General features: G+C 38.9%; 2 protein-coding genes across 2 annotated transcripts; both read left to right on the top strand.

Annotated features, from left to right (window-relative positions):
- The first annotated feature begins 22,430 nt into the window (after positions 1-22,430).
- Positions 22,431-62,506, top strand: CLCA2 (chloride channel accessory 2). Its single transcript, XM_006080481.4, has 14 exons — positions 22,431-22,660; positions 23,551-23,688; positions 27,170-27,320; positions 30,257-30,365; positions 31,588-31,747; positions 34,634-34,861; positions 37,750-37,980; positions 39,056-39,233; positions 40,049-40,155; positions 47,670-47,894; positions 50,297-50,567; positions 53,299-53,469; positions 56,827-57,060; positions 61,968-62,506. Exons 1-14 carry the CDS (start codon positions 22,475-22,477, stop codon positions 62,408-62,410), a joined length of 2,832 nt encoding a protein of 943 aa, XP_006080543.4. The 5' UTR covers positions 22,431-22,474; the 3' UTR covers positions 62,411-62,506.
- A 15,835-nt stretch (positions 62,507-78,341) lies between these two features.
- Positions 78,342-112,250, top strand: CLCA1 (chloride channel accessory 1). Its single transcript, XM_006080482.4, has 14 exons — positions 78,342-78,518; positions 83,955-84,095; positions 84,264-84,411; positions 87,188-87,293; positions 91,686-91,857; positions 97,279-97,497; positions 98,046-98,273; positions 102,009-102,183; positions 103,972-104,078; positions 106,728-106,943; positions 108,008-108,269; positions 109,166-109,336; positions 110,698-110,931; positions 111,739-112,250. The coding sequence occupies exons 1-14, from the start codon at positions 78,357-78,359 to the stop codon at positions 112,119-112,121; spliced, it is 2,724 nt and encodes a 907-aa protein (XP_006080544.3). The 5' UTR covers positions 78,342-78,356; the 3' UTR covers positions 112,122-112,250.
- Positions 112,251-137,641: the final 25,391 nt, after the last annotated feature.

Here is a 137,641-nt window from a genome sequence, read left to right as displayed (position 1 = left end):
TTGGGGCCTTTCTAGTACTAAACTAGGATTCTAGCTAACTTTGCTAACTTGCATAATTAGAAAAATAACTATACACAGAAGTTAGGCTTTTGTTAAGAAAAATACTGATTTAAATTGTATTGGTATTATAAGTTGTTTTGTTGTTTACCACCTGTATAAACATCCAAGAGAAAACATTCACAAAAATCTCAAAATGATTACATAAGATTCTTAAGTTGACCTATTTAACTGAATTGTCCAGGTAAAGTAAATATGGCATCCCTCATTGTCTGACTCTAATTGGTTTCTGAAATCTGGTTGGATAGTGAAATTTTGGATAGAAATATCTTTTATTCCATTTTTACATAATGGGAAAACATTCCAGTCCATCAAAAACCCCACTTTCCCCAAATATTATTAAATACTTGACCACCTGTGAAAAAATCTGCCAAGGATTTCTGCATAATTTAAAGCAAAGGCCAGTATACTCTTTCTGTAAAGGGTCACACAGTAAATATTTTCAATTTTGTGGGTTATACAGCCTCTGTCATACTTAACTCTGTCACTGTTGCATAAAAGATGCCATAGAAGCACTTGGCTTGTCAGTGCTCCAATAAAACTTTATTTACAAAAATGAGTACCAGGATAGATTTGGCCTATGGGTCATAGTGTGCAAACCTCTGATATAAAGCATTTTAAAACATCAAATGCCTAATAAACATTAAACTCATTAGTGGGACATTTGTGTGTAAGATGCAACAATGTGGAGTTGGATAAAAATTATGTTTGTTTTTTATTCCCCCTCAGCAGTGTTGGATAAAATTTATGGTCTTTTTTCCCCTCATGGCACCAAATGTACGCTATAATGTAAAACAGCAAACAATGAAATAATAGGTTAAAGATACTTGATGAATAGAAATACTTAGCAAAATAAAAAAGCAATTTAAAAAATAGTTTGGTGGTACAATAAAGATGGCCTCCCAACAATTCTTCTCAGGCCTGTACACACATCACAGATGGAGTTTATTTTCCCTCCTCTTGAATTTGAACAATACAGTGTAATGAAACAGTGATCCTAGACTGGTTCCAGACCTAGGTCTTGGGAGACCTAGAAGGTTCTGCTTTCCTCTCTTGGACACCAGGTACCATATAATAAACCAAATTACCCTGCTAAGGAAGGAGACTTAGCCAGATCCTAGCTGTTTGAGCCTCTCACCTGAGGTGCTAGACCCGTGGGCCAGTTGACTTTTAAGTCACAGCCTTGTTCCCAGGTGAATACAGCTGAATGAGCGACCCTAGCCAGTGCAACATCGTGATCCAAAGGGACACAAATGGAAACTACTTTCATTTTGAGGGAATAAGCAAATATATCCCAGACCATTTGGACCCCAGAAATTTCAATGAGGTATCAGAACTCTCAATTGTCAGAGTCTAAACCACCCTCCCCATCATCTCCAAATTGTATGTGTTCTTTCCAATTCGTTTTAGTTTTCTTCTGTTGTTTTATCAAACTTAGTGGTTTGAAACAAACTCTTTTATTTGTTCTGAACTTCAGGCAGGGTTCAGCTGGGTGATTTTTTTTGGTCCATGTGGTAATACCTGGGGTCTCTCACTAAGTTTCAACCAGATTGTTGCTGAAGCTGGACTATGCATGATAACTTTATATGTCTAGTGACTTGGTGGGTTCACTTGAGGGGCTAAGACCTCTTCCCCCACTATCTATGTGGCTCCCTATGTGATACCTGTTTTTCCTCATGGCAACTGTATTCCAAGAGTAAGTGTTCCAAGCAACAAAGGCAGAAACAGCAGATCTATGGCCACACAACTTACACAGAGTCTCTTCCACTGCATTTTGTTATCTAAAATATATCAGAGAGTCAGCCCAAATGTGAGGGATTCCACCTCTGAATGAGATAGTGTCAAGGTCCATAGCATCTATGAGAGACAATTTACTACACAAGGCATCTAAGGTATGTGCTATTTCTTGATCATCAGGTCCTGTCAGCACAATATCATAAATAGAGTAGACAAAAGTGATGTCCCATAAGGTGATAAAATCATCATGGTTCCTGCACACTAAATTATGAGAGGGAGTAAAAGAATTATCAAAGCCTTACATAGATAAATTCTCCCTCATTCTCTCACTTCCAAATGAAACTGAATAGTTTCAGTTGTTCCATGCATATTAGGATGAGTAAAAGACATTTGTTAGAGTGATATCTGCATATGAGGTGCTAGGAATTGCATCTAATTCCTAGGAATTGCTAGGAATCAACATTTTAGACAACCCATTCATCTTCTACACAGGCCAAATGGCAGATTAAATGGGAGTGTGGTCAGAATCACCACCCTGCATTTTTTGAGTCTTTGCTGTTGGCACTAATCATTAGAATTTCCCCAGGAATATAGTATTGCTTTTGCTTTACTCTTTCTGTAGAAAAAGGCAGTTCCAAAGCTTCCAACTGGGCTTCCTATTTTAATAGCCATGAGTTAAGGAGCCGATGATAAGATATTGTAAATCTCCATTAAGGTGATGAAGTTTAGGTCTCTCTTCATCATATCTATCAATTTTTCATTATCATATAGATTGCCCATCCATTTCACTGTAGGGACACCATGATCAATTATCTATAGCTAAAGATGCCTCTTAGTCAAATGACTATGATTACTGCCCAGGCCCTCCTACCTATCACCATAACCACAACTACCTCATCCCTGATGGTTAAGTGTGGTCATTTGATCTCTACATTTTTGGATTCTACTATGTCTGTTAGGGAATTGGGGATCCCATTAAACGGCATAATCTCCTAATTTCATCAAAGCACATGCAATGGAATAAGAATGATTAGCTCTCTCTTTTTTTAAAGACTTAATTTTACCTGTGGCGGATTCATTTTGATATTTGGCAAAACTAATACAGTTATGTAAAGTTTAAAAATAAAATAAAATTAAAAAAAAAATTTTCTTAGAGCATTTTTGGGTCCACAGTTAAAATTAAGAGGAAGGAACAGAGATATACTATATATTTTTCTGCCCCACACATGCATAGGCTTCTCTGTCAGCAACACCTCTCACCAGAGGGAACATTTGTGATGACTGATGAACCTCAACTAATACATCATGATCACCCAAAGTCCATAGCTTAAATTAGGTTTTACTCTTGGTGTTGTGCATCCTATGGGTTTTGACAAATATATGGCATGTACTCACCTTTATAGTACCATACAGAGTATTTTCACTGCCCTAAAAATCCCTTGTGCTCTGCCTATCATTTCCTACCCCCAAAACCCTTAACAACCACTGATCTTTTCACTGTTCCCACAGTTTGGACTTTTTAATATATTTGGAATCATACAATATGTGGCCTTTTCAGATTGGTTTCTTTCACTTGGTAATATCCATCTAAGTTTCCTCTGCATTTTTTTCATGGTTTGATAGCTCATTTCTTTTTAATGATGAATAATATCCCATTGTCTGGATGTACCATAGATTATTTATACATTCACCTACTGAAGAACATCTCAGTTGCTTCCAAATTTGGGCAGTTAGGAATAAAGCTACTCTAAACATCCATGTGCAAGTTTTTATGTGGACATATATTTTGAAATCCTTTGGGTAAATACTAAGGAGTGAGACTGCTGGATCTGATTATCAGTTTTCACCCAGATACCGTCCACAGAAGTTGGCATCTTCAGACATGAACTTTCTTAATAAACAGAAGCAATTTAAATCTACTGGTATAAAGATGCTGTGTGGTAACAGAGAGTACAGACATTGTTTTATTGTTCTATCATTTCAAAATCTATCTACTAATATAATTAGAAATTAGGAGAGTTAGTTAACTATCTCAAGAACTCAAAAAATAATGGACCTCCAGGTGTCAAATATGAAGAAAAATACTCATAAGAAGATAGTATGTGGTCTTTGGAGGCAGAAGATTAGTAACTCAGGGATACAAATATGAAATTGGCATAGTTAGTATCTTATGGTTAGTATATGCTTTAAGAATCGCTTAAGAAAACTAAAAGATTAACTTTGTTTTTTTAAAATTAGTTTATTTTTGGCTTGTCTGGGTGGGCATTTTTATGGATGGGCATTTTTTAAAACAGATCTTTTCCCTGCTAGCTTATTGAAATCAACATGATCCTTTTATACAGAAAAGAAAATTACTTGGACAAAATTTTTTCAAGGAAATGAAAATGATATTAATTTGTTTGTCAGAATATCATACATTTACTTATTAAACCAGTTACTGTACACGTTTTCAAACATTGACTTGCACTTTTTAGAAATGCCTTGGAAAAAGGAGCATCAGACACCACTTTCGACCTGTGGTGTTGGAGAGTCCCTTGGACAATAAGGAGATCAAATCTATCAATCCTAAAGGAAATCAACCCTGAATATTTATTGGAAGGACTGATACTGAAGCTGAACCTCCAATACTTTGGCCACCTGATTTGAAGAGCCAACTCATTGGAAAAGACCCTGATGCTGGGAAAGATTGAAGGCAGGAGGAAAAGGGGATAACAGAGGACAAGATGGTTGGATGACATCACCAACTCAATGGACATGAGTTTGAACAAACTCTGGGAGATGGTGAAGGATAGGGAAGCCTGGTGTGCTGCAGACCATGTGGTCGTAAAGAGTCAAACATGACTGAGTGACTGAACAACAACAATGCTATTTTCTGGAGAACATTTATCAGTTGCAAGATTTTTGGTGGGAAGTAGTTGGATACCTAGCTAATGATGGCTTGAAGAATCAGAGCTTACTTTACACAGTAAGAAGTCTGGAGTTTGGCACTCCGTGGTTGGCTCAGCTGTCACCAGTGTCCTCAGTGACATAGGCTCTTTCTACCTTTCAGCTCTGCTACATTTCACTTTTTGGCTGCCCTCTTCACCTAATGACCACAGAGACTTTCCCAGCCTCTGTCCCTTACAGGAAAGAAGGGTAGGCTTTTTGAAGACATTTCCCTTTTTCAGGGAGGAAAATCTTTCCTGTGAATAATCCCAACACCACCTCTTCCTTCTCCCTCATCTCTCTCCTGCTAGGAGACTACTACTTAGATTATTAGCTGGGACCAGGTTACACAGTGCCCCAGTACGAGGGAGCCTTGGGCAAAGAAGCATCAGATATTTCTGACTTCTGTTCTGCCAGCAAGAAAGAGAAGGAGGCTGACTATTGGAAAGGCAACTAATAGTGTCCAAGCAGTAACCACACACCAGAGGAAGGCCATAATTAATATGGATTAATATTTACTAAACTCTTACTCTGACCTAGACACAGTTTTAATCATTACATGTACAATTTAAATTTTACTGATGTAGAAACTGAGGCATGGAGATGTTTAATAGCTTACCGAAGGAAATGCAATCCACTCCAGTATCCTTGTTTAGAGAATACTACAATCCATGGGGTCACAAAAAATCAGACACAGCTGAGCGACTAACACACAAGGCCATTCAGCCAGTAGAAAGCAAAGCTGGGATTTCAATTAGGAAGCCTAACTTCAAAGCCCAATCACTTAACCATGTAACCACTGCTTCTACATAATTAATACAGTACAGGATTAAAGATAAATGCCAATAAAAATTTATAATTGAAAACAGAAGTGGTAGAAAATTTCAACATATCCTTAGACTCTGGGATTTTAATATTTTGGCTTGATCCACTGCTTAATAAGCAATCTACAGTGTGTCACTTACCACTGTAGTTGATATTATGATAACTCATCCTCAGGGAGATAAAACATGTATGTGATATAATAACATTTAAGATAAATTATGACACTGGAAAAATTCTTTTTTCTTTGTTAAGAAGATAAAGTGCTTCCTGAAAAGTTTCTTGTAAAACATTTGTCAGGTTTTCATAACCATTGTTTTAAAAATGCTCTTAATATTTTTATAATATGAGAATTTGATCTTAGCTAAAAATGTATCATTCATTGCACATTTTCTCCTTAAAATTATTGTGCTTTAATAACCAATTATAGGATCATATTAAAGAACTTATTGATTTTTTCCTTTTTCCTAGTTATATGACTCTAAAGAATCCCTACTCAAAAGACCCCCATTACTTTTTAATAGAAAAAAATTAAAACAGCTATGTAATAAAATATATATACTAATAATTCTTTTTAAAAAAATTACTCCCTAGCATTTTAGGAGAACATAAAAAAGGAGAGAAGAAAATAGTCATAATGGAGACCTAAAAAGGATTGATAAGTAATAAGGAATAAAGGGAGCTTCCCTGGTGGGTCAGACAGTAAAGAATCTGCCCGCAATGTGGGAGACCCAGGTTCGATCCGTGGGTTAGGAAGGTCTCTTGGAGAAGGAAATGGCAATCCACTCCAGTATTCTTGCCTGGAAAATTCCAAGGACAGAGGAGCCTGGTAGGCTATAGTCCCTGGGGTTGCAAAGAGTCAGACATGACTGAGCAACTAACACTTCACTTCAAGGAATAAAGAAAGGAGATCTCAGTTTAAGCAGGGCCTTCACTGGAATTTTCAAGCAAGCTGCAGCCCAAACTCTTGAACTCTTATGATGGGAGGTTGTTCAAGAAAACTTGGCTCAAGGTAGGTTGCTAGGAATTGTGGGATGGGGGATGAACTCTGAGACCTTAGCTTTGCCCAGCTAGTTAAAGAGAAAAGAGCAACTTTAGGAAATAGAAATGACATGTCACAGGAAAAGTAATGGTAAAAGAATAAGTGCTTTGACTGAATTTAGAGAAGATGGAGAGATGATTTGGAGTGGCTTTTGAAACTATCCAGAAAGACAAGTGCCTGAGCCAGAATGGTGTTTAAAAGCTCTCATTGGCCTGAATCCCTCATGGGGAGAAGACTATGTATGTCTGTGGTTAAAGAGGAGCCCTTCTAATCCTCTGCCGTGCCTGGTCTCTGAATGGTGCCAAGGATTCAGAGGAGCAGGGCAATGGCTCTGTATGAGGCCAGGCAGGGATTTTTGTTGTAGCTGATAGGTTGGTTTTCCTTTAGAAAGTAAGGAAAAGAGAGAAAGGACAAGAGATGAAGATCCCTCAGAATAGAAAGAAGCTAAGGCAACTTGGGCACCAGGCTGCTTCATGGTTGTAAAAAATTATTTTTAAAATGCTGATGCCTTCCTTCAGTGATGTAAAAGCTTTATTTTTTTTCTGTGACATAAATACCTCCTTAGCTTCCCCTATGAACTCTTCAATAAAATTTAAATTGCTCACAAACACAGTATGTACATAGTTCTTTGGAAACTCAAGAACACTACATTTGAACAATGTGAAGAACAGAAGCAACATGTATGGATCTAGGAAAAAGGAGTTTCAAGATCAAGTGTCCAAGCAGTTGCAGAAGTCTTAGTCTTCCACAAGCCATTGAATTGACAGAGATAAAAGCAAGTTACATGTAGGTCTCTTAAGAGCAAGAGAATTCCAGCCGACAATAACTGATAATTATATTGATAATAATAACTATAGCTACCATTTATAGCACACTTATGGATAAGACGTAAAGAATCACAGCCTTATGTTACAAACATGGAGTATATTTTTATGTCATTTAAATACAGGTAACTACAGATCTCGGGTTGTTTACACGTCATTGTTTCCCAGTTCATCTCTTCTGTTGTCAGTCAGCATCATGCTAGGCACTTTTGGGCAAAGAAGTATTCCTTGATACCTCTCTTGATAAGCATACCAACTGAAAGGCTTTTATTTCAACTTCATAGTAAAATACTCAACGGAGAGGGGAAAGGCTAAAAGAACACAGCCAAAACTGTTGTCTGAGCTCTGTCCTTTTCAACTGCATTCAGCAAGAACTTTGCTGGCCCCTGCTTATACCTTTGCCTACTCACAAAAAGTCTTAACAGTCAGATCATGTCACTCCTCCACATTCACCGTTTCCTATTTCATGGGTAAAGTCTAGTCTTTCCCACAAGCTCAGCTGAATGAAAACAAATAGATTGCCAGGTATTTCTCCAGCAAAAATGGGTTGATTTGGGATTGACAGAGAACTGCAATTTGGGATCTGTAATGATGATGAATAACGTGCCAGTCCCTCACAGTTGGGTAAGGAGAGACTTTGTAGAGAAGAAAAGGAATTTGGGAAGGCTAGAATAAACCCAGAATCCGTGGCTTTTTGTTGGCTGAGTCCTTGGCAAGAAAGGAGCAGTCTTCTTTTTCCTGCTGGGCTCAGCTGTTGTCTCAGGGCGTGAGAGCCACCCCCCAGCCCCAACCCACCACCTCCCCGGCCCAACCCCAACCATTTCTGGTCTCCCAACTTTATTTAACTGAGCTTTCTATTTATTAAATTTTACAGCTGCAAGCTTTATGTGATCTGTGTTCTAGACACAGTTCCCTCCAGTTCATAGTGTCTCCCACTGCTCTCTTCAGGGTGCATTTCACTCCAAGCACTCCCCTGCCTCAGGGTCTTCCCTCTTACCCTTCTATCAGCCTGCACAACTTGTCTCTCATGTGGTCAAATGGTTCCTTCCCCCACTCCTGACAGTCTTACCTGTGAGGCCTTGCCCAACCACATGATACGAAATAGCAAACCTCTCTCATTGGCCTCCTCCCCATTACTTGACTTCTTACTCTTCATATCATTTTCACTAGATATCCCATCATATGTGTTTCCTTAGTCTCTCTCTCTCTCTCCACTACTGTTAACTCTCTGAGGACAGACTTGGTCCGTTTCATTTCACATCCAACATTTAGAATAGTGCCTGACATCTAGCAGAAACATAGTTTCAAATTTCCAAAAGATTTACTGAGGTACATTTGATACAATTTTATTTTTGAGTGAGTAAATGAATGAATGAATAAATAAGTGAAAAAAGAAAAAATTAAGGAAGCAGTTCCTTGTTTAAATAAGGTATATCCTTAGAAATTACTTGCTTGAGGCTACATGCAGAGATCAATAAAACAATCTTATTATGGCTCACATAATGATTAAAAAGAAAACAGATGGAATTTGAGGCAAGAGCTTTAATAATAGATGATTGTGGCTTTTGAAAGCCTAAAACCTGAAAGAGTTAAAGCTTAGGCAGGCAGTCCAAGGCACTTAAGGAGGAGGTGAACATTCTCACTCATGCTTTCCTTAAGCCTTGTACAACAATGTATCTCACCCAAGAACTGGCCTTTCCTTAGGTCTGGAACTAATGATCACACAGTACAATGTCTTACAGAAATGCTTTTCTTAGACTCTACGTTAATGATTATAATTGTAACAAATCTTGCCTGGGAACCTATTTCTCAAGACTTGTACCCCTGGTTACACAGCAGCAATATTATCTTGCCCAGAGACCTTGCCTGGAACCCATTCTCCCTGGTTAATCTTGTGCCAGTTATCTCAGGACGATGCCTTGGGAAAAGGTCTGGTGGAATTCTTACAACCTTGAGGTATTCTTTTTATCTATTTCATCAGCTAGTTGGAAAGTATATAAGGTCCTACTTAACTAGTGAGGTGGCTACTCTCCTGCCCCCTTCTGATGTCTGTGTCAGAAGCTTTTTCTGTCACTTTCACTTTAAATAAAATCTACACAAAGCTCTGAGTTACTGAGTTAAATTTTCTCCTTTGAAGACCATGAATCTGGTGGCACCGTTCACTGCTTACCACATAAGCTATCATCTTGGGGGCTTTCCCAGTATCTTCAAGACAAGGTAAGAATACTCAGAGCTGAGACTCTTTTGCTCTTTTGCTGTAAAGTCTCTACTAACTCAGAAGCATATGGACCAAACTTCTTTTGCTGGTCAGCTTTTTCTGGTCTCTGACCATTTCACAACTGCTTGGGGGAATTAAAGCTACTAACCTAGTGTGCAGACTGTAGGCTTTCAGGGGACTTGCAATCCATGCTGTTATTGTGTTTTTCTAGCCAAACCCCCATTCCAAATTTTACGGGACACTGCAGGCAGGAATGCATTAGGGGGCTATCTGGAGCTCTAGCTCCAGGCACATCTCTCAGACTGGAAATCACCATCCTGACCCCAGAGACCCAGAGGCAAGTTCTTATCATGGCCATGCCTCCAGACTATATGGATGGAGGCATTGCTGGTAAGCATGAGATTCCTGAGGACACAGTTTGAGGAACCCCAGATTTGGGCAGATTGGAAATGGAGCAGGCTTCTTCCCTTAGTAGTGCTAGCTCTTAGAGGACCAGAGAAAGCCCTCCGGTGGCTCTCGTCTCAATTCCTTAGATATTCTTTTTGTACAGTCTGCTGGTCAGGAATAGAAATGTTGACCTTGACACACCATGAACATGAAAGATTAATTTTTTCCCTCTAGGGCCAGCTCTCCATCACCTCCTTTGTTATCACATAGACTGGTGTGATGACACTCAGAAGGGACATCTTGGGTTTTGGATCATCCCTTTATGACTTACCACTTCTACTGCGGAATATGCTCAGGAATGTGCTCAGGAATATGCTCAGGAATATGCTCAGGAATGTGCACAGGCATACAGAAGAAGGATGTTTCCCCCTAGCAGTCTTAGCTTGGGAGACATTCTGGAAGGTTACTCTGCTCCACCCCAGGTGGCACCAGAGAAAAAGGGGAAATGAAGCCAAAGTCTTAATGGTGAGGGACTGGACATCAGTCTGGGATGCCAGCAGGTCTACACCTGGTGCACCGCTACCCCTCTTTGGCGGTAGAACGAGGAGGGACGGCAGTAGGCCACCTGCGTCGGTAAGAGAAGGGTTAAATCTGGCCAGGGAAGGAAGCTTAGGTGGAATGCCTGTCCCTGCCCCCATCTAGAGCAGGGAGGGATGCCTCCAGTAGAAAAAAGCCACAGCACTCTGTGCTGCTTTTTTCTCTCTTACGGATGGGAGCTAGCAGTCCCAGAGCCACCCCCTTTGAATTGTATATTGAAACACTAGGATATGTTTGATCCCCAGAGCCTAAAAAGGCCCTTACATACAGGCTGTCTTTGCTTTAAGAGAGAACCTTACCTTCCCAGAGAGACCATCCCTGCTGGGACAACACCTTATCAGTCAGTCCACCCCTGTCATCAGAGCAAATTTGAACACACTCTGGTTTAACTTTTAGCTATGAAACTATGACTACAAAAAGGAGAGATGACATTTCTGACACTAAATAGCCATAATATTCTTTAGACTCTGGAGAAAACTGGTTAAAATGAAATCTTTTTGAAATTGCAAGATTATTTCTTTTTGCATGTGCAGTTAGGAAAAAGCTGACTTGTTAAAATACTTTTTTTGGAGTTCCATTCCTGCCTGAGAAACAAAAACATGCCTGGGAAAAACCCTGAAGCTAACTCTTAACATGTCCTTGAGATTCACAGCCCACTCTGTCTGAGATTCCAGCCATGAGCAAATCAGTAGAATTTCAAGCCAAGGGGGCAGGGGGAGGAGGCGGGGAATAGGGCAAAGAAACATTTTAAATTTCAAGCATCTATTGAGATAATCATATGGCTTTTATTTTTCAATTTGTTAATGTGGTGTATTACATTGATTGATTTGCAGATATTGATGAATCCTTGCACCCCTTAATAAGTCGTGCTGGGAAAACTGGTCAACCACTTGTAAAAGAACGAAACTAGAAGACTTTCTAAAGTCTTCTTACCATACATAAAAATAAACATAAACCATACATACATAAACCATACAAAAATACATAAACCATACATAAAAATAAACTCAAAATGGATTAAAGATCTAAACGTTAAGACCAGAAACTATAAAACTCCTAGAGGAGAACATAGGCAAAACACTGTCCGACATATATCACAGCAGGATCCTCTATGACCCATCTCCCAGAATACTGGAAATAAAAGCAAAAATAAACAAATGGGACCTAATTAAAATTAAAGGCTTCTGCACAACAAAGGAAACTATAAGCAAGGTGAAAAGACAGCCTTCAGAATGGGAGAAAATAATAGCAAATGAAGCAACTGACAAACAACTAATCTCAAAAATATACAAGCAACTCCTACAGCTCAATTCCAGAAAAACAAACGACCCAATCAAAAAAAATGGGCCAAAGAACTAAATAGACATCTCTCCAAAGAAGACATACAGATGGCTAACAAACACATGAAAAAATGCTCAACATCACTCATTATCAGAGAAATGCAAATCAAAGCTACAATGAGACCATTTCACACCAGTCAGAATGGCTGCGATCCAAAAGTCTACAAGCAATAAATGCTGGAGAGGGTGTGGAGAAAAGGGAACCCTCCTACACTGTTGTTGGGAATGCAAACTAGTACAGCCACTATTGAGAACAATGTGGAGATTCCTTAAAAAACTGGAAATAGAACTGCCTTACAACCCTGCAATCCCACTTCTCGGGCATTACACAAAGGAAACCAGAATTGAAAGAGACACGTGTACCCCAATGTTCATCGCAGCACTGTTTATAATAGCCAGGACATGGAAGCAACCTAGATGCCCATCAGCAGACGAATGGATAAGAAAGCTGTGGTTCATATACACAATGGAGTATTACTCAGCCATTAAAAAGAATACATTTGAATCAGTTCTAATGAGGTGGATGAAACTGGAGCCAATTATAGAGTGAAGTAAGCCAGAAAGAAAAACACCATACAGTATACTAACGCATATATATGGAATTTAGAAAGATGGTAATGATAACCATGTATATGAGACAGCAAAAGAGACACAGATGTACAGAACAGTCTTTTGGACTCTGTGGGAGAGGGAGAGGGTGGGATGATTTGGGAGAATGGCATTGAAACATGTATAATATCATATAAGAAACGAATCACCAGTGCAGGTTCTATGTAGGATACAGGATGCTTGGGGCTAGTGCACTGGGATGATCCAGAGGGATGGTACGGGAAGGGAGGTGGGAGGGGGGTTCAGGATGGGGAACACGTGTATACCCGTGGCGGATTCATGTTAATGTATGGCAAAACCAATACAATATTGTAAAGTAATTAGCCTCCAATTAAAAAAAATAAATTTAAATTAAAAAAATAAATAAATTTCAAGCAGAAAACTGTGAGGTCTCTGTCCAGATGTATATGTATCTCAGTGTGTGTCTTCATCTTTGGGCAATGTTGCTGAAGGTTAATTGGCCTAAAGAGAAGTAAGCATTTACAAATCAAATAATTCTAGATTCAAGAAAATTAGACTAAATGAATTTCAGGCTTGTGTGAACTGGGACATATTTACTAATTGAATTGGTACCTGATATTAATGTTTATTTATTGACTTTGTGAAAATACTTTTGTAAATGACATAGCTTTGGGTGATTTATGTTTACCAATCTACAGAATGATGATATAAAGTACAGTTCATGGTTGCTGAAGGAAAGTAGGACGTATGTTTTCGATAAAAAGTTCTAACAAATAGAATTACATTCTGTTAAGGGAAAAGGAAGTAAATCTGAACTTATAGGTAGCTGTTCTCTGAGTGGGCAAATACAAAATATAAAAAGGTTTGTGACAAATAAAAAAGGTTTGTGGCAGGTAGAGGTGAGTTTTGTGCATGATCCAAATTTCTTAAGTCATTAAACTGCCTTTTATTGATACTTTGAATAACTATTGTTTCACCGTGAATGTAAAGTGGTACCAAACTAGAATTTGTTTTTCTCTCCCCTTTAAAAAAACAAAGTCTTCTTGGAATATGGCTTTTGATAACAGACTATACAAATTTCTTTGTCTTAAGTGATTCATACTTGCTTTTAAAATCTTTTGTTACTTTGATGAAATGAATGTTATTTCATAATGATCTATGGAGACTATGGCACACATAGACAAAGCTCATACTGCTTCTACAAAGTTAACCCTTCATCAGGGAACTTAAAATGGATAAACAATGGCTATAAACCAAACAGTCAGGACTATGGGAAGTTTAAGCTCCCTGACAAACCCCCACTTTTAAGCCTTTCCTGGCTTCAGGGTTAATATCTCACAAGAGAGAAAAAAAATGGTTAAAATGTATTTTCTGCAATTTCCAGTGATTGGGACACCCACTTTTCTGGACAGGTCACACAGACATTGGCATAAAAAACTTCACGAGCTTCTTAGAGACTATCATTTTCACAGACATCCTTAGTCGTCAGGCAAAGACGGCAGAACAAAGGGATCGGTTACATGGGATTGAATAAACTGCTAAATATGATTACAATTTTCGTAACTTTTTGTCTGACATATTACTGGCTTCTAATATTTGTTTACAGATACAAAGAAACTCTTCTCCTCAAGTTACTAATGGTTTAAAACAATTTAGTGATTTACACCAGTGAGTAAAATTATAACTTTTTTCTCTCTGCCTCATCTCTCCAGAAATTGGAGGTTTATCAGGTATAAACCTCAAAATACACTGAGGAGCTCTAAAAGAAAAATCCACCCAACTGATGTCAGGCCTGTGGCATCTATTATGTTTCACTGAATATTAAGTTCTAGTTTTGTTAATTAAGGTCTGTATATACTAAGATTCACTTCTGAGACAGTTCCTTGTGGTTATGTTATATTGGTAAGAGGTTTAATTAAGTTATTACAAAAGGCACTCTGAGTTTTTTTCTAAAGCTTATCTCAGTAACCCCTCTTTGAATAAAGATCAGATGCTCAGAGAAGGCACTGGCGACCCACTCCAGTACTCTTGCCTGGAAACTCCCGTGGACGGAGGAGCCTGGTGGGCTGCAGTCCATGGGGTCGCTAAGAGTCGGACATGACTGAGCGACTTCACTTTCACTTTTCCCTTTCATGCATTGGAGAAGGAAATGGCAACCCACTCCAGTGTTCTTGCCTGGAGAATCCTAGGCCGTCTATGGGGTCGCACAGAGTCTGACACGACTGATGTGACTTAGCAGAAGCAGCAGCAGCAGCAGCAGCAGATGCTCCAGAATCTACAACCAGGGGATTAACAACAGGCCAGAGTCATTTAACAAACTAAGTCAGATGACCTGGAGATGTCACTGGGCTATACCTAATGGAAGTTCTTGACTTAAGCTCTTACTTATGATTTTACTATTCAGTTCAGTTCAGTTCAGTTCAGTCGCTCAGTCATATCTGACTCTTTGCAACCCCATGAACCACAGCATGCCAGGCCTCCCTGTCCATCACCAACTCCTGGAGTCCACCCAAACCCATGTCCACTGAGTCGATGATGCCATCCAACCATCTCATCTTCTGTCATCCCCTTCTCTTCATGCCCTCAATCTTTCCCAGCATCAGGGTCTTTTCCAATGAGTCAGCTCTTTGCATCAGGTGGCCAAAGTATCAGAGTTGCAGCTTCAACATCAGTCCTTCCAATGAACACCTAGGATTGATCTCCTTTAGGATGGACTGGTTGGATCTCCTTGCAGTCCAAGGGACTCTCAAGAGTCCTCTCCAACACCACAGTTCAAAAACATCAATTCTTCTGCACTCAGCTTTCTTTATAATCCAACTCTCATCCATATATGACCACTGGAAAAACCATAGCCTTGAATATTACTACTAACTATATTGTTTGCTATACTGCTTGTTGCAAAAGTGTTGTCCCTTACATTATCAAGTGTGTGACTGAGCCATTGATATAATGATGGTGTACTGTTCCGTATGAAATTCATAATTGTAATGGTGTGACTCTGTGTATGAGAAGAAACAACAAGAGGGAATATTTTCCTGGACCAACAGACTAGTGAGATAGGTGTGGTCCAGAGAGTTTTGCTACTCACAGGGCCTAGTCGAGTAACAGCATACTGAGTGACCTATCAGTGAAATCTTCAACAGACCTGGGAATGAGCCTTCCCAGCACTGTGGGACAAGATGGTCAGGAAATGCCCTCCGAACCACGGGCAAACTCATGGCCATAAAGGGGCCCTGTGACTGGAAACTGGCACTTGCCATCTGCCTCTACAAAGATTAAATCATGGACACTACAGCCGCTGACCTTCAACATCCCCTGAATGGAATTCAGGGTGAAAATCAGAAATTAGACACTCACTCTGTGCTCTGAAAAAATGGACAAAACAGGCCTTCAGATAGTTAGATATTTTCAGGTAAAGATTTCTTGAGCCCAAATTCTTGCAGCTTCTCATACCTAGAAAAGCACTGAAATTGTCATGGTGACAACTACTTTGGCTAATATGTTAATAATAAGAGGCTAAAGCCTACTTGCACAAACTTAGACAACTGGCTACTTGGCTATAAGTCTCCCTAAAACAGCTGTCTACATTGGGGTTCAGACTCTTTCTTCTAAAACAAAATGGTAAGATTTACTTTGTTTGTACTTAGTAGTTGTTTCTTTACAAAGAGAAAACAATGGTGTTACCACAAAAATCCATAGTTAATGCAATATGTTTTTCCTGAGTTCTGAAGAAAACACAGGCCTTTCCCATAAGAATATATATATATATATATATATATATATATATATATATATATAAAGACTACACAGACTACCTCTTTCTAGTGTAAGGAGTGTAATCACAAAGTGTGGCCCAAGGACCAGCAGCCTCAGCATCACCTGGGAGCTGAATAAAAGTGCAGACTATAGACCTTACCTTGACCTCCAGAGTTGGAATCTGCATTTGAACAGGTAATTCTTTAAATTTGAAAAGCTCTATGCCAAGTATCTTTTGGTCTACTCTAGAAGGTCTGTGCAGGCTAATTTTGTTTGCTGAGAGTTTTGCCTGGGGATTCAGAGCCGCAGGTACCTATACTCCAAAAACAGAAGGCAGAGCCCTAATCCCCATTTGCAGATCTGGTTAAAGTTGATTCCTGTTCTTTGTCTGTCTGGGGGGGTTAAATGGAGTAGCCGGAGCAGCATAAGGAGAGAAGGAAAACAGAAAATTTTACTGCCCCCTGTTGGTGGGAATGGGGGAAGTCAAGGAATCTGGCAGAGCCCGGGGCTTCTCAGAGGTATTGAGGACAGAATTAGACCAGGAAGAAAACAAAAAGGGAAACTAGGGAAGAACGGGAGAAGGCAATGGCACCCCACTCCGGTGCTCTTGCCTGGTGAATCCCATGGACGGAGGAGTCTGGTGGCCTGCAGTCCATGGGGTCGCGAAGAGTCGGACACGACTGAGCGACTTCACTTTCACTTTTCACTTGCATGCATTGGAGAAGGCAATGGCACCCCACTCTGGTGCTCTTGCCTGGAGAATCCCATGGACGGAGGAGCCTGGTGGCCTGCAGTCCATGGGGTCGCACAGAGTCGGACACGACTGAGAGACTTCACTTTCACTTTTCACTTGCATGCATTGGAGAAGGAAATGGCAACCCACTCCGGCGTTCTTGCCTGGAGAATCCCAGGGACGGGGGAGCCTGGTGGGCTGCCGTCTATGGGGTCGCACAGAGTCGGACACGACTGAAGCGACTTAGCAGCAGCAGCAGCAGCAGGGAAGAACAGAGTCAAGATTTTATACTTCTACTTCTGCTTTTTGTTCTGAGTCTCTCTGGTTATTTTTCATCTTTTAAAATAATTTCCCCTACATCTTTGCTTTCTCTTTTTTCTTCTCTGAAAAAATGGTAGTAATATCTTATGCATAGCATGATACTATACACTATCTGAAACTCCAGTACTTTGGCCACCTCATGTGAAGAGTTGACTCATTGGAAAAGACTCTGATGCTGGGAGGGATTGGGGGCAGGAGGAGAAGGGGACGACAGAGGATGAGATGGCTGGATGGCATCACTGACTCGATGGACGTGAGTCTGAGTGAACTCCGGGAGTTGGTGATGGACAGGGAGGCCTGGCAAGCTGCGATTCATGGAGTTGCAACGAGTCGGACACGACTGAGCCACTGAACTGAATTGAACTGATACACTATCTGGTACATAATAGATAGAACAATATTTTATGGAAAGCAACTTTATAGAATTTTTTGCAAATGAAAAATATTCCATACCTTTCTCACATTTTCTTTATTATGCTGTGTGCGCAGTCACTCAGTCGTGACCAACTCTTCGTGAACCTATGGATTATAGCCTGCCACACTCCTCTGTCCATGAGATTCTCTAGGCAAGAATACTGGAGTGGGTTGCCATGTACTCCTCCAGGGGATCTCCCCAACCCAGGGATCGAACCCACGTCTATTAGTCTTTTGCATTGGCAGGCAGATTCTTTATCACTAGCTTGGATTATCATTAAAAGTAATTCTTGTTTCCATTCATTTGGGCAAATTTTGGAGGGTTTTCTTGTGCACAAAATCATCTTCATTATTGCCACCATGAGGGTGGAGTTATTGTTGTTCAGTTTCTCAGCTGTGTCCGACTCTTTGTGACCCCATAGACTGCAGCACACCAGGCTTTCCAGTCCTTCACCATCTCCAGAGTTTATTCAAACTCATGTCCATTGAGTTGGTGATGCCATCCAATCATCTCATCCTCTGTCGCCCCCTTTTCCTCCTGCCTTCAATCTTTCCCAGCATCAGGATCTTTTCCAATATCCTTTTCCAAGATCCAAGATGCAAAAGCCAGCTTTTTGCATCAGATAGCCAAAGTATTGTAGCTTCAGCTTAAGCATCAGTCCTTCCAATGAGTATTCACAATTGACTTCCTTTAGGATTGACTGGTTTGATCTCCTTGCTGTCCATAGTTCAAAAGCATCAATTCTTTAGTGCTCAGCCTTCTCTATAGCCCAACTCTCACATCTGTGCATTACTACTGAGAAAACCATACCTTTGACTATACAGACCTTGTCAGCAAAGGATTTCTCTGCTTTTTAATAATCTGTCTAGGTTTGTCATAACTTTTCTTCCAAAGAGCAAGCATCTTATAATTCCATGGCTGCAGTCACTATCCACCATGATTTTGGAGCCCAAGGAAATAAAGTCTGCCACTGTTTCTATTGTTTCCCCATTTATTTGCCATGAAATGATGGGACCAGATGCCATGATCTTAGTTTTTTGTTGCAAAATCCCAGAGGTGAAAGACTGCATGGGGAGAATTCAAGAAATGAGAAATGAAGTGTAAGCTCTCTGTGCTTTGGCAAAGTGGTGACTCAATAAACACAAATGACTTCCCAGACCCTATTTGCACCATCCACTGCACTCCTTTGCCTTGAAAATGAGTGTAACTGTAAAGAAAATAGGGTAAGGCATGCGTCCAATGTGCCATCTTAGTCCTTAGCAAGGTCTATGTTTTATTCAAACTCTGCTCAATACTATGGAGCAACTTAATTGGGAAAATAACTTGAAAAAGAATAGATACATGCACATATGCACGATCGAATCACTTTGTTGTACACTTGGAACTAACAAAATATTGTTCATCAACTATACTCCAATATGAAGTAAAAAGTTAAAACAAATTTAGTCTACAACTGTTTTTACCTTGTGTTTTGATTTAGTTCAAAAACACTGCAAAACTGAAGTGGCCCATAAGCTTTGTAGCCAAGACACACAGAGGATGATATTTTCCTCTTCTCAGTGGGATTGCTGACAAGCTGAAACAAAAGCCTGAGAGAAAATTATTCAAAGTTTTTGGGGACTCCTCAAGATGTCAGATCTCCTGATTCTCTGACCCCAACTGCACGTTTAACTCACTTTGATTATGGGTATCTACCTGCAGATTCCATGAAAAAACAGAGAGGCCTTCTGGGATCAGCCTGAACTGTAGATTTAGATAATGAACAAAAATGTGCTTTAGATTCTTCAGTTACTGAAACTGACTAACTCTTATTTTCTTGAAAACAGATAAAAACAGTAGAATCTTAAAATTTATATAACATTGAAATAAATGCTTGAACACTGCATTCCCATTTTTCTTCACTTCAGGTTTGTTTCAGTTCTCAGATATCATAAAATCTATAGGAGCAGATTTTTTTTGAATGAAAGGATAATGTGGGGTTTTGTTGTTGTTGACAAGGTCTCACACTTTATAGGACGTGGACACTGCTCAGGAATGACTTTAAGTCACTTAGTCAAGTCAGGATTTGACAGCTTTTTCGTTTTGTCTCCTGTAGGGTCAGCGTGGTCAGAAGAGAAGGTAGGAAGAAGAGATACTCAGCCAGCCCAGCCCCTGGTCTGGTTTCTGAGAGCAGAAAGTGTTCTTAGGTAGGTCAGAAGAGAGGCGATGGGAAAGGGCTTTCAGGAGTGAATATGACTCCCAAGACACAGTTAAAAAAAAAAAAGGCGGGGGCGTGGTGGGCCAGGGACTAGGAATCTGAAGAGGCAGGTGATGAGAGTGGAATCCTGCCAAGCAGCCAGACCTAGGGATTAGGTTCTAGAACCAAGGAATCAAAAAGCAGATAGACAAGAATGGATGTCATACTTGGACTCTCAGCCCAAGGTGAGCAAAATCTGCCTGTGTTTTTCAGGTTTTAAACCAGATGAAGTTGGATACAACTGTTCACTTAATGATTGTTCTTTATAAAGCATTGCATGTACTCTGTAGCCAACATTCTCCACCCCTACATTCTAAAGGAGCCTTTGTAACTATTGACAAGAACAAGTAAGTAGAGAAAGAGCTGGATGTCGGCCCTCAGCTCCCCCCTTAGCCACTGAAAAACTTACATAAGTGTGCACAGTGGTAAGAAGAAACTTCCCTGATTGTGGCAAAAAAGCTATTGTCATGATGTGGCTTACGCATTTAATTTTTTAGTATATTGCTTTGCTGATGGGAATAATGTTTTTCTTGAAAGCATAAGAGATTAGTAAAAGAAAATTAAATGCCAAGGAAAGCTGAAAATAAAGTGCATTGTTGCAATCAATGAGTCACAGTTCCAGGGAAAGCCTTTGAAGTTGCCACACCTGGTAGCTTCCACTCAGACACAGCATGAGTGAGAGGAAAAAAACATGGCTGTGAATCAGCCCCAGAAGACAAGACAGCTCAACTGACCTCTGAGCTATAGCATGAGCAACTCTGGTAGCCACGTGGTGACTAGTGACATTCGTTCTCCAGCACCCCCGAGAGAGCACCAAAACCCAAGCAACTTCTTTTAAGAGGAATCAAGAGGGAAGCAGTTCCAGAGCAGAAGAGCAGTATCTCTTCTAGAAGAGATACTTTTCAAATTGGGGAGATTATTTTCACACTATAATCCAGAGCTGCTTCTTATTCTGCTTTACTTTACTTCTCTGACTCTGTTCATTTATTCAACAAATATTTATTGGGTATTTACTGAATTAGGTACTAAGGAGGTAGTGAGAAAAACAGGCAGGGTCCCTCTGTCATAAGCCCCTCCGCGGGAAGCAGGCAGCCGGTAACACAATATGAATGTGACACTGTAGCCATGATCATGCTTCAAAGGGGACGTACCTGATGCACTGACAGAGTGAAAGAGAGGATTCTAGGTGGTAGAGAGCTCAGCTCAGGCTCCCAGGACAGTAAAGGAATCTGTAGGAAAAGCAGGCGAGAAGCAGTGGGAGGGAAGTTTACAAACAGAAGGACAGTAAAAGACAAATTCCCTTCAATATCCCTCAACATTTCAGCTCTTAACACTTCATTTCTAGTTTCTTGAGAACATAGAGACATGGTTCAGTAGAAAATGGAACCTGGAACCTAGAGTCAGTTGGTCTCATTCTAACCCTGTAATAATACTCACACAGCTTTGAACAAGTTACTTAGATTTTCTGAATCTCAGTTTTGTTACCAATGAGATAGAAATGATAAAACCCAGCACACGATAAAAGTTAGCTCCCTTCCCCATTGGCTAATTTTCATAATCTGTCTGAGACCCAATGTCTTCGTTGAAAAATAGTAGTAAAAATTATACCTGTTCTAGGGAATTGAAATTTAAGTGGGTTCGCTTGTAAACTCTAAAGGATTATATAATTATCAGGTAACATTAATCACTTATAAAATATTTGTGAGGCCAACTATCCTCCAGATCCTGTGAGAGCTATCGGAGAAATGGAAGGTTGACTGAGGCACAGCCTTGCTCTCAGGAGAGAGTTGCTAAAAGAGAAATCCATTCTTTTCCTTGATCCAGAGAGAAAAGGCAGCAAGGACAGAAGGAACGGCCTCTGTGACCTGCACAGGCATGCGATTCCTGGCACTTGGCCCTCCCTGGGGGATACCCGATACCTTCCCTCCAGTCATCAGCTGACCTAAGGGCCCCAGGGAGAGGGTTGCAGGATGGATTTTTGAATCTTTAAAATAAGCAGACAAAGGAATCTTCCATCAAACAAAAAATTACCTGAGAGCCATAGGGAAGTAGTAGCTCTGACTGATGGAGGAGGTTTTCAAAGATGAAGAGAGAAAAATAGATCTCTGTGTGTCTAGTAAAAGTGGATGGAAAAGCCAGATTCTCTAATTCCCAGCCCAGCCAGCCAGCCCTCCTTTGAAGCTCCTTTTGCCTTATTTTCCTATTCCTTTTGAGAAGACATAAAATAAGTAAGGGGTGGAAGATTTCTTGCCCAACCATGATTCAGGAGGAAGCCCAGCCACAGAACAGGCAAGTGTGGCATCGCCTAGAGAAAAAGGACTTGCAGAGACAGGTCTCATTTAGATCCACCCTAGATTTTGCAAAGAAGGCACCTCCTTCATCACAGACTCTAAGCCCTTCCAAGTTCAGGAAGAAATTATCTGCTCCGCCATTAACAACTTGGCACAATGTACCTGGCAGGACCAGTGTGACTGAATCGGAGGTTTTTCTCAACATGACCCACAGGAACAGTGAAGGTCCTGTTTGCAGCCTGAAATTTGTGACCCTCCTGGTGGCCTTCAGTCCAGAATTCCTCTTTCTGGGAGCTGGACTGCAGCTTCGAGACAATGGGTACGATGGATTACTTGTTGCAGTCAATCCTCAGGTATCCGAGGATCAGAACCTCATCCCAAACATTAAGGTGAGTGGTGTATATGAAATTGAAACCATCATCTTATTCATATAGACCTTTAGCCTTCTGTATGAAATTAACAACACTGCCTAGTTTGTATTTGAGCAGCAGAGAAAGGGGTGTTTCTCAAAGATAGCAACAAAAATTATAATTAAAGCCACGCCAATTCATTCACCTAATTCTGTGTAGTCTCAACTTACATACTGTTTACCTAGCCCCATTTTATCTGTTGTTGGTTACTACTAACTTTAGCTTTTGTGTTTAATGACTTGACTGTTTTGGGGGCAGAAACTCCAAAAATAACCCATTGTGGCAACAAAGACCAGATGTGTGGCTGATGAAGAAGCATGATTGTGCTTATTAAAATCATGTTGCTGAATTCCATCCTGAGGGTGGGAATTCTCAGATAGAAAGAGAGTCTGGATGGAGCACCAAAGAGCAACATTCTTTTCACCTGAATGTCCTGTGAAGTAACTTGACTATTTTCCCCTTAGTATGATAAGGTAGGCTCACAGCTCCATTACTTGAGTCTCCCTTCGGAATTGCATTAATGAAATTAGTATTGTCATAAGGTGTGGTCTTGGGCACGCCCACAGGTATGACATAAAAAGATTTGTTCAGTGAAAGCTTAGAAAGCTTTGTGAAAGCTTTTCTTTTACAAAATTGGGAAAATTATATGGGCAAGCCGAGACACACCGTTAGTGTCCTAAATTCTCAGATAAGCATTTGAAGTTTATTTATTTTGCTTCTACGTTTTCCCCAAATCTAATGCTGTCTCTAAAAGAAATGGGCTCCTTCAAAATATTTTCATTATTTTTGTTACTACTTATTCAAGTATAACTAGAAAACCAAAACATTAAGAATTCACAGTGATAATATAAACTTTTCTTTGGTTATAGGAAATGATAACTGAAGCTTCTTTTTACCTATTCAATGCTACCAAGAGAAGAGTGTTTTTCAGAAATGTAAAGATTTTAATACCTGCCACATGGAAAGCTAGTAATTACAGCGAAGTAAAGCAAGAATCATACGAAAAGGTAAGAATTCAGGATTTCATTAAATGAATTCAACTGAAGAAGAAAATACAATATAATGTGTTCAAACTTTAGGCAATAACAAATCATTGATATTAATACACAAATAATATTATTGAAAAGATTGTTATGCACAAAATGTATGAAAAAACATACATGTAATAAGTGAAAATTGTGAAGTAAAAAATAAGCAAAATGCCATTGCCCAAGCAGCCTCGCAGACGATCTCTTTCACTTTCTAACTTACGGAGTCCTTCCTTTCTGAAATTCTTGGTTAAGGACCAAGAACTAGTTTTACTGAGTATGAGATGTAAAGGGAACGATTCCAATTATGAGTATCCTCATTTCCCACCCTTTCAGGGGCAATAAACATGCGTGTCCACATGGAAGCCTAAGCCACTCACACATAAAAATTTGACTTTCCTATCCCACCAGAGTGCAAATTCGTAGAATTTCACATTAGCCCAAGTCCAGGTCACTGTTTTCGAGAAGTATGTTGAGAGAAGCAAGGAAGAAAGCAGCATAAGAGGCATGGCTAACTTTTCTTTCCCAACCAAAAAATAAAGAAAAAAAAACTTAAGCTTCAAGGACTCTCGTAAGCTGAAAATTATTAACATCCATGGTCATGTCTGGCACATACTGGGAACAAGCTACAAATAAATGTTAAATAAATTTGGCAAATGACTATTTGAGATTACTGTGAAAAGAGTCCTAGCAGCTACCAGAAAGGGCAGGAGCAGAGGCATTGAGGACACAGCTCAGGGCGTCAGCAATGGGGTGGGTTCAAGATCTGTAATGACAGCTCAAATAGAAGGGCTGGATTATGGTAATTTCCCCTTTTCCTTATTTGTGTCACTTGGCATGAATTCTCCTAAGGCTGTTTTAATTCTTGGCTCTTTTTTGAAGTTTTTTCCTCAGTATTATATTTAGTGTTCCTCAGTATTATATATTAATAGCAATCTTTATAGGCATTCCAGTGTCCTAAAAAAGTTAAAGGGGCTCTTAAAACTATTTGATGTATAACCAAATGAAAGCATTTGATGCTCGGACATGGAGATAAGAGAGACAGAGGCACTGGGATAAACTAAGAAGAGAGATACTGTTTATTAAACTTCAATTAAATGCCAGAAATTCTACATATATATGTAATTATTACAATATTAATATTATATTATTATATTGTTGTGTATTATTATATTACTGTGTCTCAGCTGGTAAAGAATCCATCTGCAATGCGGGAGACCTGGGTTCGATCACTGGGTTGGAAAGATGCCCTGGAGAAGAGAACAGCTACCCACTCCAGTATTCTGGCCTGGAGAATTCCATGGACTGTATATTCCATGGAATCGCAAACAGTCGGACATGACTGAACAATTTTCACTTCACTTCACTTCAAATGCCAGATATTATATATATATATATATAGTTATTACAATATTAACATTATATTATTATATTGTTGGTGTATTATTATATTATATAGTATATATTCCTACATATTCCATATAACTGCTTAATTGCTTAATATATATATTGCTTAGTTCTCAGTCACACCTAAAATTGTTGCTGTTAGTTGCTGTTATTGAAAATTAGGAAAATGAGGCTCAAATATAGTAAGGATTTTATCCCAGGTCAAAAAGCTGGCAAATTAAGGAGCAGTTTGAATTCATGCCTATTTGATTCCAAAACCTGTGCTTTTTGCTCTAAGCTATGCTGTCACCAGTTATCTTACACAGATGTTGTATATCTGTGTAAGATATCACTTTGGCCTTTAGTGGAACAAAAAAGTATTGGCATTAACCAACAACAAAATCAGGTGGTACTTCTTATCCTAATGGAGAAGACAAATAAATAACTAAAGCAAAGATGACTGAACAGAAAGAGTAAAGGAAAGAATCACTGAATCATATACCTGCTAGATACCAATTCTTTTAATCTCATAATGTTAACCAAGCAAGCACTTAGTGAATAATCGTTATATACAGGAGCCATGTGAGGCATGACAGAGGACACAAGGAAAAGCAGTATAGTTCCTGTCCTTGTGAATCTACAGTCTAGTGTAGGTAGGAAGCAGAGGGCGGGGAGAGGGTTAGGAAAAGTAAGTAAAAACTTACTATGGCCTATAAGTAGAATATAACCCCAAAGAGCCTGAGTATTCCATTCAATGCAGAGCACTCTTTCCTTGTTGCTTCAGGACAACTTTCCAGACATAGAAATGAGGTTTTATCCTCGTGAAGACTCTTCTAGGGCAAGACTGTAGCTCTTTCACAGGTGTTGCCTTGAAAAGTCCTTGGCCTGAATTCTTACCTTTCTAAAAATAAATGTTAATTATTATAAAAATAATTCATGCTTATTGCAAAAAACAATGTAGAAATATGGAAAATGAAAACATTACCTTCCATTATTCCTCAGTGGTGTGTACATAGGCACACACACACACTAGTACACATGTAGTACTTTTATAGTGATCATTACATATATATATAGACATATATATATATCCACACATTTATGAAAGTGAAAGCCACTCAATTGTGTCTGACTGTCTGCCACCCCATGGACTATACAGTCCATGGAATTCTCCTGTCCAGAATACTAGTGGGTAGCCGTTCCCTTCTCCAGGGGATCTTCCCAACCCAGGTCTCCCACATTGCAAGCGGATTCTTTACCAGCTGAGCCACAAAGGAAGCCCATATACTTATAGGATTATATTAAATCTATTGTTCCAAAATCAGCTTTAAAGAAATTAACCAGATACTCAACTTCTAAGAAAAAGTCTCCAGACAACTTCTAAGAGCAAGTCTTGAGACAATGTATTATCTTTCTTCCTAAAAACAATGTTGTATATAAATCTGTGTTCTCTAGATGGTTATTGGAATAGATATTTATTTTTGTTTCCAACTTAAAATAATGTGTTTTATAAATAGTAATTGAAATGGTCAGGGTACAATATGAAATATAACTTCAACATAAAAATTGTTTTGTTGATCTGATTGGTTATGGGAATAAAAGGACAAGGGATCAACCTACAGAAAGTTGTTCACAAAAGGCTATACCACTTCACAGTACAGCTCTAAATGATGTGTAAATGCTCTTAAAATTTCTTTGAATATTTAAATTACATTTTACAGTGTATATAATGTCAGAATTTTACCATGTTGACTTTTGAGAAAATTTTAATCTGGAAAATGGGTACATCAAATGACAGTAATGAAGTTCCATGGAACTCTGTTAAGTTTTTAAAATGTACACATTTTTGAAAGTGACAGATATTGGTGTTGACATTTAGTTGTGAATTCATTCTAAACTCCATCTAAAGGCATATGTTTTTAAAAATCTGTTTTTAAATTGGGATATAAACCACACAGGAAAAATGCACATATCTTAAACGTACAGTTCAATGTGTTTTAACAAATGTAGATATTAGTATCACCAATATCACTGTCAAGACACATGGTATTACCAGGCATTTCTTTTAATTTAGGCAAATGTCATAGTAACTGACTGGTATGGGGCACATGGTAATGATCCATACACCTTGCAATACAGAGGATGTGGAAAAGAGGGAAAATATATTCATTTTACATCTGAATTTCTACTAAATGATGGCTTAACAGCTGGCTATGGATCACGAGGTAAGTATGATCAATCAAGAAATAGACAATGGACAGCACTATTTATAATATTGCGCTCAGTACTGAAAGGGATTCAGAGAACCTGAAACCTGTTGGGGACTTACCATTTGGATGAGAAGATAGGCCACATGCCCATAAAAAAGATAAGAATCAAAGTGAGCCAGAAAGGGTTAAGCACCAGATTAGTGGCCCAGACAGGGAGCTCTTTAATAATGCAGCAAAGAGAGAAAGCATTTTGAGCATTTGAGCTAGAGATCCTCTCACAAGAGGATCTTCAAGGTTGAATATCATTTTGATGAGTGGAAAGGAGGGGGAGAAGAGTGGGAAGAGTATGAATAAAACTGTGGCAGCAGAAGAACCCAGGGCATATTTAAGAGAAGGAAGCAACAGACCCCACTGATGGTGCAGAGAGATTACGGGCAGTGAATAGTGGGAGAAAATGCTGAAATCCACATGGGATAGGTAATGGAGAGCCTCAAATGCCCAGATTAAGGAATCACCACTGCAGGCTTGCAAGCATAGGAATGAAACCATCCAAGCAGGGTTTTCAGAAGCTGAATGTGGCTGTGTGGATAATCTGGCTTCCTCAGATCAGTGAGGAAGAAACTGGATTAGCGAGAAAATAACTAGAAGGCCAAGCATGAGGCCATGAGACTTGAGTAAGATTGGAAGCAGGGAAATGGGAAGGACAAGAAAGTTAGTAATGAAAACAAGAAAATTTTCTCTGTGCCAAGTGCTGGGCTATTTGCTTTTTAAGTGTTGTTTTATTTAATCCTAAAAACTCTAAGCAAGGATAGTCCAGAGAGTGGAAAAATATGAAATAGAGATCAGAACTGCTTCAGAGTGAAAGGCAACGGGTGTGTGTGTGGGCAGCAGCATTAAGGAATACATTAGGTTTTTGTCAGAAGTAAAAGACAGCAGTTTAAAGGGGAAATCCACAAGTCTGAATTTAGGTGATTGAGTGTGAGGAACAGTGGACTGTGCTTGGAAAGGCCTGGACTGTGGCTGGAGAAGGATGACTGGAGTGTGACAGAGAAGTCAGTGTCATAGGTTTGGAGACCAGCATTTAGTGGATGAGATCTGAGAAAGAAACTTTGGTGAGAAAAAATCAGCAAGTCGAGGGCTAACTTTTCAATTCTTAATTTTTTGCGTTTGATTAATGTACAGTCGGAGAAGGCAATGGCAACCGATTCCAGTACTCCTGCCTGGAAAATCCCATGGATGGAGGGGCCTAGTAGGCTACAGTCCATGGGGTCGCAAAGAGTTGGACATGACTAAGCAACTTCACTTTCACTTTTCACTCTCATGCATTGGAGAAGGAAATGGCAACCCACTCCAGTGTTCTTGCCTGGAGAATCCCAGGGATGGCAGAGCCTGGTGGGCTGTCGTCTATGGGGTCGCACAGAGTCAGACACGACTGACGCTACTTAGCAGCAGTAGCAATGTACAGTAGTGCCATTCAAATGTTGCTTTTACTTTTACCCCCATTTAAATCCAAACAGATTTTATTATCCTCTGTATAACTAGCAGGAAGTAGAGCCACGCACCCCATAAAACACACTTTATAAAACACCTTATAAAAAAGGTCTTTTTTTTCCTGGTAACTATGAGGTACTGATAATCTCTGTACAAATATATGACTTCACCAGCACTTCTAAATTCCATGAGTAGGCAGACACTTTTCCTTAACACTTTCAGCTTTAGACTGTTCCCCTCCCTTCATTTGTCCCAAGGTCCCAAAATTGCACAATAGGTCACAGCCTGAGTCAACTCAGCAAACATTTCCTGCCTTCACAGATCTTAAAAGTATTCAGTAAAGAAAGTGTACTTTGGGAGGGGAGTTAATCTAGAAAATTCTAAAGAAGTCAGTTTTTTGCTGAACATTGAAAGAAATGCAAGATTTAGAGAGGTAGAGAGGAACTTATAAAGGACTTGATGCTGACAATGAGGATTTTCATGAGTAAGAGTTGGAGATAAACATGGAGAATCAGGGATATAATGAAAGAGAAAGGACCATCCAACCTGGTGAGGAGGTTCTATGATTCTTTTGGCTCCTTCCTCCCTCCCTGGCCCCAGGGTTTTAATTTTTGCTCCAGACAGAATTATCTATAGGAAAAAAAAAAAAAAGCAGCAGGCATGCCTGCATAAAACAGACTGAAAAACAGGAAAGCTTTATTTGCTTGTTTGGTGTCTTAGTCCATTTTGGTTGCTATAACAAAATATCATAGACTGAGAGGCTTACTCACAGCAGAAATTTCTCATGGTTCTGGAGACTGGAAGTCCAAGATCAAGGCACCAGCAGAACTGGTGTCTATGATGGCCCACTTCCTGGTTCACAGACAGCCATCTTCTCTCTGTGTCCTCTCGTGGCAGAAAGAAGAAGGGAACTCTCTAGGGTCTTTTGATAAGAGCACTCATCCCATTTATTAGGGCTCCAACCTCATGATCTAATAATTACTCCCAAAGGCCTTACCTTTTAACACTTTCACATTTGGGGTCAGGATTTTGACATATGAATTTGGGAGGGACATAAAAATTCAGTCCATTGAATTAAAACATTCAGTCCATTGTTTTTTTTTTTCCCCCAGAATCCTGAACTTATAGGCATGTATAAAGCTAAATAGAAATCTGTTAGGCAGCTTCATTAGGGAAATGAGAGGATATGAGATTCCTCACTACTTTCTAACAGGTGTGCAACAGGTAAATCACTGGTTTACACTTACAGCACTAAACATATTTTTATGCTCCCTGTTTTGTGGTGGTGGGAATAAAGCAGGAGATGGGAGTGGGGTGGGGAAGAGGAAAGTGGAAGGAAGAATTGCACTTCAACCATTCAGAACGAGTACATATAGTCAGCTGATGCTATATCGTCAATGATTAGCAAGGTCCATTGCTGAAATTTTAGGAACTCAAAACAAAAATTCTCCCTTCCACAGGCAGAGTGTTTGTTCATGAATGGGCCCATTTCCGTTGGGGTGTGTTTGATGAATATAACAATGAGAAACCCTTCTACATAAATGGGCAAAGTCAAATTGAAGTAACAAGGTTAGTGATTTTTCACATGTTTAAAATTCCTTGTTTATTTTTTGATTCTAAAACAGTTTATAATGGCAGCTAAAACTTAACTGACAATTTTGAAATGTTATTGTATTTTTAAAAATTTGTAAATATTTATGTGGTCAAATATCAAAACAATAGAAAAAGTTATACTCTTATATATCATGCTCCCACCACTCTCTTCACCCTATTCTCTTTCATCCCCTCTAGGTCACCCACCTTATTTGTGTTTTTTTAGGAAAATTGAAATAAATAGTAACACATAGTTTTCTTCACTTTTTTCTGTTAATTGCATAGTGTTCCACTGTATGATATACCATAATTTTTCAACCAGTCCCTTATTGTTAAACAAATGAGTTGTTCATAATGTCTGTTATTATTACAGATTGTAATTTTATATATATATGCATGACCTTCCCTGGTGACTCAGATGGTAAAGAGTCTGCCTGCAATGCAGGAGACCTGGGTTCAATCCCTGGGTCAGGAAGATCCTCTGGAGAAGGAAATGGCAACCCATTCCAGTATTCTTGCCTGGAAAATGCCATAAACAGAGGAGCCAGACAGGTTACTGTCTGTGGGATCGCAAAGAGTTGAACACAACTGAGCGACTTAACTTCACAATATTTGTTATTACTACAGGTCATAATGATATATATATTATATATATTATTTTCATTTTATACAGGCAGATCTGTGTATGTATTGAGCAGCTTCTAACAATTACCAGGTCATAGGGTAATTTCAGTTGTAACTTTGGTAGATACTGATTCTTCTCCTGAAAGTTATAGGTTTTTCATCCCATGGAAAGTATTGAGACTGTTAAATTAAGAAGGAATCCTTTATCATCATTACATGTTCACCCTCTTCTTCCTCTGATGTCCAATGGCAATGAGCTCAAAGAAGCCCTGCTTCAGGATATCACCACTCATGCTTTCCTAGGGCCTCCAAAAGTTCATGGGGATTTCCTAGTAGCTTTTGCTTCGACCTTGTTTAGCTGGGAAAGCCCTTGGCAAAACAGAGCTTCTCATCAGAATCAAATGCTTGAAAATAAAGTGGAGTGCATTTATAAATTAATGACCTTTCTTAATAGTTTTAAAAATGTTTTATGTGTATCTAGCAATCTACAATCCTTAAAACAAATTATTTTATGAGCCAATGAAAAGGAAACATAAGTTTTTATAAAACAAACCAATTTCTCTTACTACTTTAGGTGTTCATCTGACATCGCAGGCATTTTTGTGTGTGAGAAAGGTCCCTGCCCCCAAGAAAACTGTATCATTAGCAAGATTTTCCAAGAAGGATGCATGTTTATATACAATAGCACCCAAAATGCAACTTCATCGATAATGTTCATGCAAAGTTTATCTTCTGTAAGTATGATCTTAGAATGACAAACTCCTACAAGACCCCACCTTTTCCCAAGATAGACTGATATGTTTTAAGTATTTAAACAACAAGGTAATTAAGATTCACTACATTTTAAATCTTGGGGAACCTTAGGATTAATCTAGTTTTTATTTTACAGATTAAAAAAAACACCTCAGCATCCCCCTCACCCCACACACACAATCCAAGGTGATCAGTAAAAACAGATTCCTTTATAAAAGTGATTATTCACTCTCCAGGGAAGACGGTTTAACAAGGAGAATCCTGGAGTCTTCAAAAAGTTTCTTGTATAGTGGTTCTCCTGTATCCTTTTATGGGAAAGTATACCAGGGGTTAATGGCAGAGATGTAATTTATGATTATATTTCTCACATTTGAGATAGAAAACCATTTTTATTTATATGGAATTCCCTAATTCTCTTTCCCTCATTTTGCATATTCTAGAACTTGAAAAGTCTATTGTTACCAAGGGAAGTCAACTAACCCTTAGCTTTACAGGTTCAAAAACTCAATCTTGTCAGCATTCCCCACTAATTGACAAGAAACTTGTGTGGGAATCCAGAACACATTTTTAATATTATTATTTAAAAAGAATACTCTGTCATGGAGATCTGACATTTGCATCTTCTAGTCAGTTCATTTTCTATTTGAAGGAACCATCATGGAATAGCCAAATTCCACCCAGAGGCCTGCTTTGACTTTGAGAGTGTGAAATCAGAAAGGAGGGAGTTAGGAGATTCAGAGATTTAGTTCCATCAGCCTTCATAACCTGATACATTTTCCCAACTTCATCATCTCTGTGAGTCACTTCCTCTCCAACAGGCTGGGAACACTATGGGCAGTGTTCTGGTGAAGTTTTCTGTCTCTGTGGCTGACCCAATGTTCCTTGGATTGACACTTTCATTTTTTCAGATAGATTTTTTTTTTCTTTTTTCCCCTTCAGTCCAATTTTAGTCAAGGCTAAGAGTCATTCTGTAACTTTAAGGTGACTTTTCATATTTCTTATCCAATTCATTATAGTTTTAATTTACAGTTTCAATATCTGAAGCCAAGCTAATTCCATGTTATTTAATGCACATTGTTTGTGGTTAGTATTCTCTTTGTGATCATTTGAAAGCCCTACTCATTAATATCATCAGAAAAGTTTCACCATCTCCTAACCATAGTCATGAAATTTAAAGAGTTAAAAATTAACAACAACAAAGGTTCTATCTTTCTTCCCATCCTACTAAGAAACTCGTGTCTTTACGCAATTGTTAACTTTTTGAAACTTAAGCTCATTTTCCAAACTCTTAGACTCAAGATTAGAGAGTCTATAAGATTTCTAATTTTAAATTCCATATATATGCATTAGTATCCTGTATTGGTGTTTTTCTTTCTGGCTTACTTCACTCTGTACAATAGGCTCCAGTTTCATCCACTCATTCAAACTGACTCAAATGTATTCTTTTTAATGGCTGAGTAATACTTGTGTATATGTACCACAGCTTTCTTATCCATTCATCTGCTGATGGACATCTAGGTTGCTTCCATGTCCTGGCTATTATAAACAGGGCTGCGATGAACATTGGGGTACACGTTGTCTCTTTCAATTCTGGTTTCCTCAGTGTGTATGCCCAGCAGTGGGATTGCTGGACCATAAGGCAGATCTATCTCCAGTTTTTTAAGGAATCTCCACACTGTTCTCCATAGTGGCTGTACTAGTTTGCATTCCCACCAACAGTGGAAGAGGGTTCCCTTTTCTCCACACCCTCTCCAGCATTTATTGCTTGTAGACTTTTGGATCGCAGCCATTCTGACTGGCGTGAAATGGTACCTCATAGTAGTTTTGATTTGCATTTCTCTGATAATGAGTGATGTTGATGTATAGAACAGTCTTTTGGACTCTGTGGGAGAGGGAGAGAGTGGGATGATTTGGGAGAATGGCATTGAAACATGTATAATATCATATATGAAATGAGTCGCCAGTCCAGGTTCGATGCATGATACCGGATGCTTGGGGCTGGTGCACTGGGACGACCCAGAGGGATGGTATGGGGAGGGAGGAGGGAGGAGGGTTCAGGATGGGGAACACATGTATACCTGTGGCGGATTCATGTTGATATATGGCAAAACCAATACAATATTGTAAAGTTAAAAAATAAAATAAAACATAAAAATGAACAAACAAAAAAAAAGATTTCTAATTTTAGCTCTAAGCTTCCATGGCTCTATTTGCAGGACGCATCTACTCTTCATAGGAATATAGCCACTGGGAAGTCGATAACACATTACTTTGGAATGCAAATCATGCCTTTAAAAGGAGTACTGCCATAGGTTTAGTATTTTTACATGAATTATGGCCATATCTCCAAATGAGGGGAAGATCAGGAAATAGATTTCAGTTGCTTTTCTCATTATCTTATTCTTACATAGATCAGTATTTGAACTAGCTTAATATATGTTGACTGATCAATAGATAGGGATACAGTGGTTTAAATATGATTTCAAGGAATAGCTGACCAAGATAACATCTCCTGGGGTGTTTTCTTTAACACATTATCATGCTAAGGAATGAGAATTGGGTTTTTTTTTTTTTTAAGACTAAGTTATTTATACATGGTCTACTCTCTCTGTTATCTAAGGGCAAGTAAAATTTAATAGAGATTGACCACAATACCTCAAGGGTGCTAGTGTTTGAAGCAAAGGGTGTCAAGGTTTATTTTTGAAATGACAACTTGAAGTAAAGATGGACATTGCTGTAGCACTTCTAATTTCTCGTGTTTCAGCTCACCTTTCCTTTTACTTTAAGTTGTCTGAGAATGAGAAGTATGTCTAGTATGAGATGAGTATTTTTATTTTCTAAGTACTTTTATTTTGTTCTTTTTCTAGGTGGTTGAATTCTGTAATGCAAGTACCCACAACCAAGAAGCTCCAAACATGCAGAACCAAATGTGCAGCCTCAGAAGTGTCTGGGATGTAATCACAGACTCTGACGACTTTGTAAACAGTCTTCCCATGAACGGGATGGAGCTTCCACCTCCTCCCACTTTCTCTCTTGTACAGGCTGGTGACAGAGTGGTTTGTTTAGTGCTGGATGTGTCCAGCAAGATGGCAGAGGTAACAGCTGAACCAAAATGGTTATAAACCATTCATCCCTTTTTTCTATCAGTTTCTAATTTCTTTTCTTTTCAGAGGGTAAGGGAAAGGAAAGGTGAGGGCAAACGTTTGGAATATTTATGGGCATCATCTCTTCTTGCGCATGAGAAAAGCAGATTCAGAATGTGGCCCAGAAATTGAGATAATGCAGATAAATAAAATGCACAAGTAATTTCCAGCCCTTATATTTGCTATTAATTGCAATCTTTTCCAACAAAAACCCTCTATAAAACTCTGACATGTAACTGAAGGCTTCTTTGTGACCACATTCCACTCACTGGTAAACACCCTTCCTGAGGCAATAGACTGAGTTTTCAGTTAAATGTGCATATCCACTACATGTATATTTTCTATGTCATTGTGTACAGAGAACTATATCTCAGTCATCTCTAACCTAGCAGCCTTCCAGAAACCCACTCTCCAAAGCTCCATAATTCCTAGGCAGTATTAGACATTTCAAAGTGAAAGTCGCTCAGTCGTGTCCGACTCTTTGCAGCCCCATGGACTATACAGTCCATGGAATTCTCCAGGCCAGAATACTGCAGTGGGTAGCCTTTCCCTTCTCCAGGGCACTTCCCAACCCAGGGATCGAACCCAGGGTTCCCACATTGCAGGTGGATTCTTTACCAGCTAAGCCACAAGGGAAGCCCAAGAATACTGGAATGGGTAGCCTATCCCTTCTCCAGTGGATCTTTCTGACCCAGGAATCAAACTGGGGTCTCCTGCATTGCAGGCAGATTCTTTACCAACTGAGCTATCAGGGAAGCCCATTAGAGGTTTTGTCTTTGGAATCAGGCAGATGTGCTTTGAGTCCTGGCTCCTTCACTTACTGTCTGTGTAATCAAGAGCAAATAACCTCTCTGGAAGCTCAGTTTTCTCAACTGGTAAAACAGAGACAACAATACCTATTTCATTGTTGGGACAGAGCCAGTTCATACTGACTCACAGGAGTCAACTGTTAAATTTTTAGGAAATTTGCAAGTTGTAAATGCAGCCATTATTAAAAATTAAACTATGTAGACTTATAATGAAATAAAATATTGAAATAAGCATAATAAATGCTCAAAATTCAATAGTTCCTAATTATTTTTCTACTATTTTTACTGCTTTGCATTGCCTGCAAATTGAAAATTATATGAAATTCAAATTTTAGCATCCATAGTAAAATTTTATTGGATGAGAGCAACACTCATTTGTTTACATATTATCCATGGCTGCTTTAGTACTAAAATAGCAGAGTTGAGTAGTTGCTGAAGGTAATATATGTCCCACCCAGCCTAAAATGTTTATTATCAGATCCTTTATAGAAAATGTCTGCTGATCCCAGATACAGGCTCTTGAGGTTCTTTCTGGTCTATACTATCTCTATGTCTGCTCTTGCATATCTCTTCCCAACTGTGCACTCAGTGACATCAGGTTGACAACTTAAACCAGTCACAGTGGGGATATTTTACCCCACAGAAACTGCAACAAACCCAGGATTTCCCCCTTCTCTCTTTTGACCAGAAAGCCATTTTTTAGCATTTACCAGAACACTACTACTTCATAGGATTGTTGAGAGGATAATGAGATAGTTGATATGAAGTTTTTGGTTTATAAGTGGCAACTGTTATTTTATTATAGTATTGAATACTTTAAGGAAGAGTTTATCCTCTTGCATTTTCTGAATCAGTTGTTTTGGAAATCTGGGTTCGATCCCTGGGCTGGGAAGATCCCCTGGAGAAAGGAATGGCTACCCACTCAGATATGGAGGCTGGTAACACAAGAGTAATTAAAGAGAGCTTCAAGTTTCTGGCTTCACTAGTTATAAGTAGAGGTCATGACTATGATATTAGCAATAGCTACTATTTACTGAATGCTTACTATGTATCCATTTTGCAGATAAGAAAACTGCAGCTAAAAAGGATAAGTAATTTCTCTATGGTCACACTATTAGTAAAAGTCGAAGGCATATTCAGAGTCCTTGTTTTATCCACTCCACCAGTTTACCTCTCAATATTGAAAGAAACAATATTTGGGAAGGAGGGTAATGAATTCAACGTGTATAGATTCTGAAACGCCTATGGCATGTTAAATTAGTGCTATTTCCTAAGCAGTGTGAAAAGCAGGTCCAGATGTTAAGGGAGATGTGTAGTTTGGAGACAGAGACCAGAATCATAACTGAACAGTTGGTCTCTGAGCTCGGCTTGTTGCTCCTGCAGCCTCCAAGACAAGTGACCCTAGTGAATTTATCACTAGTATCACCTGCCCAAACGCAGTCAGTAATATTAGTATTACTTTATACTTAGTATTTCAAGGTGTAACTATTGTCATATACATACCTCAGTTGATCCTCATGGTAATTCTACTTTAATAAGTAAGAAAGAATATTATTCCTCCAATTTACAGATGGGATGCCCAGTCTAAGATAAACATGGTAACAGAGGGTAGTGCTGGAACAGATGCCTGACTGCTGTTCCTTTCTGCCGTAAGGTCTTTGCAATGTTTCCTCTTACTCAGGATGAATTTTCAAAGAAGAAATTACAAACCAAGTCTCTATTGGTTCTACAGATCTTTGAATTCGGATAGGAGAAAAACAGTGGATATAAGTGTTCTTAGGGAATGGTAAAGTATGAACAGCATCTTGGAGGCAAAGTTCCAAATCACACCACCCTCCCTGAAAAGCATTCATTTTTGAGCCTGCAATATCAAACAATATTCTAGCATCATATCAATCTTTACAGCTCAAAAATCATAATCTGACATCTCTAAAAAAATTAGCAGAGATATTTGCTAATTGAATTACTAAGTTATACTTTTGTCTACCAACCAAATGTAATTATCTGTCTTTTTTCCTTTTTGAAACATAGGCTGACAGACTCCTTCAACTTCAACAAGCAGCAGAATTTTACTTGATGCAGATTGTTGAGATTCATACCTTTGTGGGCATTGCCAGTTTTCATAGCAAAGGGGAGATCAGAGCCCAGCTACACCAAATTAACAATGATGATGACCGAAAGTTGCTGGTTTCATATCTGCCTGTCGCCGTGTCAGCTGAAGCAGAAACCAGTGTTTGCTCAGGGCTGAAGAAAGGATTTGAGGTACAGTAGAGCACCCTAAGCCTCGGATCACCATCACTTTCCTTTCTCTCACTTCATATCTGAGATTGCTTCTGATTTGGGGAAATCTGTTGCAATGTCATCACAGTGTCAAATATAGGAAAATAATAATGGATTACCTTCAAGATCAGGAACCACAACTTTCTCATCACTTAATCCCCTGCACCTAGTAAAAGGCATATAACATTAAATAGTTGCTTCAGAAATGTTTGCTGAAACAATGAGTAAATAAATGAATACAATGGTCAAGGTTGGGACATCAGCATCATCTGAATAATTTCTAACACTGTCCCTATCTATTCTGGGACTGTGGCCATTGTTATCCTTGGATTTTCCAAACAAAATCAGCATGTCTGGCTCATGCCTACAGTCATACTAGAACTTAAGCATATGAATATCAATTAAAGTCAGAGGTATGTTTCAAGAATAACAGAGTTCATCTAAATCACCATAAGTTTGGATTTGACACTGAGGATACAACCATTTGTTAAACATCTAGTAGCAAGCAGAACAAAATTGCAATTGTTGCTGCTCACAGGTAAGTGTTTCTCCACCTTGGCCTCCCATCAAAATCACCTGGGGATACAAAACTTCTGATATCTTGGTCTCACTCCGAGAGATTCTGTTTTAATTTGTTTTGGGTATGATCAGGCCATTAAAAATTTTAAAGTTCTCATCTTATTTTAATGTATAGCCACTGCTCTAGGTCCTTTTATTGGCCACTTATTGGATCTCAGAAGCAAAGATCTCACATTATAATGTTCTCCCATATCCTCTACGATGGACACCGTTCTAAACTAGGGCATCTCATAGTGATTTGAACAGGAAGAAGCCCTATCCATGAGTAAGCTGACAATGGTGTGTAGGGTGGCAGGGGCTCTGATGGGGTGAGGTAAGGACTGAGCACAGATGGGCATGGAGAGTGCAGGGAGCTGTGGAGGACCTGGAAGAGGAAGAAGCCCCACTTATGGGGAATTTGCAATGAAAGTGAATTCTTCTGCCTAGTAAGGCAATCTGAATTACATCTCCTCCTAAATGACTGATACCCTGTGTTCAGGTGGTTGAAAAACTGAATGGAAAAGCCTTTGGCTCTGTGATGATATTAGTGACTAGTGGAGATGATGAGCGTATCAGCAACTGCTTCCTCACTGCTCTCAGCAGTGGCTCAACTATCCACACCATTGCCCTGGGTTCATCTACGGTCAAAAACCTGGAGGAACTGTCACATCTTACAGGTAAGTAAATCCCTGGGAACATATGCTAGAGAACTTCCTTTCAACTTGAATATTCCAAGAACAGCCATGAAATGCATATAATGTGAACAAAATACAGGGCTTAATTGAAAGAAAAAAATATAAAGAGTTTTCTTACAAAAAAACACAATTCAGTGCTAAATTCTGTCAAAAATTTGCTGACTTTTTTGTACTTTCCTTAGAAACTGCCAATTATATACATCTAATGAAAATATTATTACTACTTCTTTGTTAAACCAACCTGAGTATGTATAATCATGGGGCTAAAAGTATGTTTGAATGTACTAACTTCTATGATAAGATCACATGCAGTATTAAACATACATCTTTTTGTTTTAAATGAGGCATAAGATAATTTTATCATATATTCAATAAAAAAGGAGTATGCTAACTTGAAAATTAGGTTTTATTGAATTATGTTTGAAAATAATGTTTTCAGAATGTAAATGTAAACATATAGTGATATAAATAGATAGCAATTAACCTAGATTGTTTATGAATTATATTCATTAAATATTTATTGAATTCAATAAATATTTATTGAGTTTTTATTGCATATTGGATAGAGCTCTAGACCCTACAATTGCAGCCATTAATAGAAGAGACAAAGCCACCTGCCTCAGCCATCCACTCACCACATGATTGTACAGGATACCTTGTATAGAAAGCCAAACACAGCTCCTGTTTTCCCCAAACTCACCCTCTTAAGCAAAGGAAGTTTGTTAGGAAAGGCCTATCAGTTTATCTTTTGTATTACTTTACATTTTAACAGCTAACATCCCACTTGTGTGTTTCAGGAGGTTTAAGGTTCTTTGTTCCAGATAAATCCAATTCCAATAGCATGATTGATGCTTTCAGTAGAATTTCCTCAGGAACCGGAGACATTTTTCAACAACACATTCAGGTCAGAATTTCCTCAGTATTTTATTTACAGATGGGTGGAAGAGGAGCAAGAAAAATAGATGAATTGTGCTGACTGCCTCACTAACCTTATTTGAATATGTAACAGTCCTTGTTAAATTAAAAGAAGGCTTTTAATGAGCTTCTTGACATCACTAGAGCCAGCCTCCATCTTTATCTGATGTCTATACTCCTCAGACCTACAAGTCATCTCACAGATGGTGAATGAACCTCTCAAGTCAATGGCTTGATGGGAGCAATGAAGTCAGTAAAATATTCTAAGAAAACATTTAACATGAAGATTATGTGTACACAGTAAAAGCAATGATCACAATTCTATCATTAGATGTGGAAAAAGATGAATTTTAAATGACAATATATATTTTAGATTAGGGTACAATTTGCTCTCCTGAATAATCTTTCTACCTTTGATTTTCTCTTTAACAATATGAAATAAAAACAAATATTCAAGAAAGTAAAAGAAAAAAATTAACAAAACATTGTTCATATGACTCAAATTAGTTTCCAGACTTGGCCACCTCTCCCCCATTCTTTACATGTCATTAGCCCCATTAGACTATGGGCAGAAACTATATCTAATCCCTTTCAACAGTACAGCATGCAGCACAGAGTGTGTTTGGCACAGGAGTCAGCAACCAGGTACACTTGTGAAATTGGTTTGGACACATAACCTAAAATGTCTTTGCTGTTCAGATCAGATCAGTCACTCAATGTGTCCGACTCTTTGCGACCCCATGAATCGCAGCACTCCAGGCCTCCCTGTCCATCACCAACTCCCAGAGTTCACTCAGACTTATGTCCATCGAGTCAGTGATGCCATCCAGCCATCTCATCCTCTGTCGTCCCCTTCTCCTCTTGCCCCCAATCCCTCCCAGCATCAAAGTCTTTTCCAATGAGTCAACTCTTCCCATGAGGTGGCCAAAGAACTGGAGTTTCAGCTTTAGCATCATTCCATCCAAAGAAATCCCAGGGCTCATCTCCTTCAGAATGGACTGGTTGGATCTCCTTGCAGTCCAAGGGACTCTCAAGAGTCTTCTCCAACACCACAGTTCAAAAGCATCAATTCTTCAGCGCTCAGCCTTCTTCACAGTCCAACTCTCACATCCATACATGACCACAGGAAAAACCATAGCCTTGACTAGACGAAACTTTGTTGGCAAAGTAATGTCTCTGCTTTTCAATATGCTATCTAGGTTGGTCATAACTTTCCTTCCAAGGAGTAAGTGTCTTTTAATTTCATGGCTGCAGTCACCATCTGTAGTGATTTTGGAGCCCAGAAAAATAAAGTCTAACACTGTTTCCACTGTTTACCCATCTATTTCCCATGAAGTGATAAGACCGGATGCCATGATCTTCATTTTCTGAACGTTGAGCTTTAAGCCAACTTTTTCACTCTCCTCTTTCACTTTCATCAAGAGGCTTTTTAGTTCCTCTTCACTTTCTGCCATAAGGGTGGTGTCATCTGTATATCTGAGGTTATTGATATTTCTCCCGGCAATCTTGATGCCAGCTTGTGTTTCTTCCAGTCCAGCGTTTCTCATGAGGTACTCTGCATATAAGTTAAATAAGCAGGGTGACAATATACAGCCTTGATGTACTCCTTTTCCTATTAGGAACCAGTCTGTTGTTCCATGTCCAGTTCTAACTGTTGCTTCCTGACCTGCATACAAATTTCTCAAGAGGCAGATCAGGTGGTCTGGTATTCCCATCTCTTTCAGAATTTTCCACAGTTTATTGTGATCCACACAGTCAAAGGCTTTGGCATAGTCAATAACGTAGAAATAGATGTTTTTCTGGAGCTCTCTTGCTTTTTCCATGATCCATCGGATGTTGGCAATTTGATCTCTGGTTCCTCTGCCTTTTCTAAAACCAGCTTGAACATCAGGAAGTTCACAGTTCACATATTGCTGAAGCCTGGCTTGGAGAATTTTGAGCATTACTTTAATAGCGTGTGAGATGAGTGCAATTGTGCGGTAGTTTGAGCATTCTTTGGCATTGCCTTTCTTTGGGATTGGAATGAAAACTGACCTTTTCCAGTCCTGTGGCCACTGCTGAGTTGTCCACATTTGCTGGCATATTGAGTGCAGTACTTTCACAGCATCATCTTTCAGGATTTGGAATAGCTCAACAGGAATTCCATCACCTCCACTAGCTTTGTTCGTAGTGATGCTTTCTAAGGCCCACTTGACTTCACATTCCAGGAAGCCTGGCTCTAGGTCAGTGATCACACCATCGTGATTATCTGGGTCGTGAAGATCTTTTTTGTACAGTTCTTCTGTGTATTCTTGCCATCTCTTCTTAATATCTTCTGCTTCTGTTAGGACCATACCATTTCTGTCCTTTATGGAGCCCATCTTTGAATGAAATGTTCCTTTGGTATCTCTGATTTTCTTGAAGAGATCCCTAGTCTTTCCCATTCTGTTGTTTTCCTCTATTTCTTGGCATTGATCACTGAAGAAGGCTTTCTTATCTCTTCTTGCTATTCTTTGGAACTCTGCATTCAGAGTTCAGTTCTTTTTTCCTTTGAGTTTCACTTCTCTTTTCACAGCTATTTGTAAGGCCTCCCCAGACAGCCATTTTGCTTTTGTGCATTTCTTTTCCATGGGGATGGTCTTGATCCCTGTCTCCTGTACAGTGTCATGAACATCATTCCATAGATCATCAGGCACTCTATCTATCAGATCTGGGCCCTTAAATCTATTTCTCACTTACACTGTATAATCATAAGGGATTTGATTTAGGTCATACCTGAATAGTCTAGTGGTTTTCCCTACTTTCTTCAATTTAAGTCTGAATTTGGCAATAAGGAGTTCATGGTGTGAGCCACAGTCAGCTCCTGGTCTTGTTTTTGCTGAATGTATAGAGCTTCTCCATCTTTGGCTGCAAAGAATATAATCAATCTGATTTCAGTGTTGACCATCTGGTGATGTCCATGTATAGAGTCTTCTCTTGTGTTGTTGGAAGAGGGTGTTTGTTACGTCCAGTGCATTTTCTTGGCAAAACGCTATTAGTCTTTGCCCTGCTTCATTCTGTATTCCAAGGCCAAATTTGCCTGTTACTGCAGGTGTTTCTTGACTTCCTACTTTTGCATTCCAGTCCCCTATAATGAAAAGGACATCTTTTTTGGGTGTTAGTTCTAAAAGGTCTTGTAGGTCTTCATAGAACTGTTCAAGTCTTTGCTGTTATTCACCAATAAAATTTTATGCTCTTCACAAGTCTGAGCAACTTTACAGTGTTGCTAATGTATTTATTTATAAATATAATTTTTCAAAGTTATGTATAGATTTGTATCCTTTGTGAATGCACAGCAATGAAATGAAGAGGATCTGGTGTCAGCCAGCCTGGGCTCTATGCATGTTTCACCTCCTTGCTGTGTGGCAGCTTCATTCCCTATCTCAATGATTTCATCTATGAAATGTGAGTGAGAACAGCACTCATCTCAGAGGGCTTGTTATGCCCTCTGAGGACAATGTGAACAATATGAACACATGAACAATGTTTTGTTAAATTTTTGCATTTACTTTTTAAAGCATTTTTTAAATTTCATATTATTAAAGAGAAAATCAAAGTTAGGAAGATTTTTTTCAGGAAAATCAAATGTAGGAAGATTTTTTTCAGGATGAGCCTCTTATCCTCTTACCTCAGAGGGCAGACAGAATGAAAACCACAATCACGGAAAACTAACCAAACTGATCACATGGACCACAGCCTTGTCTAACTCAATGAAACTATAAGCCATCCATGTAGGGCCACCCAAGACAGACGGGTCATGGTAGAGAGTTCTGACAAAACGTGGTCCACTGGAGAAGGGAATGGCAAACCACTTAAGCGTTCTTGCCTTAAGAACCCCATGAATAGTATGAAAAGGCAAAAAGATAGGAGGACACTCAAAGATGAACTCCTCAGGTCAGTAGGTGCCCGATGCGCTACTGGAGAACTGCAGAGAAATAACTCCAGAAGGAATGAAGGTGCTGAGCCAAAGTGGAAACAACTCCCAGTTGTGGATGTGACTGGTGATGGAAGTAAAGTCCAATGCTGTAAAGAGCAATATTGCAAATGAACCTGGAATGTTAAGTCCATGAATAAAGGTAAATTGAAAGTGGTCAAACAGTATATGGTAAGAGTGAACATTGACAGTTTAGTAATCAGTGAACTAAAACAGACCAGAATGGGCAAATTTAACTCAGCTGACCATTATAGCTACTACTATGGGCAAGAATCCCTTAGGAAAAGTGAAGTACCTGTCATAGTCAACAAAAGAGTCCAAAATGCAGCACTTGGATGCAATCTCAAAAACGATAGAATGATTTCTGTTCATTTCCAAGGTAAACTATTCAAAATCACAATAATCCAAGTCTATGCCTAACCACTACTGCCTAAGTAACTGAAGTTGAACTATGCTATGAGGACCTACAAGACCTTATAGAACTAACACCAAAAAGAGATGTCCTTTTCATCATAGGGGAGTGGAAGGGAAAAGTAGGAAGTCAAGAGATACCCGGAGTAACTGGCAAGTTCGGCCTTGGATTAAAAAATGAAGTAGGGCAAAGGCTAACAGAGTTTTGCCAAGAGAATGCACTGGCCATAGCAAACACCCTCTTCCAACAACACAAGAGACAACTCTACACATAGACATCACCAGATGGTCAACACCGAAATCAGATTGATTATATTCTTTGCAGCCAAAGATGGAGAAGCTCTATACAGTCAGCAAAACAATACCAGGAGCTGACTGTGACTCAGATCATGAACTCCTATTGCCAAACTCAGACTGAAATTGAAGAAAGTAGGGAAAATACCTAGACCATTCATGTATGACCTAAATCAAATCCCTTACATTTATACAGTGGAAGTGAGAAATAGATTTAAGGGACTAGATCTTATAGACAGAGTTCCTGAAGAAATAAGGATGGAGTTTCATGACATTGTAAAGGAGGCAGTGATCAAAACCATCCCCAAGAAAAAGAAATGAAAAAGGCAAAATGGTTGTCTGAGGAGGCCTTACAAACAGCTAAGAAAAGAAGAGAAGCAAAAGGCAAAAGAGAAAAGAAAAGATACACACATCTGAAAGCAGAGTTCCAAAGAATAGCAAGGCGAGATAAGAAAGCCTTCCTCAGTTATCAATGCAAAGAAATAGAGGAAAACAATAGAATAGGAAAGACTAAGACAAAAGACTAAAACAGTAGAATGGGAAGACAAAGATCTCTTCAAAAAAATTAGAGATACCAAGGGAACATTTCATGCAAAGATGGGGACAATAAAGGACAGAAATGGTATGGACCTAACAGAAGCAGAAGATATTAAGAAGAGGTGGCAACAATACACAGAAGAACTGTACAAAAAAAATCTTAATGACTCAGATAACCACGATGGTGTGATCACTCACCTAGAGCCAGACATCCTGGAATGTGAAGTCAAGTGGGCCTTAGAAAGCATCACTACGAACAAAGCTAGTGGACGTGATGAAATTCCTGCTGGGCTATTTCAAATCCTAAAAGATGATGCTGTGAAAGTGCTGTGCACAATATGCCAGCAAATATGGAAAACTCAGCAGTGGCAACAGGACTGGAAAAAGTCAGTCAGTTTTCATTCCAATCCCAAAGAAAGGTAATGCCAAAGAATGTTCAAACTACCACACAATTACACTCATTTCACATGCTAGCAAAGTAATGCTCAAAATTCTCCAACGTAGGCTTCAACAGTATGTGAACCAAGAAGTTCCAGATGTTTAAGGTGGATTTAGAAAAGGCAGAGGAATCAGAGATCAAACTGCCAACATCTGTTGGATCACAGAAAAAAAAAAAACACGCACACACACATAGAGTGTTTCAGAAAAACATCTGCTTTATTGACTACGTTAAAGCCTTTGACTGTGTGGATCACAACAAACTGTGGAAAATTCTTCAAGAGATAGGAATACCAGACCACCTGACCTGCCTCCTGAGAAATCTGTATGCAGGTCAGGAAGCAACAGAATTGGACATGGAACAACAGGCTATTTCCACATTGAGAAAGCAGTACATCAAGGCTTATATTGCCACCCTGTTTATTTAACTTACATGCAGAGTACATCATGCGAAATTCTGGGCTGGATGAAGCACAAGCTGGAATCAAGGTTTCAGGGAGAAAGCTCAATAACCCCAGATATGCAAATGACACCACCCTTATGGTGAAAATAAAGAGAAAGTAAAGAGCCTTGATGAAAGTGAAAAAGGAGAGTGAAAAAGCTGGCTTAAAACTCAACATTCAGAAAACTAAGATCATGGCATCTAGTCCCATCACTTCATGGCAAATAGATGGGGAAACAATGGAAACAGTGACAGACTTTATTTTCTTGGGCTCCAAAATCACTGCAGATGGTGACTGCAGCCATGAAATTCAAAGATGCTTGCTCCCTGGGAGAAAAGCTATGACAAACCTAGAAAGCATATTAAAAAGCAGAGACATTACTTTGCCCACAAAGATCTGTCTAGTCAAAACTGTAGTTTTTCCAATAGTCATGTATGGATGTGAGTGTTGGTTCATAAAGAAGGCTGAGTCCTAAAGAATTGATGCTTTTGAATTGTGGTGTTGAAGACTCAATCTTGAGAGTCCCTCAGCAAGGAGATCAAACCAGTTAGTCCTAAAGGAAATCAACCCTGAATATTCACTGAAGGACTGATGCTGAAGCTGAAGCTCCAGTACTTTGGCCACCTAATATGAAGAGGCAGCTCATTGGAGAAGACTCTGATGCTGGGAAGGATTGAACGCAGGAAGAGAAGGGGAGGACAGAGAACAAGATGGTTGAATGGCATCACTGGCTCAATGGACATAGTTTGCTCCAGGAGATGGTGAAGGACAGGGAAGCCTGGCATTCTGCAGTCCATGTAGTCGCAAAGAGTCGGACAGGACTAGTAACTGAACAACAACAGAGGACTTTCATAAGGATTGTGTAAGATAATATATGTAAAGCATTTAGCACAGTGCCTGTCATCTGTATGCAGTTTACATATGTTACACACACACACAAGTCACAATTGCACACACAGTGTAAGTACATACAGCTTAAATCATGACTAAATGATTTTTTTTAATGTACAAAACCCAGCTGAAACCCATGTCTGATTTCTTATCAAAATACATAATGGTATGTGGACAGATTATATACAAATTAATTAGAGCATAGTCACAAACAAAAGTAAAAAGAAGCTTGTTTTAACTGCTACTCTGCAGCTAATGTTGATACGGATAAGAGGCGAATATGAGAACACCTAAAATCTCTTGATAAAAATTAATCAAGTGACACGTGTACTAGCTACAAAAATATTTTATATCTACTGTACTTATAATACTTTGCTGAAGCAAATATTTTTATATGAAAAATAATTTATATACTTAGGACATGTTAGAATCAAATGGTTTTTATTTCTGCCAATTCAGTTTTGTCATAAAAACAAAGAAAATATGGAATGATTATGCATATGCTGGAAACTGTCACTTATATATTCTTTTGAACAGCTTGAAAGTACAGGTGAAAATGTTAAACCTCAGCATCAGCTGAAAAACACTGTTACTGTGGATGACAGTGTGGGCAATGACACTACCTTTCTAGTTACCTGGCAGACCAGTGGTCCCCCTGAGATTGTATTATTTGATCCTAATGGAAGAAAATACAACATGGATGATTTTATCATCAATCTAGCTTTTCGGACTGCTCGCCTCTGGATTCCAGGAACAGCTAAGGTAGGTGTTGTAATGACAACGTTTAGTCAAGCACATGACTTTCGAATGAATCACAGAGCTAAATGCATTGTGTAAAGGAAATCAATTCTGATATACCAAAATTCTACTTTAAATTTATGAGGGAATTTTGTGAATGTTCAAAATTTAAAAGGAACGACTAAGGTGTGTTCAAAACTTTAAAATGGATATTAAAGCCTTCTCTCCCTTCAACAGTGAAAATTAGTACTTATGCAGTGCAAATAAGTTTTTGCTTACTTCCTTCTTTACAAAGTCTATATAGAATACTGTACACTTAGGAAAAAAAAAAAAACCCTCTACTTAGAATTTATAATATAAACACATGCAGTATATATGTTTTGGAACACCTCCTATGTGCCAGGTCTTGTTCTAGGTGCTTTACAATAAAATGCCATAATAGGAATAAGAACAGGGTACTCAGAACCCAAGAAGGCATATGCAGGCAGTAGGGGAAGGAGAATGCTTCCTGAAAGTGAAGACATCCAAATGGAAATATGGAGGACTGAGGAGCGAGAGGTGTAAATGACATTCTCGGCAGAGGAAACAGCACATAGAAAGGCTAATAGAAAAAGAATATGGCTTTTCATAGAACTATAAGTACTAGTTTGATGTGGATGAAATACAGAATAGCATAGAAAGTGGAGATTTAGGGGAAGAAGAGGAGGGTGTGATGGGGCTAGATGGATATACAGGAGTCAATGAGAGGAACAGTTAAAGGGAACCACTAAAGGTTGTGAGCAAGGTGGTAAATTCGTTAGATCCACTCTTGCATTGCCTGAACGCGGTCCCTCTTCAGGTCTGTTGGCCTTCACCTCCCCTTCACATGACTGTTGATAGCCTCTGCTAGGTCTTCCAGCCTCTGCACAGCATCCTTCCTTTCAAGCACCTTTATTAGAGTGATCATTCTGAAGCACAAATCTTATCAAATCTGTGTCCTACTCAAAACTTTTTGATGGTCTCAGAATAAAATACATGTGGTTATTATTATATAACAAGCCTATTACTTTCTGGCTTCTGCCTAAACTTATCTCTTTTTTAAAATTAATTTTTAATTTAAAATTTTTAATATAATGTTAAAGGATACTTTCCATTTACAGTTATTACAAGAGATTGGCTATATTCCCCAGGTTGCACAATATATCACTGAGCCTCTCTTATATACTATTTGTACCTCCCACTCCCCGACCCCAAGCTTATCTCTTAACCTTTCTCCCAAATACGTTATGCTCTGCCCCTACTTTTCTCCACACTCATCATGTTCTTTTCACACCTGTACACAAGGACCAGAACTCTTTACCTACTTCTTGCTGCTTTTGCCTGACCCCTTTGTCTGGATTAGGTGCCCTGTATTAAAACACTTATTATGCCCACAGAGAAGTTTTCCATGTGGAGTTTCCACCATGTGCCTGTTACTAATGTTATGAGTACAAAAGCCAAAAAATATAAAAAACAGAAAAAAAGAGATAAATAATCTTGTTGTTTGAATTGTGACTTCACTGTAAAATGGTAAAGCATTGTTTCCCAATGAAGAAGGCTGGGTAGGGCATTCAGGCATCTTAATGTTATAGTCAAACCTTAACCCATTGTTCTCTCCTCTTCCTCCTGCTCCACTGTGTTCCTCCTGCTACTTCCAGGGTTTAAGAAGGAGAAAAGGCAGGAATGAGGAAAAAAGGGAATACTTATGGACAATTTTATCAAAAGAACAAATTTCTGCTACATTGTAGTTTAAGTTTTTTCTTCTAGATATTCTTTTGCAGGTTTCCCTCAGGCAGCCCAGGCAGATAAAGAGAATGGCATCTAGCAATATTTCTATAATTCAACATAGACATTATGAAATCCTGATCTATTAAAAAATAGTATTCCTTTTCTTGATCCCTTATAGTGCCTGTGGATTTTGTTGCTTGAGATTTCTGGGTCTGGGAATTTTGAAGGAAGTAGAGGGAAGGAAGGTACTATTGCCTTTTAGTCCAGGTTATCCACATAAATCATAATTGTCCACTTTATTTGCCCTAATTTTTTCCATTATATAAAAGGAATAAAAACACTGAACCTCCTTTTGCGTGAAGGAGCTCAGATTAATGTTTGCCAAGTACTTTGAAGCTGGACACTTATTATTCTCTAAAAATGTGAATCAAGTTGTGTCCTTCCCCAAAAACAAATTCAGGGTGTAATTCCCTAAAGAGAAAGTGGGTTGTACAGTGAAAGTCATGTAAATACTGAATTTAGTTATCTCTTAACCAATATTAGTCTTCCTGACATTCTTTAGTATTATTTTAGAAAATGCAGTATCAACAAAACAAGAACAATAAACCCTTGGAGGTTAGGCTTGCACTTTAAAATAAGGGTTGATTTTCTTCTTGACAAACAAAGTCTTTGTTTTGCAGCCTGGGCTATGGACTTACACACTGAACAATACCCACCACTCTCCTCAAGCCTTGAAAGTGACAGTGACCTCTCGCGCCTCCCGCTCAGCCATGCCCCCTGCCACTGTGGAAGCCTTTGTAGAAAGAGACAGCACCCATTTTCCCCATCCTTTGATGATTTATGCGATTGTGAGAAAGGGGTTTTATCCCATTCTCAATGCCACTGTAACTGCTACAATTGAACCAGAGACTGCAGATCCAGTGATGTTGAAACTTTTTGATGATGGAGCAGGTAACAAGGAATTCCATGTCATTTTTCACATTCTTAATAGCTGTTCTGATGCCACAATATCAATATGAAGTTATTTTTTTAATTCTCTAAATTTATATTTTTTCTCCCCTAACCTTATGAGATTCTCAAATTGTCATAGTCATTGACATACCAAGTAGCTACAGGTTTCCATCTGCACAGCAAAAGCAAAAAGTGAAGTTGGGAAAAGAGAGTCCCCTTGAGGCTCCTGAGAGTGGCTGTGTGTGAGCAGCACTGAGGGAGAAAGTCTCCCACCATTCAGGTCTTGGCTTCCCCTTGTCCTGTGGCACTGAGCACATTCAGTAAGGTCACTTGGGAATAGGCATGCCCACATTCCTCTCGGATTCACCAGTTTTACTATGCGCTGAAATAATTGGATTAAACAATTAAATAGTAAATGAAAACCCAAAAAGGGAGATGCTTGAACTTGTGAGTCATGAGATGTCATAGACTATTCTTTAGTCAACCAGCTCAGTTGATGAGAGAAAATAGCCAGTGCCTTTTACATGTGTTATTTGATCACAAGAAGACCAGGTCAGCAAGCCTAGTGGAATCAGGATAGAAATTTTTCCATCACTGGAAAAACAAAGCAAATAAAACCAAACTCTGCCTCAAAGCACTCATTCTGCATAGAGTTAAGAATTTCATCATCATACCTCATAGTACAGCATCAAGCTGGGCAAAGAGCAGCAGCTGGGCTCCTTCTGACTAACTTGTGTTAACTTTTAAAAACAAACTCCTTTATTGTTTTATCTTTCCTGTTCTGTTCTTTTCCTAATCTAAATTCTCAGAATTACAATAGACCTCAAAGTTTATGTTGGCAGCCCCAATGTTTGATCTACCAGTAAAATCATATTCCTTCCCTTTGTTGTTTCCAAGGTAAATTTTTTTCAAGAGCCTCATGTTTGACAACTCATTAGTATCTTGACATGGCAATCTTGCGTGATATTTATGAAGCAAAAGTTCTTTTAAAGGATTTTAGTTCAAGTCCACCTCAGACAATACTAGAGAAGTTCTCTTGTTTTGCCTACTGGAATGGATCCAAACAACTTTTCAGACTCTGATGCTTATCTCTGGCCACACCTTTCACTTTTTGTATATACTCCAAAAATACACTTGGGCTGGCCTGAAAAACAGATCCTGCTGTCTTATGCTCAATATGCTCAATAGGCTTTTATATTTATTCCCTGGAACCATTTTATTTATCTGATGTCAAAATTTAAGCTGGATGAAAGAAACAATGAAAAGGCTGTTTAAACATCAAAGTGTAAATTTTTATTTTCCCTCTGTATTTACACACTTGCATATAGTTTTCTAATATTTATTTTTATAATGGAAATAGTATTTATCAGCTAATAAAATGTAAAATAATAAAATTTATACTAATAAAATATCATAATTTAAAATGGACTTTCTTATGCATACTCTCAAGTAATCATCACAATCACCATGTGAGATGTTATGCCCATTTTACAGGAGAGAAAACTGAGGCTCAGAGGGATCAGCTACTAAGTGGCAGATCCAGACCTTAAAAAAGTCCTCTGAGATCCAAGTCAGTGTTCTTTCCCATTTCTTTCTGACTCAGCAATTAAAAGAGGTAACAGTGGTAACCATGGCAGGAAGATATTTGGCTTTATCATTTCTCAACAAAGATAGACCTTTATAAATAATTAGAACAATAAATATCAAGATCTGGTTTCTTTCCAGTACATAAAAATGTTTTCTAAAACTACTATGATCATAAAGTGCTTAGTGTTTTTTGTTTTAATAAAATATACTCCCATTTTTCTCATGTTAAGCAGCAGCCCTGCCTCTCTAGTTGAGATTCTAGAGCCCTTCAGTGCAGGGCTTGGGTGTGTGGTGTGAGAACCGAACTGACTCTAGAACAGGACAAGCTGCTTGCCCCATGTGACCATCTGCACTTGAACAGTGAATGTGATCTCCGGCCTAAGCTACACCTTCTATGGCTGCCCTGGAATCCAGGCCTTGCTGCCATTCAGTCAAGTACTTGGTTTGGAATTGAATGGCTCTCTGAGGAGCAATGCAAATGGAAGAAAGTCTAGCAAGCTTTCAGAATGCCTCCAGAAATAAGGCACATTCTCCTGAAGCAGACAGATCCCAAAGCCTGTCATACTCCAAGTCAGTGAGCCTCTTCAAATTGAGAACAGTTCCATGTATCCTCTAGTGAGGAAATCAAATAATTTCACATTGTTACAACAACTACCAAGGTTTTTTTTTTTTTTTTTAATCTGGGCTTCGGGCTATTCATAAACATATTGAATTTGTATGAAAGTGTGTGTTTATGTGCATATATATTTATTCACTGGGAGCAGAAAACTTTTACCTCAAAAGGGTCTGTGACTATAAACCGACTTAAGAATGTATTTGGTTTCTGTGAAAACCTAGTACTATTTTCAGTGATAGAAATGAGAACTCTAAAGGTGATTAAATGCTTTACTAGCACTAAAGCAGGTAGAACTCATTCACTTTTAGAAAACAAATTTTCAGAGGTTAATGAATCACAAGGAGAAATTATAGAGCCAATGGAATTTTTTAACCACCTGATAATGTCAAAAGTAGCTATTAGCATGCCAGCATATGCCAAAAATTGGAAAAATAAAGAGAATAAATCTTATTTTAATAATTTAATTAAATGTTAGTAATCAACTGTGATAAGTACTGACCTTGAGTTTTTTTTCATATATATAAACAGGTGCCGATGTTATAAAAAATGATGGAATTTACTCGAGGTATTTTTTCTCCTTTCCTGAAAATGGTAGATATAGCTTGAAAGTGCATGTCAACCATTCTCCCAGCATAAGCACCCTAGCCCACTCTATTCCAGGAAGTCATGCTATGTACGCACCAGGTTACATAACAAATGGTAAGAATCATAAACACTGATTTGAATAACATCATTTAGTGTGTGTATTTCCAGTGAGTGTGTGTATGTGTATGTATTAGAGAGAGGTGAATTTCAAAACTCGTGCAACTCAGTGATAATTTGTTGACTATCTCTTCAATCCTTAGTGATTTGTGGTAGTGGATAACAGGAAGGCAGTAGGTAATTCCCACAGATTATTTTGACCTCTTTTTGTGACTGTTTTATCAGAATTACTACCAGGCAAGGGGATTAACTGAATTTTCTCAGTTCCAACTCCTATATTTCTCTATAGAGCTTTAGGCAAAAGGAAGAGGCAAAAAGTTGTTAGCAGTTTAAAGAAGGAAGCAAACAGCCCAAACAATCCACACAGGAAACGCGTTCCTGGGAAAATATGAGTGTGGATATTACAGGCAAGTGAGGGCTTCCTGAAGATGTCCTGCCTTAAAGTGCCAAATACATAGACCATACACATCTCTTTTTAACACCATTATTATAGTAGTTCCTGATAGGAAGCAGTGGTTACAGTATACCAAACAGAAATATGCTGTAGTCTTTAAACATAATCTTAAAAAATGCTTGGAAGCATTCTTATTTGCAAAACAGCAGAATCTTTAAGAATACTTACATGTATTTTAGCAGCTATAACCAATCATTTGGACTATACAATAGCATGATTCTGTATTTTTCTACTATATGTACTTTTCAGTAGAAAACAATTAAGATGCTACAGTGGATTTGCATCTCCTGATATTTTTTGTGTTGCTAGAGTATAACTTGCTCTCACCTATATTTAAAATAATTTGGATTACTTCAAAACCAATGTAAATCAATTCGCAAGGTAACTCAACTTTACTACCAAGATATGATTTTGTATCTAGATGTAATACTTCATTTCTAAATAGATATCTTCTCCTTTATATTATGCACCAACATTTTTGAAAGCCTACTAAGTGACAGGCTTAGTCCTAGGAACTTGGGATACCAGGACTTATTGATATCAAATCAGTAAGATTCCTATCAAGGAGCTTGCAGACTACAGACTGGTATCTTTTTTAAAGCCATGAATTTAAAGGATTCAAATATCAATATCTACAGTACACTGAGAATAGAAAAGTCATATTCAACTCTGCTTTTATCTGTGTACTTCATATAGGCCCTTGATAGCACAGAAAGAAAAATTTAGATTTCTCTAAGCATGCCTAGTTCACATAACATTCATTAGCTCATTTTCAGGTGATGACCCTAAACGTGCACAATATGACACAAAATGGCAACCGCTCTGTTTTCACACAACCGAATCTCCAGACACTGCAGCAACTACTGCCTTCCTCTCCTCCCCAGGGCCTCTGCTGAATCTGCTGTAGATTCCACCCAGCCTGCTCATTCAGAGCTTGAGAGCTCTCCCTTGCATGTTCCCACACTACTGATCCCTCTGAAAAGCATTCAAGAATATTAAAAAGAAATTTTGTTGGTCCCCCTTAAGCTACTGTCCACCTCTTTACTCTGTCATCTAGTTCCTTGAAATTAAATCTGTCTGTACATTCTTGCCCCCAGTTTACTATTCAGCTCACTGCAAGCAGACTTCCAGCCACGTGACCATGACTCCACTGGAATTGCTCTGGCTCTGGTTACCGATGACCACCTGCTGTTAAGTCCAAAGGACACATTTCAGTCCTCATTTTTCTTGACACAGCTGACTGATTTCTCCTTTGTCATTTCCTGGTTTCTATGATACCACACTCTCCAAATTACCTCTTATTCTCTGGAATTTTTATTCTTAGGCTCTTTTTCCCCTCCTTTTTTTCTACCAAGCCTCTAAGTGTTGGCAATTATCAGAGCTTAGTCTTAACCTTCTCACTGTTCTATCTGGAGCCACACTGCCTGAGTTTGAAATCTAGCTCCTCTATTCACTAGCTGTGTGACTTTGGGCAAGTCACTTAGACTGTATGCTTAGCTTCGTCATCTATAAACATGGGAGTAATTGTGTTCTCCTCATAGCATTGCTGAAAAAGTTAATAGTTGATACATGGAAGGTACTTTAAAAAGTGCCTGACATATAGCAAGCACTCAGCAAATGCTATTTGTTTTTACAGATGAAATTCTTACTGGGTAATATCAATAACTACATGGCTTTAATAACATCTTTATGCTGATAATTTCCAAATTTGGAGGTTCAAAATTATTAAATGTAGCTAAAACTTCTTCTTTGAGCTTAAAATCTATGTCTAACTGGCTCCTTGACATCATCACTTAGATGATTTACAGGGACCACAAACCTTGAAAATTAAATTTGTCGTCTCTTCTTAGGCTGTTTGTCTTTCCATTTGCTCATTTTAGGAAGGTGGGAGCTATTCTTTTTGTTCACCAACTTTCTTTCCTTTACCATTCCATATTCAAATGCATAACCAGACTGCTGATTTTTATCTCCAAAATGCATCTAAAAATGCCCACTTGCCACCCCTCCACTGCTGTCACCAGCCCAAGCTACCATCTTCTTCTATCTGGACTGTTGCAGAAGCCTCACTGCTCGCTATGCTAGTCCATTCTCCGCTGAGAGCAGCCAGAGTGACCTGTCAGAGAGCAAAGTGACCGTATCACTGCCTTGCTTCCCCACAGCATGTAAGATTAAACTATAAAACTATTATAGTGGCCCACAAGGTCCTGCCTGAACTTTTCTCTCCTGTCTGATCTCAAACTATCTTCCTCCTAGATTTAAATTTTTCTAATGTGCAAAGCTCTTCCATACCTCAGGATTTTTAACTCAGCTTGTTTTCTCTGCCTGGAATGTTCTTAACCTCCACTCTTTACCTCCCTGACTCCTACTCATACTATAGGAAATCTTTAAATGTTACTTCCTTGATACCACTTTAAATTATTTGTTGTTGCTTAGTTTCTAAGTCCTGTATAATTCTTTATGACCCCATGGACTGTAGCCCACCAGGCTCCTCTGTCCATGGGATTTCCCAGACAGGAATACTGGAGTGGGCTGCCATTTCCTTCTCCAGGACATCTTACCGACCCAGGGATGGAACCTGCGGCTCCTGTATTGGCAGGCATAGCACCCTTCCTTTTTTCCTTCCAACATTTGCCACAATTATAAAACATGTGTTTATAAACAGGACTTATAAGTTCTGTGAGGACACTGTTTTGTCTATGATTGCTGGCACAGCATATGCCCTCAAAATACTTATTGAATGAATGAATGGTTGAATGAATAAAAGAACTGTTGAATAAACAAACTTATTCTAAAGATGTAGAAAAGGAAATAAGGTCTTAAAATGTCAATAATCTATAAAAACAAGCTATCCGGGAGATTGTAATTTGTTGCTTTGGCTATTCTTTTCTTTGATGTCACAGGTAATATTCAGATGAATGCCCCAAGAAAATCGGTGGGCAGGAGTGAGGAGGAGCAAAAGTGGGGCTTTAGCCAAATAAGCTCAGGGGGCTCCTTTTCTGTGCTGGGTGTTCCAGCTGACCCACATCCTGATGTGTTTCCACCATGCAAAATTATTGACCTGGAAGCTGTAAAAGAGGAAGAAGAGGTGATTTTATCTTGGACAGCACCTGGAGAAGACTTAGACCAGGGCCAGGGTAGGTTTCTTGCTTTCATTATCTATTTTTCTACAAAGTGGCATTTTCAGTAACTATCAGGGGTCAGTTGGGTAAAAATAGCTTTGGAGATTTACAGCTGACAAAGTTGCAGAGGGTTGTCATGAAAAGTTTTGAGTTGCTGATAAGGCCATGTATCCTGGAGTACAGGAAGAGAATGTACCAGCTCCCCCAGGATTGAAGAGGTCCTGGTAGACTTACTGACACTAATGTAGAAACCTCTGTTGGAAACCTAAATATTACATGTAACAGTGATCTAGTCAAAAGAAATGGGTTTTATATGACAGAGCATGGACTTTTAAATACTGGAGGCAATTAGTCTTCTGAAGATTGAATGGTAAATTGTAAATTCAAGGATTTACAATTCAAGTTTAAGGGAATAATTCCTGTAAGTCATGAAGTATTTGGCACACTGTCTTCTACTTCTGGTCATCATTTTTTGTTAGGGAGGCTGGGACCTGTTCTCCAATTTGAGGCTTTCTAACCCTTGCTTGGACATGATGAGTTCCTACTTCTACCCTCTCTTTTTTAATGCTTTTATGCCAGCCTCCAGCTTCCACCTACCTCATTTCTTCATAGCAACTCAACAGACTAAATTTTCTGAAAGAATAAATGTTCCAACATCTTTGCCATTACCAGAACAAGATTATCATTGGTTACACATGAAATGGTTTATTTCCAAAAGCCTCTGATTGAGATTTCTGTAGGAACTAACCTTCTCTCTTGAAAGCCAATTTGTCAATATCAGTGACTAACAGCGGCCACCTTAGGCCTCTGCCAGTCTTGCTTTCAAATTGTATCTTTTTTTTTTCTTGGCTTATAATTCTCTACTACTCTCTCCAGAAAGCATCTTAATTACAAATAATTCTGCACTGCTGAGAAACAGTCAATATTGTAGTTTTGTCTTGAAGAATCTGTTATCACAATCTATCTCTTCTTGCTAGAGAAGAAGGAAGAGAAATATTTTACATTCTAATTTAAGGATTCTCCTAATTTAAAGTTTGGAGATATGAATTGATTGAAACTGTGGGATGGATGCATCATTTGTATAATGGAAACAGCTGTAACTTAACATTAGAGCCAAAAAGTAGTCCCTGCTGTGACTACATGTCCAGCTGTTGTATCTTTGGCAGTTTGCTTAAACTCTATTAGCCTCAGTTGCATATGTGAAAAATAGAACTAAGACTATCTATTTCACAAAGTATTGTGGTGTTGGAGAAGACTCTTGAGAGTCCCTTGGACTGCAAGGAGATCCAACCAGTCCATTCTGAAGGAGATCAGCCCTGGGATTTCTTTGGAGGAAAAGATGCTGAAGCTGAAACTCCAGTACTTTGGCCACCTCATGCAGAGTTGACTCATTGGAAAAGACTGATGCTGGGAGGGATTGGGGGCAGGAGGAGAACAGGACACCAGAGGATGAGATGGCTGGATGGCATCACTGACTCAACGGATGTGAGTTTGAGTGAACTCTGGGAGTTGGTGATGGACAGGGAGGCCTGGCGTGCTGCGATTCATGGGGTCGCAAAGAGTCGGACACTACTGAGCGACTGAACTGAACTGACTGAAGGTGACATATATAATACAAAATGGAGGAGAAAGAGGGCCAAGTTAATTTCCTGGGCTGTTGATTTGTGTTGCTAGAGTTCTCTAGCTTCTTATTTGAAGTAAGTAGCCACCCACACTCACTCCCATCTTTATGTAAAAGAAAGTGTGGTGCCTGCCATCTAGTACTTTTCCTCTTTCCTCACTGCCTCAGAAGCACAGTAGTGTGAAAAGAGACAACCTCAGACTACTGGTAACTGTGTTCCCAGTTCCCAGTGGTTTCAACTATACCACTGAATTAAGAGTACAAAGAAAATGGGTATACAGTATCAGTGATTTTGAATGGCTTGAAAAGAAGAAATACAACTGAATGGGACTTTAGAACTGATATTACAAAGGGCTTTAGAAAGGGAGAGAGGATTTCACACATTCACATAAATGGCCCTGCAGGATGGAGAGGATGACTAGAGCAGGATGACTAAAGCATATCAAGCTTGTTACAATGCGAAATCTCAAATACAAAAGATCAGCAGGTAGGGTGTGGTGAGATGTGTATTAACTTGCTGAGATCACTCAATCATAACTGACTTGATGACCCAGCAATGGCAAAATTGACCAATTAGCCATGAGTATACCAACTAGCAAGTAGGTGCCTGTTTAACTCATACACATGTGCTTTCATCCTCTCTTTTTTTTTCCCACAAATTGTTGTCTAGAAAAGTGTGATATTCACCTCTATCACCAGAGTTAAAAACAATCAGGGTATGTCTCTGGCATTACAATTATGAAAAATTTCACTATTATTAAAAACCTTATTAGCAATAAATGAACAACTCGTATATATCACTGTATATACAGTACCAACTCTTTACCATATACAATACACCATAAAAAGATGACAAAGTATGTGAAACAAGCAAAATATTACCAGATCATTATTATGTTTGGGAATATATGTGGACAAGGTTTTATGGAAATGGATTATTTCCTTACCTCTTCATTAAGAGTGTGGGTTAATAACTGTTAAAACTGAGTTTTTATTATTTACTGTGTGTTAAGTCACTTCAATATGTCCAATTCTTTGCGACCCCATAGACTGTAGCCCACCAGGCTCCTCTGTGCATGGGATTCTCCAGGCAAGAATACTGGAGTGGGTTGTCCTGCTCTTCTCCAGGGGATCTTCCCAACCTAGGGACTGAACCTGCATCTTTTATGTCTCCTGCATTGGCAGGTGGGTTCTTTACCACTAGCACCACCTAAGCCATATTAAGTGCCCAGTACAGTGCTAAATGAAAGTGAAAGTCATTCAGTCATGTCTAACTCTTTGCGACCCCATGAACTATATAGTCCATGGAATTCTCTAGGCCAGAATACTGGAGTGGGTGGCCTTTTCCTTCTCCAGGGGATCTTCTCAACCAGGGATTGAACCCAGGTCTCCTGCATTGCAGATGGATTCTTTACCAGCTGAGCCACAAGGAAAGCCCAAGAATACTGGAGTGGGTAGCCTATCCCTTCTACAGTGGATCTTCCTGACCCAGGAATCGAACCAGGGTCTCCTGCACTGCAGGTGGATTCTTTATCAACTGAGCTGTTCAGTTCAGTCGCTCAATAGTGTCCGACTCTTTGCGACCCCATGAATCGCAGAACGCCAGGCCTCCCTGTCCATCACCAACTCCCAGAGTTCACTCAGACTCACGTCCATCGAGTCAGTGATGCCATCCAGCCATCTCATCCTCTGTCGTCCCCTTCTCCTCCTACCCCCAATCCCTCCCAGCATCAGAGTCTTTTCCAATGAGTCAGCTCTTCGCATGAGGTGGCCAAAGTACTAGAGTTTCAGCTTTAGCATCATTCCTTCCAAAGAAATCCCAGGGCTGATCCCCTTCAGAATGGACTGGTTGGATCTCCTTGCAGTCTAAGGGACTCTCAAGAGTCTTCTCCAACACCACAGTTCAGAAGCATCAATTCTTCGGCGCTCAGCTTTCTTCACAGTCCAACTCTCACATCCATACATGACCACTGGAAAAACCATAGCCTTGACTAGATGGACCTTTGTTGGCAAAATAATGTCTCTGCTTTTCAATATGCTATCTAGGTTGGTCATAACTTTTCTTCCAAGGAGTAAGCGTCTTTTAATTTCATGGCTGCAGTCACCATCTGCAGTGATTTTGGAGCCGCCCAAAATATAAAGTCTGACACTGTTTCCACTGTTTCCCCATCTATTTCCCATGCAGTGATGGGACCAGATGCCATGATCTTTGTTTTCTGAATGTTGAGCTTTAAGCCAACTTTTTCACTCTCCACTTTCACTTTCTTCAAGAGGCTTTTTAGTTCCTCTTCACTTTCTGCCATAAGGGTGGTGTCATCTGCATATCTGAGGTTACTGATATTTCTCCCAGCAATCTTGATTCCAGCTTGTGCTTCTTCCAGCCCAGCGTTTCTCATGATGTACTCTGCATAGAAGTTAAATAAGCAGGGTGACAATATACAGCCTTGACATACTCCTTTTCCTCTTTGGAACCAGTCTGTTGTTCCATGTCCAGTTCTAACTGTTGCTTCCTGACCTGCATATAGGTTTCTCAAGAGGCAGGTGAGGTGGTCTGGTATTCCCATCTCTTTCAGAATTTTCCACAGTTTATTCTGATCCACACAGTCAAAGGCTTTGGCATAGTCAATAAAGCAGAAATAGTTGTTTTTCTGGAGCTCTCTTGCTTTTTCGATGATCCAGCGGATGTTGGCAATTTGATCTCTGGTTCCTCTGCCTTTTCTAAAACCGGCTTGAACATCTGGAAGTTCACAGTTCACGTATTGCTGAAGCCTGGCTTGGAGACTTTTGAGCATTACTTTACTAGCGTGTGAGATGAGTTCCTGAATATGTCTTGGTCGATTTTTATACGTGAATCTATTCATGCACCTGTACTTCATTGCAGGGTTTTTATATCTGATAAAGTCAGTCCTTCCACTATAAATTTGCTATTTTGTAAATTTATATGGTTAATTTTGAGTATTTAGTTTCTGTTTAAACTTGCAATAAACTTGTTAAAACAGAAACTAGAGGTACTTTTAATAAAATCATGTAAAATTTACAAAATAACTTAGGGAAAAAAATAACATCTTTTATTGTGTTGAATCTTGCTATTGAAAAACATAATAAAACTTTTCTCTTATTCAGGTTTTAGTATGAGTTCTTATGTAGTGTCTTAAAAGTTTTGTTCTGATGCATATTTCTCTCCTTGTTTATTCATAGGTATTTTGATTTTTTTGGTTGCTATTGTCATTAAGCCATTTCTAATGAACTAGAGTTTATTCAAAATCACTTAACTTCCCCATTTGTATTTTTTTTATTTCAGCTAACAGCTATGAAATAAGAGTGAGTAAAAGTCTGCAGAATATTCAAGATGACTTTAACAATGCCATTTTAGTGAATACATCGAAGTTAAATCCTCAGCAAGCTGGTACCAAGGAGATATTTAAGTTCTCATCAGAGCTTTTCAAAAACGGACCTGAATATCAACCTGATGGAGAGGCACAAAAAAGCCACAGAATTTATATGGCAATACGAGCAGTAGACAGAAACTCCTTAAAGTCTGCTATCTCTAACATTGCCCAGGCATCTCTGTTGATTCTCCCAAATTCTTCTCCTGTACTTGACAGAGATAATCTTATATTGAAAGGAGTTCTGACAGCAATAGGTATTATAGGAATCATTTGCCTCACTATAGTTGTAACACACTGTGTTTTAAACAGGAAAAAGAGAGCAGGTAAGAAAGAGAATGAAACAAAATTACTATGAGCAAATGTACAGAGTACATTCCCTCTTAAATATATTCTAAAAAAATGGCTTTTGCACTTTACAAAAACATACTAATAAAGTCAAATTAACATCAAATTATTAAAAATGCCTTGAGTTTCTGTGCAGTGTAGATCACAATTTTACACGGTAAATAGACCAAAAATCTTTTTTATAGCATTAATTGAGGGGGAGGGGAATGAGAAAACCTTTAGGCTTTGGCTATGGACAAAATAATGGAATTTATTCTCTAAGTTTGGAGAAGGCAATGGCAACCCACTCCAGTACTCTTGCCTGGAAAATCCCATGGACAGAGGAACCTGGTAGGCTGCAGTTCATGGGGTTGCGAAGAGTCGGACATGACTGAGTGACTTCACTTTCAGTTTTCACTTTCATGTACTGGAGAAGGAAATGGCAACCCACTCCAGCGTTCTTGCCTGAAGAATCCCAGGGACAGCAGAGCCTGGTGGGCTGCCGTCTATGGGGTGCAACAGAGTCAGACACGACTGAAGTGACTCAGCAGCAGCAGCAGCATTCTCTAAGTTAATGTGTTTAAAGGCAAAGGCAATAGCAAAATCGAATCAAAGATTCAAAAGCTTACTCTATTGAAGAGGAAAAACAGCCCCAAGTAAAGAGAAGGAGGTTATGCCAGAATGATACAGTATAATTATCTACATGAAGAAATTGTTCAGTTGCTATGATTAATTTTTCATTTCTCCTTATTTGTTCAGAACAGGTTGCTTGTTTATGACTAAAGGTCGAGTTGTATTTTATGTATGAAGCACCTATTGTAAAGTTCTTTTCTTCTTTCATTTGGTTAATTAGACTACAGATAGATGCCACTGCTAATGCTCAGAGATTTGGTTCATTGTAAGAGTTAACCTTAAAATGTAGGTGTTATCCTTGTCCCCTGGCACTGGTTTTATAACAGAGGTATATTAAATTTATTGCTTATAATGTTCTACTCTTATCAAAGCAGCTTTCCAAGTAATTTGCTTTGAGTGTTATTCAATGAAAATGGTTATAGCTCTCATAAAACTAAGTAAAGAAAAAACTACATAGTTCTGAGCTTATTTTAACACATATATAGGCTATATCATTTCATTCAACTTCAACCAAAAAAGTCACAGGGGAGAAACTGACCTTTGGAGATTATTAACTAATTCTGTTTTTTACTGTTTAAATAAGACTTCAGGAATCCTTTCCCCATAAAAGCTTATTTACCTACAGGTATTTACCTACAGGGGTGGATGGTGACTAGAGAGAGGCAAGCACAGGTCATAAGGAAATAAAAAATTATCTTTTATTCAATTTTACTCTTATTTTTTTAAGATTATGGGGTAATAAAATTGCATGCTTTGCATATTATAGAACTTAAAATTTTATTGGGTGAATGCAAACAATAATGTGGAATAGAACTGTTTCATTACTAGTACCAACTAAGAATGACAATTAGATTAAGTTTTGGAGATGGACTTCCCTGGTGGCTCAGACATTAAAGCATCTGTCTACAATGCAGGAGATTTGGGTTCAATCCCTGGGTCCAGAAGATTCCCTGGAAAAGGAAATGGCAACCCACTCCAGTACTCTTGCCTAGAAAATCCCACGGACAGAGGAGCCTGGTGCAGGCTACTGCCCATGCGGTCGCAAAGAGTCAGACATGACTGAGCAACTTCACTTTCACTTTGGAGGTGGAGAGGGAATAGTGGGGAGCTGGAACAAGAATGCAAAGGGACAAAGATGGGGTGGGTGGGTTTTCAAATGTTTTCCTCAATTTAAAAATAGGGAAATGAAGGGTTAAGGGAGGAATCTAAAGCACTGTGCTGGCTAATGGCAGAGCAAACAGGAGTCAAGTTGCTGTCATGCTCCTTCACTCCTGTCTATTTCTTTAATTCATTTATTTATTTGTTTTGGCAGTGTTGGTCTTTGTTGCTGTGTGGGCTTTCTCTAGTTGCAGCAAGCAGGAGCTACTCTTTGTTGTGTGTGAAGGCTCCTCATTGTTATGGCTTCTCTTGTTGCAGAGCATGAGCTCTAGGCAGGCAGGCTTTGGCAGTTGCAGCACCCAGGTTCTAGAGCTTCAGGGCTTCAGTAACCATGGCACATGGACCCAGGTGCTCCTTGGCATGTGGGATCTTCCCAGACCAGGGATCGAACCTGTGTCCCCTGCACCGGCAAGTATAATCTCAACCACTGGACCACCAGGGAAGTCTACTCCTGTCTATTTAAGAAAATGTGGAAAGATGCCAGGGATTATGCCTAGAAATATTTAAATCTTCAAGGTTAATAAGCAAGAAAACAGGGTTAGGCTGAAGGTACAGGGTTTTTTTTGTTTTAGTTTTGTGGGTATAGTATGAACACATGGGTTTAAATCCACAAATCACTGAATTGAGAGAGAGAGAACTGAAACAGTATTAATGATGTTGAAGTAGTAAACTGAAATATAGCAGAGTTGAAAGAGTGATCTCATCAAAGGTATAGGATAAACGAGCTTCAGTGATTCTGAGGGAGTGAAAAACACTTTGTTGGCTTATCTTTTACTCATTGCAAGAAAGTTTGCTTAAATGAGTGAGTTCTTTGAAAGAAACATGGTGCTTGCAACTGCTTGCTAGGAGCTCATGTCCTACCTAGTACACCTAGGCTTATCCAGGTGTACATTAGACAATAAGAAAGATGTGGTAAATGTGGGATGATACTGATTTAGAGACCCCAATGATCATCAACAGAACAGAGCCATAGGAAAGGAGGTGACACTGAGCCTGAACAAATAATAAGGAATATAAATATATGAGAGCTGGGCCAGAGAGAATGAGGAACTGTGAAGTATTGGTCACTAGTGTTACCACATGAATAGTGACATCACTGATGATTTGATCAAAGATCACAAGAAGAGGAAAAAATTTTGAGCCAATTGTTCAATTATTTGGGAGAGGAAAGAGAAGTTTAGGAATTGAAGGTGACATAAGCTGCCCTGCAGCTTAGTCATGTCCGACTGTCAGCAACCTCCTGGATAGTGCACCAGACTCTTCTGTTCGTACAATTCTCCAGGCAAGAATACTGGAGTGGGTTGCTGTCCCCTTCTCCAGGGGATCTTCCCAACCCAGGGATCAAACCCAGCTCTCCTGCATTGCAGGCAGATTCTTTACCATCTGAGCCACCAGGGAAGCCCAAAGATGGATAAGCTGCCTGGGAGGTAATATAGGCAAGTATTACTATTATTATATTCATATGCTAGAATGGTTAGTTATGTAAATCTGTTCCTGATATTGAGGACAATATCCTTTTCCTTTTTACACTATTCTTTTGAGGGATAGTAAAAAGTTAAATTTCAATGGGAGAAAGAGAGATTTTTAGGAGATGAATTCATGTAGCCTATGTGCTGAGCAGATTGCTGTTATAGGTGCAATGTTGTCTGTTCCAAAAGTGCTTTTGCATCTGCATATTATTAGAAAGTCTACTAAAAATTATTTTGTTTGCTTTAGGTTTTGCCTTCTGCCATAATGTAATTATTTCCGAAGAATTGATCCCTGCCTATATCGTTTATTTAAAACAATCCAATTGCACTAATGGCAGATTTGTTCATATCAAACCAATCATCTTGCTGATAATATTTATAACCCTGGAAAAAAAATATAAATCACAACCCTTTGAAGGCACTGGAAACCAAGAAAAACAGGTGAAAACTGGAGGGGATATGATCCTTGAAAAAAGGAACACAGTCTAGGTGATATCCACATTTAACCAGCATTTCCCCCAGAAGGCATTTCCAGTTTGCTCAAACTATCTGGATAGGGCTCAAGCAGAGAGCAGCAGTCTTACTGAGCTGATAAATCAAAAGTAAGAGTTCTGGGTTGCTAAAGCAGTTGGCAACTGAGGGAGGAAATTCCAGAAAGGAAGCAACTCTAAGCACCTTGTGTTTCCACTGAAACTCTAGAAGGGCCACACAGTGGTAAGGATCACACGCACAGACTAAGAATTAGGCCCTAGAACCAAGGGCAAAACTAAAATAGATCTGTTCTGACCAAGTTTAAAACCAATACTCTATAGAATGAAGATTATATTCACCAACAATTCAATTATGCTAGAACATAACTCAGAGAAAAATGACATAACACAGTCTTTACAATTTACCATCCAGTATATAATAAAACATTAATATACACGGCAACAAGCAAGAAATGTGTTCTATAATTAATAAGAATAAAATTTTGTCAATAAAAGACAATCCAAAAATGATCCAGATTTGGAACTGGTAGATAATTAGTTTATAATAACACTATAAATAAGATAAATTGTAGGAAAAGATAGATATAAGTGATTAATTGAGGAAGAATTTCAGGAAAGATGTGAAAGTCTTTAAAAACAAACAAGTCAGAATCCTAAAATTGAAAAATGAAATGTATGGGAAAAGTCTGTAATGGATTAACAACAGTTTGGCACTACAGAAGAAAGGATCATATGACTTAAAGAAAGGAAATTAGAAAGCATCTAAACTGAAGCATTTCAGTAAAAAAGAAAAAAAACAACCAAATGACTTGTGTGACATTATCAGGTAGTCTAATGTACAAGTAAATAAGTACCAGAATTAGAGGGAGGGAAATAGACGATAAAATATTCAAAGAAATATGAAAATTTTCCAAATTTGATTCACACTACCAACCCAAGGTCTAACATGCTCAGTGAATCTAAAATTGGTATCTATATAAAGAAAATAACACCTACATATATTATAGGAAAGGCGACTACTCATCAGAAATAGTTGAGGCCAGAAAAAAACAAAATGATATCTTAGAGTGCTAAAAAATATCTGCCAATGAGGAGCTTTATATTGAGCAAAGATATATTTTAAAATCTAGGCAGCCAAAAATGTCAATAGTGCCATGATTGAGAAACCTGGCTTCATAGGGAGGAAGAGAAAGGCACCATTCATATGGATATTTGACACATGAATGTAAGAAAAGTGAAAAGTGGAAGTGAAAGTTGCTCAGTCCTGTCCAACTCTTTGTGAGTCCATGAACTGTACAGTCCATGGAATTCTCCAGGCCAGAATACTGGAGTGGAGAACCTTTCCCTTCTCCAGGGGATCCTCCCAACCCAGGGATTGAACCCAGGTCTCCCACACTGCTGGCAGATTCTTTACCAGCTGAGCCAAAGGGAAAAATGAGAGCAAAACTGAACCAGATCTAAATGAAATAGAAAAGACAAAATGAATAGAAGCAAATAGTTCAAATAAAGTGAAGACAGTCCATGTTAGAAGATTTAACTCATATGAGGCTGGTAGAAAATCTAGCTGATGAAAAATTAAAAAGGGAAATGGATATAAAGTTGGGTGGATGCTGCTTTATGTGCTAAGATCTGTGTTATTATCTGTGAATGTAAAATACAGGGAAACAAGGAATAGAAGCAGAGGGGAAGTCAGATAAATAGTGGGCTCTGAAGAAATGAGAATCCGATTTATTTGGTATGTATGGTATTTATTTGGTATGGTCCTATGTATCATAGGACTTTATTTTCTTGGACTCCAAAATCACTGTAGATGGTGACTGAAGCCTTGAAATTAAAAGATGCTTGCTTCTTGGAAGGAAAGCTATGACATATCTAGACAGAATATTAAAAAGTAGAGACATTACTTTGCCAACAAAGGTCCATATAGTCAAAGCTATGTTTTTTCCAGTAGTAGTGTACGGATGTGGGGCTTCCCTTATGGTTCAGCTGATAAAGAATCCTCCTGCAATGCAGGAGTTCTGGGTTCAATCCCTGGGTTGGGAAGATCCCCTGGAGAAAGGAAAGGTTACCCATTCCAATATTTTGGCCTGGAGAATTCCATGGACTATACAGAATATATAGTTGGATCACAAAGAGTTGGACACTTGCAAAGAGTTGGACGCGGGTTCCATGAACTATACAGTCGGGTCGCAAAGAGTTGGACACAACTGAGTGACTTTCACTTTCACATATACGGATGTGAGAGTTGGACCATAAAGAAGGCTGAGCACCAAAGAATTGATGTCTTTAAACTGTGGTGTTGTAGAAGACTCTTAAGAGTCCCTTGTACTGCAAAGAGATTAAACCAGTCAATCCTAAAGGAAATCAATCCTGAATATCCATTGGAAGGACTGATGCTGACCCTGAAGCTCCAATAATTTGGCCACCTGATGCAAAGAGCCAACTTATTGGAAAAGACCCTGATGCTGAGAAAGATTGAAGGCAGGAGAAGAAGGGGAGGACAGAGGACAAGATGGTTGGATGGCATCACTGACTCAATGGACATGAGTTTGAGCAGGCTTTAGGAGATGGTGAAGGACAGGGAAGCCTGGCATTCTGCAGTCCATGGGCTCGCAAAGAGTCATACACGACTGAGCAACTGAACAACAAATCATAGGAAGTAGAAAAAGCACAGCTCAGGCACAAAGATAGAGACAAAATAAAATATGAAAGCTAGGGATACAGTTATAGAACACATGATGATAGACAGAGAAGTACTCAAAGGCACAGAAATATATGCTCATATGCATGGAGGTAATTAGAGCTTGTCCCCAAAGGTCAAAAGAGATGCCTCCCTCCATAAATTCCTTCTGCACTTAGACTATAAAGCTCTTATCAGCAAGATGATTCCATGGGTGGGTGGACAGCAACCCAGATGGGGGCCAATTTTATCTCCTCTCAGCTACAGGTTTCTGTGCTTAGTCGCTCAGTCGTGTCTGATTCTTTGTGACCCCATGGACTGTAACTCACTAGGTTCTCTAAGGCCACCTTTTCTTACATTCATGTGTCCATGGGGATTTTCCAGGCAGGAATACTGGAGTGGGTTTCCGTGCCCTCCTCCAGGGGACCTTTCCAACCCAGGGATCAAACACAGGTCTCCCGCATTGCAGACAGATTCTTTACCATCTGAGCCACTAGGAAGGCTGCTGCTAAGCTGCTGCTAAGTCACTTCAGTCGTGTCCGACTCTGTGCGACCCAATAGACCACAGCCCACCAGGCTCCCCCCTCCCTGGGATTCTCCAAGCACTAACAAAAGGGTTGCCATTTCCTTCTCCAATGCATGAAAGTGAAAAGTGAAAGTGAAAAGTAAAATTGCAGTCGCTCTGTCGTGTCCGACCCTCAGCGACCCCATAGACTGCAGCCTTCCAGGCTCCTCCATCCATGGGATTTTCCAGGCAAGAGTACTGGAGTGGGGTGCCATTGCCTTCTCCAGGCAGGCTGCTAAGCCTTATCAAAAAGCTGCTTTCTGAGAACACTTGTCTCAAGGGCACAAGAAGGAGGAATTCATTCAGTACAATAGACAATAGCTTTCAACAGAAAGATATCCTGGCCTGTGGAACAGAAGCAACATAAGTTAGCAAACATTCAAAAGAACATTTATAAAACTGGCATAATCTTACTTCACACTAATATAGGAAAGAAGAAGCAAGAGCATGAAGATAAAAGAAAATGGAGAGTGTTAAATGGAAGAATGAAGAAAAATAGGTTAGAAATTAAGAATAGAGAAAACAGAACTATCAGTTCTATGCTAACATTTTAGGATTTCCTAATGATAGTATTTAGTCTAGTATTTTAGTTTTATATAGTAATTTAGTTCACTTATAAAAGTAATACATGCTATTATTAAAACTACAGATGTTTAAGATGTGATAAAATAGATAATAAATAAGCTTACTTATTAATTCTACTTCTTGCTATTATAAAGTATATTTTGAGGGACAAATTATATTATGCTTGTACATATACTCTTGTACACCTGCATGAGTCTATTGGTAAATTCCTAGGATGGAATTGCTATGTTGAAAGATAAACACACTTAAACTATAATGCATATGTCCTTCCAAAACATTTGTACCAATTTTTCTGTCATCAATCATGTATGAATACCTTGCAGTCTTATTACCATTACTAAAGGATGTCATGAAGTAGGGGGTGGAAGCAGGAGTCATATTGAGGTGCTATATGGCAAACAGCTTAAAACTACCTATTAAACACACCAGTGTCCTACATACATATATTGGTCATTCTTACTTGACGCCATCTAATGCAAAGCCCCAGCTTTTTCATGTTGTTGACTTCTCTCCAATCTTCCCCTTCAAGGCTACAGGTTGGGTAAGTGGAATGAAGAAGAAGTGTAAAGATACTTTATTGAATAAATTCCATATGCCAAGAACTGTGCTGTGTTTTTTTAACTTTTCAATATTCAAAATACCAGTGTACCATAATTAATATCATTAAAAGTAGATTTTATGCAAGAGGTATTATTAGAGATAGAAAAGACATTTTGTGATGGTAATTATATAACAATCCTAAATTTGCCTACACCAAAACCATAGCTGTAAAATATATAAAGCAAAAGTTGATAGAACTGAATAGAAAGAAAAATAAATAGAAAAGTCCACAATTATAATTGGAGATTTTAACATAACTCTCAGTAAAAAGACAAAAATTGGTAACAAATGAGAAAATTTGGATAACATGATCAATTAACTTGGTTGAACATGTATAGAACACTGTAAGTTAATAACTACAGAGAAAATATTTTTCTCAAAAGCACATGAAATGTTTTACCAAATAGACCATAAGCTGAGGCAAAAAGTAAGACTCAACCAATATCAAATAATTTAAATCTTAGAGTATGCTTTCTGGCTCCAGTAGAATTAAACTAGAAATTAATAATAGATTATCTAGAGACTCCCCAAATGTCTGCAAATTAAGCAATAGCCTTCTTTTTATACAGCGCATATACTAATAAAAGAACCCAAAATAAAAGTTAGAAAATATTTGGAACTGAATAATAATAAAAATATGTCATAGCAAAACTTACACAATGAAGCTAAAACAATGGTCAGAGGGAAATTTAAAGAAGAAATAATATGTTTTAAACAAATAGTTTGTTTAAAACTATTCAAGAGAATAGAAAAATAGGAAACATTTTCCAACTTTTTTGAGACCAGATAGCCTTGATACTAATACCTGGCATGATCATTACAAGAAAGGAAAAGTTAACACCAATCTCTCTCATGAACATAGATGCAAAAAATCCTAACCAAATATAAGTACACCAAAAAGTATAGTCCATCATGATCAAGAATTTATTCTAAGAATGTAAGGGAGATTTAATATTGAAAACTCAAACCCATGTAAGCCCCCATAATACCAGCATAAAAAATGAAAATCAATAGATGCCTAAAAAGCACTTGGGAAAATTAAAAACCTATTTATGATTTTTAAAAAGAAAACTGTTAGCAAACTAGGAATAGATGCAGACTTTCTTTGTCTGATGAAGATATCTACAAAATATCTCTAGGTAATATCATACTTAATGGTAAAATATAGGATGTTTTTTCATTTGGGATTGGGAACAAGAATAAAAGTATTTATTCTTTCCACTGGTATTCAATGCTGTACTGTGGAGAAATACAAGTGTAATAAGAGAAGGAAACAAAATAAAAATATTGTAATATAAGATTGAAAAGGAAGAATATTATTATTCATAGATGACATAAGCATACAAAATCTGAAAGAATCTATAAACTACTAGAAATAAATGTATTTAGTAAGTTCTGTGGAGGAAAAGTCAATACACAAAAATCTAATATATTTCTATATATCAGCAATAAACAATTAGAAAATGAAAATTTCTAAAAATACCATTTATAATAACACCCCCCCAATTTTAAAAAACCATGGAAATAACTTTAACCAAAGGTACATAAGACTTTTACCCTTAAAACTATAAAACATAATTGAGCTCAAATAAATAAAACTTAAAATGAAAAGATATTCCAGGACTGTGGATTGAAAGACTCAAAAACTCAATATTATAAAAATGTCAATTCTTTCCAAACTGATGTATAAATATGTATATACTTATTTATTTTAAGTAAGAAGTGGATTTATTTAGAGAGATACACATTCCATAGACAGAATGTGATCTGTCTCAAAAGGAAAAAAAGGCTTTGGGAGAAATACAGTCCACCCACAGAGTGTGGGCCATCTCGGAAGGTGAGAGTCCCTGAAATATGAGGTGGAGGATTTTTATAGGCTGGGTAATTTCACAAGCTAATGAGTGGTAGGATTATTCCAATCATTTTGGAGAAGGGGTGGAGATTTCCAGGAATTGGGTAGCCATCACGTTTTGACCTTCTATGGCTGACCTAAGAACGGTCATGGCACTGGTGGTTGTATCATTTAGCTAACATATTACGATGAGCATATAAATTTAATATGATCCTGTCAAATCCAGCAATTTTCTTCTGGTAGAATTCCCAAGCTGATACTTTTATAGTTAAATGCAAAGGACCAAAAATAGTCAACATAATTTTGAAGAAAAATAAAGCTAGTGTTTATACTACTAAATATTAAGACTTATAAACCAGCAGTAACTAAGACAAAACAGGACTGAGACAATAAGCCTAGTCATATAGAGTCTGGAAACAGATCTGCACACTTGCAGTCACCTCATTCATAAAAAAAGCTCAACTGCAACTCAGTGGGGGGAAAGGAATGCGTGCTCAGTTGCTCAGTCGTGTCGGACTCTTGGTGACCCCGTGGACTGTAGCACACCAGGCTCCTCTGTCCATGAGATTTTCCAGGCAAGAATACTGGAGTGGGTTCCCATTCCCTTCTCCAGAGAATCTTCCTGACCCAGGGATCAAACTCAAGTCTCCTGCGTCTCCTGCCTTGGCAAGTGGATTCTTTACCACTGAGACCCTTAGGAAGCCCTAGGGGGTAAAGGATGATCCTGTCAATAAATGATCTGCATGTACTGCTACCTAAAGAGCAAAACAAAACAAAAATCTTGACTCCTACCCCATACTATATATACAAAACATAATATGTGATAGATCACAGAACTAAATGTGAAAGATAAAATGACAAAGCTCTAGAATAGAATATTGTATAACATCTTCATGAACTTGGAAATGCTGTCTCCAACATGACCCCGAAAACATTACCCATAAAATAAAACATTAAATTGAATTCCATTAAAATTAAGAACCTCTGTTTATCCGCTAAGACAAGCCACAAACTGGGAAAAGATATTTGCAATGTATACATCCACAGCTCAATACCCAGAACATCAAAAGAATTCTTAAAAATCAACAAGAAAAAAACTAACCTGATAAAAACTGGGCAAAGACTTGTAAAGGCACTTCATAAGAGGACATCCAAATGACTAGCAATTAAATGGAAAGGTGTATAGTAACATCAGTCATCAGGAAACATGCAAATTAAAACCACAGTACATGATTATACCCCATCCACTGTGGATAAAATTGTAAAGACCAGTCGCACTGTGTACTCGTAGAAGTGTAGATCAATCAGTACACCATTTTGAAAAGTGTTTGGGAGATCGACTATGGCTAGACATACACATATTCTGTCTTAGCTATTCCACTCTTGGTACATACCCAACTGAAGTCAATGCTTATGTCTATGGCACTGTTCTTTAAAATAGCCCCAAGCAGGAAATAATCCAAACATTCATCAAAAGCAATCAGTAAGTAAATTGTGGCATATTTTTACAATGGAATACAAAGGAAAAAGAGCACGATTACTGCTACATAAAACAACATAGCTGAAATTCATGCTGAAAATATTAGGTGAAAGCAGCCAAACACAGGAAAGCATACTTAGATTTCTGTTTATATAAAATACACAAATAATCTGGGCTGCCTCTGACAAAGCCAGATCCCAGGTGCCATGGTGCGAGATGCTATGTGAGCCAAAGCCCCTGTGAGTCTGTTCAGGCTGCACCTGGGTACCAGAGAGGGTGGAGCTGCCACGACAGCCTGCCCAGTGGGTCCATGCTAACTCCGCCCTCTGCCCTGGGACACAAACAGCCTGTGGTGTTAGGAGATGAGGCAGCGTCAAGCACTCTCCACTGAACAAGCAGTCAAGGCCCAGCCAGCAGGGAAGGCCAAGCAAAATATAAGCAGGCACCTAAACTGCTCTGTCATGCCAGGCGACACCTGTCACCAGCATCTGCTCCAGCCATAACCTAACAAGGGCAGAGTGACCCAAGGCTCAGACGCCTCAGGAATGAAGGGCTGGGTCACTCCATCAGGCAAACAAATACCACAGAGCAGCCAAAATGCTGGCTAAAAATTAGGGAAACTGCTGATGAAGAAAGGAGATAATACATATCTGTATTGGTCTTGAGACCAGCTGTAGCAGCAGGCATCACAACTTATTTCAACAGCTCTCTTGCTTTGGGTATTTTAGGAGATTGCCCATGACCAGCACTTCAGAGGAGATTCTATGAATGACTGGTCTTGAACCTTCTCTCAGTGAAAATGTGAACTAGCTCATGCCTCTACCCCCAATTCCAGCCTTACCTTGTAATAATGGAGCTAGATATGATGAAAGGACATGAGTGGGTCTGAGCAGTTCAAGAAGTAAATTGATTGGACTCACCTTATTGAACCTCTTTAGGTTTGTTTGGCCCCAGCTGACCCAATGGGCACCTCAATCACTCCTTGTAGGCCCAAGTGGATCTACTGCCAGAGGTCAATCAGGCACCACTTGGAATCTTTGCCTGTTTATATACCATGAGGTATAGCAATTTTCTTTCTTTTTTTTTTTTTGCAATCAGCTGCTGAAGGTTTGGGTGACACAAGAAATTTCAGGGGAAGTGATCACATGTAGTTGAGAAGGATCCAAACAAACATTTTCCCTTCCTCCGATTGCCCATTAGGAGCCATCCCAGATGGCAGGGCAGCTCAATCTGCAGGGTGGCCTGCTGATCTCTATGACACCACAGTGGTGTAATAAGCACTTGTATTGCCTCCCAGGCTTCCTTGGATTATTTCCCCTTTCTCTCACTCCCACTGTTCTGGAATTAGGCTTGCAAATCACTAGTACATAAGCTTGCCTAGGCTCTCTTTTCTAGGGAACCCAGGGGAAGACATGTATAATGTGTGTGTGTGGGGGGGTGTCTGACATATTTTAAAATATAAAACTTTTAATGATGTATGCATATTAAATGCATATATTTAGTCAATCAGTTCAATTCAGTTCAGTTGCTCAGTCGTCTCTGACTCTGTGTGACCCCATAGACGGCAGCCCAACAGGCTCCCCCATCCCTGGGATTCTCCAGGCAAGAACACTGGAGTGGGTTGCCATTTCCTTCTCCAATGCATGAAAGTGAAAAGTGAAAGTGAAGTCGCTTGGTCGTGTCCAACTCTTCACAACCCCATGGATGGCAGCCTACCAGGCTCCTCCACCCATGTGATTTTCCAGGCAAGAGTACTGGAGTGGGGTGCCATTGCCTTCTCTGCCAGGCCTCCCTATCCATCACCAACTCCTAGAGTTCACTCAGATTAGTCAATCAGATCAGATCAGATCAGTTGCTCAGTTGTGTCCGACTCTTTGTGACCCCATGAATCGCAGCACGCCAGGCCTCCCTGTCCATCACCAACTCCCAGAGTTCACTCAGACTCACGTCCATCGAGTCAGTGATACCATCCAGCCATCTCATCCTCTGTCGTCCCCTTCTCCTCTTGCCCCCAATCCCTTCCAGCATCAGAGTCTTTTTCAATGAGTCAACTCTTCGAATGAGGTGGCCAAAGTACTAGAGTTTCAGCTTTAGCATCATTCCTTCCAAAGAAATCCCAGGGCTGATCTCCTTCAGAATGGACTGGTTGGATCTCCTTGCAGTCCAAGGGACTCTCAAGAGTTTCTCCAACACCACAGTTCAAAAGCATCAATTCTTCAGCGCTCAGCCTTCTTCACAGTCCAACTCTCACATCCATACCTGACCACAGGAAAAACCATAGCCTTGACTAGACAAACCTTTGTTGGCAAAGTAATGTCTCTGCTTTTGAATATGCTATCTAGGTTGGTCATAACTTTCTTTCCAAGGAGTAAGTGTCTTTTAATTTCATGGCTGCAGTCACCATCTGCAGTGATTTGGGGGCCCAAAAAAATAAAGTCTGACACTGTTTCCACTGTTTCCCCATCTATTTCCCATGCAGTGATGGGACCAGATGCCATGATCTTTGTTTCCTGAATGTTGGGCTTTAAGCCAACTTTTTCACTCTCCACTTTCACACTCATCAAGAGGCTTTTTAGGTCCTCTTCACTTTCTGCCATACGGGTGGTGTCATCTGCATATCTGAGGTTACTGATATTTCTCCCGGCAATCTTGATTCCAGCTTGTGCTTCTTCCAGCCCAGCATTTCTCATGATGTACTCTGCATATAAGTTAAATAAGCAGGGTGACAATATACAGCCTTGACGTACTCCTTTTCCTATTTGGAACCAGTCTGTTGTTCCATGTCCAGTTCTAACTGTTGCTTCCCGATCTACATACAGGTTTCTGAAGAGGCAGGTCAGGTGGTCTGGTATTCCCATCTCTTTCAGAATTTTCCACAGTTTATTGTGATCCACACAGTCAAAGGCTTTGGCATAGTCAAGAAAGCAGAAATAGATGTTTTTCTGGAACTCTCTTGCTTTTTCCGTGATCCAGCAGCTGTTGGCAATTTGATCTCTGGTTCCTCTGCCTTTTCTAAAACCAGCTTGAACATCTGGAAGTTCACGGTTCACATTTTGCTGAAGCCTGGCTTGGAGAATTTTGAGCATTACTTTACTAGCGTGTGAGATGAGTGCAATTGTGCGGTAGTTTGAGCATTCTTTGGCATTGCCTTTCTTTGGGCAATAGGCACTGCATTTTTATGTAAAAGCATACTTAGATTATCTGGACAACTACTTTATAATCGGGTACTTCCACTCTATTCCAATGCCTCACTTTTGATTAATTACAGATTATATACTTAAGCAATAAGTACTAATTATTGGGGCTTCTTTTGTGGCTCAGCTGGTAAAGAATCTGACTACAACACGGAGACCTGGGTTCAATCCCTGGGTTGGGAAGATCCCCTGAAGAAGGGAAAGGCTTTAGTGTTCTGGCCTGGAGAATTCCATGGACAGTCCATGGGTCGCAAAGTGTTAGACATGACCGAACGACTTTCACACACTAATTATTAGCAACAAGTACTAATTTAATTTTTATGAGTGAATGTCAAAGAAAAAGACAGACAAGATGAAACTGATGCTTACCACTATGCAAAGATCAAATGTTATTATAGGAAGGGATATTTCAAGTAATTTGAATACAGGAAAGTGGTGGACCAATATGAGTTTTCATCTGAGACTTGGCAAATTTAAAAGAATCTATATGGTAGCTGGCAATAATCTAAATGCCTCTCACCTAAGAGACATTTAATTTCAGTAAAATAATTTAATGCTAATTTGAATTTTATTGGACAATAGAAGCTATGGAATAATGAAATAGAGGTCTGATAAGGAAATGAGGGAGTTTGCCTTGCACAGTCAGATATAAATTTCCTCTTTTCTAATGTTGCTTGCTAATGCTTTTGGTACAAGTAGATTGTCTAAGAGAGTAATAAAAGGTGCTGAGGTTATGTAAAGATCAAAGAGGATAAAAATAAAGACCATTATGAGGGATAACTAGAAATATGGTTTACACTTAATGAATGCTTATCAAATACACAGAACAATCAGGCTTCCACTGGGCAGGCAGGGGTTAGAGGGTGGTGTTGGGTGGGTCGATGTCCCTGACTGGGCAAACATTTGTAAGAAGTAAACATCTTTCAGTGGTAAAGCTGCTTGTCAGCTGTGAGTCCTTCCAGGGAACCGGATGTGGCTCCCCACCCTCTGTCCCAGCAACTGGCAAAGGTGAAGGCAAGGCTAACATTTCTCTCAAAATAAAATATTAAAAAGTACACAGAATTTGAGACCAAGATATAGTTATCATTCATCATAGTGAAGACAAATCCAATAGTGAAACAATTTGGGGTCAAGAGGTTAAAGTCCTACAATAAACCACCGCTGATAAATTGGAAAAATGTGTCTATATATTCATATATATAGGGGTAAGGAAAGATGCTTCCATAACCAGCATTTTCCAAAGAGAGAACTCAAAGGGCGATGTACAGCAATGGGGTCATTTAAGAATTCTGTTTTCATCTTGGTCCTTTACCTTCTGGAAGGGGCCCTGAGTGATTCCCTCATTCAGCTGAATAATAATGGCTATGAAGGCATTGTCATTGCAATTGACCCTAATGTACCAGAAGATGAAACACTCATCCAACATATAAAGGTAAGTCTGAAATGGTAACTATTCATGCTGTTTTGAAAAATTAAGCATAATATATTGATAGAGCAAACATGAGTTCTCTAATTCCAGCTGCGTGACACTGGAAAGTTTTTTTTTTCATATCTGTGCTTGCATTTCTTGAGCTGTAAAATGGAAATAATAACACAACCATTATGATTCTTCCGAGGGATGAGATAATACATGCAATGCATATAATTCAGAGCTTGATATACTGTTGGCACTTATTAAATGATATCTCTACTTCTTGGTTGTAGATGACTTTATTGAAAATTATTTAGTTCTACACCAAGGCAGAGCCAACTATATTTGGCAGATATTATGAAATGTGCAGAGGGTAATTCTTTTGTCTGATTTTACCATTTGCACCTATCAGAGTCTCCTTTTATTCTCCTGATTAAACCCTCCCTTCCCTGTGATTCTAATATAGGAGTCCAAGATGCAAATCTTAATATCTGATTTAAGAATAAACCTTACCCTTCCAATGGGAGGAAACCCTGCATTTTACTAGGCCCAATGCAAGGCGTCTTCTCAGGGGTGCTGAGCAATCTTATTTCACTTGTTACTTCTTCTGTAGGGGAAGGAAAAATTAGGGAAGAGGACTCTTCCTGTCCACATAGAGGCATCTAATTGCTGTAAAATGGAGAGATTAGAGAGGTTTTGTATAACAGCAAACAGCAAAGAATAAGAAGGAAATGCCTTATAAAAGCCAATCCTGGAAAGTGACTGTAGCTCACCCAGAGGTAGTACTGTATAATGGGCAAAAGTACTGGTCTACAAAATGGGGAAAATAATAAATATCTTCCTCACAGGACTTTGTGAGGATTATCAATGCACACATATAAGGGAAGTTGAATGAGGGTATATGGGAACTTTACACATTTTATGCATGTCTCATCTGTAAGTCTAAAATTTTCTCAAAAACTTAAAAGACCTTTAAAAATGTATGCAGAATGCCTGGTACATATTAAGAGCTCAACAAATGGTAGGCAATTCATCAGTCCCCAGGCCTCCTTTTAATCTTAGATGGAAAGGGCTCATCATTTCTCACCAAGCCAAAAGCACTGAGACTTGTTTCTGGGAAAAGTTCCTCTGTGTAAACTCAGAAGTTAATAGTACAAGGGCCCCAAGGGTTGCCTCAAAAGGTTCCTTGCTCTGAACAGTTGCAAAGCCAGAAAGAGGAGTTAGGGGAGAGAACCATCTCAACCACCAGAGGAGTTTGGGGCTAGAGAAGTGCAATGGTCGAAGAGGAGGGGAAGTTCACCCTTTCAAACCAGAAGACCATCAGGTATTATTGCTATCAGTGAAAGAGAAATTCCTGTCTTTTGAAATCTCTAAACAATCAGAAACATTAGGTGAGTCTTTGATTACCTCTAGTAAGAAGATCAAACCAGTCAATCTTAAGGGAAATCAACCCTGAATACTTGCTGGAAGAACTGATGCTAAAGCTGAAGCTCCAGGGTTTTGTTCATCTGATGTGAACTGCCGACTCATTGGAAAAAGCCCCTGATGGTGGGAAAGATTGAGGGCAGAAGGAGAAGAGGGTGTCAGAGGAGGAGATGGCTGGATGCCATCATGTCCGATGTGATGGACATGAACTTGGGCAAACTTTGAGAGATAGTGAGGGACAGTGAGGCATGGCGTGCTGCAGTCCATGGGGTCGCAAAGAGTCAGATATGACTGGTCGACTGAACAACAAACTTAGAAATAGCATTAGCAAAAATGAAGCAGCCACTGGAGCAACAGACAAGGAAAGTTGGGAGAAAAATGTGACCACCATGTTTCTGCCTCTGGCTGGACAGTGAGCAGGCCTCAGGAACAAGTGAAAAGGAGCCACAAATGCCTTTCTAATGACAATGGTAATTTGTATTTATACGGTGCTTTGGCCATCTGATGAGAACTGACTCATTCGAAAAGACCCTGATGCTGGGAAAGATTGAAGGCTAGAGGAGAAGGGGATGACAGAGGATGAGATGGTTGAATGGCATCACCAATTCAATGGGCATGAGTTTGAGTAAACTCCGGGAGTTGGTGATGGACAGGGAAGCCTGGTGTGTTGCAGTCCATGGGGTTGCAAAGAGTCAGACGCGACTGAGCAACTGAACTGAACTGAGAGAAAAAGCAAAAGGACATTCACCTCACTCTCTTTGGGGCTTCCTCCTGAGAAATATACTCCTCACTACTATTATTCAGTTGGTTTTCTGGTATGAGTCCTAAACGAGTTGGGTATGAGAGAAGTTGGTTTCCACAGTTACCTTGTCACAGGAATACTTTTAAGGACAATAGTGTGCTCAAGCGTCCCTGAGCAGTTAATAAAAATGAGCCCCTGTTTGATGTTTCAGATCTGCGGTCAAGGGACCTCATTGTGGGCTTTGCCACCTTCCTGATCATCCCTCAGTTCTCTGCTTTTTGGGGAGACTCTCCCCTTGGTGTCCTTGTGTGAGCAGAACCCTCTAAGTCAGTTCTTAAATACCTGCTTCAGCAGGGCCGTCCGAAAGGTACTGCACTTACAATACCAGCAGGTGGCGCTGCAGCAGTTCCCCCCACTCGTCTGTGCTGCGGAAGCCGTGCGAGCACACTTCATAAGGTGAAGGGATGAGAGTCAAGAAGCTCTCTCCCCCTCGCGCCCCCTTAACACACGCACAGTGGGAGTAGTTGGGGGTCTCCTCAACGCATGGAAGCCCAAGCACCTCCTGTCTTGGCACTCCTGGACAGTTTGCCCCTCATCGTAACCTCTTCATTCACGCATCTGTTCGTTAATCCAATGAACATTTACAGAGCATTCACATTGTCAGGTACCAGGAATTCAGTTGTCAACAGGAGATTATCCCTGTTCTTAAGGAATTACCAGTGCATCATATAAATTTCCGGAGAAGGCAATGGCAACCTACTCCAGTACTCTTGCCTGGAAAATCCCATGGATGGAGGAGCCTGGAAGGCTGCAGTCCATGGGGTCGCTAAGAGTCAGACAAGACTGAGCGACTTCACTTTCACTTTTCCTTCCATGCATTGGAGAAGGAAATGGCAACCCACTCCAGTGTTCTTGCCTGGAGAATCCCAGGGACAGGGGAGCCTGGTGGGCTGCTGTCTATGGGGTCACACAGAGTCGGACAAGACTGAAACGACTTAGCAGCAGCAGCATATAAATTTCATCCTCAACGTTCTTCAAACCTCAAAAGCTCAACTGTTTATTTGGATATGAGGTCACTTTCTCAAAATATGAAACAGATGTCAAAGATTCCTTATTAATGTTTCTGATAAAACACAGAAGACAAGAAATTTCATGCTGCTTAGTTGTCTTCCTAGGAGACACTGAAAATTTACATTTTACAAGTTAAATTGTAATATAATATTCCAACATAGGAAGTTTTATACCTATTTTTCAACTTTTTAGTGATACTGACTCAATACTTTTATTTAAAAAGTGATACAGTATTAAATTTACCTAGTAGTTGTTCAAAATCTGGCTTTTTTGAGAGCTTTTTTAAAAACTAGCAAGGCAACTATTATAATTACCATTTGAAAAGACAGAAACTGAGGCTCAGAGATAAATTCCCCAAGTTTATCCCCAAGAAGTAGCAGAACAGTATTTACTCCTGCATCAATACACAAGTACTATTTTCGCATATAGTGATGAACTGTCTCTGCTTCTAAGGCCACCCCGTAGGATTAGATGTCTAGGCATCAATGTCTCATCTCTCTGGTCTGTTCCAGTAAGGACTTTCCTCCAGCAGTGATCCCTTTTTTTTTCCCTCTTGCATTATAAGCTTTGTTTTTTTTTCCCCACTAGCACATACATATGTTATAATAGTTCCCATTCAAAACAAAACAAACCTCCCTTGCCCAAAATCTTCCTTCAACTACTGCTTCATTTCTTGATTTCCTTTTAATTTGTAGAAACATTTCTTGACCTGCTGTTTTCATTGCCTCTGCTTCACCACCTCCCACCCTATTGAATTCACTCATATAGAGCTGTCATCTCAGGTTGCCAAATTCGTTGCTCAGTTCTTAGTCCTCATCTTCCTTGATTGCTCAGCAGCATTTAACTCTGATGGCCAATCTCTCCTTCTTGAAGTGCTCTCCCATGCCTTCCGATCTCCTTCCCCCTGCACCGGCTGCTCCTTCTGAGTCTCCTTTGCTGGCTCTTCCTCTTCCCACTTCTGAATGCTAAGGCCCCTGGAGCTCAGTCTTCTATCTCTTCCCTCTGTCTACACTCATATTTGCATTTTTCAGTGATTTTCAGCCCTAATAGTCCCAATTTCCCTTTCTATAATAAACATCTTGTAGTATCCCTTCTACTGTCTTGTCATGGTGCATTTCAGGGAAACTTTCAGGGAAACAGGCATTTATAACTGAACACTACAGCTCTTTTGCTTTAGAGAAATAAAGTTAGGCATAATTTGAAAAGAGATTATATACTTATGCCACTTTGTTGTATCTAATACTTAGTTTTATACTAAAAACCAACACTATCATAACATTTGGGCTCCCCTGGTAGCTCAGTGGTAAAGAATCTGCCTGTCAATGTAGGAGACTAGGATTTGATCCCTGGGTTGGGAAGATCCCCTGGAGAAGGAAATAGCAACCCACTCCAGTATTCTCGCCTGGAGAATAACATGGACAGAGGAGCCTGACCTTGCTTAAGTCCATAGGGTCAAAAAGAGTCAGATATGACTTAGCAACTAAACAACAACAACAAAATTATTACAGGAGGTGTTGAAGTTGTATTTATTTTAATTTGAGTTTCTTTTCACTACTACTTGGTGTGAGATGTTGAGACTAATACTCTCTAATTCTCAGTTTCTCCTTTAAAGTTTTGTTGATCTTTAAAGGATCGATGAAATGAAACTAAGAGCTAATATTTGATAAGCATTTGTGCTAAGTAAACATAGCTACAAATACTTTCTTGACTTCATTTGATCCTCACAACAACCTTATTGGCTGCTCTCTGTAATATTTTCCATCTTATAAATGGGGAAACTGAGGCTCAGGAGCGGTCAAGGACATTTCTTTTTTTTTTTTTGGCCACACCACGTGGCTTGTGGGATCCTAGTTCCCCAACCAGGGATAGGACCCTGTCCCCAGCAGTGAAAGTGCCGACTCCTAACCTTTGGATCAATCACCAGAGAATTCTCTCAAGGAAATTTCTGATGTCCCACCATAAGTGGCGAGCCAGGATTAGTGCCTGCTTCTGAAGTCTTCATTGTCAACCATTACACTGTGACACAGAGCATGCAATAAAAATCTCAAAAAAGGCTAGCTACTATTATTAACAAAATAATCTCCTTTTCTTAGCTTGATAAGTAGCCAGTTTCTGGAAATGTGAAATAGAAATATAAATTGGAATAACTGGTAATTTCATCTTTTTTTTCTGTCATTAAGCATGCTTCTTTATATTTATTCCCCACCCCCCACCCCCAGGATATGGTGACTGATGCATCTCCATATCTGTTTGAGGCTACAGAAAAAAGATTCTATTTCAAAAATGTTGCCATTTTGATTCCTGAAAATTGGAAAACAAAACCTGAATATGTGAAACCCAAACTTGAGACCTACAAAAATGTAAGAACATTCATTTCTTTTTTCAAATTTAGTTTTATTTTGTGACTTAGATTCTTTTATCAAAATATTCTAGAATCAAATAAAATTGTTTCAATATAGTCTGCTGTGAATAAGGTCAATTCATTAGCTGAAATTTTGTAATGATGAAAAATTTTTCTTAAATTTCAGGCTGATGTTCTGGTTGCTGAACCTAATCCAACAGGTAACGATGGACCTTATACTGAGCAGATGGGAGGCTGTGGAGAAAAGGGTGATAGAATTTATCTCACTCCTGACTTCCTAGCTGGAAAAAAGTTGCTTCAATATGGACCACAAGGTATGGGTAGAGATGAAATATTCTGCTATGTAATAATTCAATAATTTTATGTTGCAAATAGATTAACAATAGCATTATCTTTCTGAGTGAGAACATAAAAGCCAAATAGACTATTATAGCCTGTTTTTCTCACATAAAACAGATTCAGAATAGTGCATTTTTCAGTTTTCAGAATTTATTTCCTTCATATCCTGCAAATATATGTGTAAAATTATAATATTTTTAATTTTCAGATACTCAGTTTTTATCAGATAATAACTCTGATTAGATAGTTTAATTAATGTGATGTTAGGTTCCTATGGTTCTGTGGAAAGACACCTGAACAAATTAAATCTCCTGTCTGCAATTCAGGTATGGCCAAAACATATGGCAGACACATAATGTTTTCAGACTTTAATGTGCATTTAGATTATAAATGGATTGTTAAAATGATTCTGATTCAGTAGGTGTGGGGTAGGACTCGAGGATCTGCATTTTAACAAGCTCCCAGGTGATGCTGATACTGCCTGACCTTGGACCACACTTTGAGTACCAGACAGAATAGCCTTGATATTCAGCTCTGACAAATACCTGACTAAAGAAGAAGTCAACATTTCCTTCACAAAATATCGTTTATCATTTTCTTTTTTTTAATTTAATTTTATTTAACTTTACAATATTGTATTGGTTTTGCCATATATCAAAATGAATCTGCCACAGGTATACATGTGTTCCCCATCCTGAACCCTCCTCCCTCCTCCCTCCCCATACCATCCCTCTGGGTCGTCCCAGTGCACCAGCCCCAAGCATCCAGTATCGTGCATCGAACCTGGACTGGCAACTCGTTTCATATATGATATTATACATATTTCAGTGCCATTCTCCCAAGTCATCCCACCCTCTCCCTCTCCCACAGAGTCCAAAAGACTGTTCTATACATCAGTGTCTCTTTTGCTGTCTCGTATACAGGGTTATTGTTACCATCTTTCTAAATTCCATATATATGCATTAGTATACTGTATTGGTGTTTTTATTTTTGGCTTTCATTTTCATATGAACCAAACAGAGCAATCTTTGGATAAAACATTAAAAGAAATCAGCAATGGCGTATATACAATATGTAGTTTTCAAGGATAATCAAGTGTGATTAGTATTAACTAATTAGGTTAACTAACAACTAGGTTTCTTTATTATCTTAAAAATATTAGAACCATTTTAATTTTTTTCGTTTAAATAGGCAAGGCAGAGAAAACAAGCAAACAAAACATGGTGCCTGCATGTCCCACCCCCAAATACACTAGAGCACTTTTACAGACCTCAACAGAGAGGAGTGTCTAACAAACATAACTCTTTGCTCTTCTTTTACAACATCTCCATAACGGGAACAGAAAATCCCCAGTGTATGGCTCAATAAATATGTGTTGAATTGATTTACTTACCAATTGATTGATTTACTTATCAACCTAAGCTGTTCCTTCCCACTCTGGAGCCCACTCCAGTCATCAAGATCACCATATACAATGCCATTCCTTTTTACTCTCTCCTTTTTGTATTCTGACTCCATGACTACTCCCTCACCATCTCCCCTATGTTTAAGAGGCCATCAGTTATTCCCCAGCACCTAAAGCAATCTAAAATCCTTAATGTGAGATATTAGGGCTTTCTTAACCTGCACCTCCTCACTTAATCCTCCAAATTCAGCCTACCTTGGAATTTACATTGCAGAAAAACTGACCAGTACATAAGTCACTAATATTCATCCAAATATAACAAATTTATTAGGACCTTTTAAGTTCTGGACAATATGGGCCAAGACATGACAATGAAGTCATGGTACCTGTTTTCATGGAGACAAGAGTCTATAGTGAGAGACTGGCAAATAAGCAATGGCACTATAACATGACAAATGCCATAATGGAATATAATGAAAGTGAAAAAGGAGGGGTACCTGAACTAGTTTGAAGATGTCAGAGAAGGCTTCTATCTGGATATAAGCTTAATTTTGAAAGAAGAGTAGGAGTTATCTCCCAGTCAGAGATAGGGAGACGGTATTCCAAGCAAAGGAAAAATATGTAAAAAAGATCAGAGATAAGCAAGTCATACTGTGTGACTCTAGAAACTAAAAGGGGTTCAGGAATCCATTGTCAATATGGAGTTTTCAAAGTGGGTGGAGAACAGCAAGAAATATGGCTGCAGAGAGGAACAGGGCCTGAATCATCAGGGACCTTGTACGCATGTTGAGAAGATGGACTTAACCCCGAGCACCAGGGGTAAGTCATTGAAGACTGGAGGCATGGAGCCAGCGGGTGAGTGTCACAGTGGTTCAGGAGTAAATGGCAATGAGACTGGAAGGGTGAGAATAGGTCAAAGCAAAAAGGCAGATGTGGAGTAGGCAGACCTTGAGATCTGTCCACATTTGGGTCATTATGAAGAAGGACCTTCTTGGCTGCCCTACAGGTCAGCCTGTGCTGACCTCCATCATTACACTTGCACCCTAAAGATTTTAGTTATCTAAAATGATGTGTGTCATCTGCTAGACCATGAGATGTGTGAGCACAGGGCACTAGTTCTACCTTTGAATAAATAGCTTCCTGGTACTTACTAAGTGCCTAATTAGCAGTTGACAATCCAAAATAAGTAGTCATATTTATAGAAATGTACAACTGTCATATCAAATTAAATCTTTAACTTAAAAAAGCAAAGCATAATAATTTTCAGAAGAATTACTTGCTCTGAATTTAAGAGGGTAATTTTGCCATTCTTATTGTAATTAGGTGTTTAAAACATTTTTCCACAGGAAGGGCATTTGTCCATGAATGGGCTCATCTACGATGGGGAGTATTTAATGAATATAATAATGACCAGAAATTCTACCTATCCAACAAAAGAAGAAAACCAGTAGTGTATGTATATTTTGATTAATTTTCCCAAACTGTTTTAAATTGCAACCAATTTTATCTTGAATATTTTTAAAATGCCAGTCTTTCATCATATTTTCCTCTTTCATTCTTAGTGTCTTCTCTTTCAGCTTTTCCCATAAAACTACTACTTTTATTCACTTTACAAGTGCCTTAGATGAATTCTCTACTCTGCAACTACAAACCATTTGCCTCTTTGTGTGTGTGTACAACTAGAAGAAACTCACAGGTTCTACATTCAGGATCTCCATCTTCCTGTCTCATAATCAGAGACATAAAGCTTCAGCTCCTTGTAGGTAGAACAGTTATCTGTGTGAACTGTATCAGAATGAATGGACCTGAGAGACACTGGGGGAACTTAGCTGAAAGACAGTCCAAACATTAAAACAAAACAAAATTTCTCCCAATTTGAACAAAACCCTGTATGGTGTCAGTAGAATGCAAACTGAATACTTAGAAAGTACCCTGGCTGCCGTAATTTTACAAGTAAGTTCTTGGACTCAACAGTTTCAGGGAATAAACTGCTTTTGTACAAATATAAAGATAGGGAGCTTCCCAATTCATTTTAGAGAGTTGGCATAATTCAGATACTAAAACCTGACAGATGACATGAAAAAGAATTGTGTAGATACAGCTTTCCAAAAAGATTACAAATAAAAGCATAGTAAATTACACCTGGACTAATATTATACAGAAATAACAAACACACCAAGGCCAAGAAGGATATCTTCCAGATATCAGAAAATGCTATGATAATAGGTAAGTAATTAATATAGTATATCGAGAAAAAAAGAAAATTATTCCAGCAGATTCGGAAGGAATTTGATAAGCTTGCACATTTATACCTCAGTTAAAAACAACAGCCTCTTTTAAAAGACTAGAGCTGGGGCAACACCCCTCTTCACTTTTGCTTCTAGTTCTACTCCCATGATGGCTCTTTAAGGAGATGCACTCAGCTTTGGTTTCTTTACTGTCTTTACTCAGCACAGTTTCCAAAGGAAGCTGAATGGAATTCAGAACTCTGTTTTGGCATTCCCTTTCTTCCATAGGAGCATCACTGCTTTCTGCTTTCCCTTTTCTTTATTACACTCAAATTCTGTCATTTGACATTTCTCTCCTCTTATGTCACTTTAGGTATAAAAAGACACTAAGTACCTCCCGGAGCTGTACACAGTCTACTCGATTCCTTTAGCTTGTTCCCTCCCCACACTATAGAATCCATTCCCCAGTGTCACTCTGTTGATGTGATCATGTTAGGTGAACCTCTCAAATCTCAGCCCACAGATGACATTCATCCCATCTGCCTTTCCCACTTCTTACTATGCTTCCAGATGGAAACTGTATTCTCCTTGAGAAAAAAGCTGATTAGTATATATTCTTTCTAAGGGATATTCTAGAAATATCTATACATCATTTTCATCCTTCCACAGATAACATTTTGCAAAACTGACATAATTACCATGTCCTCTTAACAATAAATTTTGTTTTAACATACAAATAGTATTTATTATTTATCTACCAATTTTTTATTACTTATAAGGCTCAGAAACAACTACAAAGATGACAGTACTACCCATAATAGAAGGCTTCCTTAATATGAAGCAGAACATCAATTGAAAGCCAACTGCCTACATAATATTTAGTAGGGAATCACTAAACATTCCCAGGAATATGATAAGAATGGGAACTACTAGAAATTATCATTTTTAGAAAGTTGTAGCCAATGCAATAATGTGTTGGGAAGGTTAAAATAACAGGGGCTCCTAGAAAGAGAGAGAGAAAATTGTTTCTAGGCAGATGATAATGTGATCCATTTTGAAACCCTGAAGGGAAAAACAGAAATTAAAATTGACAAGGGAAGTCAATAAGGCAACCAGATATATTTGAAGAAAACTCTAAGAAATGTAAAAGTTACATCTGAAGAAAACCACAACACAAAATCCTTCTAAAGAATTTAAAAGAAAATTAAGATTAACAGATATTTTTAATTCATAGAATATGTAAATTCAACCCAAATTAATATATAGGTCTTATGAAACTTTAGTCAAAACATTTCTATTTTTACCTCATTTTAAAGACCCTGAGCTTATCCAGTAGATAGCAGCTGCAAACATTTTTGAAAAATTATAGTAATAAAGGAAAATTTTCTTGTTGAATTTTAAATATACAATAAAGCTACATTAATTAAAACAATGCAAATTAGCAGGCACACAATAATTTACTATTTGATATAGCTAGAATTATAAATCCACAAGGAAAGACAAGATTTCTTTAGATGTCAGGACAATTTTTAACTATTAATAGACTCTCTTTCAACTGGATAGACTTATTCAATATAAAAAAATAAAACCATGATGAAAACGAGAAGTATATTAATAAATATCATATTCCTAAATGGTGAATGTCTTTCTATGCATTCAAGAGTTGGAAAAAGACATAACTAAAAGAATGATAAATTTGACTACATATAAATTTAAAACTTTTTGCATATAAATCAAACATAAACTAAATTAAAAATAAAAAACAGAAAAAGATGTTTGCAAATATTTTAAAAACAGGCCTTTAAAAGCTTAGCATTATAACAGATAATAGAAAACAATAACACCCTAATAGAAAAATAGACACAAGAGAAAATAATCTATATAAAAGAAGAAATAAAAATGGCCAGTAAAAATGTAAAAATGGTCAGACATTAGCAGTCAAAGAGGTGCAGATTTGACAAAGATGACAATCGTTTATTACCTAGTACTGTGCCTGTCGGTGGGATTGTTGCAGGAAGGGGGACCCCTTTCAGGGCCTGAAACTGGGCTCTTGTCTACACTTGGAAATGAGTTGTCTGAGGAGACACATGTGCTGACAAAGCAAGAGATTTTATTGGGAAAGGGCACCTGGGGAGAGCAGTAGGGTAAGGGAACCCAGGAGAACAGCTCTGCCACATGGCTTGCCACATGGCTTGGGTTTTACGGTGATGGGATTAGTTTCCTGGTTGTCTTTAGCCAATCATTCTGACTCAGAGTCCTTCCTGGTGGTGAACGCCTTGTTCAGCCAAGATGGATGCCAGAGAGAAGGATTCTGGGGGGTGGTCGGACCTGTGGTGTCTCCTTTTGACCTTTCCTGAACTCTTCTGATTGGTGGTGGCTTATTAGTAGTGTTCCTTACCAGGACCTCCTGTCATAAAACAACTCATGCAAATGGTTACTATGCTGTCTGGCCAGGGTGGGCAGTTTCAGTCAGTGTGATTCTCCTAACAGGATGAGTGTTCTCATAGATGGTTATCAGAGAAATAAACTAGAATAACCCTGGAAAGCAATTTGATGACACATATCAAATCTCTAGAAATCTTTCCTATTTCCTGATCTACTAATCTTACTTTTAACAATCCATTTTAAAGGAAATATTAGAATGAGCTCTATCAACAGGCTTTAAAATGTTCAAATTTCTGAATCTGACCATTTATTCTGGATGTCAGTCATAGCAAGCTTGGAAATAGAGTCAAAATGTGATGCACCAATTTCATTTATTCACAGAAGTTTTATTTTTAGCACCGAAAAATTCATGGAGGAAAAAAATTAAGTAAATTAGGCTAAATTCATGATGTAATTTCAAAATGTGAAGTTATTAAAATCACATTTTGAAAGAATATTATGAATTATAATAATACATTACAATTTAAATGTACTAAAATAAGTTTTATAAGATCAGGCAGTAAAGCTATACATAGAATGTTATGCTGATACATAGAGAAGGAAATGCTTTAGTACATTAACAATAGTTTATCTGAGAGTGGGATATGATTTTTTTCTTCTCTTCTTTATACTCGTCCTATTTTCCAAATTTCCTATATTCATATATTTTTTATATACTCAAAAAATAAGATGTGGGGAAAAGTACTCCATTCACAATAGTGACAAACTCATAAGCATATAAATAAAAATCTAAAATATCTATATAAACACACAAGAACTATGCAAAAACTGTATGACATAAACTAGCTGGATCAAAACAAACAAACAAAGAAAAAATTGTCAGCAAAACTTTCTAGAGAAACCTCTCTTGATTTTCCAGGAATGAGAGGACCAGATTAGGAAGTGCCTTAGGACTTTGATTCTTATTAATTCTTAACAGTGGCTGTAAGACAGCCTTAGCTTTTCTGCTGCATAGAAACACGTTCTGATATCATTTTGGGAATCCCTCAGATACTTTCTGGTAAACAAAATTACTCTGATGAGAATTTGATAATTTTAATATTTAAGGTGATCATTTATTTCTTAAATTATAAAGGGAAATTGTAAACAATGCTGTCTGTAGAAACTGACCAGAGTCCAACACTTTGAAATTATCATTTCACTTAAAAATCTAACCTGAATATATCTGCAGATGTTCAGAAGGTTTTACTGGTGATACTGTAATACAGAAGTGTCAAGGAGGAAGCTGTGTCACTCAACCATGCAAACTTGACAGAAAAACAGGACTGTATGAAGAAGGATGTGAATTCATACCTCATAAGGGGGAGAAGGCTTCCATAATGTATTCACAAAGTATTGATACTGTAAGTGTCATGTCCTTTTTCTTCTTTTTTTCTTGACATGAATGTAGTGAGGTTTTTATCCCAGATGATGCAAGATAGGGTGAAATGTTAGGAAGTCAAGTATCAGTATCAGTTCAGTTGCTCAGTCATGTCCGACTCTTTGCAACCCCATTAACTGCAGCACGCCAGGCCTCCCTGTTAATCATCAACTCCTAGAGTTTACCCAAATTCATGTCCATTGAGTCAGTGATGCCATCCAACCATCTCGTCCTCTGTCGTCCCCTTATTCTCCTGCCTTCAATCTTTCCCAGCATCAGGGTCTTTTCAAATGAGTGAGCTCTTCACATGAAGTGGCCAAAATACTGGAGTTTCAGCTTCAACATCAGTCCTTCCAATGAACACCAGGACTGATTTCCCTTAGGATGGACTGGTTGGATCTCCTTGCAGTCCAAGGGACTCTCAAGAGTCTTCTCCAACACCACAGTTCAAAAGCATCAATTCTTCAGCACTCAGCGTTCTTCACAGTCCAACTCTCACATCCATACATGACTACTGGATAAACCATAGCCTGACTAGATGGACATTTGTTGACAAAGTAATGTCTCTGCTTTTTAATATGATGTCTAGGTTGGTCATAACTTTCCTTCCAAGGAGTATGCATCTTTTAATTTCATGGCTGCAATCACCATCTGCAGTGATTTTGGAGGCCAAAAAAATAAAGTCAGCCACTGTTTCCCCATCTATTTGCCATGAAGTGATGGGACCGGATGCCATGATCTTAGTTTTCTGAATGTTGAGCTTTAAGCCAACATTCTCACTCTCCTCTTTCATCAAGAGGCTTTTTAGTTCCTCTTCACTTTCTGCCATAAGGGTGGTGTCATCTGCGTATCTGAGGTAATTGATATTTCTCCCGGAAATCTTGATTCCAGCTTGTGTTTCTTCCAGCCCAGCGTTTCTCATGAGGTACTCTGCATATAAGTTAAATAAACAGGGTGACAATATACAGCCTTGACGTACTCCTTTTCCTATTTGGAACCAGTCTGTTGTTCCATGTCCAGTTCTAACTGTTGTTTCATGAGCTGCATACAGGTTTCTCAAGAGGCAGGTCAGGTGGTCTGGTATTCCCATCTCTTTCAGAATTTTCCACAGTTCATTGCGATCCACACAGTCAAAGGCTTTGGCATAGTCAATAAAGCAGAAATAGATGCTTTTCTGGAACTCTCTTGCTTTTTCCATGATCCAGCAGATGTTGGCAATTTGATCTCTGGTTCCTCTGCCTTTTCTAAAACCAGTTTGAACATCTGGAAGTTCACAGTTCACGTATTGCCTGGCTTGGAGAATTTTGAGCATTACTTTACTAGCGTGTGAGATGAGTGCAATTGTGGGATAGTTTGAGCATTCTTTGGCATTGCCTTTCTTTGGGATTGGAATGAAACTGACCTTTTCTAGTCCTGTGGCCACTGCTGAGTTTTCCAAATTTGCTGACATATTGAGTGAAGCACTTTCACAGCATCATCTTTTGGGATTTTAAATAGTTAAACAAGAATTCCATCAACTCCACTAGCTTTGTTCATAGTGTTGCTTTCTAAGGCCCACTTGACTTCACATTCCAGGATGTCTGGCTCTAGGTGAGGGATCACACCTTCGTGATTACCTGGGTCATGAAGATCTTTTTTGTATAGTTCTGTGTATTCTTGCTACCTCTTCTTAATATCTTCTGTTTCTGTTAGGTTCATACCATTTCTGTCCTTTATCGAGCCCATCTTTGCATGAAATGTTCCCTTGGTATCTCTGATTTTCTTGAAGACATCTCTAGTCTTTCCCATTCTGTTGTTCTCTTTCTTTCTTTGCATTGATCGCTGAGGAAGGCTTTCTTATCTCTCTTTGCTATTTTTTGGAACTCTGCATTCAAATGGGTATATCTTTCCTTTTCTCCTTTGCTTTTCGCTTCTCTTCTTTTCACAGCTATCTGTAAGGCCTCCTCAGACAGCCGTTTTGCCTTTTTTCATGTCTTTTTCTTGGGGATGGTCTTGATCCCTGCCTCCTGTACAATGTCACAAACCTCCATCCATAGTTCATCGGCACTCTGTCTATCAGATCTAGTCCCTTATATCTATTTCAAGTCAAGTCAAGTCAAGTCAAGAGTGAGCAGCTTTTCTCTATTGGACAAGACAGGAGAACATAATCAGGAATAAAGTCCTATCTTCCCCAGACCCCCCTTGCTTAGTTTTTTTGTTTGTTTGTTTAGTTGTTGTTTTTTTTTGTTTTGTTGTTGTTGTTTTTTTTTGCTTCTCCATCTTCTCTCTTCCACTAGCTTTTAGCTTAATGGCTTAGAACTACTTCAAATATCCTTAAAGACAGAAAAGTGTTGGTTAAATAAGAAATTCATCCGGGGGATCAGGTACTTTTTTTGTGAGTAATAAGGACATGATCAGTAACCTTTAACTTTCAGAGATCTTTCAGCCTGCGTATTTGTTTTTGGTTGTTAACTAAAATTTTCTATCTTTTTAAGAATGTTGGTGCCATTAGGGAGTTTGTACATAATTTTAATAGCTTTAAGTAGTTTTAAAATACTGATCTTCCTCCATCCCATTGTAAGTTGAAGATGCATTTAATATACCTCACCTACAGAATATCTTAACTTAGACCAGCCTGCCTCATGCATCCTCAGAACATTTACATTAGTTTCTGGGCAAAATCATCTACCATAAAATCTGTGGTATAATAAGGTGTTGAATGTGTCCTGTAATTTATTGAATATGGTACAGAAGTAAAAAGACAGAATGGCTGTAAGTACATTAGTTATTTAGCCTCACAATCATCTGGTTCACTAGAAGCTACATACAGCTCAATGCCACTAGCCATCATCACCAGAGAGTATCATACTGCATGCCACAACCCAGGAAAAGATCAAAATTCAAAATTTGAGGTACGGTTTCTACTGAACGTGTATTGCTTTTGCACCATAATAAAGTCCAAAAATTGTAAGTTGAACCATTGTAAGTCAGCGATCATCTGCATTTCTTAATAATTTTTTAAATGACCAACTGCTCATAAAATAAACTTGACAAATTATCTTTATTAAAGCCAAACATATACATCAGCAAATTTGCACAAACTAAGATAAATGCATCAGTTAAGTGACTTCAGTGCAGAATGTCTCTTATCTTCCCAGTCTTTTACACAAAATTATGTTTTCTTTTTGGATAAGAGTGTAGTAACTTGCAAGGGTCTATCTATAACAATAAAGCGAAAGTGAAGGTTGCTCAGTCATGTCCTGTTCTTTGTTATCCCATGGACTGTACAGTTCATGGAATTCTCCAGGCCAGAATACTGAAGTGGGAAACCTTTCCCTTCTCCAGGGGATCTTCCCAACCAGAGATCAAACCCAGGTCCCCACATTGCAGGTGGATTCTTTACCAGCTGAGCCACAAGGGAAGCCCTAACAAAGATAAGTTTTTAAAATGTGGTTCACTAAGGCCATCCTTCAGTCTGGCTTTGTAGTTTATTTCCAGGATAATTCAGCAACTTCCAAAGGGGGGACTAGATTGTTTTAAATTAGTCACAGTTAAAGTTGATGCACAGTCAGGTTTGGGAGCCTCTGCTTGCGGTTTACAAAAAAGTATTTTAGGTTCCCTTGCTAAAAAGTAGCTATAATGATAACACAGAAAGTGAAACTGGTAGCTGCTCAGTTGTGTCTGACTCTTTGTGCATCCATGGACTGTAGCCCACCAGCCTCTTCTGTCCATGGAATTCTCTAGTCAAGAATACTGGAGTGGTTTGCCATTTCCTACTCTAGGGATGATCATATGGAAACACTGCCAAAACAATCTGAAAAATACAAATAAAGAGAAAAATAAATGTTTTCCAGCTAATGATGACTTTTTACATTACTTGAATCCCAGATATTTAGGATTTTTAATTGAATATAATAATGTAAAGTCACTGAGAGGAAGAATTAGTTTATACCATTTTTGTGTACTAAGCCTCCTTTTTAAATCCCCCAAATAAGGAAATGGCAACCCACTCCAGTACTCTTGCCTGGAAGAAAGGGGAAGACGCTATCATTTATTGGCTGTGTTTGTATTGTCTATTGCATATGTTCTCCTGTAGTTCTTGCCTAACAACTATTGCCATTGTGTAGATTTTAAAAAACCACTGACATACAGATTGGTAAATGTTATTAAAAATAACAACAACAACAAACTTACATCGAGCTTTTATTTTATATCAGATATAGAGCTAAGTTTTGAGGAAGCAAATTTAATGAGACAGGGTTCTGTCATAGATTAATTTTCATCCATTCAGTAAGTACACTATAATGTTAAAGGGGCCTTATTTAAATTTCTTATAGGGTACTTTGAGGTCACAAGGTTGAGTAGAAATTCTTTGCAGAAAGTGTATGAAATGAGAAAACATTTTGAAAATAACTTTTGGGGCTGAAACATGAGGGTAGAGTTCATGAGGCAGAAGACATAGGAAGAACTCCTCGACATAGTGGGAATGGTGAGCAGACACAGAGATATATAAACAGTCTGGCAACCTTGAGCACTTACAGGCTGCAATAGGGAAAATTAGAGCCTTGGGATGCACAGCCAGAGCGAGGATAGACAGTGAAGTGAAGTAGTCTGGATTGTAGTGTGTGAGCAATGATGAGCCGCAAAAAGATATTAAGTACAGGAATAAGAAGGACTATGTTCCTGGTAAGTGTGGAGTAGAGCAGTATGGAAAAGTCAGATAGGAGACTCCAGTAGTTGAGGGAGGGACCATGAGGGCTTGAATGATGGACATTCCATTGGAGAAGGAAAAAAGATGATATCCTGGAGAGAGAGTGAAGTGTATTGATGGTGTTATTTTGCAGAGGGAAGAAGGAAGGAAAAGCGTTTCCTGATTTAGGTGACTGAATAGATAGTGGTGACATCAAGTTAGGAAGTGCTTGGTGATGAAGAGGAGCAGAGTCAAAGGAAAGGTGATGTGTTCAGTTATGAACCCCTGAGGTGGAGGATCCTGTGGACATCCAACTGGATTTTGGAGAGAGCTGGAATGTTGGGTATTGAAAGTTGAAACAAGGTATTTTTAAATCACTGGGAACTAAGAAAGTGAGCAGGAAGTGAAGGAATGGAGAGAGAAAATGGTACCAGGGGAAAAATGTTGAGATATATGTGGCTTGAGGATACTGGTGATTGCTTGCAATGGCAAATTTGAGAAATAGAAGGGAAGCTAAGAACAAGTAAATAGATTCTTGAGGAGCACAAAGGGTCCAATGAGGTCAAAGACATGTTTTGAGATAGAAGCTATGAATTTTCACTGTGATTTTCCCCAAGGCAGACTGAGAAGGAGGTCATGTAAATGTAAATCTATACTTAAAATATTTTAGTCAAATTATTAAAGATTTTAACAAGTAGTTTACTGTTATCTGTATCATTTTATTGACAATTTTAGGTGGTTGAATTCTGTACAGATAAAAATCACAATAGAGAAGCCCCAAACGAGCAAAACAAAAAATGCAATCACCGAAGCACATGGGAAGTGATCCAAGATTCAGAGGATTTTAAGACAACAACTCCTATGACAACACAGCCACCCAGTCCCACCTTCTCATTGCTGCAGATCGGACAAAGAATTGTGTGTTTAGTCCTTGATAAGTCTGGAAGCATGACGGTAAGTTCAGTGGGTCTTGGTCTTCTGGATGCTCATCTCATATTTCTATATGATATGATCTAGACCACATCTTGGAACTGGCTGTGAATAAACACAACCCCAAAGGTCAGAACAGTTATAAGCAGAATATTTTCATCAAAAAAGGCCACCTTCACTTTATTCAACAAAAATTCAGCATCAAGTGTCTCATTTGCCAAATAGCTTTCAATTTGTGAGCAAAGATCTGATGAACTATATAAAATTAACCTTTTTTGTGTTTTCCTGACAATATGTACATTTATAAAACTATTTCTAGGACATTGAACTAATGAACTAAAGCCAAACCTGGATTTAGCTTTTAGAGTTATTTATACAAAAGCCCTGAAATTGTATTCAAATATACTACTAAATATAAAGGAGAAATTTTCCTCCATAGAAGGATATGCCTTGCGTAAACTTGTTGTTATTTACTCTGCGCCGAGGCAACTACTTCCAAATTCCCTCAGTTCTGTTGTCAGTCTGCCGGTCCAAACCTAACCTGACTGCTTTTCTTCTGCTTTTCCATTTAGATTGGTAACCGCCTTAACCGACTGAATCAAGCAGGCAAACTCTTCCTTCTGCAGACGGTTGAGCAAGGGTCCTGGGTCGGGATGGTGACGTTTGACAGTGCTGCCTATGTACAAAGTGAACTTGTACAGATAAACAGTGCCACTGAAAGAGACACGCTTACCAAAAGCTTACCCACAATAGCCTCAGGAGGAACATCCATCTGCTCTGGGCTTCGATCAGCATTCACTGTGAGACAAGTTCCCCTATCATAGTTTGCCAATGTTTACAATTTATGTCTCCTAAGAAATTATCTTTTCCAGTATTTCTATGCATGCCTCATGTCTAGCTGAATTAGACAACCAAGGGCAGAGCAATGGTCCAAATGATGCAGTGACACAGGCCCCAAAAACTGTTAACTAATTCATTCATGCTTTTGTGTTTTTCTGCACCTGTGCATTCATGCTTTTCTGCTTTCATCTGAAACATTCATGGTGTTACTTCTACATGCCGGGCATTGCAATGTGCCAGGCATTAAGAGTACCATGAGGGCCAAACATACCACACCTGCTGTCATGGAGCTTAAAATCTTATTAGGGGAAGATTCTTTAACCTCATAGTCACATAAATAAGTGTATAATCATACACTAATGCATGTTATGATGAAAGGTACACAGGGATATAAGAGAATATCTTCTCTGAAGAAAAAAGTAAACTTAGAGTTATGGTTAAATTTTGAAGTAGATTAACATTCCAAACTTTTGGGTATATAAGACCTCCTTTTGGGCAAGCAAATGGTTTAAGTTTGAAATAGGAGGGCTTAGGCACTGCGAGTCTAATTGTATTAGGGATGTATCCAAAGATCCCATCTGATCATCCAATCATGTCACCCCTCTACTTAGGTCTCAATCTCTCCCCATTTTCAACAAAGCTAAATAAAATTTCTCAATCTAATATTTAATTTATTTTATAATATAGCCGCTACCTACCTTTCCAGGCTTAATTACCTGGGACTCTCCTCCAGATATTTATGCTTAAGCAAATTAGATTACCTGTCCTTTGCCAGCAGTTTCCACACTTTTGCCCAGCCAGCTCCCTATTTAATTTTTCATCACTCCTTTATATCTCTAATCATACTCTTCCTCCACATATCCATCACAGACACTATTTCTTGATGTCTTTCCTGATCCTTTCAACTGTATAGAGTTTCTCTTTCTGAATGCTATGAACTTGTTTTCTACTTTTAAAACTATCTCAAGAGTTTTAGCTCTTCTGTCTTCTTTCCTGTTATGTCCTTTGCTCAAACAAAACTTGTTCTGAGATATGAATTATCTTTTAACTTCTGGTACAATATCTTTTATATAGGAGGTTCTCAATAAATAAAATTAAATTGAGCTATTTGATTATATCAGATGCTTAAATGATCCAAACATAAACTATGATATTCTATATTTATTAGGGGCTATTTAGTCCCATGAAATAAATAGTAGGGCTGAGAGAAGCTGGCTGGTCTAAGGTCTCAGAATCTCTGCAGTGTCTTGGGAAAGTCTACCTTCTGCCTGCTTGGGGCACAACACATCAATGGGGCTATTCCCGATTTCCAAGCAGCAGCAGGAATATTTAGTTTTCAGCTCACATGTTTCATGTTGACAGTGGACTCAAGCATTCCCTCATATGCAGTCTGACCCTCTGGCCCTTTTATTCCACTTTGAAGATCAGTTCCCTAGAAGTGGATTTTATTGCATACACAGTCAGCTTCAAAACCCTTCTCCAGATGCCTTTGTGCACCTGGGCTCTCTTGCCTCTGCCACTCACCCACACATTTTGATTAAAGAAGCAAGTAAGGGAGGGAAACTGACACTGAAATCACTAACATGTCTACAGAACTCATGGTATACAAAACTCAAGGGGAAATGATTAATACCAAATGGCCTGACGGTGAAGAGGGAACTTCTGGTTCTGCATTTCCCACTTCAGTGGGTGAGAGAGTATGTGAGCCACACAATTGGAATTTAGCTGCTCCTCCTGCCCTACAGAGCCCAGGTATGGGGTGGGAGGAGCTTGTGTGTGACCACGGGGTGATGAGGCAAAGGGCCTTGGATCCTGCCCTGTCTCAAGTTCCCTGCTGGCCCCTGGTGAGGACCCTGCTCAAGTATGGCAGTGGTGTGTGTTGAGCTGGGGCCACTGGACTTTACTTGTTTTCTTAGCTTGTTCAGTGCCCATTGGTTTTCCACCAGCTGACTCACCACACTCTGGCTCTCAATGCTGGAGCACAGCCCTGAGCACCCCATGTCCTGCATCTAGCCCTTGGGAGGTTGCACACCCCTTAGCTTCTAGGACAAGATAAATTGCCCTCTTGCCTGCCAGTTCTCAAGTCAGCTGATTTCCATTTCCCCTATGGATACTTGCGGACTTCTGCATGTTTTCCATGACACACAGCAATGATGGGGAGTGGGACAAGGGAATCCAAATTGAGCCCTTCCTCTAGCCTCTCAGGGGCTTCTCTGGTGGCTCAGATAGTAAGGAATCTGCCTGCAATGCAGGAGACCTGGGTTCAATCCCTGGGTTGTAAAGATCCCTAGGAGAAGGAAATGGCAACCCACTTCAGTATACTTGCCTGGAGAATCCCAAGGACAGAGCAGCCTGGTGGGCTACAGTCCATAGAGTCACAAAGAGTCAGACATGAGCCCTGCAGCTTGGTCAGACTGAGGTCTCAACCACAGCTGACAGGCTCCTGGGCTTCTGGGCTCCAGGCTTCCTCACATGACAGCAATCAGAGTTCTGCCTTCATCCTCTGTGGAGCAGCCCCCTCTAAAAAGGAGTGGGGCAGAAGTCTCCTCTGCTTTCAGCTCTTTTAACCTACATCAAGTTTCTTCCCTTCCTGAGAGTCTGGTCCAGAGATTGGAGTTACTTAGAATTACTTGTTTCCTCTACGTCTGAGTCTCCCTTCCTCTTTTAAAGGGAAGGTGAACTCTTGCCTTCCTCTTCATAAACATTATGATTTTTATCTGATTTTCCTTCTTATCCAATATTGGCACAAGGTATAACTTCTCTATACCACATAAAAAACATAATCTGTGTCTACCAGGAATAGTTGAGACATAGGTGTCATAAGACAACTAGGAACTAGGGATTAATAAGAACAAAATGTTTTGCTTTCATCAGAGGGGATATTAAAAATTTTAATAATTCATGTGAACTGCTGCTGCTGCTAAGTCGCTTCAGTCGTGTCCGACTCTGTGCAACCCCATAGATGGCAGCCCACCAGGCTCCCCCGTCCCTGGGATCCTCCAGCCAAGAACACTGGAGTGGGTTGCCATTTCCTTCTCCAATGCATGAAAGTGAAAAGTGAAAGTGAAGTCGCTCAGTCGTGTCCGACTCTTTGCGACCCCATGGACTGCAGCCTACCAGGCTCTTCCGTCCATGGGATTTTCCAGGCAAGAGTATTGGAGTGGGGTGCCATTGCCTTCTCCATATGTGACCTGAGAACTGACCAATCAGAACCAAGGCCAGCCATGAACAGCTGGAATGGTAAGACTGATGAATACCAGGCAAGCTAAAATCTGCCATGAGTCTAATATGATAATAGTAATATATTAGTCCCCATTATTATCCCTATTAAATGAGAATGGTTTCTGAAGTCATCTGGGAACCTCTGAAAGCCTGTCAAGGAGACATCATGTGAAGGAAAGTAGAAAACCCTTCTTTTCTGCGTCCCTAGAGCTGTCCATCCCTGGGACTGCCCTGTATCCCACCTTACTGAGCCTTCTCTGCAACAGGCTAACCGAGGAAAAAAATCACTGTCAAGTTCCATGAATCTTGTTGATTTATAATCGTATCACTGCAAGACAGAGAGATATTTGACCATTCCCAGACACTTTTGTTTATTCCCTCTAGAATTTCTCTTCTCGTTCTCTTTAATTGCAATTTTCCCAATACTTTGGCTACCCTGAGTGTGACAACTCATGCCTGAATTATGTCCTTAGGTGATTAAGAAGAAATATCCAACAGATGGAGCTGAAATCGTCTTACTGACCGATGGGGAGGACAACACGATAAGTGCATGCTTTGACGAGGTGAAGCAAAGCGGAGCCATCATCCACACAGTCGCCCTGGGGCCGTCTGCAGCACAGGAACTAGAGGAGATGTCAAAAATGACAGGTGAAGGGTGACCTGCTGAGTCCCACTGTGTTTTCTCTTCCACTGGACTTTGAGCTCCAGTGCACTGGGGAGTAGGGGAAGGGTAGGGCGAGGAGATATGGGGTTATCTTACTGACCAATCAGCTGCCCTTACCCCCAAATGACTTTAGAACCAGCTCCACTCATTTATTCTAATGCCTTGTTTCTAGGATTAGGGCAGTCTGGAGAAGATGGGACCAGCACACCACTTGGGACTCTCTTCCCAGACACGTTATAAAGATTGGAAAGAATCTAATAGGTTAATTAGGAGCTATTCACTTCCAGTTGGCAGCTGACCAAGAGACCCCGGGGAGACAGAGGACAAGCCACTAACTATATAATACCATGATACAAGTGCTCTGTTAGTAATAGAGGGTACAGTGAGCACAGAAGGGAGCCTAGACTTCATCTGGAGAAGAAGCGTACAGGAAGGTGACATCTGAACTGGGACGTGAACAAGAAGTGCAGGGGAAAAACAAAGTGCCTGCTGAACCACACAGAAGGCCACTCTGAAAATATAGAATGTAATGCAGTTTCTTTGTAAAACATTCATACATTATGCTTCACCTTCCATATGCACATGTTTAAAACAGATCCCACCTGAACTATTCTTCAGCAGAGTGGGTTTTTATTACTTTAAATTTGTTTAACCTAGGGCCAGAATTATGGATATCAATTGCTGAGTTGTCCTCTGAGTCAGCTAAAACAACAGACTGTTTGCTCCTAACAGTATTTGTCTTATGCTGGGATTCCTAGAAGCAGAGCCTGAGAAAGGGATTTGGGTGCATGTGATTTACAGAGGGAGAGCTCTCAGGTGAAAGGGGCAGTAGAGACTAAGATCAGGCAGGGGAAGCTAAGCACAGATGTGAATTAGGAGGCCAGCTGAAGCCTGCCCTCAAGGAGGCTCTGGATCTAGAACTGCAAAACAGATTTGGTCCAGTCTTCAAAGACAGACCACTGTACCACTGTGTCCATCAGTCAGTGGTTAAAAAATGTCAGGGCAGGGCAGGGGTGAGTGGGGCATGCTGTTCTTTAGCTAGGGTGGCCCCATTTTGTAAGGCAATTTTCTGTAAAGGAGGCAGCTATATGCTGTTTGGCTAACACTCAGAGCTGCTGGAGAGAGATGCATTAGTCTAGATAAGGGGATCTGGGTGAGATACCAACAGGATGACCAAAACACTCTCCTCAGATTTTAGATGTCACTAAGAGTTTAAAAGTGCCTTAACATCAACTACCTTAGTTACACCTGTTCTAAATAGGTGTAGATTACATGGCTGGTATATCATCTCATGTTTACTACATATAATACTTTTCTATAACCATCACTTGTCAGTTATTTCTTGCTGCTGTAACATACACATTTTTTCTGATTTAAGAGAAAACTTGAAAGTCAAGCTTGCTAAGATTATGTGTAAAATAAGAATAAATCAATACACTTGCAGTGAGGCTTAATGGCTCATATGAAAGTGCGTGACCTTTAAAACACAAGATTTATATTACTAGTTGTGGTCTATGGGGGATTCTTATCTGCTTTGCAGAGGGCTGAAGTAGCCAAATGACGATGTTACTGAAGGATTTGTTTAGTAGGATTAAAATATTATTAATAGTATCAGGTTCTGAGTTAATCTGGACACCTATTTAATGTTAATCTATTAATATTAATGTTTAATAGCACAAGAGTATTTTGTGTATTTTATCTTAACAATTGCTAAAATGTTGCAAATATTTGTTTTCTAGAAAATAACTTCTGATAACATAATTGCATTCTAGGAGGTTTGCAGACATATGCTTCAGATCAGGTTCAGAATAATGGCCTCGTGGATGCTTTCGCGGCCCTTTCATCAGCAAACAAAGCTGTCTCCCAGCGCTCCATTCAGGTCAGAGTTCCTCCTCAGTTTTTCATGTTTATTAAAAACCATAGCCAAGATAGGGAGTTTCATGGTTATGAGTTTTAAGTCCACATTCCTCTAGTAATGAATTAAAATAGAAGCTTTAGCCTGATATTAGCCATTATTTCTAAAATGCAACACTATTCCTTTAAACAATGCAATCAGTGCTTCTAATTTGGAAACAATACTAAGTGACTTCCTCTTAGAAACCATCAACATAAAATGTAATGGGTCCAAGAATTCTTTTTTAACATATGTTAACAAGCATCCATAGCAATATAATTGGCCCAGAATTTTCTTCAGAGTAGATTATCTCAATATAAATTATCTAGAACAACTTTTCAGGGATTACTTGGTCTTTTTTTCCATTACCTCAAATTCCTGGTATTTGTCAAGATTTTCCTATAAAGAGTGGAAAGTGATTTGTACTGTAAAAAGCCCACGTGGTCAGTCCAGTCACCCGGATCCTGTTCCTGGGTCTGTCATTAACTGTGACCATGGGCAAAGAACTTCACCTCTCTGGACTTAAGTTCTCAGCCAGACATGAACCACAAAACTGCGTTCCTTATGGTTCTAGAATTTCAAGAAAACAGAATTTTCTTTCAACAGTCTTGGGACAATAAAAAATGGACAAATATATTAAGTGCTCTTTCCTAATGGCTGTAAAAATCTTTAAACCAGAGAGAGTGAATAATCAGCACCACACCTGTGTGAGTTGTAACTTTTATTGTGAATGAAAGTAAAAATAATGTAAATGAAAGCCAAATAATGACCTACTCTATAGCACAGGGAATTCTAATCAATACTCTGTAATGGCCTATATGGGAAAAGAATCTATATGCGCTTCTCTGGTGGCTCAGGGGTAAAGAATCTGTCTGTAACGCAGGAAACATGAATTCAATCCCTGGGTTAATAAGAACCCCTGGAGAAGTAAATGGCAACCCACTCTAGTATTCTTACCTGGAAAATGCCATGGACCGAGGAGCCTGGTGGGTTATAGTCCATGGGGTCACAACAGAGTCGGACAAGACTTAGCAACTAAACACAACATATGTATATGTATAACTGATTCACTTTGCTGTACTCCTGAAACTAACACAACACTGTAAATCAACTATACTCCAATAAAATTTTTTTAAAGCCAAATAATGTCAGATTTCAAAACAATAGGCTTTTTAGTCTATCAGTGTAGCATTTATTCAGTCAAAGAATATAGCAGTTACACTCATTTACGAATATTAAACCCAAGATCCTGATTTGAACACAGGAGGAACATGTCTTAGAAAAGTAATTAAACTGATTAATGGGCAAGTTCACAGTCAGGCAGTTTCTGCCCAGTATTTTTATATTTAAGAAACCTAAAAGGGAGGGAGATTGAGACATGAGTAGGACTCATTTCCACACCTGTCATAAGAACAAGATCTAAGGGCCCCTTGCTTTCTTCACATCTTAGATAATAATCTATTTTCAAAACTAGAAAGTTGGGTTTGATGACCAAAACATCCTATCTTCTGACAGATACTCATTTAAAGACCATAAATAATTAACTAGGAGATAATCCTGAAAAATTATACTTTCTACAAAGTCTGGTTAGCCCTTCCCTACTTCAACCCCTGCTCTACAGCTCCTTCATTCTTCTCCAGATAACAAATCAGCCTTGGGCAGTGACTTATTTCATTTACCTTCACAGGGACTGCAATAATAAACTAATACAATTATGTAAAGTTTAAAAATAAAATAAAATTAAAAAAAAAATTGACCTAGGACTTTGTTATTTGCAAGTCAAACAATCCAGATGTGGGTCAAAGTAAGTTGTAGTTAGTCCCCTTAAGGGTTTAAGTCCAGTAATAAGATGAGATGTACAGTATGCTGGTAGGTATCAGGCAAAACACACTGTGAGGACATCAAAGGATTGATAGAAACAAGATCCACCCACAGACTTAGGGAATGAAATTAGGGCTTCTGGGGGAAGGATGGGAGGAAGGGATCGACATGTACACACTGCTATATTTAAAATGGACCTACTGTATGGCACATGGAACTCTGTTCAATGTTATGTGGCAACCTGGGTGGGAGGGGAGTTTGGGGGAGAATGGCTACATGTTTATGTATGGCTGAGTCCCTTCACTGTCCACCTGAAACTATCACACCATTGTTCGTTAATTGGCTATACCCCAATACAAAATTGAAAGTTTAAAAAAAAAAAAACATACTGTGGGAGATCAAAGGAGGGAGAGATTATTCTTGCTGGTGATATAGACATCAAGTGACGTTCAAATTGAATTTTGAAGGGTAGGTAAGCCTTAGACAAATGGAGATGAATGTATAGATTTCCAGGAAAAGCAGAGATTGTGGTAGTCAGAGTGTCAGAGATTCATGAAGATCATAAGAGGAAGTGGTCTTGTTTGGGTGTCAGAATCAACATTATGGAAGCTAAGGCTGGAAAAGTCATTTATGATTGGATCATTAAAAAAAAGAAGAATTGGATTATAATAGGTACTAAACATCAAGTCAAGTTCTTTGGTACCACTGAAGTCTTTTTAATGGGGCGACTAATAGTTGGAGGCAAAATGGAAGCTATTATGTGATGGGAGCTGTATTCTCCAGAAAGTAAAGAATTGTATACTTACTTTACAGCTTGAGAGTAGGGGATTAACCCTCCAGAACAGTCAGTGGATGAATGGCACAGTGACTGTGGACAGCACTGTGGGGAAAGACACTTTGTTTCTCATCACCTGGACAACTGATCTTCCCCAAATCCTTCTCTGGGATCCCAGTGGAAACAAACAAGATGGCTTTGTAGTGGATAAAAAGACCAAAATGGCCTACCTCCAAATCCCAGACATTGCCAAGGTATGGGCTCATCTTTTTTCCTTCTCACAGTTTGATAAGATAAAATAAAATTTGTACAGAATAATCACAGCTTTTAAAATGACAGTGGTTGCTTAAAAAAAAAAAAAAAGAGTCAGTGTTGAATGAAAGAGAACAAGGAAAAAACTCCATTTGGTGGAAATTACTCAGTGTGACAGCAAATCTCTTCAGTCACTCAGTTGTGTCCGACTCTTTGAAACTCCATGGACAGCAGCATTCCCTGTCCATCACCAACCCCTGGAGCTTACTCAAACTCATGTCTATCAAGTCAGTGATGCCATCCAGCCATCTCATCCTCTGTCATCCCCTTCTCCTCCTGCCTTCAGTCTTTCCCAGCATCAGGGTCTTTTCCAATGAGTCAGTTCTTCACATCAGGTGGACAAAGTATTGGAGTTTCAGCCTCAGCATCAGTCTTTCCAATGAATATTCAGGACTAATTTCCTTTAGAATGGACTGATTGGATCTCCTTGTAGACCTAGGGACTCTCAAGAGTCTTCTCCAACACCACAGTTCAAAAGTATCAATTCTTTGGTGTGCAGCTTTCTTTATAGTCCAACTTTAACACCCATACATGACTACTGGAAAAACCATAGCTTTGACTAGTTGGACCTTTGTTGGCAAAGTAATGCCTCTGCTTTTTAATATGCTGTCTAGGTTGGTCATAGCTTTAGTCAAGAAAAAGGAGATCGGTGATATTTTCTCCAGGTATTAAAAGGAGAACCTTCAAATTACACAGCAGCTGATGCTTTGGCATAATGAAAACTATTTCCTCTATTGATCCTGCTCTTGAGAAACCAATGCTATGATAAGGACACAACTTTCAAACCTCATTTTTCCCAACTAGAATTTTCTTGGCAGTAAGAACCATGTCATTAGTCCAAACATACCAAAGTTTCCCTTGACTAAGAGAGTATAAAACACCTTCTTAGATCTACTTTTAATGTATATATATCAGATGAGCTCTTCCTATAGTTGGCATTGAAGTCAGGTCTGTCACTTAAATTTATTAACTGGAAATGTCTCTCTTTTTTTTTTTTTTTGGCTAGGTTGGCATTTGGAAATACAGCCTACAAGCAAGCTCCCAAACCCTAACTTTGACTGTCACCTCCCGTGCATCAAGTACTACTTTGCCTCCAGTTACAGTGACCTCTAAAATGAACAAAGACACAGGCAAATTCCCTAGCCCTGTGGTAGTTTATGTAAAGATTCACCAAGGAACCAAGCCAATTCTCAGGTCCAAGGTCACAGCACTAATAGAATCAGTGGATGGGAAAACAGTTACCTTGGAATTATTGGACAATGGAGCAGGTAACCACCCCAGGAACTGGACACATTTTTCTTTTCCAGGAAACAACCAAGCAACAGCAGGAGGGCATATTGTGGTGAGGAGTCCAGCACTGGGGTTGTGCTTGGGAGAGCTCTCTGCCTCCCTACAACTCCTATATTTCAAAATGTTGGGAAACATGAGAAGAGCTTGCCTTTAGCTTCTATAAAGTGCAAAAAAGTTGTCAGTGAGCATTCCAACCCTCTCAGAAAAGGAAAGGAGGAAAATTAATGGCTATTTTGTGTTAGGAGTTTGTGATGGATGGATAGATAGATAGATCTTCATTTCTTATCTTCACCACACACTTTTGAAGTATTATGATCCCTACATTACAGATGAAGAAAGAGGCTTTAACATTTGGAAAGCAGCAGAGATGGATTCAAGTATTGTTATATGTGACTCCCCTATCTATGTGAATTCTATATTATCTTGCCCAAAGTGAAAAGTCTATTATTTTTATATTTAAGAAGTCTAACAGGGTGAGAAAAAGAAAATTCTACATTTATTTTAGAAGGAACTTGACTATTTACTATAAAACAAGTAACTTTATTAAAACAAATTCTGTAAATGAATTTTCTACCTAAACCTATCCTCGGTAAAAGTCATAAATTTTAAGGAAATAATCATACAACACTTTTTGTCACCAGTAACATACAGTAATTCAATTCAGTTCAACAGATAATTATTGAGTAGTTACTTTGTGCTATGTTGGATGTAACAGAGACACATGACTTGATCGCTGATTTCAAAAAGACAATTCAGGAGGACAAGATGCATGCATTTGAAATTACACACACACAAAGTGGTGAAAGAAGTGTACCTCATCCTTAACACAGTCAAATCCTAATGCCTTCATTAATTCCTTCATTTCTCTGTCAAGGTGCTGATGCTACTAAGGATGATGGTATCTATTCAAGGTATTTTACAGCTTATGATACAAATGGTAGATACAGTGTAAAAGTGTGGGCTCTGGGAGGAGTCAACACAGCCTCTCAGAAGGTATCACCCCAGCGAAATGGAGCCATGTACATACCTGGCTGGATTGAGAATGGTGAGTAATCTATAGCAACATCCTTGGCTTGAGTAAAAGGCTTGGAATCAAGGGAAAACCAAAACCTGAGGATAAAATGGTGCAGAATTAAATCAGTTTCTCAACCTTACCATTACTGACATTTTGGTCACATAATTCTTTATTGTGGAGGGCTGTCCTGTGCATTGTGAGATGTTTAGCAACACTTCTGGCCTCTATTTACTAGACATCAGAAGCAGCCCTCACAGTCATGACAATCAAACATATATCCAGACATCATTCACTATTCTCTAGGTAACAACATAGCACCTATTAAGCCATCAGATTGAGTATAGATTTTGACTGCCTTGGTTCAATTCCAGCCTTCTACCAGATAAAGTATTTTAGGTACTCTCTTGTGCTTTGTCTGCCTCACTTGTAAAATAGGTAATAATAGTAACTACCTCATGGAATGGTTATGATGAATAAATAAGAAAATGCATCTAAATAAGCTATTGCTGGTAAACAAGAACACCACTGATTGAACAGGTCAGGGGTTTTTAGAATTTCAGGATGACTTTTATACAAATTTTCAGCAAGAATGTGAAGCAAATTGGAATTGCTACATTAACTAGATTTCCATGCATTCACTGAGGAAATCAAGTCTTTCAAAAGCACACAATTTTAGAACCCCTAACATAACACATTTTGTGAGAAACTACAGTCTAATAAAAAAGATAAAACACAAATATGGAGAGAAAGAGAAAAATTCAAAGACTAAATAATCAAGGCAATTCTTGAATCCCAGCTAAATGATTAAGAAATAAATAGGAAAGAAAAGAAAACCCACAGTATTACCTAGGTAGAAGAGATTGCTTGAAGAAGTCTGAGAAGGTTTAAAGCAGAGGTAGTATTTAAACTGATGTTGTGGCCAGTTAAGATTAGGATAAGGTAGTAGGATAGCAAAAACAGAGGATAGGGTGGGAGGTGGAAGGGAGGTTCAAGAGGGAAGGGATTTCTGTATAGCTATGGCTGATTCATGTTGGCATACAGCAGAAGCCAACACAATATTGTAAAGCAATTATCCTCCAATTTAAAATTTAAAACACACACACACACACAAAATCAATTCCAGGACAGGTGTATTTATAAAAAACAAATTGTGGAAGCTATGTCACTAAATATCCAGGAAATAAATATATGTGAGATAAAGAACTATGATTCTCTTTGCTTTCCCCCCTCTGATGTGACCTGATTTAGGAGCTTTACAACAAATAAAGTAAGTTTTGTGTGTGGCAAGAAAGAAGGGAAGTGTAAGAAGAGGGCAACTCAATGACAAAACAGAGGGAAGTATAGCCATTTCATGGTGTTATCTGTCTTAACTGAGGGATTTTTTAACGCAGGTGAAGTAAAATGGAATCCACCAAAACCTGAAATTAACAAGGATCAAGGCAAGCAAGTATGTTTCAGCAGAACGTCCTCAGGAGGTTCATTTGTGGCCACTGATGTTCCAAAGGCCCCCATACCTGATCTCTTTCCACCATGTAAAATTACTGACCTGAAGGCAAAAATCGAAGGGGACAATCTCATTAATCTGACTTGGACGGCTCCCGGGGATGATTATGATCATGGAAGAGGTAAGCTGAATGTGGTATGGACCCTGTAAAGGAGGTTAGCAGCCAAGCAGAGGGGCAGAGGGTGGGAGGCAGGCAGGTGTGCTGTGATGCATGTTGAGGGCAGAAGGAAGGAGGGACCTGGGATGTCCTCTGAAATGACAGTTTAAGACTTTTAAACATGAGAAGTTTGGAATCTGAACAACTGGCCTATATAGGTGTAAGATATTTAAACCAGGAATAGGCAATCCTCAGTTTTTTTTCTGAAATCTTGCCAAGCTGTGCTTTAATAGACCTCATTTTCAGTAATGTCTCTTGGAGAGAACTGGGAATAGAGCATAGATACTGTGGAGCAGAGCTGTCCTTTGGAAGAAACCTCAGATTTTTTCTCTCAAAGTATGGTCTGTGGATTGCAGCATGGGTATCACATGAATGCTAGTTAGAAGTGTAGAACTGGGTCTACTGAACCAGAATCTGCATTTTAAGATCCCTGGATGATGTGTGTATACATTCAAGTTTGAGAAGCACAAATAATAAAATAATAAGCAGTAATTATCTCCTCTCTCAGTCAGATGCTATGGCCAGAAATAATTACCTAAGCTTTAAGTCAAGCCTGATCCAGTTTTACATTTATTACTCTGTCAGAATACAAAAGGGTACAGGATATAAAAATTAAAATGTAAAAAAAAAGATACTAGTGCTTATAAAAATGGACCATCAATTTATTTATTCATTGGTATTTTATAGTATGATGATATTGTTTCTAATAGATTTTTAAAAACTTTGACTTGCGGATTACAAATCACATCCTTTTTTTAAATTATGTTTTAGCTGACAAGTACATCATTAGAATAAGCACAAATATTCTTGAGCTCAGAGACAAGTTCAATGAATCGCTTCAAGTGAACACTACTGATCTCATCCCAAATGAGGCCAACTCAGAGGAAGTCTTTGTGTTTAAACCAGAAACCATCACTTTTACAAATGGCACGGATCTCTTCATTGCTATACAGGCTGTTGATGAGGTCAGCCTGAAGTCAGAAATCTCCAACATTGCACAAGTATCTTTGTTTATTCCCCCAGAGATTCCTCCAGAAAAACCAAGTCCTTCTCTTCCTTGTCCTGATATTAGTATCAACAGCACCATTCCTGGTATTCATATTTTAAAAATTATGTGGAAGTGGCTAGGAGAATTACAAATTTCCTTGGGCTGAGTTTTCCTGAGATAAATCATTCATCCTTCTTTTGATTATAAAGATTTATAGAATGTATTTTAGATTTCCTGTATGAGGCAATTTAATGAAATAAAATACTAAAAACTGGGTACACATGCATAAAAAGTATGTATTCAAATCCAAAAATTTAATCATTGTTCACTTATTATTTGAGTACAGAAAGAAGGGGTGCTTGCATCAATAAATGGAACTATGTTTAATTTGATTTGAGGAACTTTGCCAGTTATAAAAGAACATGTAATTACATTGAAATATGCCAGAAATGCCCAACTAGGTCAAACTATTTAAATATAAAAGGCATGTTCAATATTATATAGCAACATAAATGGGAAAAGAATTTGAAAATGAATAGGTACATGAATATGTATAACTGAATTACTTTGCTTTACATCTGAAACTAACACATTGCTAATCATCTATACTCCAAAACAAAATAAAAAGTTAAAAATAAATAAATAATATAAAATTCATGCCTTGTTATAGAAGAGATTTAGACCAACATTACCAGGATTATATATTCTTTTTCTCTAGATTTGGGCAAAGATGATGTATCTAAGAAAGAGATTGCATTGTAGCTTCCCTGGTGGTTCATCTGGTAAAGAATCCTCCCGCAACATGGGAGACCTGAGTTCAATCCCTGGGTTTGGAACATCCCCTGGAGAAGGGAATGGCTACCCACTCCAGTATTCTGACCTGGAGAATTCCATGGACTGTATAGTCCATGGGGTCGCAAAGAGTTGGACACGTGAGCGACTTTCACTTTCACTTTGCATTGTGGAATGAAATAACAGCATGGTAAAGGCTCCAAAGGCACAGAAATGTATGCAATGTGCATGCAGTTATGAGTCAAAGATGCCTAAAGCCACAGTGGTGGCACATGCAGTAGACAAGTAGGTTCAGGCCAAGTGTGAAGGAAAGTGATTGAGAAACATTTACTGTATACTTTGTGCCAAGTGTTCTATTAATGCCTTATATGCATTATCTTATGTAATGCAATTCAGTTCATTCAACAAATATTCATTAGCTGACTACTATATTCCAGGCTTATGCTAGGTCCTGAATACAAACAGATGAGTAAGATTTGGCTTTTTTCTTACAGGCAATAAGGAACATGGGAGGATAAATCAGGAGTACTATCTATGACTGAGTAGTGTGGGGAGGGAAGTTTTGGGGACTACATGAAGGACTAAACAAAACTGGAAGAGGTTATGGTCATGACAGATGAAAGGGGAAGGGGAAGAAAAGGGAAGAAGGACAAATAGACTTAGCAATATGACAGTTCCCATCAAGGACTAATCAAACATTCCAGTGCCTCCAAGGGCAAGTATTCTTGTAAAGTGGTTTAAAATTCCCAGTTTATTAGCACAATGAGTTTAATGTTCAAGTGACTCTCTGAAAACAAAACATCTAGAAGATTGTTTCTACATAGACTTTAGACTTTATTTATAGATACTCTTAAAAGGAAGATTCAAAAATTTTAAAATAGGACTTGAGGCACCTTAAAGATACATACAATAAGTATGTTTAAAAATTAAGAAAATAAAGAAATGGAAAAAAGTGGAAGTGTTAGTCACTCAGTTGTGTCTGACTCTTTGAGACCCCATAGACTGTAGCCCACCAGGCTTCTCTGTCTGTGGGATTCCCCAGGCAAGAATACTGGAGTGGGTTACCATTCCCTTCTCTAGGGGATTTTCCTGATCCAGGGATCAAACCCAAACCTCCTGCATTGCAGGTGGGATTCTCAATGATCTGAGCCACCAGGGAAGCCCGGAAGAAAGTAAATATATGATAAAAACTAGAGGAAACTTTAGCATATCCAAAGTCAAATATAATGTTCTGTTCAATTGCTGTCCCCAGGTCACGCATTTATGTTGAGCATCCAAGCAGGCAGAACAAAGATTAACAGGCTACAGTGAAAAAAAAAACAAAAACAAAAACATAGGTTCAAGAAGAGCATGACTTTCTCTGTTTGAGACCCAAGTGAAGTTTCATCTACAGGTCCTCAGTGAATTAGGGTACTGTGATGTTAAGGACAGCAGCTTCAGAAACATTCATATAATAATCACAACAAGTTTAATGTATTTGGCAAAACCAATACAATATTGTAAAGTTTAAAAATAAAATAAAATTAAAAAAAAATAATAATATAGCACTGATCAAAGCATCCTTCACGTAATCATTCTTCACTGTGGGGTTACAACACACTTCAGCATTGTACAGGAAAGACTGTTATACAGGGGCCCAAGCAATGCAAAACTAGCAAATAGTTCTTGGGTTTGCTCCAAAGACAAAATCTGAAATGAATGGATTGTATGTCCTTTAGTCTAAGAAAGACTAGTTTTTCTTATGTATCAGTTCAGTTCAGTCGCTCAGTCGTGTCCGACTCTTTGTGACCCCATGAATCGCAGCATGCCAGGCCTCCCTGTCCATCACCAACTCCCGGAGTTCACTCAGACTCACGTCCATCGAGTCAGTGATGCCATCCAACCATCTCATCCTCTATCGTCCCCTTCTCCTTCTGCCCCCAACCCCTCCCAGCATCAGAGTCTTTTCCAATGAGTCAACTCTTCGCATGTGGTGGCCAAAGTACTGGAGTTTCAGCTTTAGCATCATTCCTTCCAAAGAAATCCCAGGGCTGATCTCCTTCAGAATGGACTGGTTGGATCTCCTTGCAGTCCAAGGGACTCTCAAGAGTCTTCTCCAACACCACAGTTCAAAAGCATCAATTCTTCAGTGCTCAGCTTTCTTCACAGTCCAACTCTCACATCCATACATGACCACTGGAAAAACCATAGCCTTGACTAAATAGACCTTTGTTGGCAAAGTAATGTCTCTGCTTTTCAATATGCTATCTAGGTTGGTCATACCTTTCCTTCCAAGGAGTAAGTGTATTTTAATTTCATGCTACAGTCACCATCTGCAGTGATTTTGGAGCCCCCAAAAATATAAAGTCTGACACTGTTTCCACTGTTTCCCCATCTATTTCCCATGAAGTGATGGGACCAGATGCCATGATCTTCGTTTTCTGAATGTTGAGTTTTAAGCCAACTTTTTCACTCTCCTCTTTCACCTTCATCAAGAGGCTTTTTAGTTCCTCTTCACTTTCTGCCATAAGGGTGGTGTCATCTGCATATCTGAGGTTATTAATTTTTCTCCCAGCAATCTTGATTCCAGCTTGTGCTTCTTCTAGCCCAGCGTTTCTCATGATGTACTCTGCATAGAAGTTAAATAAGCAGGGTGACAATATACAGCCTTGACAGACTCCTTTTCCTCTTTGGAACCAGTCTGTTGTTCCATGTCCAGTTCTAACTGTTGCTTCCTGACCTGCATACAAATTTCTCAAGAGGCAGATCAGGTGGTCTGGTATTCCCATCTCTTTAAGAATTAGAACAGCAGAGAGTTCTGAGGCTAGAAAAACAGTGATATCCTAAAATTCATTACTGTTTAGTACTAAAATTCAGTACTGTTTATTGAGTACACATCCAGGTACTTTCCCAACCAACTAGACAGAAGATCAGATTGTAGTCTTTTTCTGAAAGTTATGAAACCAAACTAGGTTGCTTCCATGTCCTAGCTATTATAAACAGTGCTGCAATGAACATGGGGGTACATGTGTCTCTTTCAATTCTGGTTTCCTCAGTGTGTACGCCCAGCAGTGGGATTGCTGGGTTGTATGTCAGCCTATTTCCAGTTTTTTTAAGGAATCTCCACACTGCTCTCCATAGTGGCTGTACTACTTTGCATTCCCACCAACAGTGTAAGAGGGTCCCCTTTGCCACACCCTCTCCAGCATTTATTGTTTGTAGACTTTTTGATGGCAGCCATTCTAACCAACATGAGATTGTACCTCATTGTGGTTTTGATTTGCATTTCTCTGATCAGCAGATGAATGGATAAGGAGGTTGTGGTACATATACACAATGGAATATTACTCAGCTATAAAAAAGAACACATTTGAGTCAGTTCTAACGAGGCAGATGAAACTGGAGCCTATTATACAGAGTGAAGCCACAAAGAGAAATACCAATACAGTATATTAACACATATATATGGAATTTAGAAAGATGGTAACAATGACCCTATATGCAAGACAGCAAAAGAGACACAGATATAAAGAACAGACTTTTGGACTATGTGGGAGAAGGCGAAGGTGGGATGATATGAGAGAATAGCATTGAAACATGTATATTACCATATGTAAAATAGATGACCAGTGCAAATGTAATGCATGAGGCAGGGCACCCAAAGCTGGTGCTCTGGGATGACCCAGAGGCATGGGGTAGGGAGGGAGGCAGGAGGGGGGTTCAGGATGGTGGGACACATGTACACCCATGGCTGCTTCATGTTAATATATGGCAAAACCCACCACAATATCATAAAGTAATTAGTAATTAGGCTATTTGATTAGCCTTAAATAAATTAATTTAAAAAAAACTAGGGCACATGCTTGGCTAGAGGACCTGCCCCATATGGACAAATGGGTGGGTCTGAGGCCCCAATTCAGCCCCATAAAATATGGCTGCCATGGGTTTAGCCTGGAGAATTTCTAGGATGTCACTCATTGAGACTGCAATTTCCCATTTGGGTGAATTTAATGGGATGTACCTTGGGATACAGTGAGGAACTGCATAGAAATGCATGATGTTAGTTCAGGGAAAGGAGGTAAATATCAGCATGTAGATAAGACAAAGTAGAGAACAGCAGAGAAAAACATTCTTATGTACTCTGGATTATAAAGCAGATCATTGCAAAATGGATCTGGATTGTCATATGTGATTAAAAAAACAAACAAAAACAAAATCTTGCTTTATGCCATCATAACCCCACAATGATCTTAGTTTTGTTTTTAGTTTCTGATAGGTCAATTAAGTGGGTGGGTAAATCTGATAAATATATTCTAGGCATTGGTCACCTTGGATTTTCAAATAAAGGCTGTGTCCTACCTAGACTTTCTCATTTAGAACCATGGTTTTATCTTGCTTCCTCTCCTTCCTTCACTTAACTGAGCATAAACTCTTATTGCAAGACTTCCTTTTTTCTAGAAGAGGCTGCAACTTCTCCCAATATCCAAGTATCAAGGTCTGGCTGAGAGAAGTATTTTCTGAGCTCCCATCTGCAACTTCTGAACTAGGTCATTACGCCTATGGTATCATTTTTAAGTCTCCATCCTTCACCATTGATCTATGCCATCATTTATCCCTTATTTTCGCTGTTATCTACCAATCTCACCCAAGACACTCTTGCTCCCTTACCCCTTAAAATCATTCTGCCTGGTATCAGAATCTGTATGAAATAGTCAATCAATATCTTAGCTTCAAAATTCCTTGATCTTCACCCCTTCTCCACTAATGTTACCAAACTATTGGATTGGATCATAAATAAAAAAGGGAGAATATTGCAATTCCATATGGTTTGACCTAATACTTCCAAGGCCACAATCTAGACAATATTAAGCATATTATGTGCATGAGGCATTCATTTATCCACTTGACATGTATTTTAAAGTACCTACACTGTATCTGAATCACTCTGTTAGATGACAAGTATAAATGGATAAGCAACCCAGGTACGGTTTTTATTCTCAAGAATATTACAGCCAGTCAGCATGTAAACAAGCAAGTAGACAATTAACATACACAGTATATAGGCACTACTTTAGGGAAAACATCTATTTTAAGAATCCATGGTTTGGTAACTAATCCACACGTAGTATCTGACAGAGGGAGCGATGCTTCCACTTTCATAATGTCTGGTTATAAGTATAAAATAAAGAGGGAAAACCAACAAAAGAAAAGGAAAAAAAATAATCCTAATCAAATTTCTGTTTCTGCTGATATTACTACATATTACATGTTGGGACCTAATTCTTTTCATTTGCTCATTGATAGTTTTTGAGATCAATGCCAGCAAGAGAATTAGAGACAGGGAATATAAACACTATGTTTTTAAAAATTATACTTAAAAAAACTACCTGACATATGGCCTCAATGGATTCCACCTGCCCCAACAATTTTACAGTTTAGACTTTTGAAGAAATGCCAAAATGTTTCCAAAGAACAAGCTTTCCAAATTGTGTTTGTTAGAATGATTCATTAAAACAAATAAAGACTAATTAACAAAACAGTTCAACGAGGCTTATAGGAAAATGTCACAGAAACAAAGATGACAATCCAGGAAAGAACTTAATAATGAGAACAGGAAATTCATTGAATTAGAAAGCCTAAGCAATGCACAATTATCATAATTGAGAAAAATCAAAATTTTACCTAGTTCCTGGCATCCAGTGCAAAAAGGGAAACATTAAAAGGTTTTTCTTAGTGTATTTTAACTATCATAGAGATAAATATCGTCCTAAATTTTAAAGTAATTCCAAATTCATTAGGAAAAAAGACAAAAAGCATATGAACTGCAGAATGAACAGCACAATTCAAACTGCAGAGGACACACCAAGCTCATGCATAATTCTGGCAGTCACTCAACCTCAGCTAATCTGACTCACAGGGCATGGCTGTGGGACCCAAGGTAGCACTTTAGGGATCCAGGCAATCAGTCTATTTAGAGCAAGGCCTTAGTATCTGGCGATTGGAAAGCAGAATACCACCACTGTCACTATCGCTCTTCCTACCAGGGGGTTAAAGAAGAGATAGAGGTGTAGGGCAGGTGGGGGTAAGCAGGGCCTTGTCCAGGAAGAGAACGGTGCTACCTTAACATCATTGTGGTGCTAGTGGCAAAGAACTTGCCTGCCAATGCCCAAGACAGGAATTTGATTCCTAGAACCAGAAGATCCCCTGGAGAAGGGCATGGCAACCCACTGCAGTATTCCTGCCTGGAGAATACCATGGACGGAGGAGCCTGGTGGGCTACAGCCCATAGAGTCATGAAGAGTCGGACATGATTAAAGCGGCTGAGCACACACTGGGCTTTTACTAAGTTTCAGGCACTAAGTGCTTTACATATTCACATCCAGAACCTCCCCTAATATTTAAGAGGCCTGAGGCAAAATTAAAAGTGGAGATCAACATATATAAATCAGGCTAACAAGCTATTAAATGTGTTTATCTCCTGTCTAGACAAATAACACTTTCAAAATGACTTGAAAGCCCAGATTCAAATTTGCAATTATTAGACCATTCTCAATGTCATGCTGATACATGGCTGCTCAAGAACAGACGGGCCATAGGGCACCCATTTTTCTTCTTACTGTCCCCAACTCCAGTCCTCACTTGAGGGACCTCATGTACATGTGTGTGGCCTCCCTCAACCCACACAACACATCAATAGCTGTCCTTTGTACTCTCAAGCCTAGAAATGCACACACCCTGATTTCATGCAACCTGTCTTGGGGAGACCTGACCCTGGCACCCCAGTTAGTTCAAGCCAACGCAGACTGTGGAAGGAGGATCAGTTATTTATCAGGAGATTTCAGGTCCAGGCACGTGTAGTGTGTTCTAGAAGAAGGGGAGGGGGCCACTCACTGGATGGGCACAATCTCTTGGCCTTGTGGACTCCTTACACCATAGGATGGACCAACTACATAATTTGGAGAACTAAGTACAAAATGAAAATGCAGGATCCCTTGTTTAAGCAGAAAAAGTAATATTATTAAAGCTACTAAAATATAAAGCTTTTTTCTTTTTTCCATAGCCTTTCTTTACTTGTCATGGTAATTTTATTTGTAATTTAAAGTTGTTCTAAATTTGAAAAATTACAATTATAAAGTATTCATGTGACATTTACTATTCATCTTTACATCATGCAATGCTAGTTCTAAATGCACATATAAGAACATTTAACTTGTATGTAGAATATACAACTCATATTTTAAAACTCATCATGCATATGTATTTCATTCTTGCCAAAATACTGAAAACAGTGCACAAAACTAACTTTTAAGTGTTTTTACTTCACATCTTGCCTGCCAGACACTCTCCACCTTTGGCTCACTGGTGAGTAAGGAAGGACTGAAAGGAAAAGGAACTATGAGTTGTTCTATTTTTCCTTTTCCTTCTCTATCATCATTATCAATATAAGTAGTTGACTAACAAAGGAAAATGGAGAAGGAAATGGCAATCCACTCCAGTATTCTTGCCTGGAGAATGCCATGGACAGAGGAGCCTGGTGGATATAGTCCATGGGGTCACAAAGAGTTGGACAGGACTGAGTGACTAAGAAGCAACAAAGGGGAATAACATGAATAAGAAAGGATATGATAGTTTCGTGGTTGCTTGTGTTTCTTGGAGTGTCATTGCCTTCCTTCTGCATCCAAAGTTCTGGATTAAACTGAAAGCACAGCCTTTCCAGGCTGTTAGGGCACTGTCTACTTAGATAAAACAGTGGAAACAGTGTCAGACTTTATTTTTCTGGGCTCCAAAATCACTGCAGATGGTGACTGCAGCCATGAAAGTAAAAGATGCTTACTCCTTGGAAGGAAAGTTATGACCAACCTAGATAGCATAGTCAAAAGCAGAGACATTACTTTGCCAACAAAGGTCCGTCTAATCAAGGCTATGGTTTTTCCTGTGGTCATGTATGGATGTGAGAGTTGGACTGTGAAGAAGGCTGAGTGCCGAAGAATTGATGCTTTTGAACTGTGGTGTTGGAGAAGACTCTTGAGAGTCCCTTGGACTGCAAGGAGATCCAACCAGTCCATTCTGAAGGAGATCAGCCCTGGGATTTCTTTGGAAGGAATGATGCTAAAGCTGAAACTCCAGTACTTTGGCCACCGCATGCGAAGAGTTGACTCATTGGAAAAGACTCTGATGCTGGGAGGGATTGGGGGCAGGAGGAGAAGGGGACGACAGAGGATGAGATGGCTGGATGGCATCACTGACTCGATGGACGTGAGTCTGAGTGAACTCCGGGAGTTGGTGACAGAGGCCTGGCGTGCTGCGATTCATGGGGTCGCAAAGAGTCGGACATGACTGAGTGACTGAACTGAACTGAACTACTTAGATAAAATATGTTTATCCTGTATTCACTTTGAGTCTCACTGAAATCCAACACTTTGTGAGCTCACCTGAATTTGTGCTCATGGATCTCATGAATGCTATATGTAAAGGAAGTGGCAAGAAATGGTGGGCACACATCCATCTTCCCATCAGACTCTACTTATAAAAGATAAGTTCAAAGGAAAAAATGACTAAGAATTTTAGGACAACTACAGCAGAGCACTGAGTCAAGTGTATGACTTTTCTGAATCCAGGGCCATATGTGATGACTACACAAGTCTCACACCCATGAAGCTAGCCTGGGGGAGGCACAGCCAGCAAAGGGCAAGTGCAGGGACCTCTAAAGAGAAAGGATGTCATATCAAAGTTGGTACAGACAGGCAACTAGGGCTTAAGAGTTCAGGAATCTGCCTGTAGTCTCAGTTGGTAAGTGATTTAAGTAATATTTAAGCCATCAGATCAGATCAGTCGCTCAGTCGTGTCCGACTCTTTGCAACCCCATGAATTGCAGCACTCCAGGCCTCCCTGTCCATCACCAACTCCCGGAGTTCACTCAGACTCACGTCCATCGAGTCAGTGATGCCATCCAGCCATCTCATCCTCTGTCGTCCCCTTCTCCTCCTGCCCCCAATCCCTCCCAGCATCAAAGTCTTTTCCAACGAGTCAACTCTTCACATGAGGTGGCCAAAGTACTGGACAGTAATCTCTTAAATAAATTTACTGCACTTCCTCCTGAAAAAGAAGACCAGTTGCATAAACTGGGCCAATAGTGTACAAGCCTGATTTTCAGGTATTCTTTCTCCCATGGCCAAGAAGCATTTCTGGGTGAGTTCTTTGGCAGGCTGATTCTAGAAACATAACTGCATTTATAATAATACTATTCATAAAACATTAGCTTGATGAAAAGAGAAGATGCAAGCAATTTTTCTTAGTAGTAATAATTAGAATACATAGAATAATAAGCATAACAAGAAAGATGATTATTATGTAATACTAACAAAAAGAATAGCTAACATATATTTGTGTGTGTGTGATAAAGTCGCTAGTGGTGTCCAACTCTTTGTGACCCCTTGGACTGTAACCTACCAGGCTCCTCTGTCCATGGAATTCTCCAAGCAAGAATACTGGAGTCGGTTGGCATTCCCTTCTCCAGGGTATCTTCCTACCCAGGGATCAAACCCAAGTCTCCTGCATTGTAGACAAATTCTTTACTGACTAGGCTACCAGGGATAATACTTACTAAGTATCAGGTACTGCTCTGAGAGCTTCTGTTATATTATCCCATTTTTATTTCACAGAAACCCCTTGAGTTTGGTAATATTATTATTCACATTTACAAATTAAAAAACTGAGGTAAAGAGGTTCCAACAAGTTTAGTAAGGTCACACAGCTGATTAGAGATAAGAGTCAGCAGTTTGAACCCAGAATTGTTTGTTTGTTTCCTGTGTTTTTTGATCATAAAATAGGGGAAATATAAAGTTTATTAATATTCAAACTGACTACATTAATATAGTGTGCCTTTTATTGAAGCGTGGTTAATTTATGTTGTATTAGTTTCGGGTGTATAGCAAAGTGGATCAATTATATATATATATATATATATATATATAATGGGCTGGCTAAAAAGTTTGGTTTTAAACAAAAATAAAAGACACATTTTCCATTTTCACCAAGAACTGTATTGAACAACATATTCACTAACTGAAAAAACTTTCTGGCCAAAACAATATTTAAACAAAACACACACACACACACAGCACACAAATATATATGCATTCTTTTTCAGATTCTTTCCTCAGTTCAGTTCAGTTCAGTCGCTGAGTCATGTCCAACTCTGCAACCCCATGAACTGTATCACGCCAGGCTTCCCTGTCCATCACCAACTCCAGGAGTCCACCCAAACTCATGTCCATTGTATCGGTGATGCCATCCAACCATCTCATCCTCTGTTGTCCCCTTCCCCTCCTGCCCCAAACACTCCCAGCATCAGAGGCTTTTCAAATGAGTCAGCTCTTTGCATCAGGTGACCAAAGTATTGGAGTTTAAGCTTCAACGTCAGTCCTTCCAATGAACACCCAGGACTGATCTCCTTGAGGATGGACTGGTTGGATCTCCTTGCAGTCCAAGGGACTCTCAACAGTCTTCTCCAACACCACAGTTCAAAAGCATCAATTCTTTGGTGCTCAGCTTTCTTTATACTCCAACTCTCACATCCATACTTGACTACTGGAAAAACCATAGCCTTGACTAGATGGACCTTTGTTGGCAAAGTAATGTTCCTGCTTTTCAATATGCTGTCTAGGTTGGTCATAACTTTCCTTCCAAGGAGTAAGTGTCTTTTAATTTCATGGCTGCAATCACCATCTGCAGTGATTTTGGAGCCCCCCAAAATAAAGTCAGCCACTGTTTCCACTCTTTCTCCATCTAGTAGCCATGAAGTGATGGGACTGGATGCCATGGTCTTAATTTTCTGAATGTGGGGCTTTAAGCCAACTTTTCTGTTACAGGTTATTACAAGATATTGAAATAGTTCATTGTATTGAATACAGCAGGTTCATTGTTTCTATTTTTCATATATGAGTGTGTATATGTTAATTTAAAATTCCTAATTTACCTCCTCTCCTTTGCTAACCATAAATTAGCTATGTCTGTGAGTCTATTTTGGATTTGTAAATAAGTTCATTTAAATAATTTTTTTAGATTCCACACAAAAGCGATATCATATGATACTTATCTTTGTCTCATTTGTTTCACTTAATATGATAATCTCTAGATCCATCCAAATGGCATTATTTTATTCTTTTTATGGCTGAGTAATATTCCAGTTCAGTTCAGTTCAGTTCAGTCGCTCAGTCATGTCTGACTCTTTGTGACCCCATGAATCACAGCACCCCAGGCCTCCCTGTCCATCACCAACTCCCTGAGTTTACTCAAACTCATGTCCATCAAGTCAGTGATGCCATCCAGCCATCTCATTCTCTGTCATCCCCTTCTCCTCCTGCCCCCAATCCCTCCCAGCATCAGAGTCTTTTCAAATGAGCCAACTCTTCGCATGAGGTTGCCAAAGTACTGGAGTTTCACCTTCAGCATCAGTCCTTTCAATGAACACCCAGGACTGATCTTCTTCAGAATGGATTGGTTGGAACTCCTTGCAGTCCAAGGGACTCTCAAGAGTTTTCTCCAACACCACAACTCAAAAGCATAAATTCTTCAGTGCTCAGCTTTCATCACAGTCCAACTCTCACATACATGACCACTGGAAAAACCATAGCTTTGACTAAATGGACCTTTGTTGGCAAAGTAATGTCTCTGCTTTTCAATATGCTGTCTAGGCTGGTCATAACTTTCCTTCCGAGGAGTGAGCGTCTTTTAATTTCATGGCTGCAGTCACCATCTGCAGTGATTTTGGAGCCGCAAAAAATAAAGTCTGACCCTGTTTCCACTGTTTCCCATCTATTTCCCATGAAGTGATGGGACCAGATGCCATGATCTTTGTTTTCTGAATGTTGAGCTTTAAGCTAACTTCTTCACTCTCCTCTTTCACCTTCATCAAGAGGCTTTTTAGTTCCTCTTCACTTTCTGCCATAAGGGTGGTGTCATCTGCATATCTGAGGTTATTGATATTTCTCCCAGCAATCTTGGTCCAGCTTGTGATTGTTCCAGCCCAGCGTTTCTCATGAGGTACTCTGCATAGAAGTTAAATAAGCAGGGTGACAATATACAGCCTTGACGTATTCCTTTTCCTATTTGGAACCAGTCTGTTGTTCCATGTCCAGTTCTAACTGTTGCTTCCTGACTTGCATATAGGTTTCTCAAGAGGCAGGTCAGGTGGTCTTGTATTCCTATCTCTTTCAGAATTTTCCACAGTTTATTGTGATCCACACAGTCAAAGGCTTTGGCATAGTCAATAAAGCAGATATAGATGTTTTTCTGGACCTCTCTTGTTTTTTCCATGATCCACCGGATGTTGGCAATTTGCTCTCTGGTTCCTCTGCCTTTTCTAAAACCAGCTTGAACATCTGGAAGTTCATGGTTCATGTATTGCTGAAGCCTGGCATGGAGAATTTTGAGCATTACTTTGCTAGCATGTGAGATGAGTGCAATTGTGTGGTAGTTTGAGCATTCTTTGGCATTGCCTTTCTTTGGGATTGGAATGAAAACTGACCTTTTCCAGTCCTGTGGCCACTGCTGAGTTTTCCAAATTTGCTGACATATTGAATGCAGCACTTTCACAGCATCATCTTTTAGGATTTGAAATAGCTCAACTGGAATTCCGTCACCTCCACTAGCTTTGTTCGTGATGCTTTCTAAGATCCACTTAACTTCACATTCCAGGATTTCTGGCTCTAGGTGAGTTATCACACCATCGTGATTATCTTGGTCGTGAAGATCTTTTTTGTATAGTTCTTCTGTGTATTCTTGCCACCTCTTCTTAATATCTTCTGCTTCTGTTAGGACCATACCATTTCTGTCCTTTATCAAGCCCATCTTTGCATGAAATGTTCCCTTGGTATCTCTAATTTTCTTGAAGAGATCTCTAGTCTTTCCTATTCTATTCTTTTCCTCTATTTCTTTGCATTGATCGCTGAGGAGGGCTTTCTTATCTCTCCTTGCTATTCTTTGGAACTCTGCATTCAGATGCTTATACCTTTCCTTTTTTCTTTTGCTTTTGGCTTCTCTTCTTTTCACAGTTATTTGTAAGGCCTCCCCAGACAGCCATTTTGCTTTTTTGCATTTCGTTTTCTTGGGGGTGGTCTTGATCCCTGTCTCCTGTACAATGATGAACCTCCATCCAGAGTTCATCAGGCACTCTATCAGATCTAGTCCCTTAAATCTATTTTTCACTTCCACTGTATAGTCATAAGGATTTGATTTAGGTCATACCTGAATGGTCTAGAGGTTTTCCCTACTTTCTTCAATTTAAGTCTGAATTTGGCAATAAGGAGTTCATGATCTGAGCCATAGTCAGCTCCTGGTCTTCTTTTTGCTGACTGTATAGAGCTTGTCCATCTTTGGCTGCAAAGAATATAATCAATCTGATTTCGGTGTTGACCATCTGGTGATGTCCATGTGTAGAGTCTTCTCTTGTGTTGTTGGAAGAGGGTGTTTGCTATGACCAGCTTGAACTCTTGGCAAAACTCTATTAGCCTTTGCCCTGCTTCATTCCATATTCCAAGGCCAAATTTGCCTGTTACCCCAGGTGTTTCTTGACTTCCTACTTTTGCATTCCAGTCCCCTTTAATGAAAAGGACATCTTTTTTGGGCGTTAGTTCTAGAAGGCCTTGTAGATCTTCATAGAACTATTCAACTTCAGCTTCTTCAGCACTACTGGTTGGGGCATAGGCTTGGATTACCATGATATTGAATGGTTTGCCTTGGAAACGAACAGAGATCATTCTGTCGTTTTTGAGATTGCATCCAAGTACTGCATTTCGGACTCTTTTGTTGACCACAATGGCTACTCCATTTCTTGTAAGGGATTCCTTCCCACAGTAGTAGTTATAATGGTCATCTGAGTTAAATTCACCCATTCCAGTCCATTTGAGTTTGCTGATTCCTAGAATGTTGACGTTCACTCTTGCCATCTCCTGTTTGACCACTTCCAACTTGCCTTGATTCATGGACCTAACATTCCTGGTTCCTATGCAATATTGCTCTTTATAGCATTGGACCTTGCTTCTATCACCAGTCACATCCACAACTGGGTATTGTTTTTGCTTTGGCTCCATCCCTTCATTCTTTCTGCAGTTATTTCTCCACTGATCGCCAGTAGCATGTTGGGTACCTACCGACCTGGGGAGTTCCTCCTTCAGTATCTTATCATTTTGCTTTTTCATACTGTTTATGGGGTTCTCAAGGCAAGAATACAAAGTGGTTTGCCATTCCCTTCTCCAGTGGAACACTTTCTGTCACACCTCTCCACCATGACCTGCCCATTTTGGGTGGCCCCACATGGCATGGCTTAGTTTCATTGAGTTAGACAGTCTGTGGTCCATGTGATCAGATTGACTAGTTTTCTGTGAGTATGGTTTCAGTGTGTCTGCCCTCTGATGCCATCTTGCAACACCTACCGTCTTACTTGGGTTTCTCTTACCTTTGACGTGGGGTATCTCTTCACAGCTGCTCCAGCAAAGCACAGCCACTGCTCCTTACCTTGGACAAGGGGTATCTCCTCATGGCCACCCCTCCTGACCTTGAACGTGGAGTAGCTCCTCTTGGACCTCCTGCACCCACCCCCATTGCATATATATACCGTATCTTCTTTATCCAGTCTTTTCTCAGTGGACATTTATGTGCCTTCCATGTCTTGGCTATTGTAAACAGCGCTGCTATGAGCATTGAGGTGCAAGTATCTTTTTGAATTATGCTTTCCTCCAGATATATGCACAGGAGTGGGACTGCAGGATCATATGGTAAGGCTATTTTTAGTTTCTTAAGGAACCTCCATACTGTTCTCCATAGTGACTGTACCAATTTACATTCCTACCAACAGTATAATAGGGTTTCTTTTTCTCCATACTTTCTCCAGTATTTACTGTTTGTAGACGTTGATAGTGATTCTCTCTCTCTTTCTCTCTCTCTCTCTCTATATATATACACACACACACAGACGCACACATATCCATCCCTATATTAGTGAAGTCTACTTGCAGACAGGTAGAACTAAGCCAACTGACCCAGACAAGGTGATCATTAAATATTTTTAGAATAACAGTACAGGGAATGTTAATAGCATTTTCATTTATCAGACATAACTAAAATCCTACATTAACTATTTTTCCTTTTTACTTTTCAGAAAGATTTTTTTTAAGTTTCCATTTTAGATCTAGTATTTTTCATCATGTAGGCAAGGTTTCATATTCAGGAAACATTTCATATTTAATTCAATTTCCTATATACCTTCCTTATCTACACTGACAGTAAAGCCAGGAACCAGGAAATAAGAGGAAAATCCTGATGACTCACAAAATTGTTAGGAGGTACTATTCTCAACATGGCTATTAACTTCAGAATTGAGCATCAATCAAATTTGCTATCAATGTACAGAGTATATTGCCTAGCTTCCTTGTTTGTTTTAGTTTTTTTGTTTTAATGATGAATAGTATGTGGAGAAGGAAATGGCAACCCACTCCAGTGTTGTTGCCTGGAGAATCCCAGGGATGGGGGAGCCTGGTGGGCTGCTGTCTACGGGGTCACACAGAGTCAGACGCGACTAAAGTGACTTAGCAGCAGCAGCAGCAGTATGTGGATCAAATTTGCTAATATAGCATGACCTAGTTGTCTAGTTAGCTTTCTGTTTTGTTATGAGATAGTATAGTATCTATGTGGAAACAGGTATCAGATATGCATACCTGATAGTGAATCAGCAGTCCTGATTAATAAACAGTGACAAAGGTAACCAAGAGTAACGAACAGAAGCTGCTAAGTACTAGGTTCACTCAATTTCCTCATCTGAGAATGAGGTTAGAGAAGTGCTGTGAGCAACCCCATTGCTTAGCAACAACAAAAATAATAAAATAATTGTTACCAAATTAAATATATATATAGTATTTATATATATATTATTTGTAAAGTGTAATGATGTGTATACACTGATATACCATTTCATGAACTATAAATAGGCACTGACTTTCTAGAAAGCAATTGGCAATGTCAAAAGCCATAAAAATCTCCACTTGACACATTAGTTTACAAACAGTATCTATCATAATGAAATAAATAAATTCACCAACAAAGTTATTCACAGCAGCATTCTCTGAAAGATACCAAAATTGGAAATAATATCAATGTAATAGTAAATTTTATTGTATTCATGTAATGAAATTTTATTCATTTTGGTTTATGAAATATTGATATAAAAATGCTTTAAAAATACATATCCTCTGACTAGTAACCAAACATTGGCCAAGTTATCTCTCTGTACAAAAGCTTTTTTATATGTGGTATAAAATGAAAACATCATAGGACTTATGTGAAGATTAACTGAATGAGTATAAGATGAGTGGTTAGAACAGGGTCCAGCACAGAAGAATCACTAAGTCAATATTCGTTATCTCATCAGCTACATTGTCATCTTCATTCTCTTTCCAAAACAGTCTTTTGGTAGAATGCTCATAATATGTCTATTTTTTAAAGGTTTATGACCTAGAGGGATGGTGTGGGGAGGGAGGAGGGAGGAGGGTTCAGGATGGGGAGCACATGTATACCTGTGGCGGATTCGTTTTGATGTTTGGCAAAACTAATACAGTGTTTGAGGTTTAAAAATAAAATAAAATTAAAAAAAAAAAAAAGAAACACCTGGAGTAAAAAAAAAAAAAAAGAAAGAAACTGTAGGACAAGAGCTAACAAATAAATAGCTGTTGGGGTGGGATACCATAATCACTGATTTGAAACATAAATTATTTTCAGGTTGGTTATCATTCTCCAAGCTATGCTTTATGTAACTATTCATGAAATGATCATGATGTATCTGCAAATTAAGAATTGTTTTTTTGAACTTTTTCACTCAAAATATATGATAATTTGAATTGAAAAAAAAAATAAAGGTTTACAAAATTGAAAACATATATATATGAAATGAGGAAAATGGAGAATATACAGTTCTGCTGTATATGGACAACATCTTAGCAGTGCTTTCACTTCTGGCCACTGCACACAATTCTACAGAGATTAGCAAATTTCCAAGAACCTTGTATTGGTCTCCAGAGTGGTGCCCAAAGTTGATCTACAGAATGATGGTCCTGAGTGTGCAACTAAACTAATTCTGATATGACATAGGAGATGTCACAGAAAGGTAAGCTCAAACACACTCAAAGAGGACAAGCAAATGAGCTTTCTTCTATCCCTGGTGGCTCAGACGGTAAAGAATCCGCTTGCAGTGTGGGTTGGGTTCTATCCCTGGGTTGGGAAGATCCCCTGGAGGAGGGCATGGCAACCCACTCCAGTATTCTTGCCTGGAGAATCCCCATGGACAGAGGAGCCTGGTGGGCTACAGTCCATGGGGTGGCACAGAGTCAGACATGACTGAGTGACTAAGCACACACACAGCAAATGGGCTTTCTTCTCTCTCTTTTCCCATAACAGATTACCATATTAATTTATCTGAAATTGATTTCTAAAAAAATTTTAAATCTGGCACTTCCCTTCTGTGGAAGTATTTGTGTGCCTCAATAAAAATTTGTCCTGTGGATAAACACTGGCATATATGAACCTGGTATCCACTGGAATACATTCATTAAAGACTCCTGGAGACCTGCACTCACTCTTGTGCCCCATTACATTACCCAAGTTATCTTCAATATATTCTATTCAATATATTCTCTTTTAGAAAGAAAGGCCTGAAAAGAGTTAAAATTAAGTTTTCAAACTAAATGAATTAGGCTCTGGTTATCTGGGAAGTTCGATGACAGTATGTATTCCTGATTGATGCCGGATACTCAAGGTTTTCAGACACCCATATCAAGTAGTATCACAGAACACAGATGAACTGAGCCTAGTTCTTCCAGAATAGCCTATATAGCAGCCTAATGCATTGGCCAACCAGGATTTTTTCACCTTGGGACCATCTCAGACTTTAGGAAATCATCCCCCAGATATTTTCAGAATCTGACCTAGGTATACAAAGTTGTCAGCAAAACTAATTCTGTATTGGTTCCTGGATAATGTACAATGGGGCTGGTTTTGAGTTCTCTTCGGGCTACTCCTATGTAGTGCTATTTGAGATGTACCCAATATCCTTCAAATGAACAAACATATAAATTGATTTAACTAACTTATGTGAGTTGGTTTTCTATCACATGCAACCATAGAGTCCTGTTAAAAATACTCATACAATATAATTAACACTTCAGAACATAATCTTTTTAGAGCTAAAAAAAAAAAATTCATTGTAACCTTTGTACAAGAACCTACTTACTAAATTTTTGTTTCTTAACTATTGCTCTAACAATGTCTAAAATCTAGAACATAATATTTGTTGACTTGAATTCATTTATTCATTGAGCACAATTTGTACTGTATAATAGTCACTGTGCTTTAGTCTGGAACTACATGGTCCCTGCTGTTCCAGAGGTTTATGATTTGGTTAAGGAGACAAAGCAATTTCAGGTGATGTGATACAGTATCACGTAACTATAGGAGTATAAAGGAGAAAATGTAAACATTTCTGTGTATTCTAAGCTGGAAGAGGAGAGGACAAGAAAATGAGGACTAAGAAGGTAATGAAAAAGTAGCTGAGTCACAGAGGAAGGCTTTGAATAAAATGCCAAAGATCTTGGACTTTAACCTATAGCCAATGGGGAAATGATGAGAGAAAAAAACAACAACTGCAGGCGGATATGATCATGTTTTATTGAGAAAGACTGTGTGCAGAATACATTGGGAGGAATTAGTGTAAAGACAAGGGGTTCTGTTAGGACAGAGATTGCGTCTCTGAACTAGTAAATTATTGTACAAAGTTATAATGAGGTAAAATAAAATCATTCAGGGCCAACTGATTTTGTCTTTTTCATTACTTGTTACAAATTTCCTACCTTTCTTACATTTTCTTTTACATGTAAATAATTTTGGAATAGTTATAAAAATATATTGAGAAATTGAGGTACAGAAGGATCAAGGAGTTTAACCAAATTCATTCACATAATGGTAAAGCTAGGGTTTAAACTCGAACAGTACAGTTCCACACTCTTATATTCTTAACTGCTTTGCTTATGGCTGCCCCACGAGATAAGAGCTCTAGTATCTATAGCTTGGAAAAGGAATATATATGCATATGGATTTGAATACCCATCTCATTAAACTTGAGTCCCTTTGGAGTCTTAATCCACAGGTTAGAAATCACTCTCCTTTGATTTGGAAATCACTCTCCTTTACCTAGCATGGCCATTAATATGTTCAAGTTCACATCTCCATATTAGAAACATTTGAAATCTCAGAGTCCCACTTTTATATAGCTATGAATATAAGTGATAACTGCTTGAAAGTGAATATTCTAAGTATAAAATACTTCTGAGTCCTTTTGAAGAGAATCTATCAATCAGAGGGAAGCACTACTATTCTTTCCACCAGAGCAAGTAAATGAAGTCTAGCTAGGTCTTTGTATTAGATTTCTAATAAGAATCACAGATACAGGCCATTTTCTACCTCTGTGATCCTGGCCTCTATTTCAAACACAGTTCTGGTATTTGTCTTCCATTGTAAAATAATAAAGTACAATTAAAATGAGATAAAATAAAACACTAAAATCTTGCCCATTCTTTATGACTCATGAGTCATTCCCTAACTTCATCTCTAGGATAAATTGTAGATTCCTTAAGAGTAAGCACTTTTTTTTATCTTCTGAGCTTATCAGAAAGCAAATACTCCACAAATATTCAAGGCACTAGTCTAAAGACTATATGAAGTGTCATATAATATGTTTTGCCCGGATAAGATTTCTCTCTCTCCCCAGTCACAGAAATGTAGATCTTCTGGATTAGGAGAAGAAAACTATAAAATATATGATAATTTGTGTTTTACACTAGAATTTGTATCATTTGTTTTTGTATTCTCCCACAGATGGAGGGGCTGACTATGAGTTGGCTTCCTTACCAGGGGAAATTATGTATCCTTGAGGAGTACAACATAGGGGTTATGAATATGCCTTGGGAATCAGACCAGGGTTTCAGCTTGGTTCTGACACATACTGGCTGCGTGACCCTGAGGATCATATTAAGGCTCAGCTTTCTCATTTGTAAAACGAGAAATGGTATCTACTCATGGGGTTCTTGTGAGGATTCAATGAGTTAATAGATATAAAGAATATCACATAGTGCTTGGCATATAGGAAGTGCTTAATAAATAATATTTGAGAAATTAAGATATGATACTCTATCTTAGAATGGATTCACCAAAATTAAACCCTGAGACAAGACTTTACATACAAGCAATTTATTAAGGAAGTTCTCAAAGAAAACAATGGCAAAGGAGGAAAGAAAACAAAACAAGGAAAGATTAAGCCAAGTAGGATGTTGGTTACAGTCCTGTGGAGATTTTTTAAGGTTGTTTCCACAGGGAGCTCTAATATCTAAGTTACATCTTAGAACTTGTCCCAACTTGAAACAAAGGCGCTAAGATTTCACATCCCCTGCACTTGTCAGTCACTGGCTAAGGACCACCTGGGAGGACGGAAGCTACCACTGGCTCTCTGCATAAACAGATTAAGCAGCTCCCGAGGCCTGAGGACCGTCCTCCAGAGAAGAGCTGCCAGTGTGAGCCACTGAGAGAAAAGTCCCCTGACACAGAGAGAAGAGGTATACAGGAACAGTAAAAAGGCAAGAGGAGATGGGGCAGAGCACTAACAGTGTCCACCACCATAGTCCAATGTGTAACCAAACAGGCAAAATATAGCTACCCATAACATGATGTAGAGACAAGAGATATAAGTTCAAATCCCATGTTCTTCCTTCTATGGGCTTATTATTCAGAAAATTTACTTAACATCTCTGGTCTCTGTTTCACCATTTGTAGAAGGAGGAAGATAATAGGATGCCTGTCTCATGACTCAATTTGCTATACAGCAGAAACTAACACAACATTTTAAATCAACTATACTACAACAACATATTTTTTTAAAAATAAAAATTTAAAGTTAGTGATTATGAAAACTAAATGAGTTAATGTAAAGTAACAATAAGAGTATCTGACATGGATGCTCAATAAATATTAGTTCTCCCTGATCCTTACAGGATCCCATATATATAAAAGAATGGATTATAGAGATCACTATGAATAGATGAATCTGTGAGTACTTGCTCCTGGCATAAAATTCTTTGGACAAACTTTCTGTTTAAAGCAATTTTGCTCAAAGGATTTTTTTTTTCTCCTTGTGGCTGGTCCAATTCTGATTACACAATGAGAAAGTCTTTAACTTAGGAATCATATGTTACAAAATTTCTGTAGCATCTGTTAACTTTACAACTCCTAAAAAGAAACAGGTACCTTGAGTTCAGGGTACAGCTGGTGTAACAAATAGCGATAGCAGCAGCAGCCAGGGGTAATAAGGAGGGACTGGCTCAGTGCTGGGAGCAAGAAGCCATGAGAAGAGGTCACACTGGGCAAAAGTCAGATGTTCTGGTTGGAGTTTTGCTACTAAGTCACTAATCTTCCTAGGACATGTGTTGTCATCCATAATATCAGTGGTTTAACTAGATGGTCTCTCAGGTCTCAGGTCTTCCAGCACTAAAATTGTATTATGAAGCTATTCAAAACCTCAACCCCTAAATCCTGAAATTGAGAGGATTATCTGTGTAGAAAACCGTGTTATTAATCAAAGGGTACAGAAATTCAGAGAAGGGAAATGACAGGAGGCATTGGTCAGGGAAACCTTCATAGGAAGCAGAATTTAAGCTAGATATTGAATAATTAGAAAAATGAATGTGGTCAAGGATACCAGAGTGGAAAGTAAAGGTGATTTTTCACAAAGTATGCGAGAGAAATATTTATTACTGGTGGTATTAAAAGATAAAATTGAAATTGTAAATTGACCAGATTCTGATATATTCTAAATAGCAAGTCAAGCCTTGTGCCAATCTGAGGTAACGATATTCTCTTGAAGAATTAGAGAAGGGAAAGATGACATTGTACGTAAGACAACTGGTGTGCAAAAGGAACTGGAGCCAGAAAATCTGGTGACTAAGGATTTGGTAAGAAGGCTGCCTAACTGCTTGATTATGAAATTTAAAATCTTTGAAAATAGGGTTTTATACCATATGGCTAGCACTATAGAGGCTAGTTGAACAAGGTCTAGTTCCTCTAACAATGAGAGAAAATGAAACCACCTCTGACTGTCTAAGGGCTTCCCTGGTAACTCAGATGGTAAAGCGTCTGCCTGCAATGTGGGAGAGGGTTCGATCGCTGGGTCGGGAAGATCCCCTGGAGAAGGAAATGGCAAACCACTCCAGTACTCTTGCCTGGAAAATTCCATGGACAGAGGAGCCTGGCAAGCTACAGTCCATGGTGTTGAAAAGAGTCGGACAGGACTGAGCAGCTTCACTTTCACTTTCTGGCTGTCTATCCCCACATGAAGAACCTGTTGGAAAGTAGACTTCGTTTCGTTTATATAACACTATATAGCTCTTACATGGCAACCCACTCCAGTGTTCTTACCTGGAGAATCCCATGGACAGAGGAGCCTAGCAAGCTACAGTCCATTGGGTTGCAAAGAGTCGGACATGACTGAGTGAGTGACTATCACTCACTCATTCATCTTTAACAGGCTTAAATGTGCAAGTTTCGGAGCAGCAGCAGGAGAGAGCTAAAGTACTACTTTGTAAAAAACAGAAAAGTATTTGCAGTTCCAGGCATTTAACAGTTGTGAAAGAAATAAGTGAGAATAAGCAGAGAATGAGAAAAGAAAGGGGAAAGCTGGTCACTAAGTAGGAAGAAGGGCCAATAGGAAACCCTTATTGGTGGGATATTCCAAGAAACTATAAATATTTGATTTTATACTGTTTCCTATTTAACTAATACTTTGGGCTTTTATTTGTTTGTTTGTTTATTTATTTATTTATTTTTTACTTTGGGCTTTTAAATCACAGACACATACACAAAACCCCCAGCCATTTCCTTTTCAGAAGTTGGAACTAATTTGGAAACAGGTTTAGGAATTAGAAAATCAAAATATTGGCTAGATCAATGGCAAAACTGGACTAAGAAATATGATTTGACCTGAAGAAACAGTTGGGATTTCTAATGCTTCTCTCCAGATCTAGAACTCAGAAACATACTCCCTCTACTATCTCCAAAACATAGTTTGAAAAGCAGGTACTTATCTAATTAGGTACGGAGGGAACCACAACCTCTCATAAATTGTGTGCTAGCGGTAGAGAAAGAGAGATTGATTTCCAGATCTGGCTCTAGAAGGCAGGAAAGGATTCTGACCAACGTGTGCTTAGCACAAGTAATCTAGAACAGAATATACACAGTGCGGATAGGAAGATCCACAAAAGGAGGAGGAAGAAACAATATCAAAGGAGGAATTCCAACCTATTTATACCCTAAATTCTGTGTTATTAGTGGAGAACTCATTACCTTCAGGAAATTTCTTAAGGGGGAGTAACTCAGTTTTACAATTCAGAAAGAAACTCTTTTCATTTTTTAAAAATGAAGATATTACAAACATCATTCCTTCAAGGAAATCAAAAGTGAAATCATAGACTGTACGCCTGCCTCAATAATGCCAATCCAAATCCTCTTTTCATAAGGAAAGAAACTGGCTGTTACTGTTTTACAGTGTGACTGACTCATGATTTAAAAATCCCTTGACAAAAGATCCTGTGTGACTATGGCAATCAGAAATCTGACTCTCCCTGGAGAATTCAGTGTTACTCACCTAAATTCCCAAAAAAGAGGAGAATCTGGGATGGAATGTTAAAAAGAAAAAAAGAACATAAAATTAATGTCTCATTTTCTTAACTTGGCATATTGATTCCCCCTGTGAAGAGTGTAAGAGACTTCTGCTTTTTTTGATAAATGTAAAATAGCAAGGAGAAACATGTTTGTTTGCTTGCTTTATGGCTCTTGGAAAACAGTGTTACTCATTCAAATGTCAATTCACCATGATTTATGGCCGCCAATAAAATGCCTACTTGGGACAGAAAGAGAGTAGAATAGGGAATTATTAACACAGTAAATGTAAGTTTTCTAAACGCTCACTCAAACGTTGATACTATATAATAGATACTGTTACCCATTGGAATCTATTATTAATCAAATTCTACCAACGATTTTCTCTTTGGGTTATTATGTGAAAACTAAATTTAATAAAACCCTGTATTTTGAAGCTGAATAAAGTTTTTCATGCATAATAAAAGTATTATATAAAAACAATTCATAGTAACTATATTTGAAAATTTTTAACAATTTTAATATTGCATATATCAACCTGAAAGTGAAAAGTGAAGTCACTTAGTCATGCCAGACTCTTTGTTACCATGTTCATGTACCCATTCTACTATTTTCTTAATATAGCTTTAAATCAACTCACTTGAAAAAAAAAAACAACAAAAAACAGTACTTGGTATCACTGTAACAGTAATAGCTGTGAAATCATAAGTTTTGATCTGTTGTTGTTGTTGCTCAGTGGCTAAGTCGTGTCCAACTCTTTGTTATATTGGGTAACAACTAAATTTTTTCTAAGCTCCTTGGTTCAGTAATAGACAAGGAAATCCAACCCTTCGAAGTGCCCTATAAGTTAGCCTCTTTCCCTAAGCATGATTTGATTTAGACCCATTTATCATGGCCTTTTCTGATTTTTGACCAGCCAGTCTCTGCCCCTAAAGCCCACATGAGGTTGAGTTGATGGAGACCTTTGAAGTTGGACCAACCAACTAGGAATCTGGAAGAGGCGGACTAGTTATAGAAGGGGATAGCTCTGAGATACCATCTTTACAATTATCATTCCCTCTTTACGACTAGCATTAGAAATTCAGCAAAGGAAATATATGGAAAAATAAGTCAGGGCATACAATCATCTTCCTTTCCATGGTGGTCCCTTTTCAAGCTCTACAAAGC

The sequence above is a fragment of the Bubalus bubalis genome, chromosome 6, assembly GCF_019923935.1.
Source record: "Bubalus bubalis isolate 160015118507 breed Murrah chromosome 6, NDDB_SH_1, whole genome shotgun sequence".
NCBI lineage: Eukaryota > Metazoa > Chordata > Mammalia > Artiodactyla > Bovidae > Bubalus > Bubalus bubalis.
This window is presented reverse-complemented; position numbering and strand designations above follow the sequence as displayed.

Coding starts and splice junctions, on each gene's coding strand:
- CLCA1 (XM_006080482.4), top strand. CDS start 78,357: ATGGGGTCATTTAAGAATTCTGTTTTCATCTTGGTCCTTTACCTTCTG. Junction 91,858..97,278: donor ATTCACAAAGTATTGATACT/GTAAGTGTCATG, acceptor TGACAATTTTAG/GTGGTTGAATTCTGTACAGA. Junction 109,337..110,697: donor ACCTGGCTGGATTGAGAATG/GTGAGTAATCTA, acceptor TTTTTAACGCAG/GTGAAGTAAAATGGAATCCA.
- CLCA2 (XM_006080481.4), top strand. CDS start 22,475: ATGACCCACAGGAACAGTGAAGGTCCTGTTTGCAGCCTGAAATTTGTG. Junction 31,748..34,633: donor TCATGCAAAGTTTATCTTCT/GTAAGTATGATC, acceptor TTCTTTTTCTAG/GTGGTTGAATTCTGTAATGC. Junction 57,061..61,967: donor AGACTTAGACCAGGGCCAGG/GTAGGTTTCTTG, acceptor TTTTTATTTCAG/CTAACAGCTATGAAATAAGA.